The sequence below is a fragment of the Mustela nivalis genome, assembly GCF_964662115.1.
Source record: "Mustela nivalis genome assembly, chromosome: 13".
NCBI lineage: Eukaryota > Metazoa > Chordata > Mammalia > Carnivora > Mustelidae > Mustela > Mustela nivalis.
In genome coordinates, this window is record NC_139032.1 from 63539755 (window position 1) to 63683933 (window position 144179).

At 40.2% G+C, this 144179-nt stretch overlaps 2 protein-coding genes across 2 annotated transcripts; both read left to right on the forward strand.

Moving 5' to 3' along the window:
* The first annotated feature begins 1844 nt into the window (after positions 1–1844).
* TMEFF1 (transmembrane protein with EGF like and two follistatin like domains 1) lies at positions 1845–88979 on the forward strand. Its single transcript, XM_082696790.1, has 10 exons — positions 1845–2221; positions 28280–28389; positions 36834–36963; positions 40566–40592; positions 43065–43161; positions 58748–58896; positions 61352–61417; positions 75147–75270; positions 84268–84426; positions 87855–88979. The coding sequence occupies exons 1-10, from the start codon at positions 2026–2028 to the stop codon at positions 87937–87939; spliced, it is 1143 nt and encodes a 380-aa protein (XP_082552916.1). The 5' UTR covers positions 1845–2025; the 3' UTR covers positions 87940–88979.
* CAVIN4 (caveolae associated protein 4) lies at positions 88208–99661 on the forward strand. Its single transcript, XM_082696792.1, has 3 exons — positions 88208–88294; positions 89442–89897; positions 97294–99661. The coding sequence occupies exons 2-3, from the start codon at positions 89490–89492 to the stop codon at positions 97969–97971; spliced, it is 1086 nt and encodes a 361-aa protein (XP_082552918.1). The 5' UTR covers positions 88208–88294; positions 89442–89489; the 3' UTR covers positions 97972–99661.
* The last annotated feature ends 44518 nt before the right edge of the window (positions 99662–144179 follow it).

Sequence of the window (144179 nt, forward strand, 5' to 3'; positions counted from 1 at the left end):
GGCAGGCAGAGAGAGAGAGAAGGAAGCAGGCTCCCTGCTGAATAGGGAACCTGATGCGGGACTCAGTCCCAGGACCCTGAGATCATGACCTGAGCTGAAGGTAGCAGCTTAACCCACTGAGCCACCCAGGCACCCTGGAATTCCTAGATTTAAAGGATAAACCTATTTTTAAAAAAGATTTTATTTATTTATTTGACAGAGATCACAAGTAGGCAGAGAGGAAGGTGGGGGGAGAAGCAGGCTCCCCTCTGAGCAGAGAGCCCAATGTGGGGCTGGATCCCAGGACCTTGAGATCATGACCTGACCCAAAGGCAGAGGCTTAACCTGCTGAGCCACCCAGGCACCCTAAGGATAAACCTATTTTAAAGGTTTTTGATATATACTCGAATTGCCCTCCCAAAATGTATAAATTAAGAGTGCCAGGTTTTGTTAGTTCTTTTAACTATTGTTAATCATGTTCAGGAAAAAAATATCTTGTGGTTTTAATCTGACGTTTATTACTAGTGGGTTTAAATACCTTTTCATATATATATTGTCTGTATTTTATGTTAAAAAGACAAGTCAGTTTTTCATTTTTCTATTATGTCAACTTTTTCTTCTTGATTTACATTCTTTATAGTAAGTATATTGTCTCTTATTCACATTGAAAATATTTTCCCTGATGTGGCTTTGCTTGTGGTGGCTTTTCACACATTTAAAAATTTTGAGTCAAATTTATCAATTTTTCAATGAGATTAAAAAAATTTCAAGGTGAGAAGCAGCATAATCTGTGAAAAAGGCAGAAGACTTTCCAACAATTCAGTCTATTATCTTACTGCCTGAGGGTCTCATCTATCATGTGACTGAGGGTCTCATCTATCATGTGATGGGAATAGCACAGGACTGGGAGTCAGATCACTTTTAAGTCTTTGGGTCCCAACTTCCTCATCTGTGGAATGGGGATGAGAATGAAAACTCCCTTGCAGGGCTGTAAAAAATGGGAGAGAATGCTCGTAAAGAGAGCTTCGTCCAGGTCTTGCATATGGCAAATCTTCTCTCTGTTTTAGTTATTGGTGGGAAAGGACAATATAGACTTTTAAAACAGTATTTAAAATTCAGTTGGTGTATGAAGGAAAGGGGTGGGGGAGAGGAGCCTAGAAATTTAGCCATTTACCCCATCTCTAAGAACTGCAGAGTTGGAGTCGGAACTTGGGTTCCAGTTCGAGTCCGGTCCATTTCTTGGTATGCGACCTTGGACAAGTCACCTTCACCTCTCCGCGGCTCAATTTTTTCACCTAGAAATTAGATGTATAATAGACCACCTGCCCTTCTTTCCCAGCCCGGGTGCTGGGCGAAGGAAATGCTTCAGAACCACTTGCAAAGGGCGGCAAAAATGTCTGTTACGGTAGTACATACGGAGCATCCCCGCTGGCCGCCAGTCCTCCGCGGCCCCGCGGAGAAGCGCCCGCGACCCCCGCCCTCGGCACTCCCGCCCCGCCGCAGGAACAATAGCTCCCCCGGAGGCGGTGCCGGCCGCGGGCGGGGGCGGAGCTGCCGACGCGGGCGCTAGGGGTGTGCGCGGGGCGGGGTCGCAGCCACCCCTCCCGCCCGCGGCTCCGTCACGCGCCCCTCACCGGGCGGGCCGGGGTCTTTGTGACGCGGTGGCGACGGCCGCGGACACAAAGGGAAGGCGAGCGGCGAGTGAGGGGCTGGGCCTGCCCCCGCCCCACGACCCCCGCCCGCCGCGCGCGCGCCCGTTCACGCCCCCAGCCTCGGTCTCCTCCCGCCACGCGGGCTCGTACCCTCGCGCGCACCCTCGCGCGCCCGCGACCCTCGTGCGCGCCCGGACCCTCCGACTCCGTCCCGAGCGCGGCGGGCCGGGGCCTGGCGGGCGCTGCGGGTGGGACCGGGATGCTGAGGGGCTGCTCCCCGGCGCAGCGGCGTTGCTGCTAGGAGGCGCCGAGGTAGCGGCGGGGCTCCCGGCGCGCGGCTGGATGCCCCGGGCCTGCGGCTCCCTGCGCTTCCCGCCGTCCAGGGGCGCCAGCCATGGGCGCCGCGGCCGCTGAGGCGCCGCTTCGGCTGCCTGCCGCGCCCCCGCTCGCCTTCTGCTGTTACACGTCGGTGCTTCTGCTCTTCGCCTTCTCTCTGCCCGGGAGCCGCGCGTCCAACCAGCCCCCGAGTGGCGGCAGCGGCGGCGGCGGGGACTGTCCCGGCGGCAAAGGCAAAAGCATCAACTGCTCAGGTAGGAGCGGCCGGAGCCCGCCCCTGCGGCCCCTCCCTCCGCTGCTGCCGCCGCCGCCCTCCCGGTCCTGGCCGCGGCGCTGGGAAAGGCCGGGGCGCGGGGCTCCGGGAGAGGGGGGCCCCGGGGGTGAACGAGGGCGGAGGGCAGGGCGCGAACATGCCTCGGGGGGCTCGGGGCCCGGCGCTGGGCGTGGGGAGTGGCCGTGCGTGCGACCATGTGTGTCGAGTGTCTGGACGAGAGCGGCCCGGCGTGCGGTGAGGTGGTGGGGACGGGACCCGGCAAGGCGGGGGAAGCCGGCCGGGGCTCCTGGTGTGACCGTGGGTGTGCATGCGGGAGCGCGTGTTTGTGTTGTGAAGGCTCAGGGGAGGCAGGAGTGTGTGTGTGTGTGTGTGTGTGAGAGAGAGAGAGAGAGACAGAGACAGAGACGGTGAGGGGCGCGGGGAGGGGGCGCAGAGCCTGAGGGTCAAGGGAGTGACCATGTGCTGGGGAGGTTCTTGGGACACTGGGGTCTCGGAGTGATCCTGTGGGTAAAGGGAACGGGTGGCCCAGAGGATATTGGTTGACGATGGTAGAAGTGACTGTGTGTGTGTGTGTGTGTGTGTGCATGTGTGCATGTGTATATGTCCTTTGGGCTCAGAGGTGGACTCCGGGGGCTTGGAGTGACCGCGGGGTCTGTGGATGTGATCAGGGAAAAGTCTTGGGGCCCGGGAAATGACCCTGTGTATTTGTGCGTTCTGCATGGGGCTTGGGGATATACCCTGGGGAAATGCATTGAAGAAGAAGGATGGAAGTCCTGGAGTGAACCCCGTGTGTGTCCATTCAGAGGGAGGGAGCTAGGGAGTCATCCTGTATAGGGTTTGGGTATAGAAAGAAGTAATTAGATCTCAGGAAGTGCCTCTGTGTAGCTAGGTGTGACCCTGGGTTTTTAAGGTGGTGTGGAAAGAGGAACCGGTTCAAAGAGAATCATTTTGTGCGCGTGTTTGTATGTTTTGCTGGAGGGCCTGGAGATTGGCAGCAATGGGAGCAAGGGAGTCACCTCTCCCCTTTTCCGAGGCCGCCCCCCACCCCCCTTGAAAACAAAGAGCTTGCTGGGGCTCTAATGGAAGTGACTGGTGATGAGGCTGTCTGGGCGGTAAAGTTCCTGCTTCCTTTCAAAAGGGGTCCCAGAGGAGCCCTGGGGCAAGGAGAAGCTTCCAGGTCTGATTTAGGGGTGGTGGGGTGGGCCCTCCTGAAGCTGGCCCAGCAGATGGTGGTCATCATAAGCCACAGTCTTGCTAACTTACCCTTTTATCAATTCTTAATTCTCCACTTGTCTTCTCTAAACCAAGGGGGCGGGGGAAGAGGCCTGGGGGAGGAGGGAGGGAGGAGGGGGGAGGAGGAGGAGGGGAAAGAGGGTGGACTTCAGGCCACTGGGGGATCCACTGGCCAGCCTGCCAGACAACCTTTGTACCTTTGGGCTATTGAAGCGGCATTGTTTCTGGGGGAGTGAGGAGGGAGCAAGAGGGCCTCAGCACAGATGCTACCCTATGTGAAGAAAACCTTTGGCCTGCTGTTTAGATTTCAAAGTCTAAAATCTCTTAGTAACTTTCATAATGGTGTGTTTTATGATAGGGGAGGGATTTTGAGCTCTGTAAACAATGGCATGTCCATTAAAAGCTTTTCCATCCATGTAATAACTTTCACTTTATTTTTCTAATGTTAAGTGGGATATGGGATAAGGCTTTAATAAATAATCATATATTCATGGTTAAGAATAAAAACCATTTGTATATTGGAGTGTCTTTTTGTAGCAAATATTTGTTGTTATCAAACTTGTAAGTGATCGCACCATGTCAAAATATTTTACTGGCTAATGTGCTGTGATTATTTGTTCTTGCTAAGCTAATTTGTCCTTAGCAAAACACAGTGTGTGCTGATGGATGTTTTTGTGTATGTTTTCTAATTCTTTAGTGCAAAATACAACTTTTAAGAAAGGACACAGAGGGCTGGAAACCCTCATGGTGTAGGAAAAGGGGACTGATTTGGAGATCATGGCTCTTGCTAAGCAGCTATGCTATTTGGAGCAAGTTAGTCAATTTTTCTTTATTTCCTCTTCTATTAAGAAAGGGACTTGGATTTAATAATATCTAGCCTTTCAAGGACATATTAATATACATGTCAATGAATTAGGCTTATCAAATAAAATGTTTTTTAATGCTAAGATTCATTTTAATAACTCTGGGTCTAAACCTAGAGTTTTGGGGTGTCTGGATGGCTCAGATAGTTAACCATCTGCCTTTGGCTCAGGTCATGAACCTGGGGGTCCTGGATTGAGGCCCCGCATCAGGCTCCCTGCTCAGCTTTTCTCTTTCCCTCCCTGGTCATGTGCTTTCTCTCTCAAATAAATAAATAAAATCTTTTTTTTTTTTTTTAAATATTTTATTTATTTATTTGACAGACAGAGATCCCAAGGAGGCAGAGAGGCAGGCAGAGAGAGGAGGAAGCAGGCTTCCCGCTGAGCAGAGAGCCCGATGTGGGGCTCGATCCCAGGACCCTGGGACCATGACCTGAGCCGAAGGCAGAGGCTTTAACCCACTGAGCCACCCAGGCGCCCCTAAATAAATAAAATCTTAAAAAAGATAAAGCTAGAGTTTTAACTAAATGATACTTGTAGATTCTTGTTATAACTGTTTCTAGGATGAAAATCCAGGAGTGATTCATATGGAAAAATAATTTTTTAAGAATTATAATGTGCATCTGTTAATGCAGCTTGAGATTCACATAGATTTTTTTTTTTTTTGTAGTCGCTCTTATTACCCAGGTATTTCCACATAAACTGAAGTTTATTCCTTTATTCCTATATTTGATTTTCAAAATCTAAATGCTGGCCTTGACTTCCTGTTAATTTTCTTTTAAAAAATTTTTTTAAAAAAATTCAATTTAATTGACATATACTATATTCTTAGTTTCAAGGTAGAATTTAGTGATTCCTAAGTTGCACATAACACCCAGTGCTCATTACTTTAAGTACCCTCCTTAATGCCCATCACCCAGTTACCCCATCCCCCCCAGCAACCTTCCAGCAACCCTCAGTTTGTTTCCTATAGTTCAGATCCTGTAAATTTTCATTTTTAATTTTGGATCATCATTTCAGCCTACTCTGACCTTTCTGGAGTCTGATTCTGTGAGGCTTAGTGTGTTTTGGTCACTCATAGCATTGTGGCCCTTGCAAATCTAAAAAGCAGGTCTATGGCTTTAGTTAATTAATAGAAGATGTCTAGATCCTGGAAAAAGATATAATTGTGATATTTTACATGAGACTTCCTGCTGAATTGGTTAATGTTGATACATTAATCAACCAGCTCTTCAACTACCTATGCATCCTCGTAGAGTTTAACAGATTTTTGAATTTCTGCTGTTCAACATTTTCCCATTTTGTTCACTAGACTATTATTTAAAGATTCTGTCAGATCATCTTGTTAGATTCTGTTATGTATATGTCTGTATCATTCTTCCTGTTCCCATTTTAGTAATCTTATCTAATAGCAAATGTTGTGTAGCCTGCTTTAATATTAATAAAGAGCCCAGGTGGCTTTACTTTTTATTGTGTTTGAAATGTATTTACCCATTCTAGACTTTTTCCAGGGATACATGGCAAGTTTACCCATAGATGTTTTTCTGATAGGCAATTCTCCTTTTTTGAAAATGGAGCATGCATTCCTTCATCTCTGGTCTTCTGGCATCTTGTCAAGATAGCTTAGATAATCAGCAGTCAGATCTAAAAGTTTTTTCAGTATCATAGAGTGTGATTTGTTTAGATCAGAATGCAGATTCTCCCCCCCCATTCATTTTTTGTTTTTATTCTCAATTGGGCACAGCATTATACCTAATTATAAAATATTCAAGAAAAGAGGTTCTCTACCCTCGGCTTTCCTGCAGTCCTGTGGGATTTATTTATTTATTTTATTTTTGTTTAAATTCAGTTAACATATAATCCTATTACTAGCTTCAGAGGCAGAGGTCAGTTATTCATCAGTCTTATATAATACCCGGTGCTTACTATACCATGTGCCCTCCTTAATGTCCATCACCCAGTTACCCCATCACCCCACCCCCCTCCCCTCCAGCAACCCTCAGTTTGTTTCCTATGATTAAGAGTCTCTTATGGTTTGTCTCCCTCTCTGATTTCCTCTTGTTTTATTTTTTCCTATCTTTCCTATCTTCTCTGTTTTGTTTTTTAAATTCCACATATGAGTGGGATCATATGGTAATTGTCTTTCTCTGATTGACTACTCAGCCATCAAAAAGATGAAATCTTGCCATTTGCAACTACGTGGATGAAACTAGAGGGTATTATGCTTAGCGAATAAGTCAGTCAGAATGCAAATTCTTTTGAACTAGCTCTGTATTCTGTAGCGATCCTTTCTTCCTGCCACTTACTTCAGATGTTAGCTTCGTTTTATCAAGAGTTCTACCCTTTAAGATTGAGCTCCTTGATGATTACCCAAGCAAAGAAGAAGCTGAATGGGTCTGTATTTGTCCTTGTCTTCTCTTGATATTACAAAATCTTCCCAAAACAGTGGGCCCTTTGTTTATTTTTTCTTATTCTAAACACACTTTTTTTTTTTTTTTTTAAAGATTTTATTTATTTGATCAAGAGAAACACAGCAAGAGAGGGAATACAAATAGGGGGAGTGGGAAAGGGAGAAGCAGGCTTTCCTCTGCGCAGGGGGTCCGGTGGTGGGCTCCATCCCAGGACCTTGGGACCATGTCACCAGCCGAAGGCAGATGCCCAACAACTGAGCCACCCAGGTGCCCCAAACAAGCCTTTTTTTTTTTTTTTTTTAATTGTTCTCATGCTTAAGCTTTTCAGCCATTCTGGAGTTTATAATTGTTGGTTTGGTGTTTTATATCTTATTTGCACTTAATCTTTTAATATCTAACTTATCAGAAAGTTCCTGTTCCTCCAAAGAGAAGAAAGTTTGGAAATACATGATTTATGTGAAGAAAGGTGAACTTTGAACCTAAGGGACCAGGTGACCTTAAACATGGCATTTTTTCCCCCTCATTTGTACCATGAAAATAATGACAGTGCTTCTTTTTGACTCTAGGTTGTTTGAAAAGAACAGATGAGGCTAAAACAGATGAGGAACACTTCCGTCTTAGGGAATGTGGTTAAAGAAGTGGAAAAATATACTGAGAGACCAATAAGTGACATCTGGCGATAGATATAAGGTGGAGGATTTGAACTAGGTTTTAAAAAAGTGACAGAATTTAGAAATGGGTCCTCTGGATTGTGATACGGTGGTTAGAATGGTACAGGTGGTGTAAACTTCATATTGAGACATGCCTTGTTAGTAGCAACTTAGGATTTCGGGGACTAAAAAGTGAATTTTTAAAAAATCTTTGTGGAATCTCGATCAGGATTTCTAGATCCCTGCTATGTAATATGTGGGTGTTTATTAATTTATTTATTGAACCTTGACTGAGTACCTGCTTTGGGTACTCTAATATGCTAGATGTTAAGGGAAATAAATGAGAGGCTATCCCTGCCTTCAAGGGCTTCATATTCTAACAGAAGTAGTTAGCTTCTTATAAATCTGTATGAAGAAATTTCCATCATTTGGGCTTTCTCTCAACTGTCCCCCTATCCACCTCCCAGTTAATAAGCTTTTATTGAACACTGACAGCACTGGTTGTTCACAGAGTTGAACAACCATCTTGACTATCTAATGACAACATTTTCATCACCCCAAGAAGAAACACCCCATATCTACAAATAGTCATAGTCGCCTCATGTTCCTCTCTCCCCACAGCCCGTGGCCACTGTGAATCTCCTTTCAGTCTCTTTGGATTTGCCTTTTTGGACATTGCATGTAGATGGAATCAAACAACATGTGGCCTTGGTGACTGGCTTCTTTCACTGAGTGTAGTGTTTTCAGGGTTCATGTATGTTGTAGCTTATGTCAGAACTTCAGTGCTTTTTATAGTTCTATCATATTCCATTATATGGATATATACCACGTTTTTTTATCCATTCCTCAGTTGATGGACATTTGGATTGTTTCCACTTTTCATCTGTTATGAATAATGCTGCAGTAAACATTCATGTGGACATTTTTGTGTGGACATATGTTTTCAGTTCTCTAGGGTGTATGTGTACCTAGGAATAAAATTTTTGAGTCATGTGGTAACTCCGTGTTTAACAGTTTGAGGAACTCCCAAACTTGTTTTGTTTTCTTCTTTCTTTCTTTTTTAAGATTTTATTTATTTGCTACAGAGAGGGAGAGATCACAAGTAGGCAGGCAGAGAGAGAGGGGGAAGCAAGCTCCCTGCTGAGCAGAGAGCCTGATGCAGGGCTCAATCCCAGTACCTTGAGATCATAACCTAATCGGAAGGCAGAGGCTTAACCCACTGAGCCATCCAGGCATCCCCCCCAAACTATTTTCTTTTTCTTTTTCTTTTTTAAGATTTTATTTATTTATTTGACAGAGAGAGAAAAACCGTGAGAGAGGGAATACAAGCAGGGGAAGCGGGAGAGGGAGAAGCAGGCTTCTCGTGGAGCAGGGAACCCAATGTGGGGCTTGATCCCAGGACACCCAGATCATGACCTGATCCCTGAGCAGATGCTTACTCTCTGAGCCACCCAGGCGCCCCCCACCAACTGTTTTCCAAAGCAGCTGTACTGTTGTACATTTTCACCAGCAATGAGGGTTCCAATTTCCCCATATCCTGGCCAGTACTTATTACTGTCTTTTTGATTATAGTCATCCTTGTGTATGTGCAGTTGTATATCAGTGTGGTTTTGATTTGCATTTCCCTAATGACTAATGGTGTTGAGCACATGTTTATGTATTTATTGACTATTTATATATCTTGTTTGGAGGAACATCTATTCAGATCCTTTGCTGGGCTTGATTATAACATTTTGGATTGGACATTCCCTTTTTTTTTTTTTTTTTAAAGATTTTTTTTTTTTTTTTAATTTATTTGATAGAACACAAGTAGGCAGAGAGGCAGGCAGAGAGAGGAGGAAGCAGGCTCCCTGCTGAGCAGAGAGCCCGATGCGGGACTCGATCCCAGGACCCTGAGATCATGACCTGAGCCGAAGGCAGCAGCTTAACCAACTGAGCCACCCAGGCGCCCTGGACATTCCCTTAATAAACCATACTAACCAGTTCCTATTGCACACAGGTGCTTAAGCTGGAAGATTAGCTTGAGTTGGCTTATGTTTCCTTTATTTCTCTGCTTACCAAGAATCATTTGTGTTTGTTCTCAAAATTATTTATACCAGTGGCCCTTTGAGTATAAATTAATAAAAATTACTCAGATTGGTGTAATATTAATGCAAAAATTTATTTTTTATGAAATGCTTTGGATTTCATAAAGACTAGAGACTGAGAGAATTGCCTTTCAATGAATTAGATTGTGGTCAGGACAACTGAAACAGATTGGGGAAACCTTATAAATCTCTGGAAGGATTCTGCTCTTACAAAAATTTCAGTACTTTTAAGTCTCCCTTTTACTTTAAAGGAAAGGAAAATGGACATTGTAGATAACAGGTGAAGTTTATCCTAGAAAGGAGGGAACTGTGTTTGGTAGACCCAAAGGTTTTGGTGCTACATGAGGAAATGTATGTTAATATTTTTGGAGTTCAAAATGTATATGTCTCATTTTTAAATAATTGGATACTGACTCATTTTAAATGATTTCCTATCTGACTCTTGATTAATTGATTAGTGGTCACTCATAAATGCTTAAAAAGAAAGTTTTCACTATCCAGGTGACCTAAGGAAGATTTGAGTACAGTTTTGAGGGAATGAGTAATTCTGGTTTTTAGGAATAAAAAAAAAACACCTCCCTGAGTAAGTGGCACTCAGTTGGGCCTTCCAGGCAGAGTAGAATGTCAGCTTGAAACACTAGGCACACTTTTGCCTGAGGGCTTTGCTGTTGATACTCCTTTTGCCTGTAACCTCCTTATTCCCGTTATTTATCCCCTCAGATCCTTCAGATCTTTAATGTCACTTTCAAAATCATGCCTTAAAATTTCGGTTTTTTCTATCTTCTATCCCCTCTCCCACCTTAATCTTTCCTAATTTTTTTTTTTCCTGTTCCAAGGCACCTTCTCCTGTGTGACCTACTCTACATGTTACTGTCTGTTTCCTCTGTGTAGCTCAGAGAGGGCAGGGAGTTTTGTCTGTTTTGGCACAAAATTAGGTGCCCCTTACATATTTATCTGTAGAATGAATAACTGAATGAACATAGAAACTGAGGAGAGCTGGGAAGGGTGGGCATTCAAGCCCGAGGGAATGGTGATAGAAGGAGCACAAAGGTGGGGCAGCAAAGGGAATCTTTTGGGATATTGGGGTGTGGGGATTAAAGCTAGAGATGAATCACATGTTGCCACATTAGTAGAAGGCCTTGAAGGCTGTGCCAGAGGTTTGGCACTTGCTGTGAAGATGAAGGGAAACAATGGATTTGAGTGACATCATGGTTTTAGAAAGCAGAGGCTGGCAGTGGTGAAGGTAACTGGGAGAAGAGAAGAGACTGGGAGCACAGTGTAGAGAAGAACAACAGTGGACGTGGGCAGAGCTGAGAGCACTTGTTTGACCTGCAGTGTTTTTAAAAATTGCATTGGTTACTAACCATTAAAAATCCAGAGGTTTCACTTAAAAGTTTGGATTGTGGTCTTCCCTTCTAAACTGTGGAGGTATTGGCAACGTTGGGCTCTTGTTTCTCCAGGGCAAAAGTCGGCCAGAGCTGTCCGGTGGGGTGTGAGCACTTCTCTTTGCCAGTCCCTGCCCAGCTAGGCTTTCATTGATCTTTTTCTCCCTTAGCTTCTGGATCTTTTGCTGTAGGAGGCGGTGTGAAGTGTGATGCTTTTAATTTGAGATGGAGAGCTTGTTTGGAGGAAGTCAAATTGGTGTGTATTTCTCTCCTCTCCTGTTATTCACCATGACCAAGTTGGATGCAAGTTCTTATTTCTGCAGTGCCCAGCCCTGAGTACCTCTCCTGCCCGTGTTCCTTGTGACTTTGACTGCACTCCATTCTTTTCCTTCTCAAACCTTTCCTTGAATCTACCTTCTACCTCTTTATATTTGAAAGCTACTCTGCATTTCTCATTATACCATTTTCCTTGAAATGTTCTCTAATGTTTGTATCATATCTATTTTTTTGATTAATTTTATATCTTAGTACTACCTTCCCCCCTCAACTTTCCTTTTTATTCCCTCTTTTTACATTCTTTAGGTGGCAACTGATCATTATGTGTCTTTTTCCTTATCATGAGAGGCATTTCAGGCAAAATTCCTCTCATGATTGTTATAAAACATGTAAGTGTGCATATGTTACAGATACTTTTGTTTTGTGGTTTTTGCATTATGGTTTAAGAATGGGGCATAGAACTTGTAGCTTTTTGTATTAAAATTAGGTGTCTCTCTGCCTCCCAGTAGGAGAACAAATTTTGTGTGTTATCCTTGTAGTCCTGGAAAGAAAGCATTAACATCCTTGGCTTCTTAGTCCCCTGTTATATAACTATTGGTTTTACTTAAAATTTTTAAATTTTGAATTAATTTCAAACTTAGAGAAAAGTTCAGTAGTACGCCCAGGTTTCCCAGTTGTTAAGATTTTGCATTTGCCTTATCATAGTCTCTTTCTATAACTTTCCCTATTTATCTGTCTAAATCTTTTTTCCTGAATCTGATTCTGCCAGGTTGGAGCCTACCAAAGGCAATCATTTAATTTATGCTTTGTATCAGTTCCATACTTTTTTTTTTTTTTAAGGGAAGCAGGCCCCCTGCTGAGCAGAGAGCCCGATGTGGGACTCGATCCTAGGACCCTGAGATCATGACCTGAGCCGAAGGCAGCGGCTTAACCCACTGAGCCACCCAGGCGCCCCCAGTTCCATACTTATAAAAATTCTTTGTTTTGTCATTTCCTGCTAATGAAATAGTGAAGCCTCCAATTACACTGATAATAGGTTTATTTTGTGTAGTTTTTCTGTTTTTCTTGTATTTTTGTTATTCTGTTTGGGACATACGCATTGAATTTTATTTATTTCATTTTTTTGTTATACTTTTAATTTTGTGTAGGGTAGATTTAAAGTATGTCCTGTAGGGGCGCCTGGGTGGCTCAGTTGGGTGTGTCTGTTAATTTTGGCTCAGATCATGATCTCGGTATCTGGGATGGAGCTCTGTGTGGGGCCTACTTAGGATTCCACACTCCACCCCACCCCACCCCACTCTGCTCACATGCTTGTGCCTTCTCTCTCTCTCTCAAAAACTCAAAAAAGTATCTCCTGAAGTCATAATGATACCCATCCTTTTCTAGATTTGTGTTTGCCTTTTAGTTTTCAAGTGTTGGGGTTTGCTTCCCAGTACAGATGTAGACTGTTTTTTAAGCATTTGCCCACTGACATACAATGAGGTAGTGATATTTGTGCTACCCTCCATCATCATCATCATTTTTTGAAGAGTGTAATCTATTAATCCACTATTTTTTAGTAGTATGGACACAAGATTGTACAACCATCACCACAATCAATTATAGAATATTTTCGTCCTACTCCAAGGAAACTTCATACTCTTCAGCATTCACTTTCTAAACCCTAGTCCCTCAGCTCTAGGCAGCCACTAATGTATTTTTTGCGTATATTTGCCTGTTTTGGAAAGGCATACTACATTTTGCTTATCCATTTATCAGCTAATGGACATTTGGATTGTTTTCTTCTTTATGGCTGTTATAAATAATGATTATGAATAATGCTGCTATGAACATTCATGTGCAAATTTATGTCGGGACATATGTTTTCAGTTCTCTCAGGTTTATACCTAGGAGTAGAAGTGCTCGGTCATATAGTAAACCTGTTTAACATTTTGAGGACCTGCCAAACTATACTCCATTTTACATTTTCACCAGCAATGTGTGAAGGTTCCAATTTCTCCACATCCTGATCAACACTCATTACTGTCCTTTTTTTTTATTATAACTAACCATTTCATTTTTTTAAATCCCCCATTTCCCCTGTATATGTCCCTTTCTTTAATGGAATTTAAATTCTTAGTTTCTTTTAAGCTGGATTAATAAGTGTTAACTCATTTATTCCCTTCCTCCTTCTCCCCTCCCCCCCCCCATTTTCATTGTAAGAAACATTGTTTTAACAGAAGTATTTTCATTATTTCTACAATTAGTTCCATTATTAGCTTCTCTCATGGGATAAATGAGGCATTTAAGAGTTGGCATACATTCTCTTCTCATGCACTTTGAAATTGTTTAAATCCTAAAATTCCCTCAGTATTTGCTTTCATTTTATTAGATGCTTTACTCTTAATCCTTTGTTACTATTTGAATAGATTTCTTTTTTACAGGAGTCATGTATTTTTCATGGCTCGGTTGTCTCATCATTTTTTGAAAAGTTTCAGGTTCTTAAGTTCTTAACACATTCTTCTGCCTTCAGAAAATTTGGCAGGTATTATGTTTTTAGCTACAGTTCCATTTCTCTTATTTTTGTGCGGATATTCTGAGTTTTCTCTTCCATGGTTAAAAAGAAAAAAAGAAAAACCCACACTTTTTTGTTGTTGTTCTTATACAGGCAGTATTTGTTTGATTTAATAAAGAACTTGAGGGATATGGAAAAATATAAAGAAGAAATCTGTGATGATTGCCGTTCTCTCCTGTAATATCTTAATGTTTATGCTGAAATTGCTTCATTTTATTCCACAAAAAATTTGAACTTTTTTTTTTTTTAAAGATTTTATTTATTTTTGTGAGAGAGAGAGAAGAGAGAGAGAGAAAGAGATCGCATGCGCGTGGGAACAGGTTTTGGGGACAGTGGCAGAGGGAGAAGCAGACTCCCTGCCCAGCACGGATCCCAACAGGGGACTATCCCAGGACCCTGAGACCATGAACCAAGTGGAAGACCGATGCCCAGCTGACCGAGCCACTCATATGCCCCTCTTTTGGGAATTTTAAGTTTAGTTTATTTCGTCTTAGCTTTCATCTAATACTGTTTTGCAAGTGAATGTAAACTGATATTTCTATATCAGTTCTGTTGTTCATAGCCTAAATGGTGCATTTAGATTCCTCTTTGTTCACAAGTCATTTTAGTCAGTGTTTAGTGTCCTGTGTTCATTTTTTTCATACTTTTTTCTCTTTAAAGTGGTTTAAGGTATTTTTTTTTTTAAGATGGTGCTGTGTGTTTACCTTTTTGGTCCCTTCTTCAAGTTCAGATCATAAGTATTCCCTAATTTCCACTTAATTAGACCTAGAGAATTTTTTTTTTAAAGATTATATTTATTTTTTTTTGACAGAGAGAGAGAGATCACAACTAGGCAGAGAGGTAAGCAGAGAGGGAGGAGGAAGCAGGCTCCCTGCTGAGCAGAGGGCCTGATGCCGGGCTCGATCCTAGGACCCTGAGACCATGACCTGAGCTGAAGGCAGAGGCTTAACCCACTGAGCCACCCAGACGCCCCGACCTAGGGAATTAAAAAAAAAAAAAGATTTTATTTATTTATGTGACACATAGAGAGATCACAAGTAGGCAGAGAGGCAGGGAGAGGGAGAGGGGGAAGCAGACTCCCTGCTGCGCAGAGAGCGCACTGTGGGGCTCAATCCCAGGACCCCGAGACCATGACCTGAGCTAAAGGCAGAGTTGGACACCCACCGAGCCACCCAGGTGCCCCCCGCTTTTTTTCAAATTCTTCACTATTTTATAATGGTTTCCTGGGGTTGTGATTGTATCTTTTTAAGGGTTTGGGTGGCTCAATCAGTGAAGCATCTAACTTGGCTCAGGTTATTATCCCAGGGTCCTAGGATCCAGCCCCACGTGGAGTTCCCTGTTCAGTGGGGAGTTTGCTTGTCCCTCACCCTCTTCCCCTCTCCTGCTTGAGCTCTCTCTGCCTCTCTCTCAAGTAAATAAATACAGGCTTTTAAATAAAAAGGTAAAGTTTTGATTTTGGTTGTTTTACCTAAAGAGGAAAAGTAATCTGTATAGTTTCCATTGCTCTTTTGTAAAGATCTCATTCGCTCCATAGAATCCTATGAGAAATTATTATACCCATTTTTACTCCAGGGAACAAGGGAGAGACTTAGTACTTGCCCAATACCAATGAGTTATTTAATCAAATAATTGGAACTGCAAGTCTGGAACTCTTCCTAATGCAGCAGGGTTTTGTGAAGTCTTTTAAGAGTTTGTTTGTTTGAGAGAGAGAGTGAGAGATTGAGTGAGAGCGAGCGAGCGAGCGAGCCTGAGCAATGTGAGGGGTAGAGGGAGAAGCAGGCTCTCTGCTGAGCGGGCAGCCTGATGCAGGGCTGGATCCTGGGACTCCAGGATCATCACCTGAGCTGAAGGCAGACATTTAATCCACTGAAACACCAAGGCACCCCTGTGAAGTCCTTTTTAATGTTCTTTTAAAATAATGTCAGGTTCTCCAGTGCCAACTTGCAGCTTGTTTTGTAGATTTTTGTCTTTGTGGGTGACTTCCTGGTTTCTGGCTACTGCTTCTTCACTTAGTGTTCCAGACACTAAGGAATAGTGGTTAGAAATTGAACCAGATGCAGCCACTATGGAAAACAGCATGGGGATTCCTCAAAAAGTTGAAAATAGAGCTACCCTATGACCCAGCAATCGCACTCCTGGGTATTTACCCTAAAGATAAAAATGTTGTGATCCGAAGGGGCACATGCACCCGAATGTTTATAGCAGCAATGTCCACAATAGCCAAACTATGGAAGGAACCCAGATGTCCATCAACAGATGAATGGATAAAGAAGATGTGGTATGTATATACAATGGAATACTATGCAGCCATCAAAAGAAATGAAATCTTGCCATTTGCAACGATGTGGATGGAACTAGAGGTATTATGTTGAGCAGAATAAGTCAATCAGAGAAAGACAATTATCATATGATCTCCCTGATATGAGGAATTTGAGAGGCAACGTGGGGGGCTTGAGGGATAGGGAAGGAAAAAATGAAACAAGATGGTATCAGGAGGGAGACAAACCATAAGAGACTTTTAATCTCACAAAACAAACTGAGGGTTGCTGGGGGGAGGGGGATAGGGAGAGTGTGGTTGGGTTATGGACATGGTGAAGGTATGTGCTGTGCTGAGTGCTGTGAAGTGTGTAAACCTGGCAATTCACAGACCTGTACTCTGGGGCTAATAATACATTGTATGTTAATAAAAAATTAAAAAAAAGAAATTGAGCCAGAAGATGATAATGTGTTTAGATTTGTTTATTTATATTTAAAAATTTTTGATGGAGGAAATGTGCTAATTATGCTTGCAAAAATCTTAAAATACATATGTAAACATGTGTATGTTGTAGAATATAAGTTAGATTGTGGCCCTATATAGTTTTATAACCTGTTTTTCTTCACTTCATAGTGGATCTTGGTCTTTCCATATCAGTGTGGAAATATGATTCTACCATATACTTTAATGGCTGCATAGTATTTCATCAATAATTTATTTAATTCCCAATGGGTGAATACTTGGGCCATTTTCTACTTTGCTGTTATAAAAACTGCTGTTGTTAACAAATACATAGGTATTTTTCTTCTGTCCTTATTATAATTTCTTAGAAATAGAATTATTGGATTAAAGGATAAAGGTTTATAAAACTTCACTATGGGGGCACTTTGGTGGCTCAGTGGGTTAAAGCCTCTGCCTTTCGGCTCAAGTCATGATCTCAGGGTCCTGGGTTGGAGCCCCACATCGGGCTTTCTGCTCAGCAGGGAGTCTGCTTCCCCCTCTCTCTTGTGATTGCCTACTTGTGATTTCTGTCTGTCAAATAAATAAATAAAATCTTAAAAAAAACCCTTCATTATATACTGCCACATTATTCTGTGAGAAGTTCTGCCAATTTATACTCTCATGGTTGGTTTGAGTGCTCATTTTCCATACCTTCTCCAGTGCTGGTGTAATAATCGTAAAAAAAAGCTAACAGGGTAGCACTTAAGATGTGTCATGCAGTGCTCTGAGTGCTTTCCATATCTTTAACTCTATGCCAACATTATGAGATGGTACTTTTTTTTTTTTTTAAGATTTTATTTATTTGACAGAGAGAGATCACAGGTAGGTAGAGAGGCTGGCCGAGAGAGAGAGATAGAGAGAGAGAGATAGAAGCAGGCTCCCTGCTGAGCAGAGAGCCCGATATGGGACTCGATCCCAGGACTCTGAGATCATGACCCGAGCCGAAGGCAGCGGCTTAACCCACTGAGCCACCCAGGCGCCCCATGAGATGGTACTTTTACTGTCCCCATTTTACAGATGAGGACATAGAGGTGGAGAGTGGTTAATTACTAAGGTCACAGAGCTGATAAGTATAGAGCCAGTGTACCGATGTAGGCGATGTTGTCCTAACCCTGCCTCTTAGATATCAGATGATAATGCCTGTGCATTTTTCTTTAATTTTTTTTTCAAAATTTAATAGGACTGTTTTATCTGATCTTAAAATTATTTTTTTAATTGAGACATAATTCACATAATGTCAAGTTTGCCATTTTAAAGTATACAGTTCAGTGGTTTTTAATATATTCAATATGTTGTATAACTATCACTGCTATCTACTATATAATTATAGAACATTTCCATCACTCCAGAAAGAATTTCCATACCTATTAACAGTCAACCTCAATACTTCTCTGCTCCCATGCTCTGACAACCATGTAGAGATTCTGTGTCTTAATGGATTTACTTATTCTGGGCATTTCATAAAAATGGAATCATACAATGTGTGGCCTTTTGTGCTTGGCTTCGTTCACCAAACATAATTCTTTCAAGATTCTTATATGCTATAGTGCATATTTGTTTTATCTGATTTAAAAAATAATACAAGTTCATTGTAAAACTCAGACAATTAAGAAAAACACAGAATAAAGAAGAAAGTTCAAATTTCACCAAGAGATAACTGTGGTTTATATTTTCATGTATATACTTTTCAGATTTTGTATATAGGCATTAAAAAGTAGTTTGTGTCATACATTTTAAAAAATCTGCCTTTTGGGGCACCTAGGTGGCTCAGCTGTGAAGCCTCTGCCTTCAGCTCAGTTCATGATCCCAGAGTCCTGGGACTGAGTCCCGCATCAGGTTCCCTATTCAGCAGGGAGCCTGCTTCTGCCTCCACCTCTGCCTTCTGCTCCCCTTGCTTGTGCTCTCCTTCTCCTTATGTCAAATAAATAAATAAAATTAAAAAAAAATCTGCCTTTTAAAAATGTGTTACGTCAGGAAATAGGAAGATTCTTCATCATTCTTTCTAATAACTGCAATATAACAGTTTATAGATCTGTAAGAGGGAAAACACAGGTTTGCCAAGCTAGTGAGAAAAAGGAGTAGGAGAGAGAATTGCAGTTTGGAACCTTTGAATAGGACTAGATAGGACTGAGAAGACCCCGAGGACCTTTACTCCCCCTCTCTCGAGATCTGGGTCTTGTCTTCTTTCTGATCCTGCACTAGACCATCCTCCCCATCTCCTTGCCTGAAGCAGAGGCATTTAGAATGGAGGCAGCTGGGAATGATTGTAGGTGTTGGGTGGAGGACTGACACCTTCGAAGTGGTACTTAACAAAGGGTAGCTTGGCAGTAGTGTGTAGCATGGGATGACAAATATCAGAGTCAGATAATTGTGTGGCATATGTAAAATTTCTTTTGTTAAATATAGCTTAGAGAGTTTTAGTCATCTCTGCCATTAACGCTTTTTAATATTAATAATATAAACTACTTTAAAGAAAATTTTATTTATTTATTTGAAAGAGCGAGATCACAAGTAGACAGAACAGGCGAGAGAGAGAGAGAGAGAGAGAGAAGCAGGCTCCCTGCTGAGCAGAGAGCCCAATGCGGGACTCGATCCCAGGACCCTGAGATCATGACCTGAGCTGAAGGCAGTGACCCAACCCACTGAGCCACCCAGGCGCCCTACTTTTGGTTTTGTATTATGAAATACTGAGTACAGTTAATTTTCCCTCTCATATCTTTATGGTAGAGGATAACTAATATAATATGGTTAATAAACGAGCTGAGGAAACATTAATTTCTAATTCCTCTCATTGCTTAGACTCATGTCAACATTAACTAAATCTACTGTTTGATTTTTACCCTGAAATGTGTCATTAAATGTGTCCCTTAGATTGGTCTGGAGAAAGAAAGAAAATAAATTTTTATTGTGTACCTACTTAGTCTGGGTACTGTTGCTTTTTAGAACACATCTAATCATTACAATATCTTGGGAAGGGAAGGTTTTTTTTTTTTTTAAGATTTTATTTATTTATTTGACAGAAATCGCAAGTAGGCAGAGAGGCAGAGAGAGATGGAGGGAGAAGCAGGCTTCCTGCTGGGGGGAGAGCCCAATGTGGGGCTTGATCCCAAGACCCTGACATCATGACCTGAGCCATAGGCAGAGGCTTTAACCCACTGAGCCACCCAGGCGCCCCAGAAGGTGTTATTCTAAAAGGTGAAGAAGTGGCATGTGAACCTGGCCCTTGTTGACCCTTAAATGAGGGCTTAGTCCATTATATAGCAAACTGTCTCTGGGATTGTGTTTGAAATCACATTCCCTCCCAGCCCCCATTAATTATAACCAATATAGAAACTTGAGAAGAATCTTCCATTGCTCAATTGGTGTAAACACAGTACCTTTACCATTCTAGTTTTTTTTTCTGGCTGGATTTTCCTGTATGCTTTTTTTATACATAATCTTAGTACATGTGTATAGTTTTGTTTTCTTTTTCATTTGACATTTATAAGCCTATTTCCATATTGCCCCATATTATATACAACTTTTTATTTTTATTTATTTATTTATTTATTTATTTATTTTTTAAAAGATTTTATTTATTTATTTGACAGAGAGAGATCACAAGTAGGCAGAGAGGCAGGCAGAGAGAGAGGAGGAAGCAGGCTCCCTGCTGAGCAGAGAGCCCCATGCGGGACTCGATCCCAGGACCCTGAGATCATGACCTGAGCCGAAGGCAGTGGCTTAACCCACTGAGCCACCCAGGCACCCTATATACAACTTTTTAAATAGCTCTACAGTATTCCATGGCTGTACCACACTATTTTGTGGTGTGGGATATTTTATTTTATATATTTATTTATTTTTATTATTTCTTAAAGGTTTTACTTGTTTATTTGATAGAGACACAGTGAGAAAGGGAACACAAGCAGAGGGGAGTAAGAGAAGCAGGCTTCCCACTGAGCAGGGTGCCTCATGCTGGACTCGGTCCCAGGACCTTGGGATTATGACCTGAGCCAAAGGCTTAATGACTGAGCCACCCAGGCGCCTCAGTGTGGGATATTTGAAATATTTAAATATTTCAAATATTTATACTATAGAGACTGGGATCCTGTCAGTTTGGATTGGTGTATTTTTCTAAAAAAAGGAAGGTTTCCAAATACTGTTAACATCTAGACATGTGTATAAACCCCTTGAAATGAGGTTATTGTAAGAACTAAGAACAAAGTAAAGAGTTGGAACATGTCCTATGGGTAGTCAATAAGAAATCAACTAAAGATGAACTAAAGATTCACGTATGTTGATAAGTACTTCGCATTCATTGTAGGACTTTCCCCCTGCAGTGCTCTGAGGACTGGAAATGGCAGATGAGATGGGTTTAATAAGGTTGGGAAAAAGCAGGTTTAAAGACTTTTAGTGATGTAAGTGGATGAGGATGCTGAGAGAGACGAAGCAAGACAAGAGGACACAGTGGGATGGCTGAGGGCAGAATGTTTTTATACATAGGAGCTCTCTTGTCTTGGTGCCTTAAGATTTTTGTAGTTAGTTGCTTAATCAAGAAAGTTATTTAAAGTGGGGAGTCACAAAAATAAACTATAAATGCATGTAGCATTTTATTTGAACTTAAAAACATAAATATATAGGTTTATTGAATACTATTTTGGTTTAAGATTTTTTTTTATTTTTAGGGAGAGAGCAGGGGTGGGGGGGGGCAGGGGGAGAGAGAGAGAGAATTGTAAGCAGGCTGTAAGCCCCAGCAGGGAGCTTGATCCCATAACCCTAAGATCATGACCTGAGCCAAAATCAAGTGTTGAACACTTAACTGACTGAGCCACCCAGTCACCCCTATTTAAACACCATTTTGAAAGAAAGCCCAGAATTTTTCTTTGAGAGTAGTTGGAATTTTCTTTCTTGAACATGCATACATTGGTTACAAATACCAGTTTTAATTCTCTTTAAAAGGGAATGTAAAGACAGGTGGGTGCAGAATTCTAGATTTTTCTCTTGCCTGTATGTAATACAGTAGCATCTTTTTCAAAGTGGATCCCCTTAAGTCTTGCCATAGCATTCAGTTTTGTTTTCATAACAGTTTATTTTCATTCTGTGAAATGTTGAAACCATGTAATTCCAATAACAAATACATGGACTGGTTGAAGCACAAGAGCAGCTCCCCTTGGTTGGAGCTAAAATCCTGAAGAGTGCTGTAGAGAGTGGCCTAGTAGCCTTGGAGATTCATTGTGCCATGGGCATTGGTTGGTACGTTTTACAGAGAAGAGCATACTTTGGTTTCCCTGGAGAGTTGGTTAAGTTGGAGTGAAGTTCTCTGAGTGCTGTGGACATGGACTGAGCAGTAAGAGAAGGGAAAGGAGTGACTAAATGAGAAGTGGTCAGAGAGTTGGGCGAATAATCAAGATTATTAGGTTGGAAGGGGAGGCCAGGAGTAATCAGCTCCTGTGGAAAGGCCCATAAAAGAGTTGGAAGGCTAAGAAAAAAGTCGTGAAACCTTTAAAATAGGAGCTTCTGCTGACCTTTGGCAGACTTTTGATAGGAAGTGGGAGGAAGCCAGGCTCACAACATGTTGAAGCATTATTAAAGGAGGGACACTCATTCTGAGCCAGGACTTGACATAAATTTGATTGCAATATATTGGGAACCCTCTATTGAAATGAAAACTAGCCGTGGTCATGCGCAGAGATCTTGGAGACTGATGTGTGACTCATTTGCTTTATAGTGATCATGTTAGAGAATGAAATGTAAAGCCTTTAATCAAGGCTTTGGTCATCTTTGTTGTTTGTTTGTTTTTAAAGATTTTATTTATTTATTTGACAGAGACACGCAGCAAGAGAGGGCCGGGGAGTGGGAGAGGGAGAGGCAGGCTTCCTGCTCAGCAGGAAGCCTCATGTGGGGCTCCATCCAAGGACCCTGGGATCATGACCTGAGCTGAAGGTAGACACTTAACAACTGAGCCACTCAGGTGCTCCTTTGGTCTTCTTTGACAGTGGTTCTCAGCAGAGGGTGATTTACTTCCCAGTGGACATGGGGGATGGTCCTGCTGACATCTAGTGGATAGAGGCCAGAGATGTTGCTAAACATTCTCCAGTGAACAGGATAGCCCCATGCATCAAAGAACTATCTAACTCAAGAAGTCAGTAGTGTTGAGGTTGAGAAGTCCTGAATTCTGTTGTAACATCATGCAAAGTTTTTTCACTTTTTGCTCTCCATTAGTGTTAGCTATCTCGAAAGATTCCCCAGACTACTTTGTTTAATGGAGGGGTGGTAGAAAAGTCTCTGAGTTTCATTTTGAACTGTAGCCCAAACCTAGCTAGTGTTGCTGAAAGTTGGGGATTGGGGCATCTCAGGTTCAGTCAGTAGGGTTCCTTCCACGGGTGCATATTGTTTCCCAGCTTTGAGATTTAATGAGCATGGAGACAAGTTTTACATTTAGAAAATTGTGTGATGGGCGCATTTGCAACCAGAGCAAAATATTTTTGTTGTGAGCCACTGTTTTGAGTGCTTCTTTGTGTAAATTATTTCTATTTGGAGAGTTGATTTTTGAGGGCCTTAGTAATGGCTCATCTGTTTTGCTGAGTTTCCATTTTGGGTTCAGGAAGGCAGCTGTGTAATCATCATCATCATTGACAGGTAATAGAGTGCCCTCTTGATGCCTGGTACTATATTGAATACTTGAAAAGAAATAACATTCAGAAGATGGTACCAAAATAGAATTCCTTCTGTACTGAGTTTGAGCTAAGGCGTTGGTTTTCAAATTTGTGAGAGAACTAAGAATACCAGGAGGTCACGATGCTCTTGATAAATGTATCACGTGGACAGAGATGTAGCACCAAATTATTTAAGACTTATGCTCAGAAATATTTATCTTAATTAAATTTTTGTGAATCAATGTGTCAGGTTTATGTTTTATTATATGTCTCAGTGACCTGACCAATAGTGGGTTAAATGATAAGGGCTTTATTTACTTATTATGTGTTTGTTTATTTGCTATAACAGTGAGTCTGAATGCATGAAATCCAGAGTAGGTGTGATGAGTCTATAGTTCTCTTTCCCATACTCTTGCTCTTGTCTTTCTGATCTACCATCTGTAGCTTGTTGCTGTCATCTTTGTGTGTGTAAGATGGCCACTACAACCTTAGGCAAGGCTTTTTACTCTCCAGGAAGGACAGAGAGTGAGTGGAAGAATAAAGGAGGAGGGCACAGTGATTATGTATAAACTGTGGTACATCACAAGGGGGTCTGGGAAATACAGATAGTTTAGCTGAGCATCTTGCTTCTCTGAACAAAACTGGGGTTCTCTTATGCAGTAAGAACAGATCCAAGGTAGACAATTAGCTGTGACTGCCACAGTAACAAAACAATTTAAAATGTACATTCATGAGCTTGTGACGTTCACGATCTTTTGTTCTCATAAAACGCTTGGAATTTTCCTATTAATATTCTTTATTTATTTGTGGAACATTAGTTTTGTTGATAGCTAGCAAGGAAGCAATCTCAAATATTGAAGGTTTAAGAAGTATGTGAAAAAAACTTTTAAAATGAGAAAACTCTTGACATTGCCTTTTTTTCCCCTTGCAAATGAGAAAATGAAATTCTTACTTGATTTTAGGACGCTTCAGGACACCCATTTTCATAAGGGGCATGTTTAGGGAACCACCAATATTAGTATTTATATGTACTATTTATTTACTGTTTCTCTACTTTTACTTAAATTATTTTTCTAGATAACATTCTTTCAGTATTACATGTTATGGGCAATGAAAGCATTGTTTTTATTTTTATTTCTTTTTAAGATTTTATTTGAGAGAGAGAGAAAGTGCATGTGTGCCGGTGCATGAAGGGAGAGGGGCAGAGGGAGGGGGAGAAGTAGACTCCCTACTGAGCAGAGAGGCTCCATCGTAGGACCCCGAAATCATGATGTTCGCTGAAGGCAGGTGCTTAACCGACTGAGCCACCCAGGTGCCCCTAAAACATTCTTCACTTTTAAATGTTGTTTCTAAATTTTATAGTGATCCTATATTAGTTTTTTAATCCTATATCAGCTTTATTTATTTATTTATTTATTTTTTAAAAGATTATTTATTTATTTATTTGACAGAGAGAGAGAGAGAGATCACAAGTAGACAGGCAGGCAGAGAAAGAGAGAGGAGGAAGCAGGCTCCCTGCTGAGCAAAGAGCCCGATGCGGGACTCGATCCCAGGACCCTGAGATCTTGACCTGAGCTGAAGGCAGCGGCTTAACCCACTGAGCCACCCAGGTGCCCCTATATCAGTTTTATAATCAGCCAAAAAGTTTTATTAATCTTTCAAAGTCAAAGTGAGTCTTGCCATTGTTGACACTGCATCATCTGCTTCAAATCCATTTTTATCTCCTACTTCTTGAAATTCCTAGGGCAATCATAGCATGTACAACAGCATTTTCTTCTTTTTTTTTTTTTTTTTTTAAAGATTTTATTTATTTATTTGACAGAGAGATCACAAGTAGGCAGAGAGGCAGGCAGAGAGAGAGAGGAGGAAGCAGGCTCCCTGCTGATCAGAGAGCCCGATGTGGGACTTGATCCCAGGACCCTGAGATCATGACCTGAGCCGAAGGCAGTGGCTTAACCCACTGAGCCACCCAGGCGCCCCCAACAGCATTTTCTTCTTATAGACGATCTTGAATTCATCACTAATTGTTCCATATGTTAGCAAGATCATAGGCTCTCTCTTATTTATTTTTCCACGTGTCCCAATTTCTTAACATAGTATTAGATATATAGTAGATACATAATTGTTTCCTGATCAACTAAATAATCACATTTAACACATTAATACACATGAAAATAGCATGAGTTTAATAACCGGATAGGCATAAAATAAGACATGACTAATAACCAGTGTGATCAGAATTTCATGACTTTTACTCTTACCTATTAATGTAGAACCGCTAGCTCCCCCAAATTGCCCCCCAAATTGTTTATTCTTGGAGTCACCAAAGGCTGTTTCATGTGGGCTCACTAATGTATTCTGGCCACTGCCACATAGCATGTCTTTTTCTTCTGCCATGTTTGCTGTCCCTAGATAACAGAGGGGTATCTCTGTGCCCGATTATCTCCTTGGCCTTGAGCTGTCCTGCCAGGTATAAGGCTGAGCTGGGGCTGTTGAGGTATCCCAGCCTCTTTTCTCCCCGGCTATTATATCTTGTTGTGTGGACGATAAAGCAGAGCTCTTTAATCTTGTTGCTTCAAAGCTTTCAGTGAAAGCTGCTATTTAGTTTCTCACTGTAGCTCTTGTGTTATGATGAGCTCTTGGGTCTGGGCTGGGGGATCTGGCAGGTGATAGACACCAACCAGCCTGTGCACGTGACCACTCCTCCTGTTCAAGCTTTGGTTATTGTGCCAGGCTTCTCTGTCTCTCTTTAGTAAGCGTGATTATTGTCCCAAAATGTTTCTTATTGTAACCTCATGCAAACAGATGCTTTGAACAACTCAGTCTCTGGAGACAGGTGAATCTTAGTGGCAGGAATGATTTCGGTTCTAGACTGCAATCCCATTGTACTGTAAAAATACAATAGGTAACACATACCTCAAAGAATCTCACGCCCAAGTCACAAGTCAGAGCAACTCAGAGCATGATCTTGGCCCAGAAGTAGAATAAAAACTTTACTTTTTCTTGTTTTATATGTCTGATTCTGTTGGAACCCAGTGTGAACTTTAAGGCTACAAAGGAGGAGAAATGCACTAAATTTTATTTCTTGAATTGTACATTTGTTTTTATTTCTATGACCTCTAAAATTGGCTGTGCCTATATGGTTGAACAAAGATATTATGCACACTTATTCTCTTCTCCCGAGCAGTTCTTTATTAATACTTAGTTAATTCCTTGAGTTTCAAGATGTACATACATTAGACAGTATTGGAACTGGACCTTGTGTAAGTTCCTAGTAGGAATGTAGGTAGATAGAAGAAAAAAAGCAAACTCCATGCTTGGGATTCAGCCTTAAGTGGTAATGCAAATCGTCAAGGGGGAGAAGGATGCCTGAGCAGAAATTGGGAGATACGGGAAACCAAGAGCATAGAGCTTCCCTAGCCAAATGGCTAAGGTGAAAGGAATCAAAAGATGAGCATCTGCCTGAAATAGTTTGTGAAACAATGAGAACAACAAAATAGCTCTAATAGTTTCATGTTACCTTTCAGCTCTTGTCTTTTTTTTTTTCATTTAAGGAAAAGAAAAATTTTGTAAACTATAGTTACATAGATGTATTCTTCACCTAGTGCAGTGCTTGGTTCAGAGTGGTTATTCAGATAATTACTTTTTTTTTTTTTTTAATTTTATTTATTTATTTGACAAAGATCCCAAGTAGGCAGAGAGGCAGGTAGAGAGAGAGGAGGAAGCAGGCTCTCTGCCGAGCAGGGAGCCCGATGTGGGACTCAATCCCAGGACCCTGAAACTATGCATGACCTGAGTTGAAGGCAGAGGTTTAACCCACTGAGCCACCCAGGTGCCCCCAGATAATTACTGTTGACTCAACTCCCTGGGTATTTAGGTACTTGACTGCCGGTCCCTCAGAGGGTCAGCTAGGAGGAGTAGGAGACCCAAGATACCATGGTAGAGCAGTGAGAACAAATGGGAGCAGAGAGAGGCAAAGACATATTACTAGTCACTAGGTACAGAACCTTCTTGACTCAGTCCAGTGGGTCCTGCTTTGAAATCTAGAAGTAGAAAATAATCAGGGATGTGAGATTGCTGGAGAAATGTTCCCTGAGATCTGTTTGCCAAGACCTCATCATGATCCTGAGCTGTAGGAAAGTTTGTGCCCTCCCTGGAGTACCTCAGCTACTGAGCGACATGTTCAGAAGCTAACTCAGGCCTTCCTGTTCCCACACATTTGTTCACCTCCACAATGGGCTTGGTTTTTTTAAACAATCATTTGTTTCTTCTTTGCTATTGTTGCTGTCATTTTATTGTTTGTTGTTATCTCTCTCATTCCAGATAGGGTGGATATAAAAATTGCCTTATAGTGGTTTTCATTCAATTCAATGTGATTCTAGAAAGCTTAATTAGGTAGTTCTAGAGAAAGACCAATGGTCTTGGTGCAGGAATGAAATGACCACAGGATGCTAGTATTGTTGATTGGCTCTGCTTCCTGTGAGAGTAGAATTAAATGAGTCATTAAAAAATTTTAAGAGTACTATTTTTAATTCTGTGCACGCAAATGCTCCATATATATCTATTATATGAAATTCAAGTTTATAATTTTTTGGTAATTAAAATAGTCTGTCTAGAGTGAGTTATGATCATCTTAAATTTATTTGGGTAGCAAAAGGATTATTTCTTTTAATTATTCTTATTTGTTCTCCTTAAAAGTAACTTAATCCTTAGAAAAATAGATTTAATCTAAGGGCTTGTCTGGCTGGCTCAGCCAGTAGAGCACGCACCTCTTGATTTGGGGGTCATGTGTTCGAGCTGCATATTGGATATAGAGATTATTTTTTAAAAAATCTATAAAAAAGAAAAAAGATAATCTAAGATAATAAGACAATAGTAGGAAAGCTGTCTTAAGCTCTTGGCAGGCCAAATAGAAAAATTCTGTAAATTTACCTTTGGGAATTCTGTGAAATCCTGAAATTTTGAGTTTTATTTTGGTTTGAGTTACTATTAGACATACTATTCTGCAAGATTCTCCTTGGGGAATTCTGAACATTTTGTGTCCTATGGGACTTGATTTTTGTATGTTGTATCTTATTATTATACTTGTGAATGATGTGATCAACACATTTTAAGGTTTTTCCCCCCCTTTTATATATGTACATTTGAGTACAAAATGACATGAAACATTTTTTTTCCTTCTTTTTCAGAATTAAATGTGAGGGAGTCTGATGTAAGAGTTTGTGATGAGTCGTCATGTAAATACGGAGGAGTGTGTAAAGAAGATGGGGACAGTTTGAAATGTGCATGTCAATTTCAGGTGAGGAAACCAAATCTACTTTGAAAAATTTTTAGGTTTTTAATATTTTATTCTGCATTCTTCAAATTAAAAAGCTTAAAAAGCCTTGAACCCTGAAAGAAGTTGGGTTCACAGCCCATCGATTTTTCTTTTGTCAGATGAAGTACTATTATTTCTACCTTCCTTGCTTTTTTTCTTGAGTTAAGAGGACAGATTGACAATAATAGGTTAGAAGATGGTTTGAAAAAATATTGAAGTTCTATTCAAATGTAAGTTCTAATTGTTACTGAAAGGAAGTGAATCTCTTATTTGAAATGTTGATGTTTGGGGAGGGCACCTGGGTGACTCAGTTGGTTGAATGTCTGACTCTTGATTTCAGTTCAGAAATCCTTTTAGACTCCTTATAGACTATATTGAATCATGATCTCAGGATCACAGGATCAGAGCCCCATGTGGGGTTCCATGCATGCTCAGCAGGGAGTCTGCTTGAGATTCTCTCCCTCTGCCCAACCCCACCTCCCACCCCGTTGGCTTTTTTCCACTTTCCTTCTTTTGTAGTTTTTTCCCATCCATTAAATTTATTTTTTACATTTTTTATTTTTTTTTTTTTATTTGACAGAGATCACAAGTAGGCAGAGAGGCAGGCAGAAGGGGAGGGGAAAGCAGGCTCCCTGCTGAGCAGAGAGCCGAAGGCAGAGGCTTAACCCACTGAGCCATCCAGGTGCCCCTAAGTTTTTTATTCTTTTTTTAAGTTAATTTAATTTATTTGAGAGAGAGAGTGAGTGAGTGCATAGGCAGGGGGAGAGCAGCAGAGGGAAGCATGCGTCGCGGTGAGCATGGAGCCCGATGGGGGGCTTGATCCCAGCATCCTGGGATCATGACCTGAGCCAAAAGCAGATACTTAGCTGACTGAGCAACCTAGGCACCCCTAAATTTTTTTTTTTTTATTTAAGTATATTTGACCTACAATGTTACATTAGTTTCAGGTGTACAACATGGTGATTCAATTTCTTTATAAGTTATGGTCTTCCCGTCCATTTTTATTTGCTGGTGTCTCATTTTTTTAAGCCAAAAAACATGGCTGACTTGGTGCCTCAGGATAGGCTAGGGTTAGAGATAAACTAGACAGGGAAACCTCAAACTAACATCTTCGCTTTTCAGATGCTCTTTTAAGTTGTAATTCTGTTTCTTAAAACAAAACAAACAAAAAACTAAAGAGAAAGGATGTGAAATGTGTTACATTCAATTTTTCCTTTTTTATTTGCTGTGATTAAATTATCTGGCTTCAGAATATTGTTCAGGATCTGGTTCCTGATTCAGAATTTGAGATGAAACAAAGAAGAAACTGAACTTTTTTCCACTTGTGATCTTATTCTAATTGTACCCACCATTTTGGATTTTAAGAGAAGGAAATGGTACAAGATTAGGGACAAACGCAAAGGACAGTCAGTATTTCTAGCAACCCTGTAACCTCAGGAACTTCCTGTATGATCCATCTGAAAAGAAAAGGCACGTCTTCTCTCCTTTTTTATGATATTGTAATAAGAATCAGAATCAGAGAGCTTGCATATGAAATCTCTTTGAAAACTATGAACTATCAGAGGAAGGGTAGGGGGTTACACTATTGTCTATCTGGACAAGCTCTTCATAGTCAAAAGAGACTTTATAATCTACTGTTAGTGATAATAGTCACCTTTGACATGGCTTCAGCTGACCTTGTGCCCACTCCTACATGGTTACTCATGCAGTGAATGTTCCGACTAGTGTGTTGTGTCTGGCTTCCCTGCCTGCACCCCAGATCCTCATAAAAGGGTAACAGCTAAAGCGGGCTTCTTTCCTTAAAAGAAGTTATTGGTGTACATAGTGTAACTCAGCCCTCATGGAGTTTTCTTGTTTCTGTTCTTCACATTAGATAATTTTTTATCATCTATCTTCAGGTTCCCTAATCCCTTCTTTTGTCCTCTCCATTCAGTCCATTCAGTGAGTTTTTATTTTTAGATTTTTTTTTTTTTTTTTTTTTTGGTAGGGGGAGTGGCTGGGAGGGCCAGAGAAAGGGAAGAGAGAAAGAGAGAGAATCTTAAGCAGGCTCCACACCCAGTGCAGAGCCCGATGCGGGGCTCGATCCCATAACCCTGAGATCATGACTTGAGCTGAAATCAAGAGCTTGAATGCTTAACTGAGTCACCCAGGCACCTCTCAGATGCTTTATTTCTAGACTTTATAGTTTTGATTTTTTTTTTAAGATTTTTAAATTTATTTTAGAGAGAAAACAATGGTTGGTGGGAGGGCCAGAGGGAGAGAGAATCTCAAGCCGACTCTGAACTGAGTGCGGAGCCCGATACAGGACTTATGATGCTAAGATCATGACCTGAGCTGAAACCAAGAGTCAGACGTCAGCTGACTGTGCCACTCAGACACCCCTCTAGTTTTTATTTCTTTTTATTTCTTTATTTACCTATCTATCTATTTATTTATTTTTTAAAGATTTTATTTATTTATTTGACAGAGAGAGATCACAAGCAGGCAGAGAAGCAGGCAGAGAGAGAGGGGGAAGCAGGCTCCCTGCTGAGCAGAGAGCCCGATGCAGGGCTCGATCCCAGGACCCTGAGATCATGACCCGAGTCGAAGGCAGTGGCTTAGCCCACTGAGCCACCCAGGCGCCACCTAGTTTTTATTTCTTGACTGAGATTTCCTATCTTTTCGTTCATTACAAGCATATTTTCCTTGAGTATAGATACTATTGCTGCTTTAAAATATTTGCTACTTTCATCTGAAACATCTCAGGGATCATCTCTTGATTTTTCGTTTGAGAATGGATTGTGTTTTCCTTTTTCCTTGTATTAGAGTAATTTTGAATTTTTTTTTTCTTTAAGATTTTATTTATTTATTTGACAGAGAGAGATCACAGTAGGAGAGAGGAAGGGAAGAGATCACAGAGAGAGGAAGGGAAGCAGGCCCCCTGCTGAGCAGAGAGCCCGATGTGGGACTCGATCCCAGGACCCTGAGATCATGACCCGAGCTGAAGGCAGTGGCTTAACCCACTGAGCCACCCAGGCGCCCTGGAGTAATTTTGAATTTATCCTAACATGTCAGTGATATGTTTTAGCATTTGAATTCTGTCATGTTCCCCTGGAGAGTATTGTTATTTTTGAAACAGTTAAGTTGGCTGAACTCAAACTACAGAATGCTGTATCCCTGTTGTGGGAAGCAACACCAATATTAATTTATTACTTTTAACCTTAGCTGATCTACTTGGAATATATCCCATGAGTGGTTTAGGAGTCAGCCAGAAATTTGATAGGAATTTATATACAGAATCTCAGAGTCCCTTCTGACTCTCTCCTTTCTGGGGTTTTCTCTCTCTTTTTAGAGGCTCTGAGGTTGCCTTGAACTCTGTCCTTTGGTTGTTAAGCTAGAAGATTATGGGTTTCTTATTGGTGTTTTAGTCACTTCTGTATTGGGAATACTGAGCTGTTTCCTCTTCCAACTGTCTTAAATTTCTCTAGGTTAAATTCTTTGATGTGGAGTTGTTGAGAAGTGGGATGCTCATGGGTAGATAACATTCTCACCAATAGCAATCATTGTATCTGATGTGCTTGTTTTCCCTTGGCCTTCTGATAGTGGATTTTTGTTAATCCTTTTACCAAAAGGATTTTTGTTAAAATTTTGTGAATCTGTAAGGAAAAAAAAATTTTCATTTTTTGGGATGCCTGGGTGGCTCTGTGGGTTAAGGCCTCTGCCTTTGGCTCAGGTCATGATCCCAGGGTCCTGGGATCAAGCCTCACATTGGGCTCTCTGCTCAGCAGGGAGCCTGCTTCCCCCCCCAAGCCCCGTCTGCCTCTGCCTACTTGTGATCTCTGTCTGTCAAATAAATAAATAAAATCTTTAAAAAATTTTTCATTTGATTATTAGAGAAATTGAGAATGTGCCATATATTGACCACTTTTTTTGTGAATCAGTATTTCATAGTCTTTGCCCATTTTTTGGAGTATTTTCTTTTTCCCTTGTATGATTTGTAGACATATGTATGTATTTGAGTATGAATGTGCAGATACTATACAAGAGTATACTATTTGAATATTTATATATTGCTTATGCTGAGCATTATATCCATTAATGGTTCTAAATATATACATACATACACACACATATACATATATATATTCCTTTATAACTCATAAACTCTTATGAGAACCTGTGATGTAGTTACTGTTATGCCCATATTAAACAACTTGAACATTATATAAAAAGATGTATAATATATTGAAAAAACGTCTTCCTTTCACTCCAGATTACTAATTGCTCTTCTCAAAGGCAACATGTGTTACTTTGTATTACCTTATAGAAATATTATGTGTTATACAAGTGTATGTAGTTGATCTTGAACTGCACAGGCTTGAACCGTGTGGGTCTACTTATACATGGATTTATTATAGTACAGTACTGTAAATATATTTTTTCTTCTATATGATTTTCTTTTTTTTTTTTTTTAAAGATTTTTATTTATTCATTTGAGAGAGGGGGGGGGGAGAGAAAGCACAAGCAAGGGGAGGGGTAGAGGGAGAAGCAGGATCCCTGCTGATCAGGGAGCACGATGTAGAACTCAATCCCAGGACCCTGGGACCATGACCTATACCAAAGGCAGATGCTTTACTGAGCCATCCAGGCAACCTCTTTCCTCTTTCTTTCTTTCTTTCTTTCTTTCTTTCTTTCTTTCTTTCTATTTACCTACCTACCTATCTATCTATCTGTTCAAAGATTTTCTTCATTCATTTGTCAGAGAGAGAGAGAGAGAGAGTACAAGCAGGCAGAGTGGCAGGCAGAGGCAGAGAGAGAAGCAGGCTCCCTGCTAAGCAAGGAGCCCGATGCAGGACTCCATCCCAGGACCCTGGGCACATGACCCAAGCCAAAGGCAGCTGTTTAACCAACTGAGCTGCATGGGTGTCTCTTAGATGATTTTCTTAATACCATTTTCTTTTCTCTAGCCTATTTTATTGTAAAAATACAACATATAATACATGTAACAAACCAAATATGCGTTAATTGACTTTGTTATTGGTAAGGCTTCTTGTCAACAGTAGGTATTAGTTAAGATTTGGGAGTCAGGTTATACATGAATTTTTGGAGCCAAATCCCCATGTTTAAGAGTCAATAGTAGGTGGGGCACCTGGGTGGCTCAGTGGGATAAGCCGCTGCCTTCGGCTCAGGTCATGATCCTAGGTCCCGGGATTGAGCCCCACATCAGACTCTCTACTCAGCAGGGAGCCTGCTTCTTCCTCTCTCTCTCTCTGCCTGCCTCTCTGCCTACTTGTGATCTCTCTCTGTCAAATAAATAAATAAAATCTTTAAAAAAAAAAAAAGTCAATTGTAGGTGTTTTCATTTCTCTTTTCAGTACTAAATCACTCAAAATAGTTGTCTTAGGTTCCTTTTTAATTTATACAGACTACAAAAATGTTAAAGAAGTTCGTGTCATTTTCATTTTTAATAATTTTTGACATAAAGACATTTTGAATTTTCATATCATATTTTTCTATTTTTGTTTTTAGGATTCTGCTTTTCATTAGTTGAAAGTCTTTCCCTGCAACTCTAAGATTTAAAAAATAGCCTTTTGGACCTTTTTAAATGTATTTGGACAGCTAGAAAATCCTCTCATGATCTGTCTAAATCCCTAGCATTCTTACTGGGTGGCAAAGCAGGAAGAGAGAAATAAAAGTTAGGAGTTGAGATCCCTAGACATTTATCCAGTGCTTGCTTTGTGTTCAGTGCTAGACGCTGAGGATATAAAGATGTTTGAAGACAAGTTGCTTGCCCTGTAGGAGCAAACTGCCTAAGGGCTTTACAGCCTGATTTGATCCTGCTGCTGAATGAACCTTCCTTTGACAACTCTGCCTCCTTATAATTTATAAATCTGTTCAAGTTAGAGTTAGGTTATTGCCAGTTGAAGAAAAATCACCTCTTATGTCCATTAAACACTTCTCTGCTGGGTGCTTTAGCAGTATCTTTCAATTCCATTTAAAAAACTTGCTTGTGATTCAGCATGCTTTTAGTGTTAATATGAGCTTTCTGGTATATAATTTAAACACATTTTAAAAGATAATAACAGGATTTTAACTAAAGTCTAAGATTGTTTTTTTCAGTCTGCTAATAAGAGCTATTATATAAACAAAGCAACTTTTATTTTGTACCAAGAAAAATGATCAAACTTGCATTTTTTCTTTAAAACATGGTTTATGGGGAGCGCAGCCAGAAGCATCTGACTCTTGGTTTTGGCTGAGGTCCTTATCTCAGGGTCATGTGATTGAGCCCCGTGTTTTGGTCTGTGCTAAGTGTGGAGTTGCTTAAGACTCTGTCCCTTTCCTTCTGCCCCTCCCACTTGTGCTCTCCCTCGCTTTCTCTCAAATAAATAAATCTGCAACCCCCCCCCCCCCACAGAAAACCCAGAACAAAACACTTGAGTTATGTACAGAGAGGGAGGACCTATGACTATTTCCCTTTTTTCTTTCTTCATATTTGTTCTCCCTGGAGTTCTCTGGATCATGTCTTTTTTCCTGTACTTATCAGTATCTGTTCTTGCTAGATGTCATGCCTTCTTATTAAGATCTTTGTATTAGGGGGCGCCTGGGTGGCTCAGTGGGTTAAGCCGCTGCCTTCAGCTCAGGTCATGATCTCAGGGTCCAGGGATTGAGTCCCGAATCGGGCTCTCTGCTCAGCAGGGAGCCTGCTTCCCTCTCTCTCTCTCTCTCTCTGCCTGCCTCTCCATCTACTTGTGATTTCTGTCAAATAAATAAATAAAATCTTTAAAAAAAAAAAAAGATCTTTGTATTAGGGTTCTCCAGAGATATAGAACCAATAGGAAATATATATGGTATATATATCGGGGGGGATATGGAGGGGAAGTGTTTATATTATAAGGGATTGGTTTGCTTGATTGTGGAGGCTGAAAATCCCATGATCCACTCTCTGGAAGCTGGAGGTCCAGGAAAACTGGTAGTATAGTTCCAGTCCCAGTCTGACGGCCACAGAACCAGGAGAATACCCATGTCCCAAATCAGGCAGGGAGAGCCATTCTCCTTTCCTCCCCTTTTTTGTTCTACTTAGGCCTTCAGTGTATTGGGTGATCCCACCAACATTGATCCCACCAGTCCATTGATTCAAATGGAAATTCATCCAGAAAACTGTCGTAGAGCATCCATAAATAATATCGAATCTGTGCACCCTGGGGCCTAGTCAGGATGGCACATAATATTGACCATCCCAACCTTGTTGTTACTCTCTTATTTATCGTATTCAGCACAGTTCCTGACACACAGTAGGTACACAACAAATGCTTGCCTGGATGTGGCTCCAGAGCTGTGCACTTGGCACCTTTCTGAATTACTTTGGATCATGTTCTTCCGGTAAATAGAAGGTATAGGGGGGAGTTCTTTCCCCCAGTGAGGATGGCAGTGTGGAGGCAGCAGACCTCAGGTAGAGTCAGGATCTTGGGTTAAGTCAGTGCCCATGTTAGAAGTCACATGTTGTTAAAATTGTCCAAATCCTGTCATTTGCCCATAACAAAATGAGACATTCCTAAGAGAGACCCCCAGACACAGACTGATAGAGCAGCAGGTCTGCATCTTCCATCTCATGCTCACTCCTAGGTATGTGCTTGTTAGGTTGGATTTTGGGGTCATAGCCTGCACTAGTGAACCACCTGTTTACTACCACTGAGTGACACAGTGACACTGCTGAATAACTTGAGTGTGTAGTGGTTAGAGTACATCACACATCCTAGAGTAGGAAATCAGGTTTCCTACTCTTGGCTATGACTCTGGGCAACTACCTAAGATTCTCATTAAGATTCAGAAATGATGAGAGCATAGCAAAACCAGCTAATACTTATTGGGAATTTACTATGAGATGGATTTTACTAGAGATGGATTTCTCTTATTCCTTACAACAACTTTATTAGGTAGATGGCTATTATAATTACCATGTTACAGGTGGGGAAAACGGTGATGATACTAGTCCATAGTCACATGGATACTGGTGGACTTGGAGATCATGTATTTCTTCCTGTTTTCTATAGTGTTTACCTCGGGACTTCGCATTCCACAGGTATTGAATAAATGAATTTTGATAATAATAAAATGATGTTATATAGTTAGTGCTTCTTAGCTTATTACAAACATTGCCAAGAATTTCCCTCTTACCTAACTTGATCTTTGTAGCAAGCAGATGAAGTAGGTAGCATGGGATTTTCATTCTCATTTTTGTGGATAGTTGATAATTATTTTCATTATAAATGTGAAAAAAGGTGTGAGAAAGTGGTATAATTCTCTTTTTAAAAAAAAGCACAAATAAAAGAACAAACTATTCTGGAGTAGAACTAAGTCACAATACTATAGTATTACATTCATGAATATGAAATAAACTATTAATATTCATGCCTAGTTTTGAGAATTTATTTTTGTTTCTTTTGCAGTGTCATACAAATTACATTCCTGTCTGTGGATCAAATGGGGACACTTATCAAAATGAATGCTTTCTCAGAAGGGCTGCTTGTAAGCACCAGAAAGAGATAACAGTAGTAGCAAGAGGCCCATGCTACTCTGGTATGTGTGGTATTTTTCTGAGTAAAATTTAGAAATGATTCTACCATGGTTTCTAAAAGGAAATTTCCAGTCAGAGGTGTATTCCCAGAACTGCTGTACGGATCATTTGTGTGGGGAGCTCTTTTTTGTCAGCATTTCATGTTGCTTTTTAACCCCAGATGGTCGAATACTGTGTTACATCCCGTACATTGTTAATGCTTATTGACATTTTCATGGGGACTTTGCATATCTTTTGCCTTATGGTTTAAATATTAGATAGAACAAGATTTGGCGTGAGAAATGATATGGGATCTGTTTTGTTGATTTTTATTTTCTTGGTGCGGGGGAGGGGTGGAGACTATCCATAGAAAGCCATTAGTGGCATCCCAGGATGTGTCTCTTTCCAAGCTTGTCTCTTTTTATATCTTCTCTCTTCTGTCTGCCAGTCTTTGTCACCTATCTTCCTCCAGTTTTTTTGTATTTCTTCCTTCTCTTTTCCTTCCTGAATCGGTAGCGATTATTTTTGGAAGGCATGGATGTAAGTTTCTTGCTTGCATTTGTATTTCGGGGCAGGAATGCAGGTGATGTATTGTAATTTGAATTACTGTATGAAGATTAGCAGTAAAGGCACAAAGTACGAACAGACTCTGCCAGGAGATGCCACGGAAGAAGAACTACAAAGGGTAGAAGGGTAAAGCTCAACCTTAAAGCATAAGACAGGAGATTTCAAGTAAACAAAAGAGAATGTTATTTCTAGCACAGGGACCAGGACTAATAAAAAGACCAAATGAGATGAGCAACACTGGCCCACTGAGCAACTAAAAAGACCAGTATAGCAGCTCACAGCTTAGGTGATTCAATCACTTCTTACATGGTGCAGTGTATTTCTTTACTTTCCCTTTATGTTACCGTGCCTGTGTTCAGAATTTTTACTGGGGCTCCATTATATAAGCATGAATGATTCATTGTCTAAGTGGTTGATCTCAAATTCCAGGTCCACTGATACCACGTGACTGAAAGTCCCCCTACTCTAAATTACATGATTGGTCCTTGTGGCTTGACCAGCCTTCACCGTAGGACTGTTGTGTATGGCCAACCCCACCTTAAGATCTGATGTGGTCAGTGCCCTCCGTAAACATGACACTTCTATCAGGTATGATATAGATTACCTTTCAGAAGCTGAGACAAAAACCAGACCTGTCTTTGGACAAAGACAAATTCTTTTCCCTACACCAGATAATTAAGGTGCTTGGTGAAATGATTGTGTTCTTGGGCCAATAGACTATTGTTTATTGTGATTCTTGTCTATTTCTCTAAGTACCTTGTGTTTCACAGACTTGGTTTAGAAACGAAAAAAGAACACAGAACCTATTATAATCCCAAATTAGAAGCAGGATGGTAGATTTGAAAAAGCACTGCACAGGTTAAAAGACTGGGTGTTAACTCCATCTCTTTCTTACTGTATGACCTTGGATAAGTCACCTAGCCCCTCTGAGCCCCATTACTTAAACTGTTAAATGGATATCCTCTTGGGATTGTTAAATGAGGATTGAATCACCTAAGCTGTGAGCTGCTATATTGGTGTTTTTAGTTGCTCAGTGGGCCAGTGTTGTTCATCTCATTTGGTCTTTTTATTAGTCCTGGTCCCTGTGCTAGAAATAACATTCTCTTTTGTTTACTTGAAATCTCCTGTCTTATGCTTTAAGGTTGAGCTTTACCCTTCTACCCTTTGCAGTTCTTCTTCCGTTGCATCTCCTGGCAGAGTTTGTTCGTACTTTGTGCCTATCTCTCAGTATATATCCTAGCATTTCGTTTCTCTGACACATGTGTCTCCTGCCAGAGCAGTTACTTCTCAGCAGGAAGGCAGTATGCCCTGCCTAGGGAGGTACAGCCTAGTCCCTGGGTAGGGGGGGAGTTGTGTGGATGGTGGAAGGCACATGTGCAAGGAAAATACAATCTACAAGAAGAATTCAGTCTCATTATCTGGGGAGTCACGATATTTAATTTTTTAAAGAATTTTTAAGGGCACTAAGGGAAGGGAAGGTATGGTGATGGTTTGAAAACTGGTTGCGCGTGAGTATCTCATGCACCGGGGCTTTCTTATTTATCATTTTATTCCTAGCATTTATCATATTGCCTAGCACTTAATATGTACTCAGTCAATATATGTAGAATAGAAGGAAAAAGGGAGTGTTTTGCTAAGAAAAGTTTGGTCCTAAAACAATTTTAAATTGAGTTTCCTTCTTTCTTGTGGTTTTTTTTTTTTCCTGCTCTTCCAATCTTTCTTTTCCTCCTTATTTACTTAGATGTAATTGTTTATGATCAATCAAAATTGAATACAATATAAGACTTTATAAAATCCCATGAAGATTTTACAGTAGACATTACAAAAAGTATGTATTTTTCTTGTTCCTCCTGTTTCTACCATGTTTTGGGAATTCGATTGTTATCTGAAGGAGATTAAAGGGGAAGGAGTGATATTATGAAGGGCATTATCTCTTATTCTGGGGAACTCTGTGAAGAACTGAAGTGGGTTCTTGAGGATGTTTCTCCCCCATCCCCCCGAAAGTGCTGGATAAAGTACATCAAGTGCATCACTTGCCATCTCTGCTTTTTACTATATCATGCTGATGATACTATAGCATTACCCTCTTTGTAACATGCTCTACACCATATGTTGGCCTTTTAAGGATTTATAAAATAAATGTTTCATATTAATTATATTTTAGGCTGACTTCTTGCTGGTAATATTAAGGGAGGCTCTTAAATTTCATTAGTGATGAGTATCTCACCTACACCTTGATGAGAGTCCTTCTGGTTAAGTTTCCTAGACGAAGCTAATTTTAGCAATAATTTGAAAACCTCAGCTCTGAAGTTCTTCCCTTTTAAACCTTGAGGCTTTTTCTTACCTTTGGGCTTTTGGCCTTTGTCCACAGATTTCATTAAGATTTTTGGAGCAAGACCCAAAGCTCTTTTCCTCCCTTTCTAATAAAAGTAGTTTATTCATTATTCCTCTCAAGCTTTAACGAAATTAATTTTTTTTCCTTTTAAGTGAGTTAATTAAAATTACTTTTATCTAGCCATTTACTTTACAGTGTTTGTTGGCCTTTACTCTGTGTAAGGCACCTGTATATTTCCTAAATGGGCTACAACAGATGTATGAGGTATAGATGATCGTGTGTCCAAGGAATTTCTATTTGGAGAAAGACATGGAATAGGTATATAAGAACAGTTTAGTTCCATATTAAAAAAAAAATAACAAAAAAGCTACATGAGAATTCCTATCATAGTTTGATTTTTTAAAAAAGATTTATTTATTTATTTTAGAGAGCGAGAGAGCAAGTGACCACCCAAACATGTGTGAGTGGAGGTTTGGGGGAAGAGGCAGAGTGGGAGAGAGAGAGAATCTCAAGCAGACTCCCTAATGAGCAGGGTGCCCAATGCAGGGCTTGATCTCACAACCCTGAGATCGTGACCTGAGCTCAAATCAAGAGTCAGATGCTCAACTGACTGAGCCACCCATGCACCCATCACAGTTTGATTTTTGATAAGAAATTTTACCATTGGATAAGATGAAATTTCCAGCAAAAATATTTCTATTCACTGTTTGTTTTTATTCTCAGATAACGGCTCTGGATCTGGAGAAGGAGGTAAGTTTCAAGTACCCCTTAAAGGATGTTTGTTTTCTGTCATTTTCTGTTTTGAACAGCTTTATTGAGGTAAAATTCACATACTATACAGTTCACTCATTTAAAGTATACAGTGCAGTGACTTTTGGTACATGGAGTTATGCATTCATCACCGCAATCAATTTTAGAACGTTTTCATTACTCCAGAAAGAAACTCTTAGCCATCATTCGCAACCCTAGGCACTTTGTATCGTGCAGTTATTTTTGCTAAAGTTTTGTTGACACAAAAAGCGGAAATGTAACTCCTGTTAAATTTGAGATTGCACCAAAGTGCCTTCTCCTTGGGATCATCCCCACAGATGATTTTGGGTTGCACCAGAGTATTGGTGAATCTCTCACCCCTTGCTTATAAATTTTTGCTCTTAAGAAATTTTCAAGCTTTAGGATTATAAAACTCTGGGCGAGTTGTGCATGGCAAAGAGAAGGCTTGCAGAATAAGTGTAGTAGAATCTGTGTCTTGAAATTTTATTTTACAGATATATAAATCACTTCTGTTTAAAAAAGTAACATCTGGTAATAGCATTTAACAAGAGTTTAGTCTAAATGATCGGAATTAAGAATGATTAATTTATGTCAACTCTAATGAAGCTGTCATACTTAGTATCCACGGTATGCAAAATAAAGCTGGAGGTACTGTGGAGATCCATTCAAAGAAAACTTACTCTAGTAAAATTTCACACTTAAACAGAGGAAAATTACAATCATCCTTTCGATACTATCGAAACCTTACTGCAGACTTCCACGTTTCATAGAATCCTAAAATGTCAGAGTTGGAAGACACTTCAAAGGTCACTTTAGGGAATAGAAGAAATGACAGTTTCAGAGGGGAAAAATAATTAAAGCTATATCCCATAATAAGATGTGATTTAAATAGACATGTTCAAGCAGAGGCTTCATGATCACTTGTGAAGGACCATCAGGCCATCAATTCTAGACCTGAGAGCTGGAAAGGATTTTAAGAGAGATCATGTAGTCTAATCCCTGTGGTCAGGTAGTCAGTAAGGAAATTGTTCTTATACTAAAGAAGTGGAAGTTTTGTGTATGTCAAGATTTGTGTCAAGATTTGTGTAAGTAGTGTAAATACTGGATATCTTGCTCCGAGGATGTAAGGTGGACAATTTCTCTTTAGGGAATATGAGTTTAGAAAGGCCAAGTGCTTTGTTCGGATTAGTACATAAACTTAAGGGAGCTCAGGGTGTCCATACCAAAGCCTCAGAAATACATAGGATTCTCTGGAATCAGGGAGTGTTCATAAGAATTTGGGGTAAGATTTCTCCTTAAAGTGTAGGCAGACACTAAAAAAATGGAAAGTTTGGAAGTATTACCAAACTGAGGCATTTTAGGCTTATGGATTTTTCCTTTTCCTATCTTCTTTACTAATTGACACCCCCTGAATAAGTTGTTCTTTTCCAAACCAGAATGGGAGATTCCTTGAGAAAGCTGAATCCCTAAATTGCTCTCAGAATAGAGCTCCCTGCCCAGTTTGAAACGATCAGGGTAGGATCCATTTTAGTTGAGCCCCACAAATGTAGAAGCCCTTAAATGTGGGATAGGAGTTGGGGACTTAGAGGTATGCACGGTTTTTTGTGCTGGATCGTAGGAGACCCACACACTTCTGTTTTCTGGGTACTTAAGGCGTGCTAAGTGGCAAAGTAGGAAAAGAGATAAGTCTTTCATAAGGAGACCCCTTTCCTTTCACAGATTTGGAGAAAAATATATATATTTTTTATTCTGGAATTAGTTGTTAATAGAGTAAGAAAGGCAGGTTTGAAACTGATGTGAAGAAGTGGTTATACTCTATTGCATTTAATCATTTATTTGCTGACCAGCATCACACACACTATTTCAGTAGGGTAATCACTGGACCAAATTTATTACCCATGTTTTACTTTCTCTTTCGTATTTAAATCTTTTATTTTGTTTTTAAAGATTTTTATTTATTTGTTAGAGAGAGAGAGAGAGATACAGAGCACAAGCACAGGCAGACAGAGTGGCAGACTAGAGGCAGAGGGAGAAGCAGGCTCCCTGCCGAGCAAGGAGCCCGATGCGGGACTCGATCCCAGGACGCTGGGATCATGACCTGAGCCGAAGGCAGCTGCTTAGCTATCTGAGCCACCCAGGTGTCCCTCTCTTTCGTGTTTAATGTTATGTGATAATTCTTCTAAAGACAATTGTCAAAACCTATATTGCACCTTTGTACATAGGTTAAGGGATTGTTTTGCTAGTACCAATACTTATTTTCCTCATAGATTATGTTGTACCCTGTATTGGCAGCATTTTTGGGCCCAAGCATTGATAGATTTTGGAAGTGATTATTTTCAAGAGCTCAGGTATATTTTCCTTAGAAATAGGATAATGGCTGCTGAAAACATGAAGCTTATCTGGAAAAGAACCCAACTTTTGCTTGAAAATTTAATTTTTCTTTTTAAACAGAAGAGGAGGGGTCAGGGGCAGAAGTTCACAGAAAACACTCCAAGTGTGGACCTTGCAAATATAAAGCTGAGTGTGATGAAGATGCAGAAAATGTTGGGTAAGTTGATTGAGGGAAAGGGATGCATTTTCTTGGAAGTTAATCATCAGCACTATTATATTGTAGAGAAGGATCTTTCAACCTGATTCTAGGTATTTTATATGTGCCTTCTATATTTTTTTGTTTAACGGTGTTTGTATTAATTTTTCTCTTATGTTGATATAATATCATAGCTATTGAAGTTAAAGTATTGTATTTTAGAAAGAGAATCCATGTATAATTTTTTTAGGTTTACGTCTCCCTTTATTTTTATTGACAGTTTTATATATTTTATCCTACGTGCCAATTTTATTCCTCAAAAATACTTTTATTCTGAATTTTCCTACCATTATACTTTCTACTAGTATTAATACGTTTCTCTTTTCTTAACTTGCATTTTTATGTAAAAACTTTGCATGTATTTCCATAAAAGGAAAATCCAGAATTTGAGATATAGTAATTATTGTGTAATGAGTAAAATATTTTTAGAAATCCCATTTTCACAGACTGACCTGTTGTTGTTTTATTTTCTCACTCATATTCAGCCTTCAGTAAGGTGGGTTTTGTAGCTGGACAGCATTGTCTGTCCAATTTTCACACGGTATGGGGTGAAGAGCAACAATACTGACATCGTTAACACAGTTATGTTTGTTTCTTCCTGTTTATTTATTCCCATTCTCAAACTCTCATTTCCCCTGCGGTGTTTGCATTTTGCATAGTTGATTCTAAAAGCTTTAATGCTGACTTCAGGACATTATAGCCCAAATGGATCTTCACATCCCTAATTTCCCCTTAGTGGATAGTTTAAAACACTTATTTTATAGAGATTTGCACTTTCTTCCTTACTCACACATATTTTCACTGTGTGTTTTCTGGTCCTAGGTTTTATGCAGCCCTCAAATACATATTCAGGTCTTTCACTGAATAGTAGTAATATGGTTTAATTAGCATTAATGCCCATAGGGAGTTTTGAAAATCAGGATCGCACCTTTTTCAGGATTATGGTTCAAAATTGGCTGTTTGGGTGGTATATGGTAAAATTAATGTCTGATAATTTACTTGGTATATATTTTAAAGGTGGTGAGAATTGGCACAAGACAAGTTTAGTAAAAAGTGAATTTAGCAAAAGTTGCATTTGCTCTGTTTCTACATGTTGGTCCCTTGGGTTGACATGTGTCCATCCATTTCAGTCAGAGTGACTTGATTGGGAAGTACATGTTTTCCAAAGTAGATGTGGGTCTGCACAACAGGAAAGAAATAATGAGTGATATGGACTTGCAGAGAGAACAGACAAGAGATGTTATGTGCTCCTCTTCTTCCTTTGTGCTAATGGTATGGCATGATGATGTACTGGGGGTGTGTGTGTCTACTTTTGTAGAGATTTGTTCTTTAAAGTGTTTTCGTTCAGGACTGTTCTATAAAGGTGTTCAGAGTCAAAATAGTTGTCAGTGATTGATTGATTGGCTTGGTCTGTTGATCTGTTCTTATTCCTTTGATGGTAGCTCTCTCCAGTCCTATTTTAGACATTTCTCTGCTCTCATATATCATCCCTTAATTGAAAGAGATAGAGATCTTTTGCTTGGAAGTAGAACAGTTTCCATCTAGTCTCAGAGGCAGCTTCACATATGACATCTCTATAGTAGAATATACATCTTTCTAGGAACACCACCTCATAATATAATATGTACCCTATGCCCAGTCAGAGTAACTTCCTTGCAGGTACGAAATTCTTTTTGTGCATCTGTTTGAGGACCCGCAGCCAACGTTTTTGCAGATAACAGGCTTTAAGCATAAGGAAGTGGGCACAGACCAGGGAAGAGCCTACCAGTAGAAAGGAGCATGCAAGCTGAGGAGCCAGCCAGGGAACACGAAGACTGGGACAGGCGGCCAAGTCCAGGCCAGGACATTGGTGCAATAATGGGAAAACATTAAGGAAGCAGTTGGTACTTTTACCTAAATTTAGGTAAGTGATTAGGCTAAAATGGCTAATCCTACAATGGAAGAAGACAGAAGGATATTTTAGGACATTAATCTTTTATGTACAGAACACTTACTACTGATTGTAGTGAGTTTAACAATTGGGCATACCTCAATGGCTATTGTATTTTTTTTTTTAAACTTTTAAGTGGGCTGTGGTACTGAGGAAATTATTATTTTTTATTTATTTATTTGACAGAGATCACAAGTAGGCAGAGAGGCAGGCAGAGAGAGAGGAAGGGAAGCAGGCTCCCCGTTGAGCAGAGAACCCAATGTGGGGCTCGATCCTAGGACCCTGAGATCATGACCTGAGCTGAAGGCAGAGGCTTTTTAAACCACTGAGCCATCCAGGTGCTTCAGTACCGAGGAAATTATAAGGAGGTTATTTAACTCCTTCTGGGCACCTTCTGTGGGTTTTTCATGATTACTTCCAGGTGAATAGCTGCATAGTTTAGTTTGCCTAAGGGTAATTCTGACCCTGCCCACGAAACCTTTTCAGTAGGCAAAACTGAGAGATGTACATATGTAGCTGTAGCCACCCAGCCTTGATTTTTATCTAAATCACCCATTGTTTATTAGGAAAATGTTATTTAATTTTTTAATTAAAAGTTAAAACTATAGGGCGCCTGGGTGGCTCAGTGGGTTGGGCCGCTGCCTTTGGCTCAGGTCATGATCTCAGGGTCCTGGGATCGAGTCCCGCATCGGGCTCTCTGCTCAGCAGGGAGCCTGCTTCCCTCTCTCTCTCTCTGCCTGCCTCTCCGTCTACTTGTGATTTTTCTCTGTCAGATAAATAAATAAAATCTTTAAAAAAAAAAAGTTTAAACTATAGTTATAAAATAAGTACTCATGTCATGGCTTAATTTTTATAAACTCTACCAGAATCAGAAAATGTTAAGGTTGAGTAGGATCTTAAAATTTATCTTCTAGCCTAGTCCTTACACTTTACAGAGGAGAAAAGTATTAAAGTCAGAGGTTTTATGGGGCAGATTCTACTAAATTCCAGGAGAGTCGTCCGTCGTGTCCCTCCCTCTCCCCACCCCGCCATTAGCCTGTTTGGTTCCCAGAAAGAATGCTGTTATCCTTTTCCTACTTCCAACAACTGATGCTTGATGACTTTTTAAAAAATACTGCCCTCTTCAACCTGATCCCAGCTGAGATTACTTTCCTTTCCTTATTTTCTTCTGGTCACTCTCATTACTGGCTGCTTTTAAATTCCTTGTTTTTACACCTTAGCTGCCATCTAGAAGGCCACATGCCTATCTGTTTTGTATCAGTGACTTTTAGGTGTTTTTAACCACAGCTCCATGTAAGAACAAGATTTACACTGTGACCTAGCACTTGTGTGTGTATACACATGATAATAATACATATTAAGTAAAACAAAGTTGTATGAAATAATAGTTACCTTTATTAAATGCGAAGTACTCTCATTTTCTATCCGATTTCCTTAAAAAATACCAGAATTGACTTCTTGTTTTTTTTTTTTTTTAAGATTTTATTTATTTATTTGACAGGGAGAGAGAGATCACAAGTAGGTAGAGAGACAAGCGGAGAAAGAGGGGGGAAGCAGGCTCCCTGCTGAGCAGAGAGCCCGGTGTGGGGCTCGATCCCAGGACCCTGGGATCATGACCTGAGCTAAAGGCAGAGGCTTTAACCCACTGAGCCACCCAGTCACCCCCAGAATTGACTTCTTTATCCACTAGTGATTATGACCTATAGTTTGAAAAATATTCCTCGATACTATAATTGATACATTTTATGTTGTATATTATATTTCAAGTTATCTTTTAGGTATGGATATTCATTTAAAAAATTTTTTTCTCATTTTGTAAAAGGCAAAAGATTTATGTGATCTGAAGAGAAACCAGAGTTTTTTTTTTTTTTTAAAGATTTTATTTATTTATTTGACAGAGACAGAGATCACAAGTAGGCAGAGAGGCAGGCAGAGAGAGAGAGAGAGGGAAGCAGGCTCCCTGCCGAGCAGAGAGCCGGATGTGGGGCTGATCCCAGGACCCTGAGATCATGACCTGAGCTGAAGGTAGAGGCTTTAACCCACTGAGCCACCCAGGCGCCCCTGGAGTATTTTTTTCTCATTTTGAAATGTGTTTTCTATTAGAAGAAATGCTTATACCCTATCTGGTTTCCTAGCGCAGCTAAAATCTCTTGCTTTAAAGCTCTCTCTCTCTTTTTTTCTACTAGTTTAGAAAACAACCCTAGCATTTTGTGGGATCAGTGGTATGTAACTTAATTCTTTGCTTATTAAGAGAAGTGCTAATTTTTTATTTAGCCATTTAAATGGAAATTTATTTAAATATATTGTTTTAGTATTTCATATTGTATAGTGTGTTAGATTTTTCAGCTATTGTTAGCTCTTTAGGGCAGTTCTGTCTGGTGGCAAGAAGTATTATCCTGATTTTACAAGTGAAGCTAGTCTTAGAAGAGGCTGAATGGCTTGCAGTTGCCCAGAACACAGGTCCAACGACAAGGGATTTTTCTAATGTGTTGTGTACACCCTGATGTTCTCAGTGGTGGTTGCTTCGTCCCTGAGCTTACAGCTGCATTCTGCTTTGTGTTTTGGGTTCTTTGAAAATAATTTTTCTTCTCCCACCTCAGGTTCTTAGCCACTGCTTCTGAGTACTTTTAAGGTGCTTTGACAATGAACCTGAGTGTAGATGACCCCAGCTTTTAATTTTGCTTCTCTTCTTTCCCAGAATAGGAGGTAATAGATCTATAGGAACGGTGTCTAATGTAGGAATAAATTCTCAATGTAAAAGAGCAAATAGGTTCTTCTGAGTGAAGTGTATGGCCTTTATTAATAAATAAAGCATGTATTTTATCTTTTGTTTGCTCAGTGGCTAATTTATTTTATAATTTAAATTAGTTTTAGCTTTGAAAGGCTTTTTTCCCTCTCTTCCTTCCTGAAGCACATTGTGCCTCTCCAGTGACACTCTTGGTGTTCACATGGATTAATGATAGCTATCTTTATTGATGCTTCCCTTTTGAATTTATACCTGGAGCTAGGTTGTGAGGTTCCAAGAAATTTGACACCCCCCCCCCGCCCCGCCCGAGGTGAGGTTTTGGTTTTCTGTTGTGACCATTGTGAAGTACAGTGGATGGACTTTTTTGGGGGGAGGGAGGGGGTGTTTGACAGAACTTTATTTCTCATTCCCGTAAAGTCTGTCACAGTACTGTGGAAGTCTGCAGAACAGCTGCTCTCCTTGTGCGGGGCTCAGCATTCCAAAGCGCTTTGAGTTTCTGGCCCCTGTTTCTGTATGGGCTCCTAGGATGGAGGCAGGAAGAGCCTCAGAGTCTTGTACCAACAAATAAAGGCTTCAGCCCAGATCTGCTTAGTCTTAAAACTTGGAAACAGCTCCTGCTTTAGAGCACGTTGTATTTCTTGAACCATATGTTTGTAGCAACCCCTCCTTTTCTTTTTTCTTTTTTTTTATAATTTTTTTTTTCAAGATTTTATTTATTTATTTGACAGAGAGAAATCACAAGTAGATGGAGAGGCAGGCAGAGAGAGAGAGAGGGAAGCAGGCTCCCTGCCGGATGTGGGACTCGATCCCAGGACCCCGAGATCACGACCTGAGCCGAAGGCAGCCGCTTAACCCACTGAGCCACCCAGGCGCCCCAACCCCTCCTTTTCTAAACAGCATTTCTAATCTGGCCAAAGCTGAAGTGACTGCTGTAGGATGGCCATCAGATGTTTGTCTGGACAGTGGGGCCAGATAATCCTAAAACTCCTTCACATCAGTACCTTTATAGTCCTGACCTAAGTCTCTACCCACGAATAGTTTGAGATTAGGTAGAATCATCAGGCATAATGTCAATACAGGTGAGTAATAAAAGTCCTCGAATTACTTCTTTTGGACTTCGTGTATGATGCTGTTTGTGGAAATAGTTCCTGCTCTCCTGCCTTTTTGATATCAATCTTTTTGGAGATGCTCTTTCCCTGAGTGATGGGAGATTTCAGAGTTGCTCAGAGAATCATTTGTAGGTATGCAGTGTGAGAGACAACATTGATAAACAGTTAATCTACCTGCTTGGACATTTTTGTCCATCGTGGGACCATTTTCTGTTTGACACAGATGGCTGGTCAGTGTCACAGTCTGATGAGTCTCTCTCAGTAGGTGCAAGGAAATCTTTTTTCTGGTTTAAGCCGAGAAAGTGATGCTATACATGTGTGTCCTCCATTATGTTTTCCTTTCTGGATGCCACATACACTTTTTAAAAAAAGAACCAAAGAAGTTCCTCTCCTTCCATTATCTATTCTTTATTTCTTCCTAATCAGAGATGACAGTAGTTTTTTGTCATTTAACATTGCCCTTCTCTGGATATATAGAATACAGACTTCTAAAACTATTTAGGTTTAATGAATTCGTATGCTGGCCCCTTAGATTATAATGGAAAAATAATTATAGGTTGTTCTTTTTCTTCTGATAACTGAAAACAACACTATTAAATATTAGTTTATACATAATATAAGCTGGGTGTTAGCAATAGCAGGCTCCTCATCCAGAAATACTTTCCTACTACAGTACAGAGCCTTCCTACTACTACTCAACACTACACAGCTGCCAGTAAAGGTTTCCTTTGAGAGGTTTGTTTTTAAAATGCAGAACACCATATCCCCATAACTTTTTGCAGTTTTCTGAATAATGTGCTACTCTTTGATAGTTTGCCTCTTATTCCCTCTACCTGGAGTCCCATCTCTCTTTATTTATCTAATTCCCACTCTTCCTTCTCGATTTGGATGAGGTGTGACTCAGGTCATAAGTCAGTGCCTCTTCCCAGAAGCCTCCCTTGCTCTCTTCCACAATCCCTATGAGTTAGGTGACCTTATTCTGTGTTGCTCCTTGTTCTTGAGAAATAACCTCTGCATGGCACTTATGCTGTTGGGATCACTAGCAGGTGGTTGGCTCCCTAAGGACAGGGACTTTGTCTTGCTGAGTTCTATACTGGTTGAACTTGCCATAAGGTTGGGTTGTAGTATCCTTCTGTAGGTCTTTGTTGAACTCATGGCTGTTTACACTAGGGCTTTATTATTCACTTAGAGTTGCACACAGGGTCATTATATGGATCTAATATACATGAAAAGACTGGTATTGTATTGAACTTTTTGCAGGCTTCATAGGTGTTTGTTAAATCTAAACAACTTCACATGAATTAGGTTTTTTTTAAAAAGATTTTATTTATTTGTTTGAGAGAGTGAGCATGAGCAGAGGGAGAGAGAGAGAAGCAGACTCCCAGCTGAGTACAGAGCCCAATATGGGGCTTGATCCCAGAACCCTGAGATCATGGACCTGAGCCAAATGCAGACGCTAAACTGACTGAGCCACCCAGGCATCCCCACATACACTGGTTAAGCCAGTGTTTTCTTAACTGCTAAATAAACTTACTATATCAAGAAGGAATAACACTTTTTATATAAAGTGAAGAGAAAGGAAGGGAAAGGATAGTTTTTTTTTCAATAATAATAATACTGCTTTCATATGTACATAGTATTTGATTTCAAAGAGCTTTTTACAAAAGCTTATTTGGTTCTTTCACCAGTATTATGAGGTATTATCCCTATTTTAAAGACTTAGAGTTGTGATTTGCAAAAATCATAGAAGTCATTGAATTCATTTGTGTTTGTAGGTATGCATTCATGCCTTTGAAATTTGCGGTGTTAGAAACTCAAAAGCTTTAAAAGGCTTCACAGTAAAAAATCTGCTTCCTGCCTCTGTTTCCCAGCCATTCAGGTGTCTTTACTAGAGGCAGTCATGTGATGTTTATTTAATCTCCCAGCGATTGTTTTATGCGTGTACAAGCAAGCAAGAATGTACATATATCCTCTTTCTTTCCTTTTTTAAAACTGATGGTAATACACTGTGCATATTGATCTATGCTTTATTTAAAACTTCTATTGTAAAATATGGCATACGTATGTACACAATTCAAAGAATACTACATCTGTGTACCTAACACCTAGAGTATAAAATAGAATATTGCTGTATTACCAGTGTGGAGCATTAACCCAGCTGTAGAAGGAAAGGGCTGTAGTGCCATGATTGCATAAAAGCTTATAAAAGAAGATACATGGAATGGTTTCTGAGTCAGAATCTGACTTTCAGTTTCCTGGACAGTTTACAAGATTCCCTTCAGGGGGCGTCAGTGGGCAAGAGCTTGAGTGAGTCCTGGGGAACCCAGGGCTTCTCATAGAGGAGACACCTGGCAGGATTCTGGTGTTGCCGTGTATGGATGACTGGCAGGAACGTGGTCAGAGAAGGGCCTGCTCTGTGTTTTCTTCTTCTTATCTTGCCAGAGCTGGCCTCTAGCTCTCAGAAGTCAATTAAATGAGTGTGCTCAGAGTGAGGCAGTAGGATATGAGGGGAAGAGTGGGGACACTTTACCACCATATGGTAAAGATGAGCCAAGTGTGGATCAGAGTCTGGAGCAGGCTTACGTGGGCATTCTGTCCCCTGGCTAAGAAGGGCTTAGGGGCATTAGACCTCTTAGTAATTGGTAATCACAGCCATCGATAGGACTGTGCAGAGTGAAGCTGTTCAGTATGGACTGGTTGCCCTCGAATAGAGCTGTCACCCTGGTATCTAATTTGTGTTGTATCTTTTCCAACAACAGCCAGTTCTCTACTTCTCCTCTACCAACCAGCTGTTCCACGACTCAGTTCACTTCTGATGCTCTCCACTTGGAGTTAGCCCAGATGATACAGAATGAAGGCACAGACCCACAAGACAACACCACCTGACAGTGAGGTTCCCTGCGTCTTCTCCGAGCATACTTCCAGCTTGGAGATTTTTACAACCTCCCCTCAGGCTTCAGAATTTGCAAATAGGACACACAGCGCTACACTTACCGTTTATTGGGAAGGATGCAAATGGGTAGCCAGATGAAGAGGCGTAGAGGGTGAGGTCCAGAAGGGTCTTGAGGAGTTTCTCTTCTGTCTCCATGGTATCAGGTGCACCACCTTCCCAGCACGTGGGTGTGTTCACCAACCTGGAATGCTCCTGTTCAAAGTTTTTTATTGCAGTGTCATTATTGGTTAAATTATTGGCCGTTGGTGACTGAACTCCATCTCCATTCCCTCTCTCTCTTCCCTGTTCCCAGAAGTTAGGTGGGTTGGTTTGGGGTGGGAAGTGGAAGTTCTGACTTTACCGTGGTTGGTATTTCTGTTGTCAAACTGGTCCCTCCCTTCTTTCCCACAGTGAGTCCCACAGTGAGTCATTCCCTTAGCATATAAAAGATTCTCCCATCTATCAGACAGTTCCAAGAGTTTTAGGGGCTCTGTGCCAGGAGTGGGGGACAAAGACCAAATATATCTTTTGTTACCCCACAAGTATCCTAGAAATTAATTTGCCTCCCCTTCTGTATGGAATAGTCTGCTTCTTGTATTTTTGTTTTTATTTCTTGGTTTTACTCTCTCATTTTAGTCTATTTTTCAGTAGCTTCTTGAAAAAGGGTACAAGATGTTAAAAAAAAAAAAGCCAAAAACTTTTGAGATCTAATGTTTGAAAGTTTTTTTTTTTTTTAAGATTTTATTTTTACATAATCTCTACACCCAGCATGGGGCTCGAATGCACAACTGCAAGACCAAGAGTCACATGCCCCACTGGCTGAGCCAGCCAGGCACCCTGAAATTGTTTTTATCTTACACCTAATACTTATAACTTCTTAAGTACATATTTCTAAATGGGAAATAATTTCCCCTCAGAATTGTGAAAGCATTGCTGTGTTGTCTTCTAACTTCCAGTATTGCTGCAGAAGCCTGAAGCCATTCTGATTCCTGATCCTTTTTGTAAGATCTGTTTTCTGTCTATTGAAGTGTGTAGAATCTTTTGGTCAGTATAGTGGAATTTTACATTGTTATACCCTTTCTTAGAAATTTACTTATTTCTGATTTGAGAAATTTTCTTCAATTAGCTTTAAAAAAATTTTTTTTTTCCTTAGTAATCTCCATAGCCAATGTGGGGCTTGAACCCACAACTCTGAGATCAAACGTCACATGCTCTGCTGACTGAGCCAGCCAGGCACCCCTTCTTCAGTTAGTTCTTTGATGATGACTTCCTTTCCTCTCTTTTCTATTTGTATTTCTGTTATTTAGTTATTGGACATCCTGGACTAGTCCTTTAATTTCTTACCTTTTCTCCCATTTTCTATTTTTTAAAAAATTTTGCTATGCCTTCTGAGAGATTTCTTCAACTTTATCTACCTCCCCTTTTTTGAGTTTTTTTTTTCTCTGCTGTAAAGCTTTATTTATTTATTTGAGAGAGAAAGAATAAGCAGGTCCCGGTTCAGGGGAGAGGCCAAAGAAGGGAAGGAGGGAGGGAGAGAATCTCCAGGAGACACTTCACTGAGTTAGGAGCCCGAAGCGGGGCTTGATCCCATGACCTTGAGAACATGACCTGTGCTGAAATCAAGAGTTGGGTGCTTAACCGACTGAGCCACCCAGGCGTCCCTGTCATTTTAATTTCTATGAGTTGATCTTTGTTCTCATGGTGCTCCTTTTTTAAAATTCTTTAAATCATATCTTGCTGCTTTTTTATAATTACAGTATCTGTGCCTGTGAAATACTGGTTGGTGTTCAGTCTGCTGTAAGAATGAGACTTCCTCTTTTATTCGTTTTTATTCAGTGAGTTGTAATCTGTTACTTTTGTTGATTTTTTTTTTTTTTAAGTTTATGTGGCCTTAGAAGGTGAGTTAGGGAGTATTCCTTCTATTCTCTGGATGACTTTGTGTAAGAATAGATTTTTCTATTTATTGAATGATTGGAATGAATGTGTTCATAAATTTTCTTTTTTTTTTTTTTAAGATTTTATTTATTTGGCAGAGAGAGACACAGTGAGAGAGGAAACACAAGCATGGGGAATGGGAGAGGGAGACGCAGGCCTCCCACTGAGCAGGGAGCCTGATGTGGGTCTTGAACCCAGGACCCCGAGATCATGACCCGAGCCAAAGGCAGGTGCCTAACGACTGAGCTACCCAGGCACTCCCATAAATTTTCTTTTTAAAGGACACCTGGCTCTGAAACTGTCTTTGAAGAACTTTTTTTGTTTTTAGATAACCAGTTTAATTCTTTAATGATTAAAATACCATTCAGCTTCTATGTCTTGTTCCAGTTAAATTCGATAGTTAATATTTTTAAAAAGTTACTCATTTTACCTAAGTTTTCAAACTTGCTGTCTTAAAGTGTCTTATAATAACCCTTCATCACCTGTTAAATCATAATCCCCACCGGATGTAGTCTTTTTCATTCCTAATGGGTTTTTCTCTCTTTCTGGATTACCCTCCTTTGTAGATATGGAAGTCTTTTCAAAGGGCCAGATTTGGCTTTATGGATCCTTTCTTTGTAACTTTGTTTCCTATTTCTGCTGAGATCTATCTACATATCCATATCTATATCCCCACGTATCTGTATCCATTCTTCTGTTTTTTCCATTCTTTTTTGTTTTCACTGGACATATTTCATTATTTTTTTTTCTAACTTCTTTAATTGACTCCTAGGGATATCATTTTAAGTCCTTTTTTTTTTAAGACTTGAGAAAAAACTTGAAGTGTTTTTGTCTTGTGATCTTGGGCTTTTTACCTTTGTTCATATTCATCTTCCCTTTTTATAATTATCTGTTGTCAGGATTAAGTAAGGCAAAGGTGAGTATTTTCACACAGTGGGTGCAGAGTAAATGGTTGTTACATGTTTTGAATTTGGCATATTTACTGAAGTGATTTCTTTCCACCCTAGTGCACACGCCTATGCTTTGGGCATCCTGCCCTCCGCATTGCTGTCAGTGTGCAAACAGCTGTAATCGCTGTAATCAGTAGCATCAGCAGCCTCTGGAGTCTAATATTTTCCTCCTCTGCTCATGATTTCACTGAGCTGGACTTCCTTGGCATAGTAATTTTATTTTCTTTCCTCGTGTGCCATTGAGAACAGTAGCCATGGTTTGTTCTCCGAGTTCTTAGTCTGACCTGCAGTGGTGCCATCTCGCTGAGGAATGCTAAGTTTCTCCTACAGTCGGTCACAGTTGTGCTCAGTGCCCACTGCTGAATCACTTGTTTCTTCTCATTGGATTGGTATGGTATCTTGCCTTTGTTGCTGGGCCTTTTCTTATTCTTGAAACAGCTCTGTAATCTTTCATTAGCCACTTTTTCTCTTTTATTGCCATTCCAACTTTGGTCCCTTATATCCTGTCAAGCTGGGGTCAGCAAGGATTTTCTGTAAAGGTCCAGATGATAAATATTTTACACTTTGCAGACCAAATGTGGTCTCTGTCACATTCTCAATCCCCACACACCTGCTGAAATGTAAAAGCCATTTCTGACTTTAGTAAATACGAATTGTTAATTTTTTTTCTGGTGCCTAAAATTTTAAATTGTGAAATAGAATATATATTTAAAAATGCATGAAAACTTACACACTTGGTTTGATGCACAAAAATGAAACAAAGTTTTGTGAATCCTATCTCCCAAATCAGAAATAGAATATTATCAGTACTTCAGAGCTGCCCTTTGATGTTCTCCCTGACTGCATCTTTCCTCTACCTACCTAGTATCCTGCATTCTCTTTGCTTTTAAAATGGTTTTACCACATATGATAAATCTCTTAATTGATTTTGAGTTTTGTATAAAATGGAATCATCTCTCTATGTACCTTCTTTTGCTTAGCAATTACCTTTTTGGGATTCATTCATGTGAATGCACATGGTTCATTCAGTTTCACTGCTTATTGAATTTAATTTTTGGACTTTTACAGTGCATTTTACTGTTGATGGACATTTGGATTGTTTCCAGTCTTTTGTTCTCATGAGTAATGCTGCTTTGAATGTTCTTATTTACATTTCCTGGTGCACATGTATATGAGATTTTAAGGGACCTTACCTACCAGTGAAATTGTTGGGCCCCTGCAAGGCTAGCTTTGATAATATTACCTATGTATTTATGCTTTTGTTCTTTATTTGCATTTCAGATCTTCTTTATGAGATCATTGTTCAACTGCCTTTATGATTAATTTTACTGTTAGCCATTGGATGACAAACTCTTAAGTTATTACTTCTTCCAAATTACTTTTATTTTACCCTCATTCATGAAATATATTTGTCTTTATATAGAATTCTATTTTATCTCAGCACATTGTGGGCATTATTTCACTGTCTGACTATAAATAATTTGGCTTCAATATTGCTTTTGAAGACACTTGTCCCTCTTATTCTTACCTTTTTTTAAAAGTAACCTTTCTCTTCTTTCTGGCTGCTTTTAAAATATTCTTTTTTGTTATTGCTGTAAAATTCCACTGTGATATTTCTTTGTCTAGATTTCTTCTTAATAATCCTGTTTGGAATGTATCAGGCTTCTTGAATATTTAGATAAGTATCTTTTTTTAGTTTTTGAAAGTTTGACAAAGAATTGCTGAGAATATTGCCCTTGCCTCATTCCTTTTACTCCTTCTTGAGGTCCAGTCCAAGTTTTCCAAATTCTGTCACTTCTGTCTTCCATGTCTCTCCATCTTTTTTTCCCTGTGTACCACCTCTATACTCTCTGCTGTGGTTTGAGTTAATTTCCTTTGACTTGTCTTCCAGTTCCCTAACTCACCTTTTGTTTATCTAATTTGCTGTTAAGTCTGTCTATTGCGTTTTTAAATTTCCTTTTTTATTTTTTGAGAGAAAGAGAGAGAGTGTACAAGCCATGGAGCGGGAGGGGCAGAGTGTGAGGAGGAGAGGAAATCCCAAGCAGGCTTCCCACCCAGTGCAGAGCCCAGTGCAGGGCTCTGTCTCACAACCCAGAGATCATGACCTGAGTCTAAATGAAGAATAAGATGCTCAATCGACTGAGCCACCCAGGTGCCCCAAGTTTTTTTTTTTTCTAATAATACATTCTTACCTATTCGAAATTCTTTTTGGTTCATTTTCTTCCTTCCTTCCTTCCTTTCTTTTCTTTTTTTTTTAAAGTTACTTCTACCCTTGAGAGTCGCATGCTTCACTGGCTTATCCAGCCGGGTACCCCTGCTTGGTTCATTTTCAGATCATTTTGTTCTACTCATGGTGTTTTGTTTGCTTATTTGTTGTAGATATATGACTGAGTGAGTATAATCTACTTATTTTTTTCTCACAGGTGTATCTTGGAAAATGTTTGAGGTCGAGGATAATAAAGTTGGTTTCTCCAAAGGAGATTGCATTTGCTTCTGTCAGCTGCCTAGGGGCCTTTCCAGTCCTTGGCTCTTAAAATAAACTCTGGGCTTGAGGTTTTTCAGAACACCCAAGTAGTATTTTAAGTTGTAATTACCCATGTGAGGGCTGGCTTGTGGCTTTCAATTCTCAGGGGAGATGTCTTTCTTCCCTCTCTTCAGTGCCATGGCTCAACACAGCATTTTCTTTCCCACTTTAAATAGTCCCTGTGGAATATGGAAACTCATTTCTAGTTTCCCCTCATGTTGAGAGTTGTAGCTTTTTGAGGTTCCAGCTTTCCCAGGGTCTTCAAACTCCCCATCTTAGGTAGGTCAGCATTGTTTCTCTTCTGTTCCCAGAGGCCTGCAAGGCTACAAAAGTTGATAATTGAATTTACCCAATTTGGTAAACACTTTTCAAGGTAAAAATCAGCTTTAGCCAGCTCAGTTGACCTTTCTGTGTTCCTGTCTTCATATAACTTTTATTCTGAATATTCCTTGATTTCTTGTCAACTTATGAATGCATTTGAGAGAATATTTTAAAATACTTTTCCTGTAATTTTTGTTGTTTTCAGTGGGAAGCTTAGCATAATCTCTGAGACTACAGTGTTGCTGGAAGCAGGAGAGTCTAAATTTTTTTAATTTCATTTTTATTTATTTATCTTTTAAAAGATTTTATTCATTTATTTGTCAGAGAGAGAGTACAAGCGGAGGGAGGTGGGGGGAAGCAGGCAGAGGCAGAGGGAGAAGTAAGCTCCCTGCTGGGCAGGGAGTCCGATGTGGAACTTGATCCCAGGACCCTGAGATCATGATCTGAGCTGAAGGCAGAGGCTTAACTGACTGAGCCACCCAGGTGCTCCTGGTTTTTTTCTTATTTTTTACTCTGATTTAGCTTTTTTTGTTCTTGGGAGGAGTGATCATGCCTGGGATCTCTTGTGCAGTGTCAGTGTTGAGGGGACACTCAGCAATACAGGTAGATGTGCAGCCAGAAACACTTTGGAGGGCTTTCATTTTACATGTTTCATATAAAATTATGTTTTTTAGTCTTTCTAGTTATTTGGTGAGGTTGGTATATTATTATAACCTCTATTTTACAGATCAAACTAAGACTTAGGGGAAGAATCTGGACCCAAATCTAGTAATTAGTTGGGCTGAGATTTAGATTCATAACTTTTGACTTGGTTCTGTGCCCTTTCCACTACGGCATGTTGCTTTTTAATTAACATTGTGGACATTTGACATCCCTTGATTATTGTATCTAGATATGAAAATTCTGGGGAAACCACTGGATTAATAATATCCAGATGAAATTATCTCTAAATTATCACCTGATAGAAATTGTTAGCTGAACGTTCACTTCACTTAATTTTTTTTATCAGTGACTTAAAACAATATATTGACTTCTGTTAACAGCAAGCAGAAAAGAAGAAAATGAGAATAAATATAAGTAATTTTTGTCTTTTCCAACAGGTGTGTGTGTAATATAGATTGCAGTGGCTACAGTTTTAATCCTGTGTGTGCTTCTGATGGGAGTTCCTACAACAATCCTTGTTTTGTTCGAGAAGCATCTTGTATAAAGCAAGAACAAATTGATATAAGGCATCTCGGTCATTGCACAGGTAAAATCCATTCTACTCATCCAGAGACCTGTCTTTAATATTCTGTGTCTGAAATCTTATTTGTCATTTAAGTAGTGTTCCATATTTGTAAAATGAGAAGTCTTTGATGTCCTATTTGTTTCTTCTATTTCTTTGTATTTTAGAATTTCTTTGTTGTTACTAATTCAGATTTTTTTTCATTTATTTTCATCTTCTTAAGACTCAAATGATGCTTTTCTGTTGATCAAGTAGTTACTAAGCCCTTCCTAACATAGACTTGTAGATACATTTATAGTTCTTAATGGTTGTCTCAAATTTATAGTAATGATTATAGCTGTTTAATAGTCAACTTATTTTAATTATAGTAAAACTACAAGCATTACCATATATTCATATTTTTTTCCTAGAGCATAAAAGTTCACTTGTTTTCACGTTCTCTCAGTAGTTTTTGCCCCTACATATTTTGTACTGTTAGAGATTTTGGTGTGAGATTATAGAATGTAAGGAAAACTTATTACTTTCAGTTTAAAATTCTTTCTTACCAAGAAAATTCTTTTCTTGCTTTTTGTCATAGTTTAGAGCCACGATGCCAGCTAAGAATTTGTTTTTGTTTTCCATTTCAACTAGAAATATCCAGTCACTAAAGGCAGAATTTCTCAAGTTCCTTAGTAATACACATATGGGCTAGGATAATGTGTTATTTCCTAGTAACTTAAAACATACAAGAGCCGACACATTGTCATAGACTTGCAGGTCTTTCCTGCTTACAAGGCCCAACCCTCCTGCCTTTTTTGGACTTATTAAGGGGATATGTTTTTATCTAAGCTGAGGGGAAAATGTTGTAAGCCAGAGTTTGGTACTTTTTACTGGTAAGAAATTATTTGTGAAATACAACACTAGGGATTGCAGTATCTCTGCTTTAAGCTACTAGAGAATGCTCAAGAAGCTCCTCAGAGGATTTCCAGGTGCAGATCAGATATGGGTGGGAGAACACACCATTTGCTGATAGAGACCCCTCTACCTAGCCTTGCTCTTAAAGTGCATAGTTTGTTTTTCTTTCATAGAGTGGCATTTAGAGCCCAAGTTGAAATAGTAGCTTAGAGAAATAATGCCTTTTATGAAGAACTGGTTCATGATTGAATGGTTCTACTTGCAAATTCAAACTTCAAGTAGGTCAACCTTGAGAATTTTACTAATTGAAATTGATGCCTATTTAGAGTCCTTTGGAATAGTTGGTCCTTAGCTTTTTTTTTTTTTTTTTAAGAGATTTTATTTACTTATTTGACAGACAGAGATCACAAGTAGGAAGAGAGGCAGGCAGAGAGGAAAGCACGCCCCCCAGCTGAGCAGAGAGCCCGATGTGGGACTCAATCCCAGGACCCTGAGATCATGACCTGAGCCAAAGGCAGAGGCTTAATCCACTGAGCCACCCAGGTGCCCCTGGTCCTTAACTTTTATCTTGGTCCTTTTGTAATACTTCCGTTCATACCTAATCACACCTTCCCTTTCCTTTCTCACTATGTAGTGGGATGCTGAAGCTTGTGCTTCCAACATGCATTTTTGACATTTTTTTTTTTAAGATTTTATTTGACAGAGAACACAAGTAGGCAGAGAGGTAGACAGAGAGAGAGAGAGGAAGGGAAGCAGACTCTCTACTGAGCAGAGAGTCCAGTGCGGGGCTTTATCCTGAAATCTCGGGATCATGACCCAAGCTGAAGGCAGACGCTTTAACCCACTGAGCCACCCACGTGCCCCCAACATGCATTTTTGGTTCAGGTACAGTGTTCCCAGTCCAAATACAGTTCAACAGTCTGGGGTCATTTCTTTTTTTTAAAAAAGATTTTATTTATTTATTTATTTGACAGAGAGAAATCACAAGTAGATGGAGAGGCAGGCAGAGAGAGAGAGAGAGAGAGAGAGAGAGAGAGGGAAGCAGGCTCCCTGCTGAGCAGAGAGCCCAATGCGGACTTGATCCCAGGACCCTGAGATCATGACCTGAGCTGAAGGCAGCGGCTTAACCCACTGAGCCACCCAGGCGCCCCTCTGGGGTCATTTCTATCTAAGTTTTTTCTGATAACAAAGCTGAGATTCCACCTTTATTTTAATCTGATATGTTTCCAGAGAAACAGTGGTAGGAGAGATACATCTTGAGATTATTGTCCCTTGGAGAGAGGGCTAATCCTTTGCCTTTAGGGTCTGTGTTATTTTAGCTTGCACAGGGAAGACTTTTTAAGGAGATGACATTTGAGCTGAAATCTAAATGAAGTTAGGTTGTTCATCTTGCAGATCGTGTATATATTTGGGGTGCCTTGAGGCCTGAGATAGAAATGGCACAACAGATGAAGAGAATGCTGGGAAATGTGAGCAAGATAAGTGGACAGAATTGGGAAGGACTGGAGCATTTGGAATATTTGGGAGCTTCATGGTATGACTTAAACATCCCGTGTGTCTTAATCTGAAAACTTTTCTTTTATAGACACAGATGACACTAGTTTGTTGGGAAAAAAAGATGATGGACTACCATATCGACCAGATGTGAAAGGTACTGAATTGTGATTTTCCAGATTTCGGCCAACTATTGAAATACGGTCATGAGCTGTCCTTCGTAGCTCTATTTCCATTATAATGATCATTCCAGCTTTGCTCTCTCTAGCAATACATTATGGAATATATTATTAATAATATTAAAAAGCTAAGCTGCTTATTCTCAATTTACAGAGTCCTCTCATATATACTTTAATTAAAATTTTGATTGAGATACTGCAGATTCACATGTAGTTGTGAGATATTACACTGAAAGATCCCTCATCTTTGCTTTTTAAATCCTCTTTACTTCTTTAGAATATACTATTAATGCTTCCCCTCTGTGCACAGGTCTTTGATCCTTATTCCCTCTGCCTGGAACTTTTCTCTAACTAATATTCATCCTTTCAGTCTTAGCTTTTCCGTTAGTCATTTCCCTTTGGGAAGTAATCCTTGACCCTAAGTCTAGATTAGGTGCATCTCTATATACTCTCCTATGCAAACACTTAACCTACTTTAATTATAATTGTCTTTTTTACTCGTCTGTATCCCCCTTTAGGCTCTGAGTTTTGTGAGGACGGGAGACTGTGTCTGCATTTGTCATATTGACTTTTGTATTCCTAACTCTTGGTAGAATGTTTGGCACATACTTAGGTGCTCCATACTTGTCAAAAGAATGGATGAAACTCAAAGAAACTGTAGGATTTATTGGTACAGAGTCTTATATGTAGTAAAAGTCAGAGCAGCAGGGATTGGATTCCAGGTATCTTGACATTAACTCCAGTGCTCTTTGATTTAATATGATTCTTAAACTACTCTGAGGCCTAAGGACCAAGGGGAACATTGAGGCTTTATGAGGCTCTCTCTAGTGAACTGAAGCAGGTCTAGATCATGGGACTCCTAGTTTGAGACTTAAATATAATTGCTCTTTCACACATGCATCTTCTACCCATTTGTTAGATTATACTAGTGGAGAATTGTTTTTAGATGTGTGATCTACCTTTTATGCCTAATTTCGAAAAAAATGTAAAATGAGAATAATAATAGTACCTATCTCATAGTTTTATAAAAATTAAATAATATAGGGGCTCCTAGGAGCTCAGTCAGTTAAATGTCCGACTCTTGGTTTAGCCTCAGGTCATGATCTTATGGGTGGTGAGATCAAGCACCAAGTTGGGCCCTGTGCTCAGTGGGGAGTCTGCTTGAAGATTCTCTCACTCTCCCTCTGCCCCTGCCCCTCCTTGCATGCTTACTCCCTTTCTCTCTCTCAAATAAATAATTAATCTTTAAAAAATTAAATAATACATGTCAAACGCTTAGAAACAGTATTGGACATACTCTTAAGTGCTTAAAAAAATAATAACTTATTATTGAACAATTTGTTATTTTCTTCACTGGAATCCTATCACACCCGAATCATTTATATCCCATGAGCTCCTGAAGTATCAGTTTCTTATGTTGATACAAGTGCTGTTTTTAAAATAGAAAATCTCCTGTATTCCCATAGGAGACATAATACATTAGCTGTAGTTTTATTCTCTATACTGTTAGTACATGACCAGAATATGAAGGCTATTTTTCAGTAGGTAGAAACTCATATTTAAGGTAATTTGGGGAATTGTATATGCCCTAAATACTTGTCTGCCTTTGATGAAACTACAGTGGTAATTTAGTGCCTAGGCCACTTTTGAGATACTGAAAATTCTTTATACATAAGAATTGACCTGTAACTCAAATGAAATTAGATCTAATTTATTATGTGCCTACTTTATAGTCATCATTTCATCAGACCCTGTTAGTGAGTAGAAAGATACCAAATACATGACATCCATCTTTAAGAAGCCTTTTGTTTAGGGACGCCTGGGTGGCTCAGTTGGTTAAGCAGCTGCCTTCGGCTCAGGTCATGATCCCAGCGTCCTGGGATCGAGTCCCACATCGGGCTCCTTGCTCAGCAGGGAGCCTGCTTCTCCCTCTGCCTCTGCCTGCCATTCTGTCTGCCTGTGCTTGCTCTCTCCCTCTCTCTCTCTCTGATAAATAAATAAAATCTTAAAAAAAAAAAAGAAGCCTTTGTTTTAGTAAGAAATGAATATAACCCTCTAACAAAGTAAAAATTTGTTATTGTTATAAATGTGGTTAAAAGTGCAATGGGAGTTCAGAAAAGGAGATTACTATTTGGTGGGAAATTGTGAGGATCTGAAGAACTAACTAACGGAAGAGGTGTCTTAAAAGCTATGTTGTCCTAGGAAATTTAAACTTTATTTGTAGGCAGTGGAGAATCACTAATAGCTTTGAAAAAGATAAGGCTGCAAAGTTAACCAGTTGAATGAACAGTGCCTATCAGTAAGATGGTTCTTCTTATTATATATATTGGACTGGAGATGGGAGATCTGTTAGATTCAAAGGGAATAGACTTTGGCTTAGATTAGAGGGAAGAGAGTTTAGATGACTTGGATGATGGTTTCTATTTATAAAACTAAGGATGTTGGGAGGGGAAATGTGTTTGAGGTAAGGTAAGGGAGAAGTTGATGTGGAGGTGAGTAATTTTGGAGTTTGAGTTGCTTGTGGAACTCTCCGGATGGCTTCATTTAGCATAAATTTGCAATCTTCGGAGATTGAGGTGATAGATAAGTGAAGTCCTGAGGATGAGTAAGATAATAGAGCTTCATTGTTTAGACTCTTGCACTCTTGAGATAGGGCTAGGATGACTGAGAAACCAAACCTTTAATTTCATTTCAATTAATTTAAATTTAAATAGTCACATGTGGCCAGTGGCTACTGTATTGGGAAACACAGACATAGAACATATCAAGAGTGGTAGAAAGTTCTGTTAGACGGTACAGTTACTACAAAGGAGAGGAGGCGTAGGATGAAGCAGAAACAGGTTCCAGGGAATACCTAGAATGCTGCAGTGGCACAGAAGCCAATACGGAGGGGTCACATAAAGGTATCAGAGGACAAGCATTGAATCTGAAGACAAGGGAATCATTGGTTATCGCAGAAGAAGGAGTTTCTCTAGAGTTATAAATATGAAATCCAAATTGTGAAAGAGTTGAGAAATGTTGCAGTAGTGGGTAGTAGAGGTCAAAATGTAACTATTTTGTATCCCCCCCATTTGCTTCTATTTTTTGTCCTCACAGTCATTTGTAGGAGGCCTTTAGTACATTTTTGTGTCCCCAGTACACAACCAAGACTAGGTAGGCAGGCAGGCATCTAGGGATGGAGGCTGCAAAGTGAAAAGCAGCAACACAGCACCAACACAAAGCTGGACAAATTGGAAGAAAGTGCTTAGTATGGAAGATTTTTAAAGTTGAGCTCTTGGAGAATAGCGCTCATGAAATGGAACATTTGACTGTCCAGCATGGTGGCTGAATTGGTGCTTTTTTGGGCTATTGGGAAATCTCTGATAAATACTGAAATTGCAGTGTTGGAAGCAGTGTTGTAGTTGTTGAAGCCGCGCAGGGTATGATGGTTGAACATGAGGAATGTGGGAGATGGGTATGTGACATTTTAAAAACTTGATTGTAGAAAATTTCACGCGTATATAAACAGAATAGTATAATAAACCCTAAGTTACCCAATACATACCTTCAGCAGTTTCCATCATTTTGTCATTCTTATTTTGTCTATATATCACTATCCACTTGATTTTTATTATTCTTATTTTACAGGTTTGTTTTTGTTTTTGTTTTTTATGGAGGTCAATTTCCATTCAGGGAGCTACATGAATGTTAAGGTATCAGTTTTGAAAAATGAATTTTATTGGAGTCTCTAACATTCCCATCTGCCCAGGAAGTTCCTTTGTTGCATGTGACATTTCGACATGACCACTTTTATCCAAAGGATATTTTCCTACAGCCTAACATCTAACCGTAACACCTTTTTTACTTCCAAGACTCTCTTGCTTCATTCCTGAGGTTCACTTCACCCCCAGCCCTCATCCCATCTTTGGCCTCATCTTCTCAATAGTCTCTGTCCTCCTGCTGACCAGGGATACCAGAGAAACTGAGGTATTGGTATTATTTTTCCCATTTCTTGGTGACTCCCATTTGCACATCTTTAATACAGCTCTTTTGATGTGCCCTTTTTAAAATGGTCTTGATAAAGTCCCCTTGTTGAATGGTAAAACTGAGCCAGTTGCTAAAATCTTGTGGGAAATCTGAGAGTGTGTGCTATGGGGAGTCATGGGGAGGACTTTTAGAAGGCCACCTGGGTGGATGGTGCAGACCCCTAAGGGATGAAGGTCATTGGGAGAGGAGAGTGGAGTATGATCTGGAGGTGACAGGGGAAAGTGGAAGGAAAAGGGATGTAGGAAGTAATGTGATCTTGGTCTATCAGGGAAATGAAAGGAGTACTTCCTAAGGGGATGGTTGAGGAGGTGGATGAGTTTATTCACATCAGAAAATGTGTTTCACGGGGCCGTGTGGAAAGGCTAGGAAAGGAGAAGTTAGGGTTTGTATGGAAAATAGGGGGTTTTAGGAACGAGTTGGGAGCTTTTGGTAGGTAGGCTTTTGTACCTGCCTTTATACCTTTGATGGGGTCTGAGGAGACTGGGGTTAGGGAACGATGTATGGAGGGATATGTTCGTGACAAGGCTTGGGGTGCAGGGTAGTATAGGGGAAACAAGAAAGAATATATTAAATGTTTTAACTGTAGGGATCTGTAGAAATGAGCCTGAGAGTTCCTGGTACAGTGTTGATGTGGTTGTTGTGGCCTCAGCAAATGACCTAGCAGGTGCATGTTTTGGTTGTTAATAGCAACTCCTTATGCTTTATTTGGGTTGTGCATTGATGGACCAGGACAGCCCTCCAGTGGGACATGCCTTTGCAGATAGGCCATCTGCAAAGGTTTTCTTATAACATCATTGCTTAGAACCATACTCTCCTTTGTATTTGAAAACACTGCCGCTGGTGGTAGGTTTTGTTTCTGAATGCCTCTGTGGGTGGAAGGAACCACTGGGTGACCGAGTGTTCTCTTTATATCTCACACACACAAACATTGTTCAGAGACGAGCACTTGCAGCTGTTCACAGAGCCTGTCACTACTTGCCTGAGGGCATTGTTTGGAGAAGACCATTCTGTGTCCAGTTCTTGCTGTGCGAGACTACATCACTGCTATGGTTTCTGAAACTGTGCTTCCTGATGTCTTAAAGCCTTTTTCCTTTTCCTTTTTGAAGTTAATCTAATTTACGTGGTCCAGAGAGCAGGTGCTTGGACGTTCTGCTTTTGTCCATTTCCTACACATCTCCCAGGGTAGTGTGGTGAGATAATAGTGGGATGGTTCAGAGTTTGCTCTATGGAATCGGACTTGGGCTACACTTAAAGGCTGTGTGGCTTGCTTTTGCTGAGCCTCAGTGATCATATCTATATAGCTGGGATACTAATATCTACTGCCTAGGATTACTCTGATTATGAAATGCTTTATCACTGGATTTTTCACTTGGAGATGTATGTGTATATATATATATATATACACATATATATGTATGTGTACCAACAATGAAAACAGAAAACACATATATATGTATGTGTATATATATATACACATACATATCTATCTCCACTTTCACTGGATATATCACTTGATGTTACTGTGGTGACTGCTGATACTTTTGTTTTCTGTTTTCATTGTTGGTACCGGGCTGTGGTGAAAGGTCTCACCATTGGTGAGTCTACCTGTATCTGGGTCATGGTTAATGTGGTTCATGGCTATTCATCCATTCAGTGGTTATTGCTCGTGTGCCCTTCCATGTGTCAGCCGCTTTCACGTATTTGTGTTAGTATTTGATCCTCATTACAACCATGTTATCCTCCTTTTGCAGATGAAGAAGCTGAAACTGCAAATTTGTGGCTCATGTAGAATAGCAGAGCAAGGACTAGAATGCAGGCTTTTCTGACTCTAAGCCCTGGTGCTCTTTTTCTTGTATCATAGCTATTCCAGAATTCTCATCTGCCCCCTTGCTTGCTTGCTTCTCTTACTTTCCTTCAGAACTTTAATGTACTTTCGGCTGTCACCTTGGTGAACCTTTGTTCTCTAGCCTTAATTTAGAGCTTAATCTTAAGCTCTAGTTTCATATATTCGTATGTATTGCCTGGAACATAAAAGGTGCTTAGTAAATACTTTTGGATGACTCTAGTCAGAGGTCTAAAATTTTTTTTAAAAGATTTTATTTATTTATTTGACACAGAGAGATCACAAGTAGGCAGAGAGGCAGGCAGAGAGACAGAGGGGAAAGCAGGCTCCCTGCTGAGCAGAGAGCGGATATGGGGCTGGATTCCAGGACCTAAGACCATGACCTGAGCCGAAAGCAGAGGTTTAATCCACTGAGCTACCCAGGCATCCCTAGAGGTCTAAATTTGAACTCAGCTTTACTACATTTTTTTACTGACCCTCCTGTCATTAGGCTCATTTTTAGAGTCTTTTTTTTTTTTTTTTTTCAGTTTTTTTTTTATTTTGGTGAGATGTATATAACAAAATTTGCCATTTAAACCATTTTAAGTGCATAGCTCAGTAGTATTAAATGCATTCATGATGTTGTGCAACAATGACCATTCATTTCTAGATCTCTTTCATCTTTTTTTTTTTTTAAAGATTTTATTTATTTATTTGACAGAGAGAAATCACAAGTAGATGGAGAGGCAGGCAGAGAGAGAGGGGGGGAAGCAGGCTCCCTGCTGAGCAGAGAGCCCGATGTGGGACTCGATCCCAGGACCCTGAGACCATGACCTGAGCCGAAGGCAGCGGCCTAACCCACTGAGCCACCCAGGCGCCCCTCTTTTTTTTTTTTTAAATTAAAGATTTATTCATTCAGTTGAGAGAGAGAAAATACATGCACATGGAGGGAGGAGCAGAGGCAGAGGGAGAGAGAGAATCTGTAAGCAGACTCACCGCTGAGTGTGGAGCTGCATGGGGAGCTCGATCCCATTACCCCGAGATCACGACCTGAGCACAAAGCAAGAGTCAGATGCTCAGTCAGATGCTGACTGAGCCATTCAGGGTGCTCCTAAACCTCTTTTATCTTGTAAAATGGGAGCTATACCTAATGAACAGTAGCTTTCCACTTACCCTTCCTCTCAACCCTGTAACTATCATTCTTTTTGTTTCTATAATTTTGGCTACTCTAAGTACCTCCTCCCAGTGGAATCGTACAGTGTTTGTCTTTTTGTGACTGGCTTATTTCAGTGAACATAATGTCCTGGAGGTTAATCTGTATCGTGGCATAAGTCAGAATGTCTGGGGGGCCTGGGTGGCTCAGTTGTTAAGCGTCTGCCTTCAGCTCAGGTTACCATCCCGGCATCCTGGGACAGAGCCCCATGTTAGGCTCTCTGCTCAGCAGGGAACCTGCTTCTCCCTCTCGCTCTGCCTGCTGTTTCCCCTACTTGTGCTTCCCTCCTTCAAATAAATAAATAAATAAATAAATAAATAAATAAAATCTTAAAAAAGAAAGTTAGAATGTCTTTTTTGAGGTTGAATAATGTTGCATCATATGTATGTACTGCATCTTGTTTATCCATTCTTTCATTGATGGACACTTGTGTTGGCTTCCACCTTTTAGCCATTATGAATGTTGCTGTGAATATGAGCATATAGCTATCTCTTTGAGACTCTACTTTCAGTTCTTTTGCATATATTCCCACAAATGGAATTGCTGGATCGTATGATTAATTATATTTTTAATTTTTTGAGGAACCACCATACTGTTTTCCATAGCAGCTATATCATACATTTTCATCAGCAGTGCTCAGAAGTTCTAATTTCTTTGCATGCTTGCCAACACTTAAATATTTTGTTTTGTTTTGTTTTGTTTTGTTTTGTTTTGGGATAGTAGTCATCCTCATGGGTGTGGAGTGCTGTGTTATGGTTTTGATTTGCATTTGCCTAATGATTAGTGATGTTGAGTATCTTTCGTGTGTTTATTGACCATTTTTTCTTTGAATTCATGCATATTTTCCTTGGAGGAGAGTCATTTTGTATAGTTCTGTATTAAAAGTATCTTCAAAGGATAGTTCTGTTTGCTAAATGCCTAAAGTACATTGAAGGGGTTAGTGCTGGGCAATGTTTGTAAAGATGGTTATTGCAAAGTATCTAAAGAATGGGACTGGGGAAGTTTGACCTTCAGAAAAAAAATTATTGGGTGGGATTTTTTTTTTTTTAAAGATTTTATTTATTTATTTGACAGAAATCACAAGTAGACAGAGAGGCAGGCAGAGAGAGAGGGAAGTAGGCTCCCTGCTGAGCAGAGAGCCTGATGCGGGACTTGATCCCAGGACCCTGAGATCATGACCTGAGCTGAAGGCAGCGGCTTAACCCACTGAGCCACCCAGGCGCCCCTGTTGGGTGGGATTTATGGGGTAAACAGATAACAGGGAAATCAGTAGATAAGGAGAGATTTCATTCAACATAAGGAACATTTGATAATATTGGAATTAATTGTGTTGAGTTCTTCACCTTTGAAAGTGGTAAATTAGAAACAGGATTTCTGGGTAGTAGCTAAAGGGATTCCTTCATCAGACCAGATGGCCCTCAAAAGCCCTTCTGTCGGGGCGCCTGGGTGGCTCAGTGGGTTAAGCCGCTGCCTTCAGCTCAGGTCATGATCTCAGGGTCCTGGGATCGAGTCCCGCATCGGGCTCTCTGCTCAGCAGGGAGCCTGCTTCCTTCTCTCTCTCTCTCTCTCTGCCTGCCTCTCAGTGTACTTGTAATTTCTCTCTGTCAAATAAATAAATAAAATCTTTAAAAAAAAAAAAAGCCCTTCTATCTTTGAGTTTTGGAGAGCTCATTTCAAAACATCTTCAAGCTGTATTTATTTTTTCTCTAATATTTATTCCCAGTGCTAAGCTCTAGCTTAGCTTTTCGTTGCCATAAGTTTGGATTATGTAGTAACTTTCTAATTGGTCCCCTGATCTTCCTAGTTCCCTTACCTCTTTATCTTGCATGCTGTTACCCAGTTAAATTTTTTAACAGCTTTTTGAGACACAATTTACATACTGTCAAGTTCACCTGTTTAAAGTGTGCAATTCAATTTTTTAAAAAAGATGCGCCTGGGTGGCTCAGTCAGTTAACTATCTGCCTTTGGCTCAGGTTATGATCTCAGGGTCCTGGCTCCTCTGGCATTACCCCTGCTTTTGATGTCTTGCTCTCTCTCTCTGTCCAATAAATAAGTAAAATCTTAAAAAAAAAAAATTAAAAGTAATCTCTACACCAAACATGGGTTGGAACTCATTGCCCTGAGACCAAGATTTGCATGCTCTACTGGCTGGGTTAGCCAGCACCCTCAATTTAAATTTTTTTTTTCAGTATATTTAGGATTATACAAGCATCATATCAGAATCAAATTTTAGGCCATTTTCATTACCCCAAAAGAAACCTCAAACCCATTAGCAGTTACTCCCTATTCCCCCTAACCACCAGATCTTGGCAACCACTCTCAACTATGTAAAACATGGCTTTTGTTGTGTTACTGTCCAGCTAGGAGGCCATCAGTGTCTTCCTTATCCATATGATTAAGAAAACATTTTAGGTGGCACTTGGGCGAACTAGTTGGTTGAGCATATGACTCTTGGCTTCAGGTCAGGTCATAATCTCAGGATTGTGAGTTCAAGCTCTGTGTCTGGCACCATTCTTAGTGGGGAGTCTGCATGAGATTCTCTCCTTTTTCTACTCTTACTCAAATCAATCAATTAATCAATCAATCTTTAAGAAAACATTTCTCACCTGGAGTTCCTGTTTTTCCATAATCTGACTTCAGCTCATTTTTCCAGTTTTGACCTACACCCTTCCCCAGTTTGAATATCCAGCTCTTGCTGTTTCTTGCTTCTTCTCATCTGTTTCTTGTTCTTTTTTCTTTTTTTTAAAAATATTTTATTTATTTATTTGACAGAGAGAGAGAGATCACAAGTAGGCAGAGAGGCAGGCAGAGAGGGGGGGGAAGCAGGCTCCCTGCTGAGCAGAGAGCCCGATGCGGGACTCGATCCCAGGACCCTGAGATCATGACCTGAGCCGAAGGCAGAGGCTTAACCCACTGAGCCACCCAGGTGCCCCTGTTTCTTGTTCTTATTGAGAATGCTGTGTGCATTCCTTTTGGTTTTTACTCTTCTTCCTTTTGGTTCCACTAGCTTCCTTTTGGTTTCCACTCTTCTATCTGAATAAATCTGTATATGCTTTGAGAGCTAACAAGTCCTGCCCTTTCTGTGAATTCTTCCCTGAGTGATATCACTTACAATGAGTTCTCCTTCAAGCTTGAACTTCCCATAGCACCCCCTATTATAAACCCTTCTTTTACATTTAATTGTTGACTCTCTTGTGGGAACTCTTCTGTTGTGTTTTTCAGTTTTTTGTGTGTGGATGTTGATTCCCTGAATTGATTGTAAGCTTCTTAGAGGCAGGGACTGTGCATACTTTTTCCTTATATCTTCTGTAGCTTATTTGAGCATATGGTTGTGCACAAAAATAGTATGTAAGAATAATGGAATGACTAGAGGCAGCACTGAGCAGAATGCTTAATTTTTTTTAAAGCCTTTTTTTTTTTAAAGATTTTGTTTATTTATTTGACAGAGAGAGATCACAAGTAGGCAGAGCAATCGGCAAGGTGGGGTGGGGGCATGCAAGCTCCCCACTGAGCAGAGAACCTGATGCCGGGCTCCATCCCAGGACCCTGAGATCATGACCTGAGCCTAAGGCAGAGGCTTAACCCACTAAGCCACCCAGGTGCCCCCAGAATGCTTCATTTGAATTCTGTGACAACCACAGACTTTAGTCTACTAGACCTGTCCATGTTTTTACCAACTGAGCTATCTGCGTTCACACATGTCCATGTTTTTAGGTGGCTTTGCTTTGCCTAGAGCCTGATACCACATTCCGTCATTAATTAATTCAGTAAATGCTACTGGTGCTGTACTTTGTTTACTCATTTTTCAAAACCCTGTTTTGGATTTAGTGAACTTTCTCTTATTGCTGTGATGTAGCTGGATTCTCTGATAGCCTTAGTTCTGCATCATTCTCGAAATCTCCTGCTGTTTATAGGACTTTCTTATGGTTGATTAGTATATTACCACAGCCTCTAAAGACCTATACAGTACCATTATTATACGGACTATAAGATCTTATTATTATAGGTTGGTGTATAACCCGTCTCTATAGTCCCATTATTATATACTTTGTGGTCTAATACACCATGAAAATATCATGTTCTTAGAAGTTGCAGGATGATGAGTGCTGTGGGAGACCGTTGCATTCCTCAAGTCACTTATGGGTTGATTGCAAATGTAGAATAGCACTTTTAATTTGAAACCATAGCCAGAAAAGTACTATGTTCTCAGTGTTAGGAGTTATACAGAAATGAATAATAAAAATGTCTAGATAGTTAAGGAGCTCACAGTCTCATGGTACACACTGAGTTTAAAAACCCAAACGGTTCTAAGACAATACCATGAGTATTGTAGTAGAGAGGTGAGTGCTTAGGATGATAGCCGCCCTGAAGTAGGGTATGATTTCTTCTGCTGTGGCAGAATTATAGTTTGGGAGCTGGAGGAGACTTTATGAGCCCTTTGAGGATAGGATATTTTTCTGTCCTCAGCACCTAGCACAGTGTCTGGAATATGGAAGGTAATTAATAAATGATAAATGAATAATCATCTATACTGTGTTGTCTTACAAGGTAGATATTGAGTACTTGAAACATGGCTAGTTGGAATTGAGATGTGCTGTGTTAAGAGCTCACCAGATTTTAAAGACTTATTTAAGACAATGTGTGTAAAAAAAAATCACAGTTTTTTATATTGATTATATATTGAAATGATACTTATTTGATGTATTAGATTAAATATGTGATTAAAATCAGTTTACATATTTCTTTTTACTTTTAAAAAATACGACTACTAGAAAATAAAAAATTACGCATGTCTTATATTAAGTCAGACAATGCTGATCTTACTCAGCTGCCTTTGACAAGGTGATTTGACCGGGGTCACAAAGAGCAGAGGTACCTTAAAATTGAGAATTTACATGTTGAATTTCTTGACTTCTGGTTTAGTTTTCTTTATAGCCCTAAATTAGTACAATGTAAATACATAAATTTTGAGGTTAAAATGACATCAGTTTGGTCTTATCAGGATTCCTGATAAAGTATTACAGTATCCCTGTAATCCTCTCAAAACTACGGGAAGTACAGGTTCTGTTTCCGATCCTGACTTTATAGTTACAAAATCTCAGTCTTAGGGTGGTATACTCAAGGTCACATAGCTAATAATGCACAGAATTTAAGTTAGAACTGTGAGAAACCAATAGGAACCTGGGGATTTTTCCTACATAATGACAGGCCTATAAACGTTGGGAACTCTTGAGTTCATAGAGCTGAGGATGAATGTATTAATGAATATCCCCCCCCCCCCCGAAAAAGTTTAAAAATCCATTGCAGAATGTGTGGGTATATGGATGAATATGTGCTTATGCAAGTACATGAGAGACAGAGACAGGGGGTTTGGGGGGAAAGAGAGGGATAAGAGAGAATGAATGCATGAAATTAATTTTGAGGACTGGGTCCTCATGCTTCCGTCTTTCCTGCTTCTTTTATCTTTCTTTCCTGATTTTCTTCCCCTTTCTTTTCTTTTCTTTTTTTATTTTAAAGAGGGAAGAGGAGGTGGGAGGGAGGGGCCGAGGGAAAGGGAGAAAGAGAATCCCAAGCAGTCTCCACCCCCAGCCCAGAGCCCTACATGGGGCTCACTGTCAGGACCCTGAGATCATGACCTGAGCCAAAACTGAGTCAGATGCTCAACCAAACTGATCCACCAGGCACCCTCTCTTCCCATTTCTGACATTGAAATTACTTATCAGACTCCCATTTTCTTCATTCAACTCAGTTCAGTTCCAATCAGTATACCTAAGTCTGAACAGATGTGTATCAGCAAGGTTATAATGGTTCTCTTTGGGTTTCAGGTGATTTAAAATTCTATTTGTTCTCTGTGTCATTTGACTTTTTAATGCAATAACATATACAAAGAAAAACCAGTTTTAAAAAGCAGCAAATATATTTTCATTTGAAAGAAAAAAATCAATATGCTTAATAGTTTTCATTCCAAAAATAAACCTTTCACCCTAAAATTTCAGAGTCCCATAACTTCCTTTCTGCCATTCCATTCTTTTTTACTTCAATTTCATAGTCCCCAGGTGAATTAGAGTTAAATCTCCAAAGGCCAGTGCTGTAATATACCATCTCTTGGTTATAGAGATGAACTTTCTTGTAGAGGTAGCATTTATTTCTTTAGCCAAGATGTTTATGTTTTGGGGGGGCAGATTTTTTGTAAACAATAGTAGCTCAGGGTGGTCATATCCTGCAACTATTTTTTTTTTTAAAGATTTTTTATTTATTTATTTGACAGAGATCACAAGTAGGCAGAGAGGCAGGCAGAGAGAGAGAGAGAGAGAGAGGAGGAAGCAGGCTCCCTGCTGAGCAGAGAGCCTGATGTGGGACTCGATCCCAGGACCCTGAGATCATGACCTGAGCTGAAGGCAGAGGCCTTAACCCACTGAGCCACCCAGGCGCCCCCCTGCAACTATTTTTAAATACTTTGACTCTAAACAGACTGCTGTGTTTATGTCAGAATGAGATCTCAGTTCTTACTCAGACCCCAATCTGGGCTTCTGGTAATTTCTTGTCCAAATTACCTTGCTAATTTATTTATTGTCAGAACTTTGAAAAGTCCCTATTTTTCAGTTTGCTTTTCACTGTTTATTGACCTGGTTTATGTTCTTTTAAGATGCTAGTGATCAAAGAGAAGATGTGTATATTGGAAACCACATGCCCTGCCCTGAAAACCTCAATGGTTACTGCATCCATGGGAAATGTGAATTCATCTATTCGACTCAGAAGGCTTCTTGTAGGTAGGTGAACACCTCCAGGTCAGAGGTGAGGAATTTTTTCCTTCATTCACTGCTCTGTAGAAAGCAATGAATTATGGATTAAATATTATCGAAGAGTAATAATTATTTGCACTTGAGTCAAAAAATAAATTAGTGGCATCATTTGGAAAGCACTGATAAGTATAGTATGCAAAATCAAAACCAGATGTCATATTAGGGTTTTAAGATTGTGGACTTAACATTTTTAATACATTTTTTTCATATAAAAATATGCCATATTCCAGCACTATTTTGGTTCAGGCAATCTGTCACAAGGTGATTTAGGGACTAAAGAATGTGTTAAGAACAGAGAACATGGAACTCAAATAAAACATAACACTAAAATAGATTTCTAAAAATAAGGGAATGGGGATGTGGAACCAGGTGTGAGGAGAGAAGTGGAAATGGGAAAGGTGTAAATCGTCAACTGTCTGATGCCAGAGAGGTTCTGCAACTTGTTCAAGGTCAGCAGCAGCAAAACTAGATCTCAGATTTCCTGACTCTCAGCCTAATGATCATAATGCTTTTTGCTGTTCTGTGTCTGTTTGCTGGTAGCCGTTCTTGCTGTTGCTGCGAGCTGATCCTCTACCTCCTGTCGGTCTCCTTAGCCGGCTAATGTTTCCCCAGACGAGGGGAGATTGCTGTCATTCTGCTCACTCCTGCCTCCTGCAGTTGGGCCAGAATCCTTTTTTCTCTTTCTTAGTCGAAACATCAAAACATGAAAAAATACTATTCTTTTGTTCTGTCAACCTAGAAGCCAGTGGATCTTTCTCTCCAGAAAGTGAAAGAAAGCTGTTTGTTCTTTTTTTTTTTTTTTTTTTTTTTTTTAAAGATTTTATTTATTTATTTGACAGGGAGAAATCACAAGTAGACGGAGAGGCAGGCAGAGAGAGAGAGAGAGGGAAGCAGGCTCCCTGCTGAGCAGAGAGCCCGATGTGGGACTCGATCCCAGGACCCTGAGATCATGACCTGAGCCGAAGGCAGCAGCTTAACCCACTGAGCCACTCAGGCGCCCCGAAAGAAAGCTGTTTGAAATCAGGTCTCCTGGTCCCTCTACCCTTAGCTCTCTTCTCCTGGCTTTTTCATCTTCCTCCTCTCCTCCTGCTTAAAAAATAAAACAAAAATACTACACACTGTTAATGATTAAACAATTCTTTTTTTTTTTTTTTAAAGATTTTATTTATTTATTTGACAGAGAGAGATCACAAGTAGGCAGAGAGGCAGGCAGTGAGAGAGGAGGAAGCAGGCTCCCTGCTGAGCAGAGAGCCCGATGTGGGACTCGATCCCAGGAACCTGAGATCATGACCCGAGCTGAAGGCAGCGGCTTAACCCACTGAGCCACCCAGGCGCCCTGATTAAACAATTCTTTATTAAGCTTTTGACTTTTTCTTGATCAAAAGTGCCGCTTGACTTCAGTGGAGCTATCGCTCTGCTCCCACATCCCCTTTCTTGAATGTTAAAGAAACACAGCTGTACAGAGGGGAGCAGGCCAATTTTAAAACAAAAATCATTTGGGGGAGTCCTCATATCCGTCCCACGTGCATGCATATCTTGATAGAAGTTCAGATCATGATGTTCTCTTAGGATAGGGCATCTTTCAGGATACCTAAAAGTGAAGGATGAGAGAGGTCGATGTCCTGTTAGTGAAGTGATACCAGGTCACTTTGCAGCATTTATTTTTCCAGTAATTGACAGTGAGACGATTGAATTGTATAAGCTGTTAAAGGCTTTGGGAGCAGGTCCACCAGATGGGCCAGTTCTTGTCTTGCCCTTCAGAAGTTACTTAAATGTTTAAGCCTCATTTTCTCATTTCTAAAATTGTAATAATAATACCTACCTCCTAAAATTGTTGCTAAATTTAAATTGTTGCTAAAAATAAGTGAGATAATATATGCAAAGTGCTTAGCACAATATCTGTGGTCTTCCGTATACATTTAATAAATAGTAGTTAATGTTAGGAGGTTGTAAGTGTTGTTTGGTTAGGGATTCTATTTTGCTAACCCTGTCTTCCCAGTGTCTAGGGTGGGGCCTGGCCCATTAGCTACTTAGTAACTCTTTTTTGAATGCCATGGAATGATGATCAGTTTTTCCTTATTCTCCAGACTAGAGATTTTTTTTTTTTTTTTAAAGATTTTCTTTTTATTTATTTGACAGACAGAGGTCACAAGTAGGCAGAGAGGCAGGCAGAGAGAGAGGAAGGGAAGCACACTCCCTGCTGATCAGAGAGCCAGATGTGGGGCTCGATCCCAGGACTCTGGGATCATGACCTGGGCCGAAGGCAGAGGCTTTCACCCACTGAGCCACCCAGGTGCCCCTAGAGATGTTTTTTAAATGCCAGAGAATCTCTTTTCTGCACTCTTGTACCTCCTAAAAAGCAAGTAGATCTTTTTCTTTGTCTCAGCATTTACAAAGTCTGCAAGAATCAGGCCATAACATCACGTGTGCTTCGACTAGTAGGTGGATGTGTTTGGGTAGCAGGAAGCAGGCAGGGATGAACAGCCGTTAGCCACAGTCCTATTGTTAGGTTAGAATTTTCTAGCATTATCCCACCATTCATTTGTTTGTTTAATTATTACTTACTTTGTAGCCAATTCTTCCTGGCCCTTGGATCTCAAATTCAGGTATGACAGGGACCCAGGGATCTTGGCTTCCAAAAAACCCACCATTTGGTAGAAGAGACTAATAATAAAGCAGTTAAAATATAATATGAAAAATTCTGCCATACATAGATAGATATACACGAGATGATTTGGGACTTCGGACAAGGAATTTCAGCCCGAGAAGAGCGAGCAACATGGTGAGAAGAGGGGGGAGGTCTTACACAGGAACATTTGTGCCACCCCAGGAGCTTGCCCTTTATTTGAAAGGTTGTAAGAAGGCACTTAAGGATTTTGGTTAAGGAAGTTGTGATCAGATCTGAAAGCTATTCTGGTGGTTTTGTGGAAAATGGATCAGGAGACTGAATGTCAGTAAGGAGTGAGAACCTGAACTAAGGAAAGGAGTTAGAGTTTCACTGAGTTTGGCAGATGAATTGCAGAGAGAAGATACGGTGATTCAACCCCTAGGTTTTGGTGACCGGTTGGGTTTGTGGGGGAGCTGATGGAGGGTCGTGGGAAGGAGGAGTCAGGAGTGTCCTCTGGGTTTTTGGCTGAGGCAGAATTGAGTGGAGAAAGGGAATGGGAAGAGGGAAGAGCTTTAGGGGGAAATGATGTTCAGTGTAGTATGCTTGGTCTCGAATGCCTGTGGGGGATCCACTTACAGGTGTCTAGTAGGCTGCGGGATATATATTGGTTTGAGAATTCAAGTGACAGATGCGGGTTAGAGGCATACGTGCGGGATTCTACTCTAGCATATACCTCGCAGCTCCTACCCAGCCTAGCTTCCATGCCTCTAGGCCTCCAGTTTATTCATCATGGCACCTGTGTCCCTCGCCCCTTGCATGTCTTCATCCCCTCCTTATTCATCTTAAACTCCGTGGCTGGTCATGGTAGTTCCTCTCTTGCTTTATCATACTCACTTGACAAAACTCTAATCCTGATTCGTGCCTTCCTGCCTGCTGTATACACATACAGCTGAACTGCCTACATGGCAGGTGTTGAAAAGCATACCACCTGGTTAAGGCGTCTCCCTGACATTTATACTCAAAGCAGGGCCTATAGGCTGCCAAGTTGGCCTTCTGACCTACAGTCCATTCATTCTCCTTCTGTCCTAGATGACAGCTTTCTACAGTCACCCTTCTCTTCAGATTGTCAGTACCCCCCTCATCCTTAGCTGACCATCTTGTTTCTGAGTTCACTGAGAACACTGAAGCAATATGAAGAGAACTCAGACTTTTTACTCTCACTTCCCAGAAATACTCCCCTCTTTTCTGTGTTCCATATATTTTTATTTATATAATATGTAATTTATATGTAATATGTAATTTATATGTACTTATATTTATATACTTTTTATATGTATAATTATAAATTTATTTATATTTTCATTTCTTATGTCTTGGGGAAAAAAACCCTCACTGTCCTACCAGCGACCATCCCATTTCTTTTTTTGTAGAACTTAAAAGAGTTGCCTACACTCTGTCTCCACCTCCTTAATTTCCGTCTCTCTTGAATCCACCCGAGTAAGCTTTTCAACAACCAGTAGCATTTGATATGGTTGATTGCTCCCTCCTGTGTGATATGCATTCATCACTTGGCTTTAGGAATTGCATTCTCTCTCTGTTTTCTGCTGTCTCGCTGGCCATTCTTTTGCATCTTCTTGGCTTGTTCCCGTTTGCTCCCTGACCTCTCTCAGTGTTGGAATGTACCGAGGTCTAGTTCTGGTCCTCCTCGTTAGTGATGCCATCCAGCCTTAAAGCTTTGCATGACATAGGCTGATGATTCCTACTTTACGTAAGTCCCAGACCTCTCTCCTCAACTTGAGACTCATAGATTCATAGACTCATAGACTCTCCCTCCTTGATGTTTTTGCATGGATGTCTTGACTCATCAATTTCAGCAGGACCTAAGATGATCTCCTGATCTGCCTTCCCTCCCCTAAACCTGCTCTACCTGCAACCTTCTTCATCTCTGTTAATGTCAACTCCCCCTTTTCCTTTGCTTAAATAAAACACCTCTGATACATCTTTGACTTCTCTCTCTCTCATATACTCTATACCCCGTCAGTTGAGAAATTCTATTATCTCTATTTAGAATATATCCAGAATTTGAGTTCTTCTCACGATTGCCACTGCTATTCCTAGTCTGGGTCACCATTTTTTTCTCCCGGGCATTACTGCAACAGCCTCCCGGATTGTATCCTACAGCTCATTCTCAACACAGCAGCTGGATGGAGACTTTTCAAATGAAAGTCAGTTCATGTCATATCTCTGCTGAAAACTTCCTAATGGCTCTTTCTTGTCACCAAGTGCAGAAGCTCTATACGTCTTGGCCCCTTCACCTCTCCATCTTGGTCCCCTTCTTCCCTTCAGCTTGCTGCTCCATGCCAACCACACTTGCTATTATTTTTCTTTTCTTTCTTTTTTTTTTTTAATATTTTATTTATTTATTTGAGGAAGAGAGCGAGCATGAACAGGGTGGGATTTGGGGGAGGGAGGTGCAAGGGCAGGCAGAGGACAAGGGAGAAGCAGACTCTCCACTGAGCAGGGAGCCCAACGTGGGGCTCGATCCTAGGACCCTGGGATCATGACCTGAGCCAAAGGCAGATGCTTCAAGTGTGGGGGCACCCCCACACTTGCTATTCCTGGACACGCCATGTCTTGTGCTTCCTCCTTAGGGTCTTTGCACAGACTCTTCCTTTATCTGCTGTGTTCTGTGTTCTTCCTGTTGTCCACATGGCAGGCTCCCTCAACTCTTTCATGTCTTCGCTCACATTTCACCTTCTTAACGAAGACTACCCTGTCCATCTTGTTTAAAATTGCAACCTTCCCTTCTTGGCCTATAACTGGCATTCATCATTTCCCTTTACTAACTCTCCTGTCTCTCTTTGTGTAGTCCCATCAACCTCTAAGAATACCATTTAATTTACTTATCAGTGTTTATGGACCCTCCCTCCCCCAATTAGAGGTTAACCAGATCAGGAGTCTTCATTCGTTTTACTCACTGATGTATCCCAAATACCCACTACAGTACTTGGCATGTGTCAGAAGCTCAGTAAATGGGTGAGTGGATGAATCAGCCCATGAGGCATGGTAGTGAGTGAGATGACTAGGGACAGTGTGTGGCATGAAAGAGTAGAGGCTGTAGAGGACCAAATGCCTGGATCTGTCTTTAATCAGTAAGGGAAGAAGTAGTAATAACCTAGAAGTCATTACTTCAGGTATTTGGAGAGTATAACCCAAAAGTCAGTTGCAGAAAATAATATCCGAAGAGGATTGCCTGAATAATATATGGCTTATACATTCTTTCTGATATTCTGATTTTAATCTTTGGATTAAGCTAATCTGTCAGAGAACTTCATATCCAGGACACTGTTACAGCTCCCCATGGAGCTGTTTTTATTTTATTGAGCTTTGACTTTTTACCATTAGCCTACCACAAAAGGCATTATTTTAAAAATCCTGTAAGATTTCATTACATTTTTGAATTTATTACAGCTATATTATTGAGGTTGATGTTCTCTGTATCAGAAAGTTCCCTCTTTAAATCAGGACCAATGAGACAAAGTCCCCTTGAATCTACTAATGATAGTCACTGTGGTTGTTTTGAACAACTGGTTTGATTTTATTTTGTGGAGATTGTGCTTTATGTTAATGATTTTTCCACTTTCTTGTTTTCATTTTCTTTTTCATTCTTTTTTAAAGATTTTATTTATTTATATGAGAGAGAGTGTGTGTGTGTGTGTGTGTGTGTGTGTGTGTGTGTGTGTATGTGAGCAGGGGGAGAGACAGAGGGAGAGGAAGAAGCAGATTTCCTTCTGAGTAGGGAAGCCTACACGATCCTCGATCCTAGGACTTCAGGGTCAGGACGTGAACAGAAGGCAGATGCCTAACTGACAGAGCCACCCAGGTGCCCCTTTTCTTCTTCTTCTTCTTCTTTTTTTTTTTTTTAAACCAGTGGTTTTTAGTATTTAGTATTTTTTTCAGTTTTGCAGTCACCACAGTCAGTTTTAGAACATTTCATCACCTCCAGAAGAAACTCTTGTGTCCTGTAACTATTACTCCCAAATCTCCCTGTTCCCCTCAGTTTTAGACAATCACTAATCTATTTTGTCTCTATCGATCTGCCTGTACGTGGTCTTCTGTGTCTTCTTTCACCTAACATCATGTTTTCAAGGTTTATCCATGTTGTAGTGTGTCCGTGCTTTATTCCTTAAGACCATGTTTTATGATCTGCTTACCAATTGGTGAATATTTGGGTTGTTTCCACTTTTTGGCTATTAATGAACAATGTTGCCCTGTATCATTGTTTGCAAGTTTTTGTGTGGACTTGTGTTGCTTTCAGTTGGGGAAGTGTCTCGGAACGGAATTGTTGGGCCAAATGGTAACTCTGGGTTTAACTTTTGAGGACTGCCAGACTGTTCTCAAAAGTGCATTGGCCATTTTTCATTCCCTACACTATCTTTGCCAACAGATATTATCTGACTTTTTGATTTTAGCCATTCTGGTGGGTATTGAGTGGTATCTTATTGTGGTTTTGATTTGCGTTTCCATGATGACTTACGATGTTGCTATCTTTTCATGGGCTTATTTGCCATTTGTATATCTTGTTTGGAAAAAAAATGTCTATTCAGATCATTGTAATGATTTGCCCATTTTGTAATTTTTTCTTCTTTTTATTAATGAGTTTGTAATAGTTACTAATTTAATGTATTAGATAAATAATTTGCAAAAATGTTCTCCTGGTTATCTTTTCAGTTTCTTAATAGTGTCCTTAAACACAAAAGATTTTAATTTTGATTTAGTCCAGTTAAACTGTTTTGTTGCTTGTGCTTTTGGTATCCTATCTAAGAAATCACTGCCTAATCCAGGTCATGAGGATTTATTTCTTTTTTCCCTAAGAGTTTTATAGTTATAGCTCTTATATTTAGGTCTATGATCCATTTTGAATTATTTTTTAGTGTATGTTGTGAAGAAAAGGCCCAGCTTCATTCTTTCACATGTGGATGTCCAGTTGTCCCAGCTTTTCTTGACGAGATTATTTTTTCTCCTTGAGTGGTCTTCACACCCTTGTTAAAAGTCAGTTGACCGGTGGCGCCTGGGTGGCTCAGTCGTTAAGCATCTGCCTTTGGCTCAGGTCATGATCCCAGGGTCCTGGGATCCAGCCCCGCATCAGGCTCCCTGCTCAGTGGGGAGCCTGCTTCTCTGCTTCTCCCTCGCCCTCTGCTGCTCTGCCTGCTTATACTCTCTCACTTTCTCTGTCAAATAAAAAAATAAAATCTTAAAAAAAAAATCAGTTGACCATAGATGTATGGATGGGTATATTTCTGGGATCTCAATTACATTCTGTGGTCTGTAAATCTATCTTACTACTTTTTCTTTCTTTCTTTCTCTCTTTCTTTTTTTTTGTCCGCTAGTAAACTTAGAACTCAATGTGAAACTTTCTGGCAACTGTATATGAACCTCAGGCATGGGGATTAGAGGACTCACATCACCCCTGGCTTCTTATTTTCCTACTCCCAGGTTTCTTTATGTGTGCTCTATTAAAAAAAAATCTTTTTTTTTTTTTTTTTTTAAATGAAGTGTGGTATGTAAATAACTACGCTATCCTTGCATTTCAGAGGTTTTATTAATCAGGTCTGACTGAAGGCTGGCTAATTTATACATTACACTTCTGTCAGCTAAAACATGTGAAATTTCTGTTAAATATCTTAAATGTTTCCTCCTGTCAAATTATTATCATCAGCTGATGTTGTTGCCTTTTTATTTACTTTTACTTGGAACTCAGATAATTTCTAAGATTAGCACCTACTTGGTTCTGTTTCTGTCACTAATAATCTATTTTTCTTTCCCCTTACATCTTAAATGATTATATTTAATGTATATTTAATGCATGCTGAAAGTGTGTTGAATATAATTTGGTGCTATGTTCAGAGAACTGTAAATGTTTATACCTATTTATTCAGCCATCCCATTTCCAAGTACCTAGCCTAAGGAATAACACTAAATATAGAAATATACACACTCAACAAATGTTTTCCATACCTCATTCATGATTGTGAAAAATGGAAGATGACTGACGTGTCTTAGAGTGAGGAATAGAGGTTAGCTATATTATAGCTACTGAATGTACTGTTAAGTACTATTTTTTAAATGAAGATAATAAAGACCATTCAGTGACTTTAAAATTAATGTGCTGTAATGATGGATAAAAGAAGCACTATGTGAAATAGACAGATTGAATAGAGTTTAAAGAAATACGCAAATGGCAGTAGTTTTTCAGGATAAATTTATCATTCTTTTATTTGTTTTTAATTTTAAAACCTAGGATTATTGAAATTTGCAATTCTCATAGGAATCTTTCTCCCCTCCCCCCCTTTCAGATGTGAATCTGGTTACACTGGACAGCACTGTGAAAAGACGGACTTTAGTATTCTCTATGTTGTGCCAAGTAGGCAAAAGCTCACTCATGTTCTTATTGCAGCCATTATTGGAGCTGTACAGATTGCCATTATAGTAGCGATTGTCATGTGCATAACAAGGTAGGTAATGACCTAAGAAATACCAACCTTTAATTAGAAGTGGGTAGCTGTTAAATTAAAGAAGAAGCTTGAAGCACACTCAAAATGATAGGCGCTTTAGGTCCTCCAGTCTATTAGGAAGAAAATCCTAGGGTCAGTTGTCTAAGGTTTCTATGTAGGGCTAACCACTCCTTATCTTGCTTCTTTAGAATATGTGCAAGAACTCATTCTCAGGGTTCCAGGTATAGCTGGGCTGTAGGCAGAAGGAGAATGAGAAGATTCAGTAGCATAGAGGAATTTAGGGATCTTAGAGCTGTACTCAGGGATGACGATGGTAGTAGCAGAAGGACCACGCCAAGATTTTTAAAGCTCTGGGGAACCAGGAGGTGTTTTTTTTATGCCCTAAGAATATACTTTTATCTGTAGTAAATGTAGTAAGAAAGGATGAAGCCAGAGATTAAAGAAAACTGTTTTTCTTATTATGTCTTAACATTACTTCATTTTCTGAAATACAGTCATAAGTCATCTGTAAAATTCTCCATCATAATTAAAACCATTGGCATTTATCATAACAGAACTCCAAATTAAAAGATGTATTTGGATACAGTAGGCATAAAATGGGTGTTTTCCAAACTGAGTGGACATGTGTAAGTCAAAAATGAATTGGGCCCCAGAAAAGTCCAACTAAAGCCCGTTCATATTGTCTTTCTGCTTCCCAGTGTCATGTCTTTTCATCTTGCATGGCTCTTCCTACCTCCTTTACAGTTTGGTTCAGAAGTCATATAAACACTATCTCTGTACTTTTCTGCATTATTTTGGGTGAGGATCAGAGCATATCAAGTACAGATATTGGCAAGCCATAATGAGTTTATGGCTCTTCAGTACCAACAGCCATCTGGAGCTGAAACGATAAATCTAGAAATTATACAAAAAGGTGTTCTCTGAGTAACAGGTACTTTTCTTAAAATTTAGGTGCTGAAGTCAGTGGGCTCTATTCCACAGAACAGATGATCTGCCTTTAGACAAGACTACTGGGTATAAAATGGCAGTAGATTAAAATAGGCACGTAATGATTAAAAAAAAATGACAGCAGAAAGGGCAAATAGAAGAAACCTGTGTAACATCAGGGCTGCCTGTGGCCATTTAATATAGGCTTAGATTAGGTCATTTGCCTGTGGTCATCCAGCTATTAATGGAAGTACCTGGATTTGGATTCATTGCTGCTTGATTTCCAGACCATTTCTTTTTCCACTGAACCATGCAGAGGAGGGTCCATTTTGAGTCACTCTCAGGAAATATATTTGCCAAGTATGACCACTGCATGGGAGCAAGGTTCAGACTTGATTTTTGAACAGAGTTGGGGGGACGACTTATTATGAATCATTTTTTCAGAGCATTGATCTGAGTGTCATCTGCAAAATTTCCCTGGAGGAGGGAAGATGTGAGGCCAGGAGAGCCATATAGGACACTATTTGAGGAAAGCAGGAATGGAGTAATAAATTATATGGAGGGTGAAAGAAAGAAATAAGATATAGATGAGGGAAGCTTTTGAGGCCTGTTGATAGTATCATCTTTAAGAAGATCAAAGGAGGTTCTGAGTCAGCAGGAAACCACTTTGAGCCAACCCCTTCCATTATAGAGAAGTCAGGAAATTGGAGGGCCTGGATGGGGAAAGAACCTTACTCAAGATCACGGAGATAGTTAAGCCCTTTTACCAATCCTAATTCAGCCTTTTATCCTGCTCTTTGCTTCTGTTCTCCATGTGCTATAATCTTATAAATTCTATTTCTAATAAGTTAAAATGACCTGACAGAATGTTTTAAAGTCCGTGCCTTCTAGCTGATATCCCAGTCCCATTTGCTGCCTTCCCAGACACTTTCAACATCACAGTGTTTTTGCAACCTTGTTACACTGTCTTCACTGCCCACTGTCTCCGCGACTGAAGGGTCATCTCACTGAATTTATCATGTATCTTTCCTTGAGGCCTGTCTTCTTATTGTGGTATTTCCCCCCCTCAAATGTTTTGCTTCATGAATTTAAAATATTATAATTATGTACTTGGACTTAGCTCCACTGAATTTTTAAGGAGTTCCTCTCCCACACAGTCCATTATGGGACAGCTGTTCACTTACCCTGTGGTGGCTGTTACATGAGAGGAATCTCCCTTTAAAAGGATATTCCCACTGACTCACTTATGAAGACTGCATGAGTAAAACTTTCTTCTTTTACGCTTGGAATCTTCTTTCATATTTTTAGACTCTTAGAATGATAAAATAGCAGGGACCTCAAACATTCTCCTAGCCAAATCCCTTTATTTCATAGATGACAAAACCATGGCCCCAGGGAGTTGGATGTCTTCCAACATCATGGTGAGTTGGTGACAGTTAAAAGACGTTTGCTTGGCCTCTCCACCATGGAATGGAGAGGATTCCATCACTGTCTCCCTCAAAGTGTTTTTAGGAGGATTAGTGAGATAAAATTTATGAAATATAGTATATGAAATGGAAGTGTTACCATCAAGACTTTTAAGTTAAGGCAAAGCAGTGCTCTTTGAAACTGAATTAAAAACGTGGAACTTCTGGAGTACTCCTTGTCACATGACTTTCTTGCCATTAGATTATAAATTCCTAGCTGGCAGAGAGATATGGGAGGTTGGTCCCAACTTTTAATATTTCACATATAGGAAAAGGGTGTTGCACAGCTAGTTTTTAGCAGAGTCCAAGCTTCACATTACCGGGGTTCATCCCAGTGCGTTCGTTCCACATTGTGTGCCACAGCACTTGGTGCAGTGTACAAGCTTCCATGTTTGCATTCCAGTGGGCAGGCCCAAGAGCAGGTGCCACACAGTGAGGCTTAGACCACCATGGAGAAGCAGGTATGGTAAACTGAGATGAGCGTCAAGGACTGTCCTTGTCCCCAGTATAACAGTTCTTTATCGGGTTCTGTGGTTTGCCCAAGCAGGCTGTGGAACAACTTCTTTTGAGTCATTGTCTAAAATCACTAAGCATTTCCTGTTTGTGCATGCACACTTTTCCCTAATTACTCCTTCATCCAGGCTGTTCTTGTCACTTTGGGGGTATCCCAGTGCTCTACAGAAGTCCATAGGCCAGGATCCTTTCTTTTGTTTAAGGTTTATGTGTTATCAGTCACCGTGGCTAGGGAGTTGCCAGGTCAGAAGAAGGGTGGGGATTGCTCTCAGGGACACATACGCAGCAGTGGAGACCCAGGAGTGAGCTTTGCTTGTGCTCGCACCTGTGTCCTCTACCTAACCCTCTCCCCTCCCAGCTGTGTAGAGAAGACAGCAGGCTGACAGGTTGGTTCTCAGCCTGTCTTGCATCAAACAGCATACTTTTTTCCCAGTATGGCTTTGTGTGTGAAACGTGTATTACTTTGGAAACATTTGAAATCCCTTAAACAAAATGATCTTTTTTTTTTTTTTAACTCAACAGAAAATGCCCTAAAAACAACAGAGGACGGCGACAGAAGCAAAACCTAGGTCATTTTACTTCAGATACGTCATCCAGAATGGTTTAAACTGATGACTTTTATATGTACACTAACCATGTGATGTACATTTATTATGTCTTTTTTTAAAGAATGGAAATATTTATTTCAGAGGCCTTATTTTTGGACATTTTTAGTGTAGTACTGTTGGCTTGTATTTAGAATATTCAGCTACAACAGTTTTGGACTGTTTAGTAGTCTTTGTTTTATGTTTTTAAATACAGAAATTGAGTTCACAAATTTATACCACATGATAATTCTAAGACTTGTTCTTTACCCATGGAATGTAATATTTTTGCAAAGATGGACCACTTCACAAATGGTTATAAAGTCATACCCACTTATTTCACAATGACCACAACAAATGACCAAGCATGAACTAAAGGTAAAGATGTTTACAGATTACTTTTCTTACAAAAAAAAAGACAAAGAATCTAGAAGACACTGTGTTTAAATAGACATTTAAATGTTTTTGAGATTTAGTAACTGATTTTTTAGACACTGCCTATCGCATGAACTGTAAAGTTGTGTGTGTTAGATGTAAAATATTTATAAGCGGTATGGATTGGAATTTGATTATTCCTCTCTTTGAAAAAAAATAATTCTGATAATTTGGAAAAGTATCTGGTAGCAACGATGGAACGAATCACTGGAAAGTAGATTTAGATACTGTGAAAAGTGTCTGTTTAACAAACAGATTGGAATAAAGCCTCCTCTATCAGTTAAACTACTTTAAAACACGTTCATTTTTAAGAAAATATTTGTTTTAACATGAATAAACAAATTGTATCTGTGTTTGTGAATAAAATGCAAAAATGATTGTTAATGATTGGTGCTCTTAAGGTGAGCTTAAAAATTATCTAAGACTTCTATCCAAATTTGTCCTGTAGTAATAGCTATATTAATAGATTGTTGGTGTTTAAAGATTTGAAGTGTGAGTAGAATGTATTCAGCTGTTTAACGTGTAGTTTAGGTATATGCATGTAGAATTTAAGAATATGTTCAAAATTAAATATTAATTTTAATATTTTGTTTGGAAAAGCATGTTATAATATAATGTTTTCACTATATGGCCTCTGTTTTGGTGTGTTTATTTACGACATTCTTGTTACTGATAAATCAGTACATTTAGTATGTGAAGTAAGTAGAAAAAGAGTTCAGTTCAAAATTCCCCTTTGCTTTTACAAATACTGTTTGAAATTATCTAAAGGCAGAAGCTTCCCCCAACATGCAGCATTTGTTTTTTTGGTCATTTGGCTTTTAGGCTTAATATTAGTAACATGGCAGCTTTGGGAACTTTTTTTTTTTTTTTTTAATGCTTTCCTCTTGTCTGCACACAGACTTATTTGAGTCCATTAGTCAGTCACCAAGCATGTTTGGAACAGTACCCAGTGCTCTGCAAGGGTTCATGTTGCAGAACAGTCATGTGTGGGTATTTGTAGTTATAAATACTTGACCAGTCTCCAGGGGTGGGGTTTCCAACCCTTTAAACAACCCTGTTGCCTGTTATCGAGCTAACTTTTTACTCTTAGTGCCAGAACTGATTGTGGTGGGACATCTTTCACTGAGAAATAACTAAAATGGAACATAATGGGTCGTCTTCAAATGCCGATAAAATCCACCAGAATCGCCTCTCGAGTGTCACAGAAGATGAAGACCAAGACGCTGCTCTCACCATTGTGACCGTGCTGGACAAAGTAGCCACCATCGTGGACAGTGTGCAGGCAAGCCAGAAGAGACTAGAGGAGAGACACAGAGAGATGGAAAATGCCATAAAGTCCGTCCAGATTGACCTGCTGAAGCTGTCACAGTCCCACAGCAATACAGGCTATGTCATTAACAAGTTGTTTGAGAAAACTCGAAAAGTCAGTGCTCACATTAAAGACGTGAAGGCCCGGGTGGAGAGGCAACAAGTTCACGTGAAAAAAGTTGAATCCAAGCAAGAGGAAATAATGAAGAAAAATAAATTCCGTGTGGTAATATTCCAGGTAAGCTTGGCACCTGCGTTTGGCTTGATTACTGCAAAATGTTAACATCCTTGAATTGCCAACCAGTCATATGAGAAGTTTCCAGCACCCCATCTCTAACTGTTGTCTGTATTCATGGAGTGGAGCTCTGTCTCAGGGAGAATCCCAGGATAAAGCCATGTCTGTGTTGACTAATGTGCTATGCTATCAGTACTTGGAGTTTCTCAACCATTTTGTGTAACAGGAACTGTGGATCATAGCTGAGGCTATTTCTTGCCTTTGAAACTTAATATTGGGAAGGCTCTTTGAGCATATTAGCCGTATCAGCACGATGCCCTTTTGGAGATTGAGAATGTTGGTTTTAGAAGAGATCTAAGAGGACTCGGGTTTAAAACACCTCTTTGTTGTATAAAAAAAGAAACTGAGGACCTGTAGTCCCACAATGTGGTTTTCCCCTTTATTACAGAGAGCCTGAAAATCCCTAAACAGTAAAATGTAAACTTTTCGGAATATTATTTTTCTTTTGGAATTTTTACATGTGATAATATGTAGATTACAATGATAATAAGAAAAACTCAACAAATAATCAGGCCATTGTTTTTATGGTTGTTACAGTTTTACAGATATTGGAGTCATATAAGAAATAGCTTCTCTTTGATTACAAAGTCTTTTGATTCCACTTTTTTGATGTAGTTTAGTGTGACATTGTGCTATGTTAGCATATTATGCTGCATTTGGCATTCATAGGTTTTGAAGTAGGAACACATCCATGGCAAAATGCATAGTATCTGAATATATTTTAAAACTCTTACAAATCAAAAGGAAAAAGTTGAACTCTCCTCCTGTGAAAGAAAAATGGGAAAGTCATTATCAGACTCTTCACAAAAGATAAAAGATCAGAATTCCACTTATGTCTATTTAAGTATTTTCAGGTTTTAAAACATATACTCAGAGTTCTAAGGGTTAAAAAAGCCACGCACTTTCATATTCTGGTGGAAGTAGTAACTGAGTATTAACTAGTACAACATTTCTGGGGGGAAGTTTTGGTATACACACACACAAACACACAGTGTTACCACAGTGTATTTTTAAAACGGATGGATATCCCTGTGCAGAGGAAAAAACCTTCAAAGAGTAAAAACGAAGTAAGAACACAGTTGGATTGTGTAGGCAGATACTTGTAAGACATGAGGGATGTTGGCCACAAATCCCCACAGCATTGTCTACACGTTAGGTCTCCGTCATGCTCTGTTGATGATGAAGTTACATAGGAATGGCAGAGTAGTATTTGGGATCTGTTTGTGGGTTTTTGTTTTTGTTTTTTAATTAACGTGTAATGTATTATTTGCTTCAGGGGTACAGGTCTGTGAATCATCAGTTTTACACAATTTACAACACTCACCATAACACATACCCTCTCTAATGTCCATCACTCAGCCACCCCACTCCTCCTCCCCCACCCCCCAGCAACCCTCAGTTTGTTTCCTGAGATTAAGAGTCTCTTATGGTTTGTCTCCCTCTCTGATTTCATCTTGTTTCATTTTTCCCTCCCTTCCCCTATACGGAATCGGTTTTTAAGAACCTGTTTTATTTAAGAAAAAGAAGCCAGTGCCGTTGTTAGTATATGTAGTTAGTATATGTAATGGGGATCTAGATTTGATATTAGAGAATGTAGGATCCATTCTTCAGTTCACCTCCCAAGGGCATTAGCAGGAATGGGTTATGTTGTACCCTTCACTTGCAAGGGGCATGCCAGGAAACATTCTTGGTATCTAGCATTTCTCCTGAGAACATTTGTGCAAAGAGCAGACCAGGTACCAATCAAGATCTACAGAGGCTTGAGGAAAGAAGTTTCTGAAAAGTTCAAATTGATTCTTGTCTATTGACACAATTTTTATGTTTTTTTTTTTAATAGTCAAGATTATTTTCTATATTCACCTCTTTATTCCCTGAAACTTGCTATTTTTCTCTTTGAGTTTCTATAATTAGTTGAACAAGTAGATAGTATGGAGAAGCTACCGAGAGGCGCTAATTTAAGTTAGATCTCGTCCCTTGTAAGATACAGTGCTATGAAGGTTCTATGAAATTAGGTTGCTCAGAGGAAGCCGGAGTTTGTCAGTAAGCAGCCGCTTTTATAGAGCTTGTAGAGAAAAGACAAAGGCAAATAACAATGGATTTGATGATTCATTAGCTGTTAGAACTCTATACAGTATGCACATGGTTGTACTTAGTTAAAATTAGTTCTTATACTTCATTCTCATAGATGATATGTATAAGTGGTTATACTGAGATCACCTGTCCTACTAAAATTAACTTGAAGCTGGAGTAATTCAGCTGTCGTATACTTCCATTTCCATTTGGGTTTTTCCCCAAAAGGTTTTCCCTGGATACATCTTTTGGGGACAGTCTTTATGGGCCTTTTATCTCCCACAGGAACTTTCGCCTAATCCTGGACATGGGTGTTAAAAAAATTATCTGCTTTTCTTCATACAGTTATGATTTCTCTTTGAACATACTATCACCTTGATGACCTTCCCATGCAGGCCTCAGTCACACCATCTCTTCTAGCAATTTTGCTTACAAACCACATACCTGTGGTTACCAAATGAGATGTTCGGCCATTCCCTAATGATGGGCCCTGGACTTCTATATTCAAAAGTCCCCTAGCTAGGTTACTTTGGTACTCAGTCAAAGCTACTTTACCCTAACCATAGTACTCGCTTTGTTTTACAAAAGTCGTTTTACCTGGACTTTTACATAAAAGATATAAAGGGGTGCGTGGGTGGCTCAGTTGATTCAGTGTCTGCCTTTGGCTCAGGTCATGATTTTGGGGTCCTGGGATCAAGCCCCAGGTCGGGCTCCCTGCTCGGCCGGTAGTCTGCTTCCCGCTTCTCCCTCCCTCCCTCCTTCTTCACTTGTGCTCTCTCTCTGTCAAATAAATAAAATCTTAAAAAGAAGAGATAGAATATTTGGAAATCAACTGTAACTCAACCCCATAATCTTCAATTATTATTACAGTATATTCATCATTAATTCATGGTATCTCTGACTCAGTAGGAATTGCAACAAATAGATCCATGTCACAAGTACTTTCTCTGACTACTTTTGTTTTGTTTTTAAGGGTGACATTATATAATCAGTGCAATTCAAAAGAATGGAATATGATTCCTGAGTTAAGCTATGTTTGATTCCTTCATAGCAAGATTGTGAGGGTTTTCCCCCTACCAAGCAATAATTATTTTTTGGCTCCTTCCTATTCTAATTATATTTTCTCTGGCCATACCAACCCACTTGTTGTTGCTGAAGCTACTCCCTATAGCAGGTGTCAGGAAAGGAGAGGAATAATTTTGCTGCTTCTCACTGATTCATCAGAGAGTTATGAGACGCCCACCTGTCTTTTCTTCTTTTTTAAGCTGCTAGACTCTCCAATCCTGTAGCCAAAGAATTTAATTTTAAGCAAGTATCCAAAGCAGTAAGGTTCCAAGGACCTTCTTGACTGTCAGGCTGATGGGTTTTGGAATAAGCCTATTTCTTATATATTATTATTATTATTTTGATTGAGTAGATTTAATCTGAATCTCAAATAGGAGCATAGTTTCTTTTTTTTTTTTTTTTTAAGATTTTATTTATTTATTTGACAGAGAGAGATCACAAGTAGGCAGAGAGGCAGGCAGAGAGAGAGAGAGGAGGAAGCAGGCTCCCTGCTGAGCAGAGAGCCTGATGCGGGACTCGATCCCAGGACCCTGAGATCATGACCTGAGCCGAAGACAGCGGCTTAACCCACTGAGCCACCCAGGCGCCCCAGGAGCATAGTTTCTTTTAGAAATTTTAACTCATGGGTTCCCTTAAATCTCATGATCCTTAAAGTTTGCCTGTTTAGTTTTATAAATAATCCCTCAGTATTTGGGTTTCTTTAGCAGCTGTGTTTCTGGGCTGGTTCTCAAGGGTCCCCAGTGTCTGCCATGTTCCCAAATAAAATTCTCATCCTTATCCATTGGCATATCTGACATAGTTGGTCCCTCCCTCTCTTCTTGAAACTTTTTTTCCTTTGTCTTCAGGGGTGCTGCTTTTTTGGATTTTCTCCTGCCTCACCGGCTGATATGTCTCCTTTCTGGTTCTTTCTCATCTCTTCCTTTTTATCTACACGTTGGAAATCCATTTATCTGTCCAAATACCAAAATCCAGAAATTTCTAAAGAAGTTTTCATAATGTACTGGGTAGCAAGACCTAGGATTGACCTGAACTCATTTGGTGGCAAAACTGATCAGAAATAGCACAAGTCTGTTCATACTCTTTATTCCACCTTAGAGTGAATATTCACATTCATATCCCAGAATTGTTTCTTCCGAAGGTCTGACTGGGAATGTAATGTAATATGTTGTTTTCCCCAAATCTGAAATATTCTGGAAATGTACCTTGGCCCCAAGAAGTTTGGGTAGCATTGAGTGTTGACCCATTCACTCAGTCTCTTAGGATTCTCTTTCATCTCGTTTCATGATTGTTAGTTCTTGGCATTAATGATTCCTAGATTTATATCTCTAGTCCAGACCTCTTTCCTGAGTTCCAGGCTTGCAAGCGCAGCTGCCTACCTGACATCTCAGATCCCAACCTTACCCTCCAGTTTCTTCTCCTGCTTTCTTCCCTATGTCAGTTAATGGGAGATCTATCCTTCTGCTGCTCAGGCCATGTACTCGAAAATCGTCCTTGGTGCTGACACTCCACATCCAAATCTAGCAGTAAGTCCTGTTAGCGCCTACCTTCTCAGGAGATCCAGAGTAAGGCTGCTCCCCACGGCCTCTGCCAGCGTCCTCATGCATCTCTCACCTGACTTACCTCATTGGTCTCCAACTGCCCTCCTTACTTCTTATCTCACCTGCTAGGACCTGTTTTCAACAGAGCCATCCTTTCATAGCATGGGTCAAATCATGTCACTATTCTCAAAACTTTTAAGAGGACTTCCTCTCAGGCATGTCAGTTTAGTGAAAAGAATTTTCATGATAAAAATGTGGAAGGGGTGCCTGGGTGGCTCGGTCAGTTCAGCGTCTGCCTTCAGCTCAGGTCATGATCCTAGGGTCCTGGGATCGAGCCCCGCATTGGGCTCCCTGCTCTTCGGGAAGTCTGTTTCTCCTTCTTCCCTTCCCCCTGCTCATGCACGCTCGCTCTCTCTCCTCAAATAAATAAAAATTAAAGGGCTTCCTATCAAACTCAGAATAAGAGCCATGGTCTTTATTATTGGAGACAGAACTCTACATGAGCTGGCCTTCCCACTACCTCTCTTTCCTCCTCTTATTGCCCCTTGATCTCTCTGCTCCCACCATACTACTGCCTTCTTTGCCATTTTGGTTTTCCTCCCAGATGTGTGCATTACCTTCCGGTGTAGGCTAGGATGTCATCTTATCAGTGAGGACTTTGTAATCATCTTACTTACCACTGTATAGTCCCCTTCCCTACTTTATTTTTCACTTTAGCATTTATCACCATCGAACAGATTACATATTAACTTGTTTATATCTCTCTCTACAGGAATATAAGCTCTTTTACTCTGTTTTCTTCCTAGGAGGTTCTCAGTTCCTAGAACATTGACTGGTGCATGGTAGGTGTTTAGAAACTGTTAAACAAAGGTGTATGCCCTATTTGATTGAACAGCCATTTATTGAGTATAACTACTATGTACAGGGCTCTCTGATACTGGGTGTAAAACACAGGACACATTTCTGCTTTCATCAAACCTATTATTTAGTTGAAGGCCTCAGTAGACAAATGAGTGGAGTTCCAGTTCAATTCAAACAGTGATTAAGTTTTGTAAGTAGAGGTGTGTACATGTCATTCTGGTATAAACTGAAAAAAGAATTAGCTTCTTGAGGGGAAGTTGGGGACATTTGAATTGATTCTTGAAGATTTTGTTGACAGAGCTGAAAAGGGATGAAAGGCATTAAAATAAGCAAAAAAAAAAAAAAAAGTAATAAAAGTATACAAAGGCGGGACGCCTGGGTGGCTCAGTTGGTTAAGCAGCTGCCTTCGGCTCAGGTCATGATCCCAGCGTCCTGGGATCAAGTCCCACATCGGGCTCCTTGCTCTGCAGGGAGCCTGCTTCTCCCTCTGACTCTGCCTTCCACTCTGTCTGCCTGTGCTCGTTCTCGCTCGCTCTCTCTGACAAATAAATAAAATCTTTAAAAAAAAAAAAGTATACAAAGGCATGGAGAGATGAAAACACTCTGTTTGAGGAGCAGAAAGTGGTTGTATGTTGCTGGACTGGAAAGTAGGTTTAGCTCAAACCGAAGAGCCTTCTAATCATATTAAAGAACTGAATTCTGTCCTGTGAGTATTGATGAGTTCCCAGAAGTTTTGAAGTAGAGAAAGGATGTGATCAGAGCTATGCTTTAGAAAATTTTCCCAGGAAATACTTAGGTTATGCTTTGGAGGTAGATGTATTATTGTATAAGTTCAGGCTTGAGATGACAGAGACCTGAATTAAGACATTGGTAGAGACAAGGAGGAAAGAGGAGGGGGCAGGGGTTATTAAGCCGTGTTATTAACGGTGCTTGGTGACCTGTTGGATATGGGATGAGAAGGAGAGGAAATAAATACTTGGGTTGAAATTCCGAGATTTCTATTTGGGTCATACCTAGAGGGGGTGTTGGTGCTGGGAGACCCAGGAAAAGAAGTAGGTATGGAGAAGATGCTGTATAGACCTTAATTTTTGGATGTTAAGCTTTATAGATTTTATTTATTTATTTAAGTAAGCTTCATGTCTGGCATGGAGCCTGTGTGGGGCTTAAACTCAGGACCCTGAGCTCAGATCTTGAGGGGCCCCTGAATGGTTTGGTTGGTTAAGCATCTGCCTTTGGCTCAGGTCATGATCCTGGAGTCCTGGGATTGAGCCCTGAATCTGGCTGCCTGCTCAGCAGTGAGATTGCTTCTTCCTGTCCCTCTGCCCCTACCCCTGCTTGTGCTTTCTAGTTCTCTCTCTCTCTCTCTCTCTCTCTCTTGCTCTCTCAAATAAATAAATAACATATTAAAAAAAAAAAAAAAAGATCTGAGCTGAAATCAAGAGACAGACGCGTACCCGGCCCCAGGGGCCCCTGGTATGTTAATGTTAAGTTTGACGTGTGTCTGTTACATCCAGGTAACATCTCTCTGTCATTTAGAATTGTTTGTCATCTTAGGAGAGGGGAGAGGTGACGATAAAATATTTGTGCGGGTGCTTACCATTGGTTCTGCAGGCAGAGGAGTGGATCAGGTTGCTCCAGCTGAGCTGGGGAGACAAAGCCACAAGAGACAAGGAGAGAGAAACCCTGAGAAAAGCCAACAGTTAAGGAGCAGGCAGAGGGTGCACAGCCCGTGGAGAAGATGGACATGCCGTGGCCAGAAGGTGAAAGAACTGATACCTAACGTGCTTTCTTTTTCTCTCGTCCAGGAGGAGATTCGCTGTCCGACATCCCTGTCTATTGTTAAAGACAGAAGCCTGACTGAGAATCAAGAGACCGAAGAGGATGTCTTTGACCCTCCGATAGATCTGTCTTCAGATGAAGAATATTATGTTGAAGAAAGCAGATCTGCCAGGCTTAGAAAGTCAGGCAAGGAGCGTATTGATAATATAAAAAAGGCATTTTCCAAAGAAAACATGCAGAAGACACGGCAGAATTTTGACAAGAAAGTGAACAGAATTAGAACTAGAATAGTGACCCCGGAGAGAAGAGAAAGGCTAAGGCAGTCGGGGGAAAGGTTAAGGCAGTCGGGAGAGAGGCTGAAACAGTCAGGGGAAAGGTTTAAGAAATCCATTTCTAACGCAGCTCCCTCAAGGGAGGCTTTTAAGATGCGTAGCCTTCGGAAAGCTAAAGACCGAACTGTGGCGGAAGACGTGGAGGAGGTCAGGGAGATGGGTGTGGACATCATTGCCAGAAGCGAGTCTCTGGGCCCCATCAGTGAGCTCTACACTGATGAGCTCAGTGAAACAGACCGCGAGGAGGCCAGGGCGGCGTATCCTCCCAGAGAAGGAGGGGAGATGTCAACCCCTGAGCCTTTGAAAGTTACTTTTAAACCCCAAGTGAAGGTAGAGGACGATGAATCTCTTTTGCTAGATTTAAAGCAGTAATCATAAAGAGGAACTAAACATAAATATACATCTCTTCAATCACAAGGTTCTAGTTTAAATAGTATAGTCATTGACGTTGATGACATAGTATAGTCATTTACATTTGTTCATAGGAAAACATGAATGATACGGCTGGTTTCATTTCTGATGTTTAAAATCTTAAAGATAACACAAGTATTCTATACATTTCCTTATAACTTCCTTGGGAATTCCTTTTTCTTCCCTGGGCTTATACGATTCTATCAACTTTCTCTTTTAAGTCATTCTCATGGCAGCTGTGGATTTTTAAGTTCTTTTCTCTTGCCCAGGAGGAAAGTAGTTTCTTAGTGAGGGCAGTTAGGCGTTTGGTGTCTAAAACATATGAAGGGCAAAGTTGTAGCCATCATTTGCAAGTAAATTCTCAGTTTTGGTCTAGATGGGTGTTGTGGCCAAGCTCAAAAGGGAATAACCCATGTGGGGATTATATCATCCACATGTTCAAATAGATTCATTAGTCAATTAGTAGTCACACCTCTTTTTGATGCTTTTGCATAAAAACTGTGAAGTGCTGGACTCGAGTGTTTTGTTCTGGCATTGTAGTTTTGCTTATACCACGCCATTTAGCAAGTCACCTGGTAATAAACTCATCAGTAAAATGGAGAGGGTTCGTCTCTCCAGTCTCAGAGGACTGTTGTGACGATCAAAGGAAATGTTACACATTTTAGGGGGAACAGGGAGCACCTCCAGAGAAAACAAACCCCACTCGTTCCTTAGGAACAGAATTGAAATAATTATACCTTCTGAAAAATACTTAAGCACCAAGCATTGAGGACCTAAGTTGGACAGAAGCCAAAGTTGGTCTTCAGAAGACTTTTCATAGAATAGGAATGAAATAAATGTTTGGATGACATCTTTTTTGTTGAAGACTAAAATCCAACCTTCGGTAGGGTCTTAAAATGTTTCCTGGAAACTCCTTTTCTAATATTCTTTTGATTTAGAGCTACAGAAGACTAGAGCAATCTTTGAACTGCATGAAGCATAAAATGATGACTGTGTGTCTTCAAGAGGACTTTCTAAAGTCTGTCCTGATGGCAGTGGGTTTCGGAAATGACCTCATGTTTCTGTTTTCCAGAGTGAACCCCTCAGGGCCTGTCTGTCTTAAACAGGGACCATAGGAATTCATCGTAGCTGGTTTGGGAGGAAGCCAGATTCCACTTAACCATTAGCTTTAGATCTAGCCAATCTGGAAGTAGATATTATTGCTAAGGAGAGAAATGGTCCTACTGGTTCTGCACTTCTGGTATGTTTAAATCTTCTGGTTTTATAATGGGGAAGAGATGATGGAATTGTTGAATTTGAAGAGTTTAGACAGGCAGCTTTCAGATCAATTTGGGTTGCTCCTAAAGTAGTTAAAAATGATAACAAATATACACAGATACAGAGTCAGACACACACAAATCAGCTTTCAAGTATTTGACTCGGTTACCCAGATATTTGGGTTTGGGAGTTTGATTCAACATCATTTCCTCTTCACTCTGCATGAATACATAAAATCATGAATTGTGCATCTCAATCATCTTTTTATATTGAACACTAAAGTGTTTACAACATTCTTTGAAAAGAACAATTTAAAAAATGTAGTTTAGAAAGAGCTTGGATGCCTCGTCACGTATTTTCTGAAAGCCATAATAAATTTGAGTTTTAAAAAGTTTGATGTTGGTATCCTATTTGTAAATATTTTTACTAATAATGGATGCAGATAACATGGCATGAATTTGATATAGTAACCCTTCTCATAATAGATAGGTTTCTAAGTTAAGAATATAAGAAGTTTATAAGCCTTTTCTTTTTTCTGGCCCTATTCAGAATAAATATCAATTGGGCTAAAATATAACTGCAAATATAACTCTCAAGGAATTTTTGTAAAATTTTTCCTTACTGACTTATTATACACCAGACTTGACGTTATGGAGTATTTCCATTGAGATACATTTGAATTTTGATGTGGAAAGCATTATAACCTGGTCAGCGTTTTATCCTGGTAGACTTTGTACAATCCCAGAAACACAGTTGAATGTTAGCAGAGTTTCACTGAAACCTTATACTTCTTTCTCTGTACTAGGATTTTCCGCTCCATATTGCTTCTGTCTCTTGACATTTTCCACTCTATTTAGGGCATTTCTCAATTCCACATTCATAATTGTTTCTCTCTTCACCCCGTTTTCTTGATGTAAAGAATGTCTATTCATTGTAGGCTGTACAATCCCACATCGCCATTTCATGCAAAGAACATTCTCGTCAATGTTCCCTAGTTCAGAAGTTCAGACAACACAGATTTTCTGTTTGTTTTTTTGTTTTTTTTTTTTTACTCTTCTGTGTTTTTGAAGTCATACATGTTAGATTCTAAACACTTTATTCAATAAAAACATGAGCGGGATTTAGCTTTTTTCCTTTTATGGGGCAAAATCGTGCAATATCCGGAAGACATCAACGGCAAGGACCGTTGGTGGTGTGGCTTTGTCTCCTACGCATGGCAGGTCTGGGGGCTCTCGTCTGAGAGTGTACGCTGGCCTGGTTCTGGCTCGTTCATTAAAAAACAGGCCAAGAGTGAAACAGCGATGAGAGGAGCATGAAAATCTAGCTTGCTGGGAATGTGTTGCGGTATGTGTGTGTGGTCTCCTTTCAACAAGTTTTCATAAATTTAAAAATACAAACTGAAATACAGTATTTTTTTGACTTCATTCTTTGCCCTTTATCCACATTGAAGTGTTTGGTTTAGAACAAAGCCTGAAGTTTATTGTAACTCTATCAGGTAAAGAGCATGGGTTCTATTACATAAAATATTTCACAGAAGCATTGTTAGTTCTACAATTCCATTCCAGGCCCAAATTACTGAGCCTCCCACCCCCACCCCGCTCCGCCCCGAGACATGTTTTCTATAGCTTCTTTTATTGAACCCTACTAAAAAAATGACAGTTTACATTCCCAAGATAAATTGTTCTGGCATATTGGAGTCAAGACTATGAGAAATAATGACTATGGTCTCATCTTCAATTCTGTTTGAATATTGGGCACCCTGTTGGGTCTGTAGTAAATGAAAAATGAAGAAGTCTTAGGGCTGAATTTTGTGTATTATTCTGGTGACCCACTACTTCTGAGTTACGTGATGTGTGAGGATTTATAACTGTCCTTACCAGATCCGAATTCTTTTTTTTTTTTTTAAAGATTTTATTTATTTATTTGACAGAGAGAGATCACAAGTAGATGGAGAGGCAGGCAGAGAGAGAGAGAGAGGGAAGCAGGCCCCCTGCTGAGCAGAGAGCCCGATGCGGGACTCGATCCCAGGACCCTGAGATCATGACCTGAGCCGAAGGCAGCGGCTTAACCCACTGAGCCACCCAGGCGCCCCTCAGATCCGAATTCTTGAGTGTATTTCATAGGTAAATAGGAGACCTGGGATAAGTACCTCTTCACTGTGAGTTGCTTAGGACATCCAAGGATCCTGGAGAGGTCGGGGTGGAGTGGTAGAATATACTCAGGCTTTGAATTTACTTTGCACATCTTTCTAACACCAGCTGTGCTTGTTCAGCTCCTCCCTTCCCCCAACTGCTCTGCCTCCTGATGCCTTTGCACCTGTCATTTTTCTCCCTTTCATTCTGGGAGAGGACGTTCAAGTTCCGTGGTAATGTCAATCATTCTTTGGTCACACCCCCCCCCCCCGACCCAGGAAGGGTATGATTAATTACTCCATATATTCATTATATATAGCACCTTTATATGCCAGCTTTTATGTGAGGCACTGAGGATTCAAAGATGAATAGAACATAGTCTGTGTCTCCCCCTCCCTTGCACTTTCTCAACCCTTATCTTGGGCTTACAGTTTTCTGGGAGACCCTCAAGCAAAAATTCAGCAACGTGACTTGTGGTGTGTGTAAGATGATGGAACTGTAAAAATGGAAGGGGCTTTGTATAGAATTCTGATCATACATCAGTCATATAGCACTTAGATTGTCTTCCAGTTTATTTGTTTAACTGCTTTCTAGACTATGCTTCTCAAGGGCAGGAACTGTATTTTATTCCTCTTTGGGTCACCAGCACTTGGGGGAGCCTCCCACGTGCAAGCTATCATTAAATACCATGAAGGACATGGTTCCTGCATGTAAGTTCTTCTTCCCCTGGTGGAGGAGTTAGGTAACCTACTGTTGTGATAGGAGCCTCAGATTTAAGGAAGGATGATGGGACCACAGAGGAAGAACATCTAACAAGTGGGCTAGGGGCTGCCAGGCAAAGCTAGAGAAAATGATGCTTCACTTGCTATTTGAAGACTAACGAAGAGTCAACTAAATAACAGAATTAAAGACAAGATTTAGCTATGGAGGTTGTGTGAAGGTGTTTTGGGTTTTAGTCAAAGGCTATAGAATAGCCATTGATGGGTTTTAAGCCATGGAGTGCCATGATTTATGTTTACAAAAGGATCTCTTATTACCATACCAGATGCAGAGAGACCAATTACTAGGGCCCTTGTGTTTTCCTAGGTGAGAGTAGTACTTGCCCTATAACATTAGCAGAAGTGTGGATGGGATAAACTTGGGGTGTGGGTTGTGATGGGGAGAAAATGATAACTGGAACTTGGGCAAGTGGCTGTGTCATTCATTGGGATAGGACATATAATATTCTGTCCAGGGATTTTTAAAAAAAGATTTTATTTATTTGACACACACACACAGATCACAAGTAGACAGGGAAGCAGGCAGGGAGGGGGGTGCAAGCTCCCTGCTGAGCAGAGAGCCTGATGTGGGACTCGATCCCAGGACCCTGAGACCATGCATGACCTGACCTGAAGGCAGAGGCTTAACCCTCTGGGCCACCCACACGCCCCTGTCCAGGGATTTTAAGACCATATTCTTCTGAGGCTCTTCTTACTCTCTGCTCTGATAACCTTGGTTCCTGGTCTGTTGGCGTGGCCTGATACCAAAGGGGAGCCATGCCTATACTCCATAAGTTTCCACACTAGAGATTTGCCTAATCTCGCCATCATGATTCTCACCAATGTTTGAAGCAAAGCCTGATTTGAAGTGGTCCTTTCCTGGCTCTAGCAAGTGTGTTCTATCTACCCGGACTCCAGAGTCCTTGAGAAGCAGTATTGTCTTTTAGGTTTAAATTACTGTGAGAACTTCTTCCATTTCTATCTTTGCCCAAGGCCAGATTTCTACTTGCTCATTGTATGGTCCAAAGAAAAACTCCTGACACTTAGAATGGAGGTGTTTTGTTTCTTTCTTTCTTTCTTTCTTTTTTTTTTTCTCTCTAATATCCGTTGTTTGGCCCCTGAAGATTCCAGTTAGAGCTGTGATTGACAGTACAGTGTCAAAGCAGCTGACATTGTAGTAAAAGCTGCTATAACCTGGTACACTGACCAAGACCAATTACCTAGTTTTATGTAGTTAACTCCTATCAGCTGCCACGGTTCAATCTCATTGTGGGTACTGTGGTTGCAAATCTAATTCCCTGGTGTCTGTTGTGTTAGATCTGAGTCATGGCATCATAAATGTATTAGGGGTTTGAAGATGGGGTCTGAGGCAACCCATTTTATTTTCTCCGAAGTTCTGGCTGATAGAAGAGTTCATATGAGGATTGTCAGCAAAATGGAGACCAAGGTGTCATTATTACTGACTGGGCAAAAGTCCAGTAAATCTCTCAAAAGTAGAGCATCTGGTAAATTCTGTTGGACAATGTGTCTTGGACCTAAGAGAGGAGATTTCTCTGCCTGCCTGCTCTAGGTGGCAGTAGGGAGAGCAGCAAGGTTTGTGGAGTGGAAGCAGAGTTCATTTTAATGGCCAGTAGTGAAGTCCACAGGCCTGCCTCACATGCTCACCCAGAGGGAGCTGTGGGATAGAAGACCTCCCCTCAGGTGAGCAGGTAGCAAGGAGATGAGAGGTGGAGAGACCAGGACTCCAGGACTGGAAAACCCACCACACCAGAACCTAAAGTCCAATTTGAAGCCACAGCCTGGTTTCTGCTATTGAGGCCTAAAGTGCAGAGTTAAACAGCCCCACAAAGGTAGCTGCTACTCCTTGTAGGTCTAGCTTGGACATAATGAATCATCTCTTTGGTAGGACCAAGGTGAGGGTTTCAGGCAGGTAGGTCATATCCCAGAGGGGAGGGCTGGAGAAATACAGTTGTCAAACAAAGTACAGATAAGTGAACTTATTTTCATAACAAAATTGGGGCAGTTGGACTTTGAGGAAGGGAGTGGGTAAAGAAGTTGGCTACCTTCTAAATTAAGCTATTTCCTGAACGATTCTTAGGCTCTCATTTCAAGAACAATTTTCTCCTGATGAGTCTGTGACTACCATTACCTTTGTAAGAGCAGGAACTCTGTCCTCAGAACATTACTGGGTTTCTCAACCTTCCTGATATCGTTCACTTAAAAAGAAGAAAAACAATAGATACTGTTCTAAGTTTAAATTTCGAACTAGAAGGAGCACCACAGTCTGGGGGGGGTCAGTTCACTTTCTTGCTGTGAGTCCATTAAGGTAGTATTCCTGATTGAAGTTTGCCTGCCTTGTACTGTTGTAAAGCATCCAAGTTCTCCTTAAAATCTCCGGGGCTAATATTCATAACTTACTAGGCCTCATTAGGCCTTTTATCTAAAAAAGCTTTAAATTCTCAACAAACTGGTTATGTCGATATGTTGTTTTAAGATAAAATAAATCCATCGAAATGAGTTTGTCATTTTTTAATAAAGATTTTATTAAATCACAGGCAGAGAGACAGGCAGAGAGAGAGGGGAAAGCAGTCTCCCTGCTGAGCAGAGAGCCCAATCCCAAGACCCTGAGATCATGCCCTGAGCCGAATGCAGAGGCTTAACCCACTGAGCCACCCAGGTGCCTCTGAGTTTGTCATTTTAATTTTATTAGCACCTTTCAAGTGGCCCCATTTATTTGGAATATTTCCACAAGGAAAAGACATTAACAGGATCATGCCTAGGATGTACTTGGCTATAGTTCAAAGCAATGGAGAAGATTTCAGAGGGATACATTCCTGTGCTTGTCAACTGTAAAGAAACAGGACAAAATTGTCTTCCGCAGGGGGAGGAAATATCCAAATAGGCCATAGGTCCACAGGATAGTGCACCAAAATGTTCTCTACTTGAAACTCCTACGTATTTCTCACATTTAACAGCAACAGCATTACCAGCAAACCTGTGTTGGAGAGTAAAATCACTCAAGATTTACTTAAATGTATTTCTTAAAAAATTGTCATCTTCCAGTAATAATCAGCTTATGCATCTCCTTCCTATTTTTCCTCTAGAATGACTGCATCTGTGACAGTAGAGGGGCTGGAAAGAGGCCAAATAATTGGTTTGGGTCCAGAGGAGCCTGAATTTACTCCTAGTGTTTGATGCAACCCAGACTATAAGCATATGGTGGATTATTTTTCTTGACTACCACTCCCCCCCCACCCCCAGAAAGGACAATGATTGTTTTTTTCCCAGGGGCATGAGGTGTAGGAGTGGGAGTGACAATGGAACTCATGAAACTTAATGGAGTCTTCTGGGCAAAAATACAACTCAGCTTCGAATTAAAGATCAAAGCCAGGAACACCTTTAAATAGTGCATATTGAATAATCTGGAAAAAGATAACTGGGTAGTTTTTATTGTCATTGAGGACAAAGCAAAATAAGTGGGTTTCAAATGCGGGGGAAGGAAATTGGGTTATCCACAAAGAAAGGCTCCTACTCTGCAGAAAAACATCTTTCAGGGAGGGTATAAGAACTGAACAATCTTCTATTTGGAGGCAGGGTTGTAAATATGCCTAGAGATGAATGCATGTGTCATGTTTTTGTTGTTCCAGAGTTTTCCACAGTGGGCAGTCATGATTGTCATGTAGTTAAACCTTTTAAATATTATGCATGCATTATCTCTGAGATGTTAATGAGCAAGAGACTTTGCTTCACTGTAGTAAGAGAATGTCTCTTATACTTCCCGTAATTCAATGCCTTCTTTATATTAGGTATTTAATAAGTATTTACTGAATGAAAGCAAATGACTCTTAGAAGTGTGAGATCTTTTCTGAGTATCTTTGAATTAGGGTAATTCATTTATATGGTATTTAACTGAGCACCTCCTACAAGCTTGGTACTATTCTAGGCTCTGGGAATAAAGCAGTGAATGAGACAAAAGTTGCTGCTGTCAGAGAGTTAACATTCCAGAGAGAGACTGACAATAAGTAAATGTAATATTTAGGTGATAAGTATTACGAAGAAAAATAAGACAGATTGTGGCAGGGGCGGGGGTGGTTAGGGCATTACGGGCGTTGTGGTGCAGCCTGGGTGCCATTTTACAAAGGGTGTCTGGGAGGGCCCCTCTAGAGAAGGTGGCTACAGTGTCCTGATAAGGTGGGTTCAGGGAACAGTGTGGCTGAAGTTGGTGAGGACGGGAATGGAAGAGTGGGGTGTCATAGGCTGTGGTAAAGTTTGGTTTTTACTCTGAATGAGAAGGGGACACATTGGACCTTGTTGAGCAGAGAAGTGACACGATCAAATGTATTGATCTAATTATACTTGTCGAAAAATCAAACTATGGTGTTGGTACAAAGAGCTAACTACAGTTACACTGCAAAAGAAATCACCAAAACCCCAAACGTTTTCCAGTTCATGCTCCCTCCTTAATAGCTTACTCCTTGGCCCAGCTCAGTGAAGCCCATTGCAGCTCAAGGCTGACATCTAGTGGATACTTTGATAACCTTATAAACCTACAGTTTGGAACGCAATAGCTTTTGATTAGGAATAGAGGGTAAGCTTTAACATAGAAATCAAAAACAGGATGATAAAGCAGTTATTATTAGGAGAAGACTACAGATTTGCCGCCTTCTTTTTCTCTGGCTCATATTCAGGTAAGTTCATGTTTTTCTAGCAAATATTTTTTTAAAGGTGTTAGGTTTAGCTGCCAGAAGATTGGAGCATCAAAATCATAGGCTTGGGGCGCCTGGGTGGCTCAGTGGGTTAAGCCGCTGCCTTCGGTTCAGGTCATGATCTCAGGGTCCTGGGATCGAGGCCTGCATCGGGCTCTCTGCTCAGCAGGGAGCCTGCTTCCTCCTCTCTCTCTGCCTGCCTCTCAGTGTACTTGTGATCTCTCTCTGTCAAATAAATAAATAAAATCTTAAAAAAAAAAAAAATCATAGGCTTGTAAGGAGGGAATAAGTCAGGACCAGTGCGATCAACCAGGGGAAAGTGCTCTGGTTCTAGGGCTGGCCCTCAAAAGGTAGCCTGTGGTTGTTGCATGGGGTTGGTGGACACTGATGTACCAGGTAGGTCTGATCTCATGAGTTGGGCATGATGGGAGGAAGTTCAAGGCAGTGTGGAAATACTCAAGTCAAGTGAGGTTGGATGTTCCCAAAGCTTAGTCAGTAGCTTTAGCTTTTTAATTCAGTGTGTTAGTGAATAACTTTAGTTTTATAATTAGACATCTGGCTTCATGGCTTATTCTACCATTTACCGGCTTCGAGAACTTATACAAGTTGCACTCTCTATCACAATGTCCAAATAGTACCCACTACATAAAGATGCTTTATTAAGTCATTTAATTTATGCAAAGCGCTTAACAACACACTGGCACTTAGTAAGCTAGGAGCTATTGTTCAGAGGAACCATAAGAAGCCATTAGAAGTAGAGAAGCAGGCTATTGTAATAATATTATCTTCCTTGAATATAGTAGAACTTAGCTTTTAACATGTTTGTATATCTATATGATCCATCTTATCTACACTGATTGGGGTGGTTGAATATTCTGCTTAACTAAGGTACATCATTTATGCTACATTGAGATTAAAACCGTTCAGTGGCTTTAATTAGTTGTAGGAAAAAAAGACCCAAATATCTAGCTCTCCATGACTTGATTCCTGCCTGCCTCTTCATTTTCATCTCTTACTGCTTCTCCCTCTCAGTTTCTGCATTGTAGATGTGCTGGTCCTTCAGGTCCTCCAGCCCATTGTCCCATCTGTCGCAAGACTTACCAAAGGCAGTTTCCTTGTCTTGTCCACACACCTCCGCTCTCACTCCAGTCCAACAGCCAAGCACACGTGTAGTAAATCCCTACTTGTCTTTGACACTTCTTCAGGGAACTGTTCGCTGCCTCCACCCCACTATGCTGGGCAAGCCGCCTTTTCTTATAAGATCTCCTAGCATTCTGCACTTTTTATTATGCTGATGTTGCACAATTCTGAAATTCTGCACTTTTTTAAAAAAAAGATTTTATTTATTTATTTGACAGAGATCACAAGTAGGCAGAGAGGCAGGCAGAGAGAGAGGAGGAAGCAGGCTCCCCGCTGAGCAGAGAGCCCGATGCCAGGACCCTGGGATCATGACCTGAGCGGAAAGCAGAGGCTTTAACCCACTGAGCCACCCAGGCGCCCCTGAAATTCTGCACTTTTAATTTTTCTTCAGAACCCTTATCATAGGTTTAAAGTATATATTTGGATGATTATTCACTTCCCAACTAGACTGTAAACATCTTGAAAGCTGAAACTATGTCTGCTTCACCCATTACTTCGTTTCTGCCACAGTGCCTGGTGCATTTAGACTAAAAAAAAATTTTTTTTTGAATAGTGAAGAGTGTGGTCTAAAGAGAAGGAGCTTGAAACTAAAATGTAGAAATACGGGCGCCTGAGTGGCTCAGTGGGTTAAGCCTCTGCCTTCAGCGTGGGTCATGACCCTGGGGTCCTGGGATGGAGCTGAATCGGGCTCTCTGCTCAGCAGGGAGCCTGCTTCCTCCTCTCTCTCTGCCTGCCTCTCTGTCTACTTGTGATCTCTGTCTGTCAAATAAATAAATAAAATCTTAAAAAAAATAAAATGTAGAAATAGGCAAAACACTTGGTGACTGAGTATGGAGATGTAGTGGGTACTGTGGTGTGTGTGCTCTTTAAGTATCAGGAACTTACAGTACTTTCTTTAACCTCACAACAAATCTTCAAGCAGAACACCACCCCGCCTGCCTGGAGCTGGAGCTGCGAAGGGGGCGGGACCTCGGTCTTGAGAGGATCCCTGCCTCCCTGGAGCCCTGCCCAGTCCCCCAGGTAGGCGGTAAGCCACGCTTCCGGGCAGGCGGGCTCTCCCGAACAGGGTTTGTTCCAGAAGCCACCCCCTACCATCTTGAAACAGGTCCCACGAGGAAGCAGGAGGAGTGAAGGGGGCGACAGGCGTGGAGAAGATGGACGCGAAGCACCTGCTGGGTGACGCATGCGCACTGCTGGCGCGACGGAGAGCGCGTGGAGGTGGTCTTGGTGGAGGCGGTGGTGGGACGTCTCCGTGCGCAGGCGCGAGATGCTGCGCGGCGTGTGTCTCCCGACCGTCAAGGTCCCCGTTCTGCGCTTGACCGGAGCCCCACGTGATCCCACAGTTTGATTTGTAGGATTTGCGTTAATAAAAAATTGGTGATTTAACCGTTTGCCAATAGGGAATTCGTGAATTAAAATATAATTATATACTTACGGTGCAATATTCTGCGGTTACACCAGTGCAAGCCAGAAGTTTAGAGAGTGTGTCTGTTGGTCTGTTTACAGTCTACGTACCAATATTCTTTTCTTGAGTCGTTACTTATGGCTGACAGCCAAGCTTTTAATTCAAAGCTTTGTGGGTGGCAGGTGCAATTACCGTCCCATAGGTGGCATTAGATTTTGGAATCAGTTGCAGTTTTGAGGAAGGCAATGATGAATGAGTTGTGTCTGCGCCAGGTGGGCTGTGGGTAGGGGAGCCGGCGTGGTGGTCACTTAGATAAGAATTCTCTTGATGGGCCTTTTTCAGGGGTGAGGGGACCTCAGCAGAGGAGAAAGGAGCTATATTATTAGATGTACTCTTAGATGCTGACATTGAGCGTCGTGCTGGTGGAGGGGCATTGCAGGAGGAACCTCTGAAAGTGCTCCACAAGAAAAAGAATCAGCCATGAGGATTTGTCACACCTGGAGGTCACCATTGTTTTCCATATTTCCTGGGTGGGAGTCAAGACAGCAATCCACTGGAACTCCTCAGCTGCAAACTCTGGGGGATCCTGCGGAGGTCTCCTCCGCTAGGCTTCAAGTTAGAAGCAAGCCTCTCATACTCACCACCTTTGGTTGGAAGACCAGCAGGTCTCTAAAGAAATCTTCCATCCTCTTCCAGACTATACTCTTACCCTTTTATATCTTCTTTATGGGCGTGAGGATGGTTTCAAGGTTTTTAGCCAAGTCCTCCTTTGCAAACTCACTGCCAAGATGGTCTGTCTCACTACTGATTCATGCCTCCAAATATTTTGATATATCGATTAATGCCACCGAAACAAGAGTTTTGGTTCGATGCTGTAGCATTATCAGAATCAATCTGCAGGGAGCAAGGAAAACCTTCACGGAAAAAAGGCGGTTGGTCATCTCTATGTCAGAAACCAAGGCTACCCCTAGATTCAGACCAAATCCCACTTCCACTAAACAAGCAGAGCTCAATTCTTTTTTTTTTTTTCCTCCCAAGTTTTTATTTAAATTCCAGTTAGTTGTTAGTTGCAGGTGTAGAATTTAGAGATTCGTCACTTAATGCAACACCCAGTGCTTATCACAAGTGCCCTCCTTACTAGCAGAGCTCGATTCTAAACTAGCTCTTTTTCAGTGCACTTCCTGTGGGTACCCTTGTATTGAGAGAGCTGAGATCACAGAAGTGCCAGCAGAGGGACGCTGTGTTCTTTCCCCACAGACCATCTCAGCCATGTCCTCTTACTTCCTTAGCCACTCTCAGATCATAAAATGTCCTTGAGTTACTTTCAGACCCAAGAGTAATCTCTGAGTGATTAAAATTCCAGTCCAGAGTTATAAAATGACTTTACTCATCGGAAAGCTTCTGTCCACTATTATTTCAGGCCTGGTGAAAAAAATGTCAAACCACATAGAAGGGTTTAGTTCAAAACAACTATTCCACTCCTCTCCCCACCCTCAGTTCCAGTCCCCAGAAGGAGCCATTATAACTCCTGTTTCCTTTTGTGTTTAGAAAATTTTAGCTGTTGACAACTTTACTTCAACCCTAACTTCTCAAGCAGTTTTCAAGTTTTATCAGCTGGTGATATTAAGGCTTTGGAGAAATGAGGGATGACTCCTTTCAGACCACGTGTGGTGCTTTACCCTCTTCCCCTGGACCGGATATACCAGCCCCCCCACCCCCCGCCCCCTGGATCTTGAAACAGCAGGTGAATTGAAAGCCTGTATGAAGCCCCAGAAGGCCAGGCTTGCTGTCTGTTAATATAATAGTAATAATTAAAAAGATCATTCATTTAAAAGCTTTTTAAAGAATAGAAATGTTACAAATCATGCTCACTTTTCTCTATTAACTTTTTATACCCAAAGGCCTGCTTTGGCAAGCCTGGCTGTGGTAGTGTTAGCATGGATTAGGTGTAGCTTTGATTGTACCTGATGTGTTTCATAAGCCTGACAAGTCTGTCTCTTGGGAGGAGTACCACACCTGTGCCTTTTGTCTGCAAAGATTTGCTTCAGTGCAGCTAATGCTGTCAGTCTCTTATTTTCGGACCCATGACAGCTGACCCTCCTTGCTCTCTTAGCCATGCCTTCCAAGGCAGCATTTCTGCAAGTCTAGTGAGCCTCCTGACATAAACCACACTATTTGGTGTCTTTTCTGTAGTACATGACAGAACATACTAGTGTATTTTTTTTTTTTTTTAAGATTTTGTCAGAGAAAGAGCGAAAGAGCACAAGCAAGGGGAGCAGCAGGCAGAGGGAGAAGCAGGCTCCCTGATGAGCAGGGAGCCAGATGTGGGACTCAATCCCAGGACCCTGGGATCATGACCTGAGCCAAAGGTAGACGCTTAATGAACAGAACCACCCAGGTGTACCCATGCTAGTGTGTTCTGTCCAGCACCTTATAGGTTATTGTCACATTCTCTATTCTCTCTCCTCTTCCTCTCTCTATGCTACTCAGTACCTCCTAAACTGGCCTATTTGCTCCTCTTTTAGAGGCTCTCCACATAGAGGCCAATCTGTTTCATATCCACAGTGCATTTGTAACTGAACCAAATGAGAGTTTATCAGCTGCATGCACGGTGAGCCAACAAAAGACTAATATCAAACTTTTGCAGTGAAGAAAGATGGGCTATATAATAATACGGAGAGTAGGGGGCTAATGGGAGAAGTCCAGAAATCCCTGATGGCTTACAAATGAGGGGTTTTGAGGGCAACATTTGAGATAGGGGTCTCCTGAGAAGGTGGGTGCTGTTGATTGCAGGTCTGTATAGTCATGTTAGTGACTGGTGCCCCTTCATCAGGCCTGTTCTATCTCAAGAGACTTGGAATCTAAAAAATATTTTTATTTTTTGCGTTAGAGGTTTTATTAGGTGCATGTGGTGCTCATGTGTTGAGGCTAGTGCCGATTAGCTGCCTGTACATGCTCAAACTAACTACTCATATGCGGGTAAGCTAGCGTGGTTGCATTTCTTCAAGTTCCTTTGAGTGATAAACAAGCATTACTATTTCTTGGGCCTGGATCTGGGTCCTTTCTGGCCAAGCCTGGGGAGGGTATAACCTCTAATGTTCTTTATTTTTTTAATTTTTAAAAAGATTTATTTGACAGACGGAAATCACAAGTAGAGAGAGAGGAGGAAGCAGGCTTCCCACTGAGCAGAGAGCCTGATGCGGGGCTCGATCCCGGGACCCTGGGATCAGGACCTGAGCTGAAGGCAGAGGCTTTAACCCACTGAGCCACCCAGGCACTCCTCTAATGTTCTTTCATCCGAACTAATAAGATGGATGCTGACTTCAAATTGCCTGCTCTGTTGTGTCCATTAAATATTTTCCTTTGCCAGCAGGCACCATGCTAAACTTCGTCAGTAGAGGGCACTGGAGAGGCCCTGGAGGAAGAAGGGCTTTTCTTTTCATTTGAGAGAGAGACAGTACAAGCAGGGAGAGAGGGAGAAGCAAACTCCCTGCCGAGCTGGAAGCCTGACATGGGGCTCCATCTCAGGACCTGGAGATCATGACCTGAGCTGAAGGCAGATGCTCAACCAACTGAGCCACCCAGGTGCCCCAGGGGTTTTCTTTTGTAGTTGGGATGTCCTGCTCCCCGCAGTCTCCTGCATTGTTCACAGGTTTTCCAGTGTCCAGCTTCTCGAGGACCAGGTTCCTGAGCCCAGCTTCTGTGGTGTACTCTGGCCAGGGGAGCCCAGCAGCCAGAAACTTTTCAGGGATCGCCCACCCCCACCTTAGATGGTTTCATAGTGATGTGCCTCCAAAGAATTACCTACCTTTGAAGGGCTGCCCTGGCACCCAGAGAGGACATTTGCTGCAAGCTGCAGCATTGTGACTTTTCTGCCATCCAGGGAGCCAAAGAGGTTCCCTCTCCAGAAGATCTGGGGCTCAGCCCTAGGAGTAGGGAGACCTTGCTTGGGGAGTGGTTGCTTCTTATGTCTCTATGCCTGTATTTTTTAGGGTTCTCCTCACTACTTCAATTTCCTGATAAATAGTAAGTCTTGATTTAAATTTTCCCTGTTCAAATCACTGGGCAGTTTCTATATCCTGACTGGACCCTGACTGATACACGTTCAATCTTCTTGAAATGTTAAGTCTGATTTTGTCACTCCTCTTTGTTTAAGACCATGTTATGGTTTCACTCTGCTTATAGGTTAAAGAAAACCCCGTCATTTTCATGGTTTCTGAGGCTCTGTCTAGTCTGTCCTCTCTTTCCCTCCTTGGATTTATCTCATACCAGGGTCCCCCTTGCTTTCCTCCTGTGGCAGGGTTTTTATGGACACTGTCCCCTTTCCCTAAAATCATCTTCCCTCACTTTCTCATCTAGGAAATCCCTGTTCTTGTTCAGGCCTCATGTTAATCATCTCATCTTTAGGGGAACTTTCTCCACTTTCCCTGTTTAGGTTGAGTGTCTTATATTCACTTTCAGGGCGGCATGTAAGGCTCCGTCAGACCATTATCTATGGTTGTAACTTTACATATATTTGTACAATTTTTTTTTGAGAAATACCTGCGGTCCTACAGATTGTAAACTTCTTCAGGACAAGGGACTGTGGCTTTTTTTGCTCCCTCTATGGCCTGTGCATCTAGCACATACTGCCAGTACTGTTACAAAGCAGGCATTTCCCCTTGCCAGGGGTCTTGGTTCAACGACTTCTTTTCCTTACTCCAATCTGCCACAAGATGGCAGGCTAAGACACTCTGGTACTTGATTCCCTTTGTGATAAGAAGTGGTGCTTCAGGCTATAATGACTTTCTGGGCCAGAAGAGGATCCCCTTAAAGTGAGATTGAGTTACATATTACAGAAGATTTCTCTGCAAATGTCCTCTGTATCTGCATTTCTTCACGGAGTCTGAGGAACAGTCTGGAATGCTAATAATCAAGACAAAGGAGAGATTCTTGTTTGCTTGCCCGAGGTGCTATTTTTTTTTTTTTTTCTAGAGAGGGGTTTTAGAAAACAAGACCACTGAATTCTGATTCACGGGAAGAAAGGTGGGAAGTGTTTACTGCCTGACTCCTCACACTTTGTTTTGCATTAACTGTGATTTCTAGAGGAAAGTTCAGCAAACTATGGCCCTAGGGCCAAATCTGGCTCTTTGCCTGTTTTTATAAATGAATAAAATTGGAACCCAGCCATATCCATTTGTTGACATATTGTCAGTTTTTTGCATGACTGTGAATAGTTGTGATAGAGACCATATGGTCAGTCAGGCCAAAAATATTTACTATTTGGCCCTTTACGACAAAATCGGGAAACTTCTGGTCTAGAGGAATGTAAATATTTAGAAGCCTTAATATCTGGTTAGCATTTAGCTGACTTTTCATAAAAAGTAGTGATTTGATCTTTTGGGGAAAGATCTTTCCTTCCAAGAAGCAATCATTCTAGATAGGAATGATATGTATTCCTTTGAGTTTCTTAGAAGTTGTACCATGTAAGTCAGAATTATATTAATTCTTTCTGGGAATTATACATTTAAGTGTGCTATGTTTTTTTCTGTTTTAAAATAGAAAACATGGGCATATGTGATGTAAATTCTTGGTGGGTTATTATAATTCTTTCCCACAGGAAGACTAATAAGTCACTGTTATACTAATTATTTCATTTGTCAAGATACCAGCCAAGGCCCTGTAGCTATTTACCTTTCATTCAATAAATATTCTTGTGATGGATAGTGTGGCTTACTTGGGGGAGGAAAGATTTTCTTCTATGCTTCAAGTTCTTTTGGCTAGTCTAAGAATTAAATTGTCATAAGACAGATTAATAGGAAAAAATGGAATTTAATTACATATATATGGGGAATCCACATAAAAACAAGATTCCAAAGACAGTCAGGAAAAAATGAGGTTTATATGTCATTCTAGCCTAAGGAGAAGGGGATAGGGCCCCGGGTCTTCTAAGGGAAGGAATGCAATTCACAAGAGGCATGGGAAGAGTGAAGGTTTCAAAAACATATTTATTGGGCCGTAGGAACAACAGAACATAGAGTGGATTTAGATCAAGTGGGCCTTGCTAGGTTTCTCCCTATTTATCATATTTAGTTCATATTACACTACAGGTATCCATGGTGATGGCTTCCTTCTTGAAGCAGGTCCTCTATCAAAATTCTTTTAGGCAGTTACAAGGGAGGCAAAAAAAATTTTTTTTTGAGTCTTCTATTTCTTAAAAATGACCTGAAATAATCCACATGCCAAGGAGGCATATGTTGGGATAGCAAATTGTGTGAGTGCTCAGACATTGCTAAGTCAGAATCACATTAACTCATTTTACAGGTTCTAAATAGTAAAATACATTTTCTAAGATCTTCCTGAAAAAACATTTTGGGTAAAGATAGTAGATAGTCTTTATGGTAAGGTCCAGTCTGCGTACTTACTTACACTTGAGGGAAGTTATGCTAATTTAACTCTTCTACCCACCCCCTTCCGCTTTGGCTACACTGTAGCCAGAATGATCTTTTAGGGTACATAATATAATTACCCTTTATAAGTGGCTTCCAATTGCACTCAGAATAAAACCAACATCTTTTAGCTTGGCTTACAAGGCCTTGGATGGTTCACCCCCTGCCTATCTCTTTAGTTTTATTTTGGACCATTTTCTTTTTTTCTTTTGGTTTAGGCGCAATGTCCTTCTTATAGTTACTACAGAATAATCATGCTGCTTCCTGGCACAAGGCTTTGCTGTTTTCTGATTGGAATACTATCCTCATCTCCCACCTCCATCTAAGTTGGGTGACTTCTTTGTTAGAGAACCATATTCTTCTCTTACACTAATCCAAGTCTGAGATCATTAATTTATTAATGTGATTATTTGGTTACATCTCTTTTCCCCAGTCAGGTTGTGCATTATACAGCATAAATAGAATGGTGGCCCTTCCCTGTTAGACCACAAATATCTAGGAACTCAGGGTAATGTCCATATTTGTGCACCACTTTTATACCCAATGCAAAGAATTCCATCTATATTCATTAACTGAAAAAATGAATAGCTACCAGAGATGGACATTATTCAGGCTCATTTCTCTAGCTTAAAAAAATAGAAGTTCTTGGGGCGCCTGGGTGGCTCAGTGGTTTGGGCTGCTGCCTTTGGCTCGGGTCATGATCTCAGGGTCCTGGGATCGAGCCCCGCATCGGGCTCCCTGCTCCGCAGGAAGCCTGCTTCCCTCTCTCTCTCTCTCTCTGCCTGCCTCTCTGCCTACTTGTGATCTCCGTCTTTCAAATAAATAAATAAAATCTTTAAAAAAAAAAAAAAAAATAGAAGTTCTTTAAGTTTCTGTGACTCAATTTATGTATAACTTATTCTTGTTATTTGCTGGCAGTTATATTCTATAAAGTTGCCTCAAACGCTGAATTAGCCAAAACTGCAGCATTGCTTGTAGGGCAAATACAGGGTTAGGTTCCTGTGAGCCTCTGGTCACATTTTTGTCAACTGATCAATATATAATCTTGTTTTATATGTGTTTCCATTGAAAGATACTATTTAATATCATCATTGATTTGTTAATATTCAATTTGTAGCTAGCAGCACTATAACTCACGTCTGAATGAAGCCATGATAGGTATTTTCTGCATCAGGCACATCCCAGCCTTTTTGCACTTAGGAACACTAGACAGCGCTTTGGCCTTTAATTGGGGTCCATGTAAAATTACCAACAAAAAGCACAAGATTATGAAAAAGATGGCACTAAGTAAACCATGAAAATGACCTTTGTTTGTAGTAGGAGAGTTAAAACAAGAAGTCAGAATGTCATCTGTTTAACCTCATCTAAGAACCTGAATGTTGGGCAACTCAAAATTTTCCTCATTTTTTTTGAATATCAGTGAATGACTGCAAGAGTCCCCTGAATATTGATTTTGGGGTTACAAATAAATTTTGTCAAATAGACAAATTTGCAAATTGGAACCTAGGAATAATGTAGATCAAATGTATATGTGTCTATAATAACAAAATATCACTATATAAATACATTTTACATATATTTATATATTTAGATACATAAATAAACAATACAGAAAATATCTAATAACAATTGCTACTATCTTATAGTGCTGAACTATTTGGGAATATATTGTATGCATGTCAGTAAACATTCTTTTATAAAATATATTCGAAATGGTGTTTTCCAGACCCAAGTTAAATACGCACTGGGTTGTAAGGATTCTGTGGGAAGTCCATTTGGGAAATGCTGATGTCAAGAAATTCTTTCCATGGCATTTGAAAAAAGCCAGTGCCTGAGCCCCTTTCAGCTATGCTTTGATGGACACAGGGTTACAGGTACCAAAGTAGAGGTAGAATGAGTGTCCCGTTCGCAGCTGTGTATTTTGTCTGTTGCTGGTTACTTTGCTTTTCTGAGCTCTCAGAGCCGTAGTCTGCGCGGGTCCACCTTCTCTGTGGTTTCGCTCTCGGAGGCTTCAGCCTCCCTTGGCCGACCACCCTGGTCTGGAAGCGGACGCTCCTCCTTCTGACGTGGCCTCACGTTAATTACGTCACAACGCCAGCGTCACTCGTTAATTGCGTCACAACGCCAGCGTCACTCAGGGCTCTCTCATCAGGCGGGCGTTTTACCATCTCACGTCATTAGGGGAAGGGTGAGTAGAGCACGCTGAGGTTTTGAGAAAGACTCTATTCACATAGCTTTTATTGTTGTAAGTGTATATTTGTTATATGTCTATAGTGGAACAGTATATTGTTGGAAGTGTTCTATTAGTAGTTATCGTTGTTAATCTCTTACGGTGCCTAATTTATAACTTAACTCTAGCATAGGTATGTGTGTATAGGAAAAAAACACAATATATACAGGATTCAGTACTATGAGGGGTTTTAGGCACCCGGTAGGGTCTCAGAATGCATCCCCCACGGAGAAGGGAGACTACTGAACCTCACGGGATTGGGCAGTTTGATCTCTTTGATAAACACTCACAAATATGATTGAGCAAAATCGGGGTTGCCTGTTTTTCTCATATGTTGCCCAGATTTTACATGCCGCTTTCACCTAAAAAGATAGAGTGTAAAATTCAGTAATTACCTGGGTTCAGTCCGTGCCTCTGCATCAGTTCATTAAATTTTGCATCCCTACAGGCCCGGTTTTGGGATTCCTTATGGCCCGTCTCTTTAGCCACATAACAGGAGCTTAATTTGACAAGAAGCCATGGAGTGTCCTTAATTCAACTTCTTTCAAAATCGCTTATCAGATGGCTCTTTTAGAAATGCCAATAATTTCTAAACTGCCCGTGCTGTAAGAGAAACAATGCTACTGCACACACTGTTAATCACGGAGGTAATTTCTAGTTCCAGGAAAACAGACCTCAGGGAAGTTTGTCGTGGTGACATGTTTTTCGCTTGCAATTGCTAAGGGCTCCCCGGCAGCCTGTGCTGGTCTGCAGCCTGGCATTGGATTGTTCTCATTTCCTGAGACCCACGGGTTATGGATCACATCTGGTAGGTTAAAACATTGTCTGATCATGACTCCAATATCATTTCAAACACATACCGCTTCTGACAGTGACTATGTGTAAGTTTTGCCTTTTAGAATTTATATTCTCTCTCTGCTCCCATATTTTTTTCTTTAACCTTTGAATTGAAAACAAAAACAAAAACACCTCAATTACTCTAGATGAGCATATCCTCATGATATGGTTTTCATGTACTTTGTTTAATATTCTGTAATTATTCAAGAATTGAAACCTAACATAATGTGAGTTGGTCCTTGTGCTGTCCTGATTTTGTTTTCTCTTTTATATTTATGTACTAAATCCAGATGCTAAGAAAAATAAATTGTAGATGCAAAAACTGAAAATAAAACAAACTACCTATTAAAAAACCACAGGATACAACCAAAATTGCAGAGACAAATCCGTAGCCTTAATACTACCCTTATTTAAGGAAAAAGAAATAAACCTAAACAGAATTAAAAGGTAAACAACAAACTCTAAAAAGCTCTTACAAAGCAATACAAAAAAGTACAAATATCCTAGAAGAAAAACGGATGAAAGAAGGGTTGTCAAGGGACGCCTGCGTGGCTCAGTTGGTTGGACGACTGCCTTCGGCTCAGGTCATGATCCTGGAGTCCCGAGATCGAGTCCCGCATCGGGCTCCCAGCTCCACGAGGAGTCTGCTTCTCTCTCTCATGCTCTCTCTCTCTCAAATAAATAAAACTTAAAAAAAAAAAAAAAAAAAAAGAAGGGCTATCAAGAAGGTGGCCTATATGCCAACAGTTTTTAGGTTCCCCAGAAAGGCGATACTATCTAGACCATTTTCGGATGGCCCTGTTGGAGGCGGTCATGAGAGGACGTGACTCCTGGCTGACCCGCAAGCTGGATGTGGGCAGTCAGAGGCTCCTCACCCCCTCCTCTTCCCTTAGGTTGTTCTGTCTGCCCCATCTTTCCATCATTCCCTCAGAGGTGGTATATGGGAGGGAACCCCATGAAGGCCTCTATATAAACTTAAGATTCTAGCTGGCCAGTGTGGAGATCACTTCACCTTGTGGCTGCCCCCGACAGACCTCCTTAGGAAGTTCCCTTGCTTTTTGAACTGGCCAGCTGCCAATCTGGATTGATCTGTCTCTTTTTCTACCTCTCCTCACCCTGGGTTTGTGAACCAACATGTACTTGCTTTGGAGCTCCTTGACCACCAGGACTGTGTGATTTCTGCCAGTTGTCCTCCTCTTCTTCTGCTCTGGTAAAAGATAGGAAAAGGCAATTAATAAAAGGACAATTGTAGATGCCAATGATCTAGTAAGTGTTCATACTTACTAAAGAATTCATATAATGCAAAATAAATGTAATACTGATCTACCGTTTTGTTCTACCAAACTGGCAAAAATACAAAAGGATAATAGTCAGGTGGCCAAGGGTGTAGGAAAAAGAGCATTTTTTATACTGTCTGTGGACATGTAAGCTGATTCAGCTTTTCTGAAGGACGATTGGACCCAATGCATCATGAATCTCATGATCCATTAATTTCATGTCCAGGATTTTGTCCTTTTTTTTTTTTTTTTTTTAAAGATTTTATTTATTTATTTGACAGAGAGAGATCACAAGTAGATGGAGAGGCAGGCAGAGAAAGAGAGGAAAGCAGGCTCCCTGCCTAGCAGAGAGCCCGATGCGGGACTCGATCCCAGGACCCTAGGATCATGACCTGAGTCGAAGGCAGCGGCTTAACCCACTGAGCCACCCAGGCGCCCCCAGGATTTTGTCCTGAGGAAATTAGGGATGTGTGTTAAGGTAGAGAGAGATTTGTTGCAGTGTTTATAAGAAGGGAATATAGGCTACCATGCAGTCATTAAACATATGCATTGCAGTCATTCTCAAGCATTTACTAGATCCAAGACATTGTACTAAGTAAATTTAATATCCCATCTGTGAGGTCAGAATTTTAAAAATTGTGGTATGAAGAGGTTATATAATTTATCAAAGGTCACATGGTTAAGAATTAGTAAAGCTTAAGTGAAACCCCAATCTTGAGAGCTTGTTTGGAGGTTCTAGCAGGGGAGCGCAGCTACTCGTATACCCTTGACCCGAAGAACGGTCCTCTCCTATATTGGGGAAGGTCGTCCTCTTCGACCGAGCGCGCAGCTTCGGGAGGGACGCACATGGAGCGGTGAGGGAGGAAGGGGACACCCGCCTAGCCAGCCAGATCAGCCGAATCAACCCTGGCGATCAATGGGGTGACAGATGTCGCAGCCAGATCGCCCTCACATCCGTGAAACCCCAATCTTAAGTATACTATAATGACTGTTCTCTATCCTTGAACAAGTATATGTAATGTCATAAGGAAATGTTTCTAATATATTGCTCTATGAAAAAACACCAGGCTATATTCAGTTTCTCTAGGAAATAGAGGACTCTTTAGATTTTCTGATACTTTTGCTGTGTTATTTTTTTCTGAGAATTAATCCATTTAATTTATTATTTCAATTTTGGGGGCATAAAGTTAATATTTCCTCATGTTTTAATGTCTGTAGATACTGCAATTGATGTCCATTTTTATTCCTGTTTTTTGCCTTTTTTCTTGGTCTTGGTGGGGGTTGGTTAATTTTCGTAGGTCTTTCAAGGAAGCAGCCTTTTGCTTTTTTTTTTTTTTTTTAAGATTTTATTTATTTATTTATTTGTCAGAGAGAGAGAGAGAGGAGTGAGAGTGAGCACAAGCAGACAGAGTGGTAGGCAGAGGCAGGGGGAGAAGCAGGCTCCCGGCTGAGCAAGGAGCCCGATGCGGGACTCGATCCCAGGACGCTGGGATCATGACCTGAGCTGAAGGCAGCCGCTCAACCAGCTGAGCCACCCAGGTGTCCCAGCCTTTTGCTTTTTTGATTTTCTTATATGGTTGTTTTTTATTTAATTTCTGATCTTTGTTTTTTTTTTCTCTTCAGTTTTTTTGGGTTTAATTTTATAGTCTTTCTCTTACTGACTTTGTGAGATGAGTGCTGTGATCACTGATTTTTAACCTTTCTCAATTTTCTTAAATGCACATTTCAGGCCACGAATGTCCTTCTAAGTGTGGAGTTAGTTCTTCGTCTGTAAAAACTGAATGTGTAGTTTAAAGAAAATTATTGTCATTCATCTCAAATATTTCTCACTTTTATTATCTTCTTCAGCCCATGAGCTATTTAGAAGGGCATTAGTCAATGTCCAAACTTATGGGGATTTTTTAAAGTTATCTTTTTAGTATTAATTACTAGTCTAATTCCTCTGCAGTTAGTCAGGACATGACATGTATTACTTAAATTTCCTAAAATTGCTTGAAGCTTGATTTTTGGCTCAGATCTGAGACAGTTTGGTAAATATCCTGTGGTATTTGTAAAGAATGTGTAGTTGGCACTGGTTGGGTGTTTTGCTCTTGAACTGTCCCTTAAGTCATTTGTTAATCTTGTCCAAACCTACATCCTTATTGATGTCATATTTGCTTTTTCTATGAGTAACTGAGAAGAATGTGTTTAAGTTTCTAACCATGATGTCGATTTTTATTTTATTTCTGCCAGTTTTAGGCTTTTTGTATTTTGAGGTAGTGTTCTTAGGTTCATAATACAAAGGTAGGCATTTTATTTTCCCTTTAGATCTCTGCTTTTACCATCATAAAAAACATTCATCTTGGGGCACCTGGGTGGCTCAGTTGGTTAGACGTCTGCCTCCCCCTCAGGTTGTGATCCCACGATCCTGGGATCGAGTCCTGTGTCAGGCTCCTTGCTCAGTGATGAGTCTGCTTCTCGCTCTGCTCTTCGCGCCGCTCACACTATCTCTGTCTGCCTCTCTCTCAAATAAAATCTTTTAAAAAATAAAATCCCTCCTTCCATCTGAAGATTAGTGCTTCTTGCCTTGAAGTTGGCTTTATTTTATGGTAGTGAAGCTCTACCAGCTTTCTTGTAGTGGTGTTTGCATAGTATATATTATTTCCCACCTTTTTAAAATTTCCAATCTCACTTATTTATGATGTGTCTTTTCCATGTAATTGAGTTGCTTATTTTTATTAAAGATTGTATTTATTATCTATTTGAGAGAGAGAGAGAGAGAGAGAGAGAGAGCATACAAGTGGGGAGAGGATTAGGGAGGGTGAAAGGGAGAGGAGGAAGGCAGCAGGGAGCCCTGTGATCCATGGGATCATGACATGAACCCAAGGCAGATGCTTAACTGACAGAACCACCCAGGTGCCCCAAGTTGCTTATTTTTAATGACAGCCTGACAACCTGACAACTTTTTTTTAAAATAATGTATTTGATCTATTAACATTCAATGTATTACTGATATATTGGGTATAAAACTGTCATCTTCATACTAGTTTTTTTTTTCTTGCCTTCCTTCTGTTATCGTATGTATTATCATATGTATTACCATTAATATCGTATGTATTACTACTTTTACTACGTCTGGATAATGCAAAAGATGGTAGAGCAGCCCCCTCTTGCCTTACGTGCTACTAATGTCAAGGTTATTAATGATATGTTTTAAACTGCATTTGACATTCTGGTTATATCCTCATCAGTATTTCCTTCCATGGACTGACATACTTTGCCCTTTCTGTCGTTCTGCATTCTATTCTGCATCTTGGCATTTCTTTCTGGGATGATTTTTCTTTCTCTTGCAGCATTCCCTTTTGTATTTCCATCAGTGCCTTTGTGCTAATCACACATCTTTTCAGTTTTTGTATTAAATGTATTTGCCTTAAACTTTGAAGGATATTTTTGGTGGATATAGAATTCTGTATTAGGAGGTGTTTTCTTTACCACTTTGAGGATGTTGTTCCATTGTTTTCTTTCTTGTTGAGCAATCAGCTGATGGTTCTAGTGTTGTTCTTTTAAAGGTTTCTCTTCCTCTGGTTGACTTGAATATTTTCTCTTTATCTTTGTTTTTCAGTTTGAGAATGCTCTGCTCATGGTGTGGTTTTCTTTGTATTTACTCTTCTTGGAGTTTGTAGCATTTCTTGGTGTTTTTGACATTTTGCGGGGAAGAGTTTTGCTATTATTTCTTCAAATATCACTTCTGATTTATTTTCTCTTATTTTTTGGAAGGTTTCATCATATTCTATGTGTCTTTTAGGATCATTTCTCTTTTTTTCATTTTGATTTTCCTTGTGTCAGTGTACATATTCTCCTCTGATGTTCTCTTCACTAATTATCTTTTCAGTTGCATGTCATCTTCTGTAGTTAATTTACTGTGTTTTATTTTTCAATTCTAGACTTTCTGTTTGATTTATTTTCTGCTTTCCAGTTCTCTGAAATTCCATCTTCTCAGTTATTGATTAAATATAGTTTATCTGTCTTTGATACTTCAATATTCATACCACTTGTGAGTTTATTTCTATTGTTTTTTTTCCTTGATTTTCAGGTAAAGCCTGTTTTCTTACATGCTTTTTTTTTTTTTTTTAATTGAGGGGCAGGCATTGTTTATAAAAAATTTTAGAGATGATTTGAGGTTCTGGGTGATGTTTTTTTTCTCCCATGTTTTTTTCTTCCTTTGGCTTTTGTATACAGTTCATCTGGATAGAATCAATGTCATCCCATCAGAACCTGAGATCAGATCTGAGCTCCAGTTCTTGTGAGGGCTTGTCTGTTTCTAATTCACCTTTATGTTCTTTCATAATCTCACAGGAAGTGTTGAGTGTTTACTGAGCCACTCCTTTTTGGGATGCCTTAAACTCAAATTTTTATTCCCCTAGTTCTGTGAGAGTGAAGAAAATTGTGTTCACCTTCTCAGGTTCTTATTTGTTGATTATCATTTTCAGAACTGGCAATTTGCCCAGAGGGAAAAGTGCCCTGAGTTCTGGAATTATCCTTTTGCTTTCCTTTTTTGCTTAAATCTTGGTCCTACAACTTCTCACTAACTTGGTAGTTTTTTGAGACAAACGTTTATTTCAAATATATATTTTATATATATATTTATTTATTTTTAAGATTTTATTTATTTATTTGACAGAGAGAAATCACAAGTAGGCAGAGAGGCAGGCAGAGAGAGAGAGGAGGAAGCAGGCTCCCTGCCAAGCAGAGAGTCCGATGTGGGACTCCATCCCAGAACCCTGAGATCATGACCTGAGCCGAAGGCAGAGGCTTAACCCACTGAGCCACCCAGGGGCCCTCAAATATATATTTTATTTTATTTAATTAATTTTTTTTAAAGATTTTATTTATTTATTTGACAGAGAGAAATCACAAGTAGGCAGAGAGGCAGGCAGAGAGAGAGAGAGGAGGAAGCAGGCTCCCTGCTGAGCAGAGAGCCCGATGCGGGACTCAATCCCAGGACCCTGAGATCATGACCTGAGCCGAAGGCGCCCTCAAATATATATTTTAAAACAATGTGTCCTTCTTTTTGTTGTTCTCAATAGGACGGCTATTCTGAGATATCCTTGAAGTGGAAACTGTTTTTTCCTTCTATTCATATAAATATACACAGACAAAAGACTCAAAGAATTTGGAATTTTTGTAGGAATACGGATGCTTTTGTTTTCTTTTTCTTTGTGATGTATATGTGTTCTGGAAAGAGCATGGATTGCTTAGATTCACTAAAATTAACATATATAAATACAACATTAAAATAAGCATATCATAAGACAATAGTAGCAGCATTTATTTGTTTAAAAATAAAAGATACTTAAAGAAAATCAACCATAATCCCCTTTCTAAATTTACCTTTTTAATTTCTAGTCTGTGCCTTTATTTCATATACAGATATAACAGTGCACATGTTAAATGAATGTTCATAACAGTGAATTTTAATGATATACTTTGGAAAAAAATAGCTTTCATATATTTTTTCTAATACTGTGTTTCTAATTCTGGCCCAACAGTTTTTCATTCTTTGCTTAGAGCTAAAAAGATTGGTACATTTATAGATTTCTTGTTCTACCCAACAGGTGTATAGTTAAAATGTTGAATAAAATGGTTAAAAGTATTAATAGCACTATAAAATGTAAGTGGTATCTTTCTACAAAAAAAAAATTTTTTTTTCAGATCACAAGCGAGGGTAGGAGAATTTTGCCTTAGAATATCGTATTTGACATTGCCAGCCTTTAAAAGCTTTCTTTCAGCCTGGCTAGATTATTTCTCCTCTTTATTTGAAATCCATTTATCAAACTCTAGATATATCTCCCTTCTGAGAACAATGCTTATGCTTATGTCTCATTAATGGTAGTATTGATCTTTAATGATACTACACTCTGATGACTTGAAATCTTTTGATGATATTGCTATTATCACTTATAAACTTTTGGAAAAGACAAGTTATTAGTCAGAGTCACTTTATTATCATTATATTTACAAGCATCTTAACAAAATTCATGGCAATATAAAAGGAAGCTAAAATTTAATCGAATATTGCCATTAGAGATGGAAGAATTCCAACATTTTTGATAGGTAATAAGTAGGTGAGTATAGGAAACAAAAAATGGGTTTTGTTCTCTGAAATAAAAAGTTTCAAACATTAGTGAACACTAGTAAACTGGAAGACAATTTTCTTTGAAAGTGGTACTAGTAATTCTTGGCACATTAAAACATCAGTCATATTATGGAAAAACAAAGGGCCAGATATCCGCTCTTGGCCACTCTCTTGAAAATGTAATGACTCTAAATTATATAGTGAATTTTACTTTTCTGAATGGTTCCAGTAAGGAACTCATAATAGAATGCTGGCTCTGCAAACTTACTTAGAGTTCATAAAAGCCTAACCTTTCATTTTCTGGGTGAGACTCAAGAGGTTTTTTTTGGGACATCTGATTGGTGGGCAATTTCATGAAAACTCCTAAAATAGTAGTTAGCCTTGAGCAAATGTTCTTTAGATGTTCTTTTTCCTTTTTCCTAGAATGCAGAAACCTACTCTCCCCATTCTTGGGATAAGCACATCATGACTTGTTTATTGTATTAATCATCTAATCTGTCATAAAAAGCAACCCCCCAATCTCAGTGGCAAATAATAAGAAAAATTTATTTATTCATCCTAGTGCATGTCCTTGGAGGATGGGATGGGTTTAAGCTTACCACTGTAGGTAAGCTCAGGCTGGTTGCCTGAGCGTGTAGCTGTGGCCAGGTCTCTTTTCCATATGGCTCTTATCCATGAGTCTTCATTTTGGAATCCAGGCTAATGGGACATCCCATCTAGGATATGTTATCCTTTAGGCAGAGATTAAAAAGCAAAAGCAGGCCTCTTAAATAAGCTTCTGCTTGGAGTGAGCACACTTTGGTTTCTGCTGACATTCATTGTCTAGTCAAGCCAATGGCCACGTCTGACTATGGGCAGTGAGATGTGCTCTGTCTTGCAAGAATCATGGCAAACAGCAAAGATGTGTAATTCTTGCAGGGTAGGGAGCAAATAGTTGTCAACAGTAATATGAGCTACTCTGCAGTTGACAAATATTTTAATGTGGTGCCTTTGTTTGACCTGCTATTCTTCTCAATTCTAGCTCTGCAAGACACTGGCTCTTGCTACATTTTCTATGGCAGAACTGAGATCTAATTTTTTTGTATTAGATTAATCATTTTTGGTTACTTGGGAAGAATGTTTTCCAAAGTTGCAACAGAATTTGAGGACCATCTGCAGCAATCAATTCTCCTTTGAATCAAATTGTTTTTACTAAACTTGAGGATGTTAATTTTCTTATTAAAAAAATGCTTGATGGAAGAGGGACATTATGTGCAGGAGACTGTTGTCTTTTATCTTCCGAAAGAAAACTCGTAAGCCTTCAGCATAATCCTCAGAGAAAATTTAAACTTTAGGTGGTTAAGTATTACTGATGGTGCTCATATAAAAGCGAAAAGCCATGGGAACAAAGGGTATGTGTCCACACAGTCTTTCAAAAATGTTTTAAAGGTCAACTTAACAATCAGTAGGGTATTACACATTCCTCAAGAGCATTCTTCCAAATTTATTTTTTAAAGGAGAGGAGAGCTCTCTGTAAAGTGTGGGTAAGGTAGGGGAAAGGAATGGAGAAGAAAAAGGGATTAATTGCCTAGGGCCTACTGTATTTCTCTTATACTATCAAAAATGCATTTAAACGTCACAACAAACCTTTAGTGGATGGATGGGTGAAGACAGGTGTTAGAGTGAGAGAAAGGGAGAAGGGTCATCTTTTTCTTTCCTGAGAATTGGATGATCTCTTATGTAGTATATATTTGTATCTATTAAGTGATAAGGACATTCATATTTTCAGGGGCTGAGAGAGGGAAGACTAGAACTTCAAAGGTTATAAAGGGACTATAGGGAAGGGGCTCATCGAGGTGAAGAGGGCAGATGGAGGCAGAGGAATGTTGAGACAGGCAGCCAGGGCCAGAGATCTGTGTGGTTCCCTAGAACATTCGCCTTCTCTTTCCTCATTGTTCAAAAGAGCCATATTGGTGGAAAGAGAATTTGCTGTCATTTTGAATGTAAATGGGAAATGTGCATCTGTTCAGTGTGCTATTAAAAGAAGAATCACATAAAATTACAGGGTATGAAGTGGTAAGTCATTTGAGTGAATTACCTACTAAATGTCAGCCATGACCTAATAATATGTTTTCCTTTATATGGAAAAGCAGTGCCATTCCTCTGCGATCACTAGGACTCTTTCTACCTCTCTCTTGCTTTGTGCCCTTGCCACCAGCTGAAGTGAGGGGTCAGGTGGCAGTCATGAAACAGAGTCACCCTGAATAGCCATCATAAGGACTGACCTTTGGGCATGGCTTCATTTACACCTTGCCTGGTGTTCTGAGATTAATCAGCCTCAGGCAAGAATCTGATAGGTGAATAATTACATAATGCTTATTTTCATAATATTCAAGACCATGAGTTATTATTAAAGAATGTGTACAGTTTTTTTTCCTCTTAATTTTTCTAGGTAGTATTTTTGCAGATGGCAAACAGTGATATAAACAATTACAATGAGATTTTCAAGGCTCTAACACTCTATTCAGATGTGAGAATTTTACTCTATCCCATTTAGTCTGAGTTTTTGAAAATACTTTTTTTTTTTTTAATATCTTTTCTTTAGAAGAGCTTGCATCTGCTAGTAAGTGGGTGCAAGCATCCTTGTTGTTTGTTGGCACTGATCATCTGTCTAACGATTTAAAAGTACCACTCAGGAACTCACTCCCTAATCCTATTACCCTTAAGTTCTCACGCTTTCAACTCGACAAACCCACTTCTGAACTTGTCTTGTATTTAAAAACCAGAAGCTATAAATTTTACAGGGCTGTGTCCTCCAGACCCAGGCAATGGCATTTTCAAATATCATAGTGTGTTATGAAAATCCTAATTTCTTCGTCCTAATAAAGAGTGATGACTAAATGGTGGGCTTTCTTCAGCACATCAGTGAAGTTGGTGTCACCATACCGGCGTCTGTGCTTTTATTCCTGCCCCTACCACAGAACCTCCAACTTCATTTTGTCCGTCAGTTCCCTGCAGCTGGACATCTGAAAGCCCAGCATCGTTGCAGCGAGAGCTGTTCCAGTCGGGGTCAGGAGGGCAGCAGACTCAGCCTCTGTGTTTCATCTAAGTTGGAATTAAACTTTCCTTCAGACCAGACCTTGGGTGTGTCTTCCCTGAGGCTGGCGTTTGCAGTATGTCATCCATCCTCAGCCCGTATTTCATGTCCACGGGAATGAGAAACCCCTGGATCTCATTGTGGTCCCTCCCCTGCTTGCCTTATGTTGTTATCTTTGCCTCATGCCTGAACCAGAGTGCTTTGAAATTTATGTGTGACTGTGGTATAGCCTAGTGGGTAAGAATTTGGGTTCCAGAGTCAGGATGACATGATTTTAAATTCTTACTCTATAGTTTACTAGTGGAGTGACCATGGGAAAGTTATCAGCCTCTCTATAAGCTTCAGTGTTTCTCACCTATAAAAAAAGAGTAAGGGACACCTGGGTAGCTTAGTCAAAGTGTCTGCCTTCCGCTCAGGTCATGATCCTAGGGTCCTGGGATCAAGTTGCATTGGGCTCCCTGCTCAGTGGGGAGCCTGCTTCTCCCTCTGCTACTTCCCCTACTTGTGCTCTCTCTCTCTCTTTGTCAAATAAAATCTTTAGGAAAATAAAATAAGGGGTGCCTGGGTGGCTCAGTCATTAAGTGTCTGCCTTTGGGTCAGCTCGTGATTCTGGGGTCCTGGGATTGAGCCCTGCATCGGTCTTCCCTGTTTAGTGGGAAGCCTGCTTCTCCCTCTCCCAATCCCCCTGCTTGTGTTCCCTCTCACTGTCTCTCTTTCTGTCAAATCTTTTAAAAAATAAATAAAATGATAACAGTAGTACCTCCTTCAGAGAATCGTTGAAGGATTAAGTGAAATAATACATGTCAGATGCTTGGCATCCAATGGTTGTTCAATAAGTGTTAGCTATTATTATTATGACTGAGATGTCTATTATTTGACTCAAATTGTACAGGTAGCTAAAACTCTAAAGTTCCTTATGGATAGAGACTGATGGGTGCCCCTGGCATATCAGTTAATGTTTATTAAATGAGTAAATGATGGGAATGCTCTTGTTATGTACTTGGTTTTAAAGTTAGAGGTTGAAAGACGACCAGAGTTGTTTGTTTTTTAGAAATATTTTTGGGGCACCTGGGTGGCTCAGTTGGTTGAGCTACTGCTTTGGGCTCAGGTCATGATCCTGGACTTCCAGGATGGAGTCCCGCATCCAGCTCCCAGCTCCTTGGGGAGTCTGCTTCTCCCTCTGACCTTCTCCTCTCTCATGCTCTCTCTCACTCATTCTCTCTCAAATAAATAAATAAAATATTAAAAAAAATTTTTTTTGATTGTTTTCTGAATATAAGATCTTGCTAGTGTTACAATAAGGTACAGTTCTTTCTCTCCAGGGAAATAGCATTCTTCTGTGTGACAGCGTAGTAGTGAACAAAACTATGTCAGTGGAGACAGAAGGAGTAAAGTAGATCTAGTAGGATTATGAGATCCTAAACCATAAAATAATTATAAAGTAATTATAAACTGAGAATGTTTTCTTAAAAATGGAAATAACATAATTATTTGTCAAATCATTGAAACATTCAAAAAACGGAAAAGTATAAAGGATAAGATTAAGTCACTTGTAGTGTATCTGTAGATAACTACTACTTAAAAACATGTTCGTCGAGAAACTTGCTATTCAGTGTGTGGTTTGCAGATCAACAGTATTGGCCTTACTGGGGGCTTGTTAGAAAAGTCTACTCTTTGCCCCAATCCAAGACCTAGAATCAGAATGTGCATTTTATCAACATCCTCAGCTGATATTTATGTAAATAGAAGTCTGAGAAGCATTGATGGGGGTAGACTATATAATATATAGTAAATTGAATTCTCTACATACTGGACTTTTCTCTTGCCAATTTGGAGATTAGATAACCTGAAATCTTTCCTGCTACAGAATGCCTGGGAAACTAGGTAAAATATAATAGATATCTATTTGAAGAATAACTGAGTTCAAGAGAAAGAGAAACTGTTAAGGACTAAAACAAAAACTAAAGACAGGAGTAAGTGGATGCTGAGGTATGGTCCTGAGAGAGGTTGCTAGTAGTCAAGGAGCTTAGGTTTGGGAATAGGGATAAGAGCTTGTGCTGAGGATGAGGGACCCATGGAGAGGAACTCCAGTCTAAGGCCATGGTCCTCAAGGGCTGAATAGCCAGGAAAGGGTAAACTAGGAAAAAAAAAAATCAGTCCACATACAAAGGGAGATGAGGTTGTGATTTGTGTGTTTCCATTGAGCTCTGGGCAGGAAAAAGGTACTCTCTGAGAACGTGTAATCGCAGTCCTTTTATTCACCCTGGGCATTTGATTCATATCCAGTAATCCTCAAGCCAAGAAGTTAATATGAAAGTCCTAATGTGGAAAGAGCCCCAAGGCATCTGCAAGAAGCAAACGTACATCCTCAGCTCAGCCTCAAGGGTGTCTAGCTCCACTAAACATGGGCTTTAAATGTGAAAGTACACAACACGCAAGGCAACAGTCCACCTTGAGTTAGTCACCAGAATTAGAACTTCAAGGATTTTGAATAATAGAATTATTGGGTGCGAAATAAAAAAGTATGTTAAGATGTCTTTTTAGAAAAAGAATGGGAATAAAAGCCACCAGAAGCAAGATATTACACACTCTGTAATCTCCTTTTGTTCCTCTTAACATCTCTTGAGAATCATTTTATCATCCTAACACCATGCACGCCCAGGACATGGATCAGCTCATCAGTTCAATAGCAAACAACCCGAGAAGGAAGAAAGCATAGTCCCATACTGACCCTTTCCTGCATGGTGGTTTCACCCACTAGCTTATGCGGTATGTGCCCTGGAATATGACTCGAGTTAGAATATTCTGTCTTTGGAGAAGAGAATGGGGTGAGGATGGGTTCGGAGCAGGTGTGTGAGGTGGGCAGGAGAAGTAAGAAGCCCATAAAAGTATGTTATTTCAAAGAAGACTGCAACACCAGAGAGTACGTTTTAGGGGGAAAATGATTCCATTGAATTCCTTCCTTTTAACGAATTTACTCTTGCTGTGTTTGTTGTAATCGTGTTCATTAAAAAACAGTTCAGAGTGCATGTCGGCAATGAAGATCCTGACCTGTTTATGTGATGGTTAAAAATGAAATGCTTTACAAGCCTCTGTTTTCCAGAGCCCTCAGGATTGATCAGTTTGAGAACCAGTAACGATTGTTTGCCATCTTGAGGCAACACAAGAAAACTCTACATGTGACACTACACAGCTTTTGCTGCTCTGTGTTCTTTATCCACCTTATTCTTCTGTTCCTCTTCCCCCATGTTGCTGACCTTGGTAATTGATCCCTCAGAAGAGGAAAGGCACCGTTGCATTGACATTGGCATTTTTCTTCTGAATGGAGGTTTAGAAAACTTCCTTATCCCTTAGGAACTCAGAAGCATCCAAACTTCTGCTGTTGAGGTCTTTCTGCCCCTCCAGGGACTCTCTTGGACCAGCTAAGAAGATCCAGGGTAACTGTCTTGCGCATGGTCTCCATCTGGTCCACAGGAAATAATCACATATCTTTTGCTTCACAAACACCAGGAATGTAGGCTGCCTCAATTAGCCACCTCTCTTTTGCTTTTCTACCAAAACGTCTAGCTAACTGGTTTCTTGCCTTTTAAATTTTTTGGGTGAGAATCAGTTTATATGTCCCCATCTCTCGGGGCCAACATGGTCTCTAAATGGTTTTCTTATTTTGATTTGCAGGTCTTCTTCTACATTTGCGGGGATGAAGAAAACAGCCCCTAGTTTACTACCTTGGGAGAGAGAATGGGCCTCCTGGTACACAAATAACTTTCTCTGAACTTCCTAATCTCTGACTTCTGGCCCTTTTGTATCTTGATATAGCTGAGGGAGTAGGAGACACATAACTTTTTTAAAATTACATTTTTGATTTTGAAATATTTATAAATTCACATGCAGTTGTATGAAATAATTCAGACAGATCCTGTGTGTCCTTTACTCACTTTTCCCGCATGATAACCTTTTGCAAAACTAAAGTACAGTGTCACAGTCAGCACACCGATATCAGTATAGCCAGGATACAGGATTGTCCCATCCTGCAAGATCCTTTGGCTAGAGAGTGCAGACTTTGGGGGGCTTTTTAGTCACCCCCATTAGTGTTTCTGGGTTGCTGGCTTCTTCAACTCTACTCTGGGATGTATGAGGCAAAAACACAAGCCAGGAAACTCACTTCTGTGTTATTCCCTCACTGCCCTGTCTTTTCTCTCCATGTTTCAGGGGCTTTCTTTTGTTTTATGTATAATGTCCAGGGTTTTTAGTTGTAACTTAGTGGGAAAGACCAGGAGAAGTAGGTCAGCTCCATCTTCCCAGAAGTAGAAATCTGTGTAACTGTTTTTTAATCACTTCTTTTGCAAGTTCTCAGCAAAGCTTTGCCCCTCACTGGGGACTCGGCTTTTTTGTCTCAGTGCCTTAGCCAAGATTTCCTACTAGCGTTTAGTATATATGTGTGCATGAAGAGAGGACTACAAAACACCTTCTCAACAATCATGATTGTGAAAAGTACCTGTGTTCTCACTGTTTCTTTCTTTCTTTCTTTCTTTTTTTTTTAAAGATTTTATTTATTTATTTGACACAGAGAGATTACAAGTAGGCAGAGAGAGAGAGAGAGGAGGAAGCAGGCTCCCTGCTGAGCAGAGTGCCCGATGCGGGACTTGATCCCAGGACCCCGAGATCACGACCTGAGCCGAAGGCAGTGGCTTAACCCACTGAGCCACCCAGGCGCCCCTGTTCACACTGTTTCAGTAGCAACTTACATGCGTGTTCCTAGAGGTTTTTTTTTTTAATTAAGATTTTATTTATTTATTTGACAGACAGAGATCACAAGTAGGCAGAGAGGCAGGCAGAGAGAAAGGGGGAAGCAGGCTCCCTGCTGAGCAGAGAGCTTGATGTGGGGCTCAATCCCAGGACCCTGGGATCATGACCCGAGCCAAAGGCAGAGGCTTTAACCCTCTGAGCCACCTAGGTGCCCCTGTTCCTAGAGTTTTTCTTTCTTTCTTTTTTTTCCTGGCTTCGGGGAGATTATTCTAGAAAGATAGGTGTTGGGAACATGATTTAAGGAAGGAACAAAATTCCGTTCTTGAAAAAAACGACTGTTGTTCTTTTGCATCCTCTTCTACCTGTTATAACTTGAGGACAATTGTGACTTCTAGGAACGTGGCAGGCAGCATATAGTATAGATTGTGGTGGACTGGGGTCAGTTTGTGAGAAATGAGGGTTCTCAGGAATTCTACAAGGCAATAAACAGCCACTATTAAAAATTAAATTATATAAAATGTCAGTAAATTACATTAAAAACAAGTAACAAATAATCAAAATTCACCACTTCCTAGTTTTTTTTTTTTTTTTAAATCTATGTTCTTGGGATTATGTCCAGATTATCATCTATGCTCTGGAGTTGATGCACATCTATTGTATGTGTGGTGTAAACACTGTATTGGCCTCCTCCTGTGTCTCTCTCTCCACCTCTGTTCTCTGATGTCACCTTGGTAGCCTGACATCAACCACGGTGAGGATATTTAGCTACAGAAACTGGAAATGTTACAAAGCAGGGCTTTCCTCCTCAATGGCCTGTTGTTAAACATTTCCCAGGACACCAAAGTTTAGGTCATTTCCCGAGATTCTCTCTATTCCTGATAAAAATTTTCTCATTCTTCAAAAACTTGCCCTATCTTAGGAGTTTTTGAATTTCCAGGCTTAAATTACTTTCGTTATATATAATGTAACACCAAGATAGGAGCAAGTGTTACTTCAACCTTCACAATCCACAGTGGGAAACAGATATATGTTTTCTATTATTCTGCCTTTTGAAGAAGGCTTGACGGTGGAGCTGATGCTATGTTCAGATTAACTATGTGAGCAGAAGGGGTGGGGGAAGGGGAAGACAAATGACTTGTTTTTTCAGTACAGCTGCTCTGGCTATTGTCTTTAATTACACTCCTGCTGGACTGATAAGGAAACTGGCTTCTGACAGCTGTGAGGAGCTACCATGCCGCAAAGCCCGATCTCTTCTTGGGTATAAGCAATGTCTTGTGCCCTGAGCAACATAGACGTGAATTATTTTTGGTAACTGTAATTGGCTATGCTTCTTCTATGTTTAGGGCCTTAATTTTCTTAAAGTGACATGGCCCCCATTTGGAAGTTTACCTATGGCATTTAGTGAGGCAGGAGATGTTAGTGGTTAAAATGTAGATGGATTTTTTAAGCGTTCCGACATAGTACTTATTCATATTATTTGGCATTTAAAAATATGCTGCTACCTGCTTGAAAACGTGAATGATAACTCTGTGGGTGCCTTTTCCTTTTCAGTTTGGCCAGAATTCTCCCAGGCTGTTCTGAGTAGCCCCATAATGTGAACCCAAAGCAAAGACATATGATGTAGAGACCATGTGCCTTAAATTTTTGGTAGGAAAAATAGGTAGCAGGACTCCACACTTCTGTCTTTGATCCTTGTCATCTTTACCTCCTTTGTGGTAAAGGGCCAAATGCCAAAGCAAAAAGCGTGATGGAAAGACTATGTATCACTTACTATATGACTCAAGTGCCATAAAAGTATTGTTTGGAGAGAAGGTACCCCTGACCCTCCCGTTGTGCACTGCAGGGGAGAAATCTATAGAAATCAAAGCACTTGGTGATTTCATTTATTAATGTGTTTTCAATTTAGAATCTACCAAATGTGATTAAAAAAGTTCTGCTCTTCATTAGAGTAGTTTAGGATAACCTATATAAAATTGGGCATGGAATAATTAAACATTTAATGTGGAGTTCTTAAATATATTTCATAGGGGATGTCATTCCCTCCAGATTTCTGTCTGACAAGGGACTCGTCTTAACTTTGCACTTCAAGCAGTTATATATTCTTCATGTCAGTGAGACTTTGGGATATGCTAATCCTGCTGCCAGTGCTGAGCTGCAGAACAGGAGACATTGGGGCCCACAGAGCCCCCTGGAGAGGGCACTCAGGTTGGAGAGCGAGGGGGCTCCCCTACCAAGCAGCCGTCACAGCATTAGCCAGAATCTGTGGGAGGGAAGCAAAGCCAGATGGGTCGGGATTTAGAATATGATGAAATCAGCCCTTGGGATAAGTACTTAAGCAGAGACTCAAGACTCGGCAACAAAAGTCTTGAAATAAACAGAAGACTTCCAGATATCCCAGCAGAGGACTGGGTGGGAATGGGAGCCGTGTGTGCTAAGAAAAGGGTCCAGAGAGAACCACCTGAGAAAGTCTGACTAATCTCTGACCCTGGTGCTTAATTCAGGCTAGTACTGTGGTTAGGTGTGTGGGCTCAGGACTTAGGTCACCAGGTTTGTAGCCTGAATCTGCCAGGTAACAACTCTGTGACTTTGTGTTCTTCCAATTCATTCATGCTACCTGTAAAATAAGTGTAATGAAAGCACACCTCATGTAAAGCTCGTAGCAAAGTTTCTGGATCCTAGTGAATTCTCCGTAAATGTGAGCTGTGCAAATACTAATGCAGTTTTTATCATCATTAGTCCATAGTGTAACAAGACATACCAGAATCCTCCCGACACTTTTGATGGCTTTTCGTGTATTAGTATACTGAGTGAACTCTTTTGTTCCTGTTACAAACTGAGGGTTTAGGAATCTCCCACCAGTCTTTTTATACTCTTCATAGTGTTTCTAAGCTGAGTCCTTGGGGTATTATTCTACATTGAGCCTAGGTTGGGGGACCCCACCAGACTGACCATTAGACTGACCAGGGTGAGCGCTGGAGTCATAGAAGCAGCGCCCATACAGAATGCAGGCTTAACTCCTTTTGTCTGCATTTGCTACCAGTTGATTTAGTTTAGGTCTTGTATGTGCCTTTCATGGGTGGTGAGGCAATATCTGAGGATACAGTGAGGCTACTGTCCTCTTTTTCTCATTCAAGCCAGGTATGGGACAAGGTTGAGAGGAAGCAGGAAGAAAGTCTCAGAAAGCTGGTTGGCCGTATTTTAAACACATCAGGGTGTCATTGATGATTTTGAGCAGGGGATTGGTGGGGTCTAATTTACACTTAAAACATGTCCTCGTGGCTGCTGTGTGGGGACTAGATTGTTGGAGGTGGTTGCCGTGTTCCACATGAGTGGTGACAGTGGCTTGGATTGCAAGGGAAGGCAGTAGAGAGGGAAGACACTGATGCATTTGGGTGTGTTTTGAAGGTGGAGTTGACAGGATTTGCTTATAGGCTGGATGTGCGGAATGAGGGAAGAGGAACGAGCGCAAGGTAAACTCAGGTTTTTGGCTTGTGCAACGGGGTAGATGATGGTGCATTTTACTGAGACGAGGGAGCCTGGGAAAGGAGCAGAGTGTTTTCTGGTGGGGAGGGGAAGATGCTGTGGGATGAGCTGGGGGAGTCAGGGGTCCTCAAATGGCTGTGTGGAGTTTGAGATATCTACTAGACACGCAAGAAAGAACATGCCTTATCCATTTTGGGGACTGGCATGGCAAGTGGCACATTCTAGGTTGGGTCAGTAACCGTATTTGGAGGAAGGAATGAATGAATGAAGTAGGTGGTGGCTACGCTGTCACTACATCTTCACTATTGTTGGCTGTTGCCTCATCATCACCTGTGAGGGGCACAGAAAGATAGACTGATTCAACAAGTAACACATTCAGATAAAAATAGGCTTGGATAAATCTGCATTTGTAAGGGCTACAATTTGTTCTTGTCGCCTGTAAGTATTAATTTGAATATACAAATCTAGCATCCTGGACGAAGTGAGATTTGCTGAGAAAGTTTTGGAAATTGCAGAATACAGATAGCTTTTAAAGCCACAGGATGCCTTGAGGTCTTTCAGGAAGAATATAGAGATAGAGAAAGAAATGGAACCTGTATTAGCATCCTATCATGGCTGTGATAGATTACTTTAAAAGTAGTAACTTAAAACAACATGAATTTATTATTTATTGTTCTGAGGGTCAGAAGTCAGAAATGGGTCTTACTGGGCTGAAATCAGGTGTTGGCAGGCTGAGTTATCTGCGGAGACTCCAGGGCAGAATCTGTTTTTTCACCTTTTCTAGCTTCCAGAGGTACCTGCTTTCACTGGCTTGTGGCCCCTCCTTTCCATATTTATATTTATATCACTCACCCTGTTTCCAACATTGTAACTTATTTCTGACTCTGACTCTCCTGCCTCCCTCTTTCCCTTATAAAGGTCCTTGTGATCTCACTGGGCCCACCTGCACAATCCAGGATGATTTCCTCATGTCAAGATCCTTAATCATACCCACAAAGTGCCTTTTGCCATGTGCCTCAGATGCCACATCATCTGAGGATTAGGGTGTGAGCAATTTTGGAGGCCATTATTTTGCATATCAAAGAGCCCAAGACTAATAATCTCAGGAGGGTCCTGAAGAGGCGAAACAGAGAAGACCCAGCAAAGGAGAAAGAGAAGGAAGGGGTAGTGAGAGAGGAGGAAAACCGGGAAAATGTGGTTTCACAGGAGCCAAGGGTAGACCGTTTTTAAGAAAGAGGGAATATAATTGTACCAGTGAACTTCAGGTTTGGCTGTAGATAATAGGAAACCCTATGACAATGGTTTAACTAAAAAAGGATTTTGTTTTTGTCCTGTAACAAAGTCTAGAAGATGTTATCCTTGGCTGGGCTACCAGCACAAAGGTGCCTATGTCTTCCTCCTCTATTGTGTTTACTTGAGACTTTTTTTTTTTTTTTAAAAGATTTTATTTATTTATTTGAGAGAGAGAGAGAGAGACAGATATAGTGACAGAGCTAGTGAGAGAGCAGGAACAGGGAGGAGAGGGAGAAGCAGGCTCCCCGTTGAGCAGGGAGCCTCATGTGGGGCTTGATCCCAGGACCCTGAGATCATGACCTGAGCTGAAGGCAGAGGCTTTAACCCACGGAGCCACCCAGGTGCCCCTAATGTGTGACTTCCTTTGTCATATATCCAAGATGGTGGCTACATCTCTAAGGTTTGAGTTTGCCTGTCAGTTGGAAGAATGGGAAAGGAAAAAGAGCAAAGGACAAGGGTAAAAGACACATGACTGCTGAGTCTGGTTCCTTTTTATAAGCCTTCCTCAGAAGCTCCTTCTCAGTCACTTTTTTTTTTCTTTTTTTAAAGTGGGCTCCCCACCCAGCATGGAGCGCAACACAGGGCCTGAACTCACAACCCTAAGATCAAGACCTGAGCTGAAATCAAGAGTCAGATACTTAATGACTAATCCCCTCAGGTTCCCCTGCGTACATTTCATTAGCCAGGCTACATGGTCGTCTCTAGCAGCGTAAGAGGAGTCTGTTGGTCAGGAAGAGGGAAGAATGGATGTTGGGTAGGCATTTAGTAGTGTCTGCTGCTGTAATATCTGTTAATCACAGAATTTTTGTGAAGGATAAGGCATCAAGAAGGAGGTTGGGCTTTAAAAATAGACTTAACTCCTTTTTTAAAAGAATCTGCTGATTGGCGTTTTATAACCTTCATAGAAACTCTTGTAACATTTGATTTATATACTTAAGAAGCTTTTTCTTTCTGTCTCAGTATTTCCTCTCCGATGTGATTTAATCCCATTTCTTTTTGTTCAATCTTCTGGAGAAATGGAGGAACACCAGTCAAGCATCAATCAATTATCTGGGCCCTTGAACTAGTTTGAAATAGCAATCCTCCAATGAATTAGTGGAAAAAAGGTATTGGGAGATGAAATATAGGTGTAATTCTGTTAGAACTTATTGAGGGAATTAGTGAAATACAAAGTGAGGAAAAGTGCACTCCATTTTTATTGGGAAAGAGCTGGTTGAATGAGTTTTCATACAAACTGAAGGGGGTGTTACATATGGTTTTTAGTGATGAGGAAGGAAATTTGAACACTTACAAAAAAAGGAAATATAATAAATTTTCTCAAAGACGACAGACAGATGACTGCAAGGCAAGAGAAAATGATTTGGCTGTGTCGAAGTGTCCCCCACAGGAGGAGGGAGAGAAGAGAGCCTGGTGCTTCAGTGAAGGCATTTCTGTGCCTGAATTAAGTGAAGTTGCCATGTGACAGTCTGTTCTGACAGCTGGTGTTTTTCTGGGTTGGTGGTTTTATCTCCTATTTGCACTCATGGGCCGGGTGAAGGCTAGTTTGAGTAACCATTATAAAAGAGAAGCATTTTAAAATGTCATCTTTTGGTGAATTTCCCAAGTATGCCTTAAAAGGTGGAAACAAATGTCCTTTGAAGTTCTTTTTTTCCCCTTCACATGCTATTTTTGGCCTATCCACCAGGCTAGAAAATTGCTGTTTCTCTCCTTCTCTCACCACCAGTGATCTCCGCTTAAATTTTATAACTCTTAAAAATGTTATAAAACGGTTCCACAACCCCAGAGATTCCTTCTAGTTAGTATGTACTACTCTCCCTCACCGCCACCCCCCAGCGCACACATGCTACAGAATGCTGGTTACATTAATCCTGAGTCTAAACCTTATGTAACACACACACACACACACACACACACACACACACACACACAATCTCTCTCTCTCCCCTTCAGGATGGAGTTGAGTGAACCTTTGCCAGATAAAATAGCTCTCTCTCATTAATGAGATGTGCTCATAGTAGGTCCTAATTAGAAGGCCAATGAATATTAGATACTTGGATTTTTGATCGATTTGATACCAGATGCCACAAGCTTGAGTATTTGAAAATGTAAACGGACTTTAATCTTAAGCATTTTACAGACTGATCGTCATCACTGATCATATCATCATAGCCAGAAAAGGGGGTGTTTCAGTTGGTGTTGAAGGATTTTTTTTTTAAAAGATTTTGTTTATTTATTTGACAGAGATCACAAGTAGGCAGAGAGGCAGGTAGAGAGAGAGAGAGAGGGAAGTAGGCTCCCTGCTGAGTGGAGAGCCCAATGCGGGGCTTGATTCCAGGACCCTGAGATCATGACCTGAGCCGAAGGCAGAGGTTTAACCCACTGAGCCACCCAGGCAGCCCAGTGTTGAAGGATTTTGACAAGCTAAGGATTTTCAAGCTAAGGGCACAGTGTCAGCACTGGTAGGAAGGCAAGAGATTGTACAGCATACACAGCAAATAGCAAGTAATCTGGGGAGGCTAATACACAGGGTTTAGGTAATATTGTGATGGGACATGAAATTAGAGAGATACTTTGGAACTGGGTTTTGGAAAGCCTTGAATGCCAGACTAAGGAATTGAATTTTATTTATTAGGCAGGAAGAGTTTTGATGATGGAGATGATCTGACTCATGCATTAGGAAGATAATTTATAAGATAATAAAAGTAATTTTAGTATATAGAATTCTCATATATGTACAGAGTTCTTGAGTTTATATAGCTTTCCCACCTATTTAAAAGCATTTAGCCTTGCAGAGCAGAGTAGATAGAGCCTTACATGGGGTTGGGATTACATGTCATACAGAATTTGTTTGAAATTGCTGAACTGTTTGGAAGGTTCTATACAGAAAGAGTATAGATTTGTCCCATATTGTCTCTGTATGCAAGGCATAGATCTAAGAAGATTAATTCACCTCCTCCAGAAAGTCTTTACAAGTTAATAAGATGGAAAACACAATTAAGTGAAGAACAACTTAGAAAGCACAAAAAGTTCTCTCCCATATACAACCATTCTTAGAAATCTGGTATATTACCCTTCATTCTTTTTGGCTCACATATTCATAGGTGAGACATACTCTGTCCATTCACCTACTTACACAATAGATATTAACAGATATTATGGTAGGTTATATAGGTACAATATAAATAAGACAAATATGGTTCATGTTCTTATGGGGCTGGTGGTTTATTCTTTTTACAAAGGTATAAATGCTTATTCATGTCCTGTCTTTTCACATTAATGTTTTAAATTATCATTATATCACATGTACTTGTCATTTCATTAGCGATGCATCACTTGCAAATATTTAATCTTGTGGATACTCCATATTTTTTTTTAAAGATTTTATTTATTTATTTTACAGACAGAGATCACAAGTAGGCAGAGAGGCAGGCAGAGAGAGAGAGAGGAGTTAGAAGGCTCCCCGCAGAGCAGAGAGCCCCATGCGGGGCTCCATCCCAGGACCCTGGGATCATGACCTGAGCGGAAGGCAGAGGCTTTAACCCACTGAGCCACCCAGGCGCCCCGATACCCCATATTTTTTTTGCAACTCTTAAACATTTAGGTGGCTCCTAATGTTTTTGCTATTCTGAACAAATTTCAATAACCAAGAAACGATTTTTTCCCCTACATTTTAGATAATTTTTTTAGAAGAGATTTCTACAAGGATTATAGAGCCAGAGGGAGTAAACATTGATAAGGCATTTGATAGTAGTTCTTGCTTTACAAAAAGTGCCTACATTTTTTCTCTCTGCAGCAGTGTAAGAATCAGTCATTTCATCTTATAGCAGCCTCACCCCTTGGTCATTACCGTGAAAAAATTAATTTGGCATGAAGAAAGGTAGCCAGTATCCTTAATCTTCATTAGAGAAGACTATTAAATGACTCACTCCAGCTGTCAGAAAATCCAAGGTGATATCTTGTGCTGTTGTGAATGTCTTGTGACTGGATGTCTCCTGACTTCACAGCCATGCGATGCTCTGTCTGGGAGTCGCTCTGAAGTTTCAGTTATCCCCACTGCATTTTGATTCTCTTCTATGATGATGGTCCAAAGTGGTCTTGAATGAAAACGTGCTATTTTTTTTGATGATGGAGAGAGTGTCATTGCATAGGAAAACAGAAGTATTTGTGGAAAAAAAAACAAAACTTTAAATAATTCAAGTGAGATATAATTAGGAATAGTCAAAAGGCTTGTGAGAGTTAGTGAAAAGAAGTACTGCAAAGAGAAACAGAAGCACCTACCGAAGCAGAAAGGAAGAAAACCGAGTGTTCAGCAGTTCCCAGAGACACAAGAGGTCACCAGGGCTCCGATACAGATGTGCCACAAGTATTAATTGCTTTGTTACAAGAGAAATGGCCTAAAAATATGTGAACGAGGCAGGGCCCTGGAGGTACTAATGGCAGTGGAAATGGTTACCATGACAACGGCAAGGAAAAGTCAACCAAAGGAATTACTAATACATATGAGTGTAAATGTGTCTGACATTGAATAATGTGAGCTGATTCCTTGGCAGATTCCAACACTATTTTTGAATCTGAAAAAAAAAAATGTTTCAGCATTTATCACATGCAGGATTTATTTTATGGTTGTATGGTAAGCAGGAACTAACTTTTTCCTAAGAGGTGGGATTTGATTTTATAATAACTTTTATTTTTAGAATATCATAGGGACATTAAAGGGTATTTTCAAAAGAAAAAAGAAATTGCTTACCATCCTCCCTATCAAAACAACCGCTTGCCTTTTTCTCTCTTTACCTCTTAACTCCATTTTCACCTATCTGGGAGTCTGGTATTCTGACAGTCTTGCATCTTGCTTTTAACCTTAAATCTTATAAATAAAGCCTTTTCCACATTTTTAAATCATCTTCATCATTGAAAATTAAGATTTTTGTGTAGTTCATCAACTGCATTGTATCATTTACTCAGTCATTTGCCACTGGAAGGAATTCATGTATTACTTGCAAGTTGTGTTACAGGGCAATGCAGAGGGAATGGGGAGGGTTCAGATTAATATTAGTAAACACTGGCTCTCAGCGTTATGTAGAATTGAGCTCGTGTTTGGGCCATGGTGCATTGCAATACACAAATATCTGCTAGCTGGAGGGTGGAAGGGGTCAGTAATTCTTGATTATCAGGTAGTGCCAACAATTAATAGGATAGGGAAGAATGCTTTTCTCATTATGCCTCATATTGCTTTATAATGCACATCTGCTCCTGGACGCTGCTGCCATCCCCTCGTGTTTTTCTGAA

Coding starts and splice junctions, on each gene's coding strand:
- CAVIN4 (XM_082696792.1), top strand. CDS start 89,490: ATGGAACATAATGGGTCGTCTTCAAATGCCGATAAAATCCACCAGAAT. Junction 89,898..97,293: donor TCCGTGTGGTAATATTCCAG/GTAAGCTTGGCA, acceptor TCTCTCGTCCAG/GAGGAGATTCGCTGTCCGAC.
- TMEFF1 (XM_082696790.1), top strand. CDS start 2,026: ATGGGCGCCGCGGCCGCTGAGGCGCCGCTTCGGCTGCCTGCCGCGCCC. Junction 43,162..58,747: donor GAAGATGCAGAAAATGTTGG/GTAAGTTGATTG, acceptor CTTTTCCAACAG/GTGTGTGTGTAATATAGATT. Junction 61,418..75,146: donor ATATCGACCAGATGTGAAAG/GTACTGAATTGT, acceptor TGTTCTTTTAAG/ATGCTAGTGATCAAAGAGAA.